We start from the raw sequence: 106,500 nt of genomic DNA, 5'->3' as shown, positions 1-106,500 counted from the left end.
ATTTATTTAAAACCCTCCCTCCCCCCAGCCAGCCAATCATAGCGATCAGCTCTCATAGGCTTCACCCTATGAGAGCCGATCACTCTCTTGTCCCCAGTACAGCGCTGCTGCTGATCGCAGCGCTGTACATGTAAATAGTCGTCTAACAGTCTCCCGAGCGGCGATAGCCGCTCGGAGACTGAAGACGAGGCAGAGCTCCACCCCCCGAGGAGATGCGCGCGCACCCTGCGCGTGATCTCCTTCAGTAGCCGGCTCCAGGACGTGACGCCAATTGGCATTAGGCGGTCCAGGGGCTGCCGCCGCGGCCACGCCCGTTGTTAAAGAGGAATTGTAACAACATATAGTAGAAAGCAGCAATTTATTCAGGACTAGCTGACCCAAGCCCTTTTAAAAACGGGCTCTAGGTCTATCACCGTCGTGAGCAGCTGCCCGCCCGCTCAGCCGGCCGCCCCACCTCCTGCCCTGTCCTGCGTCCTGTCCCAATGGCTGTGTCGGTGTAGGACATGCGCTGTAGCGCAAAAGCAATGACACAGGGACACTTGTATTTTATACATAGAGATACCCACTTTTACCTTAAAGCAAACCTGTAACGGGAGAAAAGTATAAAAAAAAAAAAAAAGACAACCAAGCACTGGGAAGCCTCTGGACCAGCTTCCTGGATACACTCCATGTATGAGTGCAACCGTATTAAGGATACACGAGTACAGTCCGCACTGCACAGTACCATAAAGCTGCCTATGCATTGAGGAAAAACCCATGGCCGTACATGGACAGGAGCGTGGCCACAAGAGCATATCCAACAAACTCTTGCATGGCAGTGGGCTCATTACGAGCAGCTACATCTTCCTAGGGCACGCGTATGCGGATTGCAGGCGGAGCCCGGAGTCAGGGACAGACACAGACAGGTAAAGTATACTGCACCAGGCGGGGGCACATTTTACATTGTGGGAACCACACAGGGGGAGGCGAATGCAGCATCACAAGGCGGATTCCTGAGAGATTTCATGCTGAAATTAATTGAGAATTGGCTTGCGGTGTATGGGCAGCAGCCAGATCTCCCTCTAATCAGATTAGATGAGAGAGATATCTGTCTTTGGGTCGATTTGCCAATACATCGTCTGATGTATGGGCACCTTTAGGCCCCATTCACACTATAAATCGCTAAACGCTAAGGAAAACGCTGAGCTTTTTTCTGGCGTTTTCCTCCATAGGTTTTTCAGCGTTTTATCACTGTATGAGATAGCGTTTTGCAGCGATTTGCGTTTAGCTTTCCCATACAGGAAATGACCGCTAGACACTCTTGGGGTGGGGCTTAGTCCAGGGCGGGGCTTAATCCAGAGGCATGTCGCCCCCGCAGGACCAATGGCACTCCAGGTAATGGCTTGGAATGCCTTTACCTAAAACCGACCCAGCAGCCAGCGCACTTGAAGTGCGGTTAGGCGTACATATAATAAAGTCTCCTGGGAAAAGGGCTCCAGCTATTACCGCAAGGAGTGATCTACTAATCTAGTACTGATCTAGTAAAACTACCAATATTCTGCTACTGAATTACCATAGTAAAATATCGGTAATATTTACAGATATTTTACTATGACCAAACATAACTTCTCTTACATAGAGCTCTCCATCTTCCGATGCCTAACCCTTAACCCAAGTGCCCAATAAAATAGCGGTCATCAGGGCTACCTGCTGTGCAAATTGCGGCAATAAATAGCAGGCACAAAGCTATTTTATGGGGCGTCTAAATTTCTGCTAATCGTGGCTTCTATCATTGCCACTAATGGTGGCGCCCTTTTTTCTAGTATGCCTCGGGGGCATTGGACAGCTTTGGACAGAAACATCTGTTACTACAGGCTCCTGTGGTGTAAATCTGGGCCTGGCTGTAAGTGCTTTATAAAACATTATTAAATTTAAAGGGATACTGTAGGGGGGTCGGGGGAAAATGAGTTGAACTTACCCGGGGCTTCTAATGGTCCCCCGCAGACATCCTGTGTTGGCGCAGCCACTCAACGATGCTCCGGCCCCGCCTCCAGTTCACTTCTGGAATTTCTGACTTTAAAGTCAGAAAACCACTGCGCCTGCGTTGCCGTGTCCTCGATCCCGCTGATGTCACCAAGAGCGCACAGCGCAGGCCCAGTATGGTCTGTGTCTGCGCAGTACACTCCTGGTGACATCAGCGGGAGTGAGGACATGGCAACGCAGGCGCAGTGGTTTTCTGACTTTAAAGTCAGAAATTCTAGAAGTGAACTGGAGGCGGGGCCGGAGCATCGGTGAGTGGCTGTGCCAACACAGGATGTCTGCGGGGGACCATTAGAAGCCCCAGGTAAGTTCAACTCATTTTCCCCCGACCCCCTACAGTATCCCTTTAAAGCTTTTATTTTGCTTCATCAGTTCCTGGTGGGCTGTTCAGACCACTGCTGTCTTTCATTTTTCCCCAATTTATCTTAGACGGCTGCCCTACTGCAGCTATTCCATGTTTTACATGGACAGCTGAACTGTGTAGTTAAGGCTCCGATCTGCCCATCATCAAGCATCTTCAGGAAGCAATCAAATTGGTCTGTGGTAGCAACTGACAGCTACCTGTCTGAAAGAAGCTGTGTCATGCTTCTTCCACATGGGCAAAAGACAGATGGTGCATCCACTTACGGTCAGCTGCTCTGGTGTACCTGTCTGGTACTTGCAATGGCTCTGCATGAATGCACATTTGAGCCCTGTGGCAGCAGCACTGAAATGTGTTATGAGGCATCTTTTTGCTGTTGTGTAATCGCACATCATGAAGCACTGATGTGGTTACAAATACTGCATTATAGTCGGAAGGCACTAGATGGTCAGCAAATCAGATACTGAACTGTGCAGCAAGCACATAGTTCTGCTGTCCATATTAAAGAGGTCTCAGTAGATGAACCGGTCGTTGAACAAAGTCGGGGTCCTCAAACTATAGCCTGTGAGCCACATCTGTCTGCCAAGCTTTTTAATGGCCACCAAAAGTGTATTTAATTGGCAAGTATGGCCCACAGAAAGATCAGCATTTGTTGCTCACCACTGCCTACCTCTATGTGGAAGCTGCTTGTTAATTTACATTTCGTGTACCCCTGCTTGTGTAAGAGCGATCTCAAATGTCACATGCCGCTATCTCTGCTGCTTAGCCCACATAGAGGTTGTGACATTTGTAAGCAACACAAGTCTCCTAATGATGAGGGGTGGGGGGGGGGGGGGGGGGGTCACATGCAATAGAAAAAAGCACAATTCCCCTCTGAGGGCATTGGCAAACCAAACGTGCTTTTACGTAATGTTTCAATCATATACAGGATCTTCTCAAAAAATTAGCATATTGTGATAAAGTTCATTATTTTCTGTAATGTACTGATAAACATTAGACTTTCATATATTTTAGATTCTTTACACTACAACTGAAGTAGTTCAAGCCTTTTATTGTTTTAATATTGATGATTTTGGCATACAGCTCATGAAAACTCAAAATTCCTGTCTCAAAAAATTAGCATATTTCATCCGACCAATAAAAGAAAAGTGTTTTTAAAACCAAAAAAGTCAACCTTCAAATAATTATGTTCAGTTATGCACTCAATACTTGGTCGGGAATCCTTTTGCAGAAATGACTGCTTCAATGCGGCGTGGCATGGAGGCAATCAGCCTGTGGCACTGCTCAGGTGTTATGGAGGCCCAGGATGCTTCGATAGTGGCCTTCAGCTCATCCAGAGTGTTGGGTCTTGCGTCTCTCAACTTTCTCTTCACAATATCCCACAGATTCTCTATGGGGTTCAGGTCAGGAGAGTTGGCAGGCCAATTAAGCACAGTAATACCATGGTCAGTAAACCATTTACCAGTGGTTTTGGCACTGTGAGCAGGTGCCAGGTCGTGCTGAAAAATGAAATCTTTATCTCCATAAAGCTTTTAAGCAGATGGAAGCATGAACCCACTTTTGAACCAGAAACAGCGGCAGAGGTGCCTGACCTGGGCTACAGAGAAGCAGCACTGGACTGTTGCTCAGTGGTCCAAAGTACTATTTTCTGATGAAAACAACTTTTACATGTCATTCGGAAATCAAGGTGCCAGAGTCTGGAGGAAGACTGGGGAGAGGGAAATGCCAAAATGCCTGAAGTCTAGTGTCAAGTACCCACAGTCAGTGATGGTCTGGGGTGCCATGTCAGCTGCTGGTGTTGGTCCACTGTGTTTTATCAAGGGCAGGGTCAATGCAGCTAGCTATCAGGAGATTTTGGAGCACTTCATGCTTCCATCTGCTGAAAAGCTTTATGGAGATGAAGATTTCATTTTTCAGCACGACCTGGCACCTGCTCACAGTGCCAAAAACACTGGTAAATGGTTTACTGACCATGATATTACTGTGCTCAATTGGCCTGCCAAGTCTCCAGACCTAAACCCCATAGAGAATCTGTGGGATATTGTGAAGAGAAAGTTGAGAGACGCAAGACCCAACACTCTGGATGAGCTTAAGGCCGCTATTGAAGCATCCTGGGCCTCAACACCTGAGCAGTGCCACAGGCTGATTGCCTCCATGCCACGCCGCATTGAAGCAGTCATTTCTGCAAAAGGATTCCCGACCAAGTATTGAGTGCATAACTGACCATAATTATTTGAAGGTTGACTTTTTTGGTTTTAAAAACACTTTTCTTTTATTGGTCGGATGAAATATGCTAATTTTTTGAGATAGGAATTTTGAGTTTTCATGAGCTGTATGCCAAAATCATCAATATTAAAACAATAAAAGGCTTGAACTACTTCAGTTGTAGTGTAATGAATCTAAAATATATGAAAGTCTAATGTTTATCAGTACATTACAGAAAATAATGAACTTTATCACAATGTGCTAATTTTTTTTAGAAGATCCTGTACATGTCACCACAAGATACAGGAGCATGCTGATTATCAATTACATTATCTTCATACATAAATGCAGCTACTCAACAATATAACGTTTTGTTGCACAAACCTTATTTTGAGAAATAATTTCTGTATGCAACTTATTAATTTGTTGTTGGTGCCTGCAAAACAAATTATTGTAGGCTACAATGTTCCTATACAGTGGATGGGGAGGAGGCAAAAGGTGCCTGACTTGGGGCACCAAAATGTTAGGAAACAATCCTGGTGACAAATATATACTATATTGCCGAAATTATTCAGAAACCCCCTAAAAGGCATTGTATTCTGTTTTTCTTATGCTTCATACACACTTGAGATAAAAGTCTTTGGAAAATGCAAGATCACAGACCAATTTTACCCCCTTCCATGCAGTATGAGAGCCATACTCTACACCAGGGGTCTCAAACTCGCGGCCCGCGGGCCATTTGCGGCCCTCGGTTCGATATTTTGTGGCCCGCGCCGGCAAAAGCGACACGGATGCTAACTATTTTACCTTATTATTCGCTTTAGTGCTCCCAAGTAATCCGCAGCATCCCCGCCGCTAAACGAGGGCTGCAGAGCCTCAAATCCCCCAGGCAAACAGCCACGACTGCGCTGAGGGGCAGAGCTTCCAGCTGTAGCTCTGCCCCTCCTGACGTCAATCGCCGCACGGATCGCCACCTCTCCCAGCCCCTCTCTGTGAAGGAAGAGTGAGAGGGGCGGGCAGAGGTGGCGATCCGCCGCGATTGACGTCAGGAGGGGCAGAGCTGAAGCTGAAAGCTCTGCCTCTTCCAGGAAATGCCGGTGGATTGCCCCTTGGGCGATTTGGGGGCTCTGCAGCCCTCGTTTTGCGGCGGGGACACGGCGGATTACTTGTAATGGGAGCACTGAAGCGAACTATAAGGTAGGACACTTCATGTTCAGACGAAATAATTTAAACTGTTAATAATGATATTTGAGGACTTTTTTTGTGAAATTCCTTATGCGGCCCAGCCTCATCCTGACTTGTGCGGCCCCCAGGTAAATTTAGTTTGAGACCCCTGCTCTACAGTGTATTCTATGGAGCTGCACTCCCCATCAGATAAAATCTTTGCAAGATGCTGCACACATAGATGCCCGTACACATTCAAAAGATCATTATCTGCAAAAGATCTGTTCCTGCAAAAGATCCATTCCTGCAAAATGCATTCATAGTCTATGAGATCTGCAGATCCTCATACACACCTGGTTTAACAGACAATCATCTGCAGATCAGATCCACCAGGATGGATTTTCAGATCTGCAGATGATTGCCAGATATGCAGATGAAGTCTGTTAAACCAGGTGTGTATGACGATCTGCAGATCTCAGACTATGAATGCATTTTGCAGGAATGGATTTTTTTGCAGGAACAGATCTTTTGCAGATAATGATCTTTTGAATGTGTACGGGCATCTTTGTGTGCAGCATCTTGCAAAGATTTTATCTGATGGGGAGTGCAGCTCCATAGAAGAGACTGTGTAGAGTATGGCTCTCATACTACATGGAAGGGGGTAACATTGGTCTGTGATCTTGCCTTTTCCAAAGACTTTTATCTCAAGTGTGTATGAAGCATAATCCAGGTCTTACATCACTAAGGGCAATGCAAAACGTTGGACACAGTAGTGTAAAGCACACTGCCACTGGACTCTAGGGCAGCACATGGGCCCATATGCAATTCACTTTTTCACCCGAGTTTTCTCCCAGGTTAAATTTGCAAACTTGTCAAGAAAATGCCTTTTAAACCACCAGCAAGCAAACAAATACTTAAAATAGTTTTGATAGTACTGTTGCACCTACTTTTTGGTACTTTTTTCATTGAAAAGTGCTAAAAAGTTGTTATAAATCAAAGATGAAAAATTATCTTTTAGGAGAAAACTTAGGAGAAAAAGTGAATTGAATAAGGGCCATGGTCTCAGGAGTGACATCACACTTCCCTGGGTGGCAATTTAACCACTTGCCGACCGCACACTCATACCGTGCGGCGGCAAAGTGGTAGCTGGAGGACCAGCAACGCAACTGTGCGTCGCCAGGTGCCTCCCTAATTAATCAGGAAAGGCCGCTTGCGCGAGCGGCCGTTTCCTGTTAGATCACGGAGCGGGTCTCCGTGAATAGCCTGCGAGCCGCTGTTTGCGGCTCGCAGACTAAATGTAAATGTAGGAGACATTTGTCTCCTTTGTTTACATTGTACGGCGCTGCTGCGCAGCAGCGCCAGAAGGCAGATCGGCGATCCCCGGCCAATCAGCGGCCGGGGATCGCCGCCATGTGACAGGGGACAGCCTGTCACTGGCTGCACAGGACGGATGGCGTCCTGTGCAGCCCGGATCATCGGGGATGAGCAGGTAGGAGAGGGAGGGGGGAATTTCGCCGCGGAGGGGGGCTTTGAGGTGCCCCTCCTGCAACATGCCTGCCCACCGGAGCGATCAGACCCCCCCTGCACATCATCCCCATAGGGGGGAAAAAAGGGGGGCGATCTGATCGCTCTGCATGAAACATGATCTGTGCTGGGGGCTGCAGAGCCCACCCAGCACAGATCACAAAAAATAACGCTGGTCCTTAAGGGGGGGTAAAGGGTGGGTCCTCAAGTGGTTAATGGACGAGTCTGGGTTAGGCAGATGCCATGAGAACAGTACTTCCCTGACTGCATTGTGGCAAGGGTAAAGTTTGGTGAAATGAGGAGGGGGAGATATTATGTTGTTGGTTTGTTTTTCAGGGGTTGGGCTTAACCTTTTAGTTCCAATGGAAGGAAGGCTGAGGAATATAACAGCTATCGGCTAGGGAAAATTCAGCCTGGACGATCATTTTTTTCCTCCAGATTGCTCTGGGAACAGATTAAAGAGAACCCGAGCCTAAAAGGTTCAGAAACGCAGGATTCCCTAAGGACTCCTCTTCGTACTCTTCTGGCAAGAGCACAGCCATGCCTGCACAGTAGTACAGAGCTGCACGTCCTCGTGCTTGAAGAGGAGCTCAACCCTAGATTACTGACAAGCCCTTGTCTGTGATCTTTGGAGGGTATGTGAGCAGCAATGGGGGACTGGAGGATGCTGTGGGAAGCCCTATTAGGATCCAGGGGCTTCCCTCTCCTTACAGGTAAGTATGTGTTTTTGTGCTTGAGCTTTGGCTCGAGTATAATTTAGACAAAAACTGGCACTTCCTTATAAGCTTTATATTCTGAGATGGAACCAAGAAGCCAATGTTTCAAGACCAGGCCGGGTCTCTTTAGCCTTGGACAATGCAGCAAGTCTGTCCGCTACTTAATGGCACGTGAGACCAAAATCAAGGGCAGGATCACCTCCATACACTCACTAGGCCAGTGATGTGAAGCGTGGAGCACACTCTGGGAGCTGCAGATGGGAAAGGGAGGTCGAAAGTCCACTGCTTGCCAAACCAAACACCTGTAAAATAAACACACCATAACAAAATCAACAAACCTTTATCCAGACCAGCAATACGGACACAGCTGCAAACACCCACCAATTCACAGCTGCTTTTATTTTTCACATTATGGTCTGCAAAACTGCAATAAAAAAACCCCATCAAATGAAGCTGTTCCCAGTTTGGGTCCGCCTACACCCAATGGAGGTTCCATTCTGCCATGTAGGGGTCTGGCTCCCAGCCTACGCAAAATAAAGCAAATATTAACCACTTTCACCATCACAGTTTGTTAGCGTGCTGCAGGTTACCGGCATTTGAAGAATTAGCTGCCATCTGCAGCGTGAATTAACAATATGTTTAAAAATAAACAGCATTTCAGCTTAACTACGACTGTACTTCTATTTCTGTCCTCATATCTGTTAAATAGAACCAGACCTCTTTAATGATTTATACTGAAAATGCTTATATAAATACAATGGTTTATAAGTTTTAATGTATAAGGAAATAAAGTCAGCATACATGCAAGCAGTCTGTTATTGCAGCATTTTTACACTGGTTTTGTTTTTTACTTTTATTGCCCAGCTTTCTTTAGCTTCAGTCCATTGTTTGGTGAAATGATGGGGTGGTCAGAAAATGATTTTAGTAACTGTATTCTCTTGTGAGTCAGTTATATCAGGGGGAAGTAGAGATGGCCTGTGAATACTAATTTAGAGTTGATGTAAATGCTATGCCAGATGTATGCAAACATTCAGCTTGAAAATAGGCAAATTAAATATTTTTCCAAGGTACATATGTTTGCATAAAACATACATAAAATTTGCATCAACTTTAAATGATTAGCATACCGTTGGCCATCTCTAGCAGAGAAAGGGCCCATTTTCAAGAGCAGTTGATAAGTAGTGAAAAGACGGTTGTTCTCTCACAACTGCTTGGCAACTGCTCACTGGGCACACAGTTCAGCCGCCTAAAGATGCCAGTTTTCTGAGGTGTTGTGAATTCCATGTAACTTGGCAAGTAGCCTGTTCAAATTGGCAGCCCTTGTTTTTGATTGTCTCAGTTTCAAGCTGCCTGCAATTTGAAATAAAATTAACATTTCATTGCTACTATTGTAGTAGTAATGTGACATTCTAATGTAAAGGTTCACTTGTACAGTAGGTATCAAACACAGTGAACAGGAGCTTTGCAAAGGACTAATCAGATTCAGGGTTCTTCTACACTACATGCGATTCCAATAAGATTTTAAAAAGCCTTGCATGCTGCATTTTTTTCTGCAATTTTATTTGTGTGTGCTAGCACCCAGTGAAGATTGGAATTGCATTGCGATTTGCTGTGTAAAAGAAGCCTTAGAAGACTCATAAATGATAAACGTAATAAACGATATACTTATCAACAACATGTATAGGCTCTCCCTGACACCTTCAGGGTCCTTTACTGTGTTTGGCCTCCCCTCCGCCTTCCTGCTGTAGCCTCCTTTCAGAACTCCAGTGGTTGCATGCACAGTCCATCCATGCGCTCTCTCCACACACACGCTCCAGCACTGATGCGCGCAGCTACCATCATCAGGAGTGTCCTGGGCATGTGCAGTTCCGATTGTTTTTGAACTGCGAATGCCTAGGATGCTCTTGGCCATGACTGCTTTGCACAGCTGTGTGGGAGAACGATACAGAAGGTCACACAGAGTGGTCTGTGCATGTGCCGGGCTCCCACGGGTACCAGACAGGACTCCAAATGAGGACTACAGCGGCAAGACCGCGGGGAGGATGAATACAGTAACAATACTGGAGGTGACAGGAGAGACTGCACATCATTTTGGTAAGTAGATCTTTAGAATAGGTTTCCCCTCAGGCACACTTTAATTGATTACACATGTACAACAGTTGAGGAGGCCTCAGCTGAGAATCAAGCGTATGCAGTTCCCAATCCCACCTGATACGTTGGCAGTTGAACCACCATGGTGAGGCTGAGGGGACTGTTCTCTCCCTTTCCCTGCCCTCTCCATCGGCCTTCCTCCCCCGCTCCATAACATCACAATGCATTGCTAGCCTGGAGGATAGCAACACATTTGTACAGAACTCAGCCCAAACTGTTGCCCGAGAGCTTGAGTCCCGATCTCTGCCAGGCTCTCACCCTTCCACAGATGTTCTCTCCTTTGATTGTTTGTTGAAGTCATTGGGCATGATTCACCAAGCTATCTATATTATCTATATTATCTTTTTTGAGTTCTCAAAGACCAAAAATATAATATAATTAAGGTAAGAAAAGTAATATTGAAATGATCAGGAACAACTTACTTTGAGTGAATTATTTTGGTTGTAAATGTGCTGAAAGGTTATTTTTTATCAATTGGTAGTCATTTGAGAAGTTTTGTGAATAGAGCCCGTTGTGTGTGATAATTGTCACATGCTGCATACAAGAGAACAGTCTGGTATGCCAGGCTTTTCCAGCACTTGAACTACATGTGAAATGTAAAAGCTTCATTTTGAGGGGTCATTTTCTCTAGGCATTCGGAAGCTCTCAGTGCTCCACAGATTACTGTACTGTACTCCTAGTTAGTTTTTTTTCAGGTCCTGTGTGTAGCCAACTGCATGTACAGTGGCTTGCAAAAGTATCCGGCCCCCTTGAAGTTTTCCACATTTTGTCACATTACTGCCACAAACATGAATCAATTTTATTGGAATTTCACGTGACAGACCAATACAAAGTAGGGTACACGTGAGAAGTGGAATGAAAATCATACCTGATTCTAAACATTTTTTTAAAATAAATAACTGCAAAGTGGGGTGTGCGTAATTATTCAGCCCCCTGAGTCAATACTTTGTAGAACCACCTTCTGCTGCAATTACAGCTGCCAGTCTTTTAGGATATGTCTCTACCAGCTTTGCACATCTAGAGACTGAAATCCTTGCCCATTCTTCTTTGCTAAACCGTTCCAGCTCAGTCAGATTAGATAGACAGCGTTTGCGAATAGCAGTTTTCAGATCTTGCCACAGATTCTCGATTGGATTTAGATCTGGACTTTGACTGGGCCATTCTAACACATGGATATGTTTTGTTTTGTTTTAAACCATTCCCTTGTTGCCCTGGCTTTATGTTTAGGGTCGTTATCATGCTGGAAGGTGAACCTCCGCCCCAGTCTCAAGTCTTTTGCAGACTCCAAGAGCCCTATATTTGGCTCCATCCATCTTCCCATCAACTCTGACCAGCTTTCCTGTCCCTGCTGAAGAGAAGCACCCCCAGAGCATGATGCCGCCACCACCATATTTGACAGTGGGGATGGTTGTCACAGACCGCAAGGCCGGTCTGCGGGCGGCTCAATCAATCAGAGTCAGAAATCCTCTCACACTGTCATTTTGTCCATCACGAAGCGTAAACCTGACTTCGCAGTTTGATGAACTGACTAATGGAGGGAGCGTTCGGACGCCAAAGGATTCACCACGCACATACAATTCAAAGATCTGCCACCAAGTGGGTTACACAGCCCGCTACTGTAATTATGCTAATACTTTGAGAACGCTCTGTTAACCCTTTGCAGTATGCAGGAATCTGGGTCAGCTCTGACTATCTGAGCCGGATTCACACATACGGGTTATAAATGTACACTTCTATTAACCACAGGGTAGCGGTTTCAGGAGAATGGGTACGATTGTACCCATTTTTAAAACGTTTAATAACAAAAATGCATTACATACAGTTATATATGTTACGGCCAGAACCCGAAGTCTGGCCACTTCGGGTTCTGGTCGGTCACAACGCGAAGTGGCCGGCTGATCCGGCCAATATACAAAACGGCAGTGAATTTCGGACTTTGGCCGGCCAGAACGCGTTGTGACTTACTGTGGCCGGCCAAGTCACGAAGTTTCCCGCACCGCTCCCCGGCCAGCTGCTCTCCTCCCCCCTCCGCCAGCCAGGAAGCCCCGCTCACCGTTCCTCCCCCGCTGCAGTTATAGACCTCAGATCAGGGAGACCGGATCGGGGAAGCAGAGAGAGGCAGAGCAGCTCACACGTGACGCGACCCGCAGGACGCATACACTTCAATGCAGAAGTGACATCATTGAACACTTCCGCATTGAAGTGTACGGGTCCGGGCGGGTCGCGTGTGAGCTGCTCTGCTTCTCTCCGCCTCTCTGGTCGCCCTGATGGGAGGTCTGAATAGCGCCTCCAGAAAAGCTCCCCCAGCCCAGCAAAGCACCCCCAGCCTAAAAGGCACCCAGCAAAGCCCACCCCCAGCCATGCAAAGCCGCCCCCCCACCCACCATGCAAAGCACCCAGAAATGACCCCCCAGCCATGCAAAGCCGCCCACAACCCACCATGCAAAGTGCACAGCAAAGCACCCCCAGCCTAAAAGGCACCCAGCAAAGCCCACCCCCAGCCATGCAAAGCCGCCCCCCCCCCATGCAAAGCACCCAGAAAAGACCCCCCAGCCATGCAAAGCCCCCCCTCACCATGCATATCACCCAGCAAAGACCCCCCAGCCATGCAAAGCGGCCCCCCACCCACCATGCAAAGCCCCCCCCCCCCCCAGCCATGCAACCCCCCCCTCCCCAAACCATGCAAAGTGCACAGAAAAGCACCCCCAGCCATGCAACGCACCCTGCAAAGACCCCCCCCAGCCATGCAAAGCCGCCCCCCCTCAACACCACGCAAAGTGCACAGCAAAGACCCCCAGCCATGCAAAGTCCCCCCCCCCCCCCGACCATGCAAACTGCACACCAAAGCACCCACAGCCGTGCACAGCCTCCCTCATCTGTAACTAATCACCACTGTAATTTGATCTCTCCCTGTGTCACCTGACTGCCACAGCAGAGCAGCTAATTTAAAAGCACAGGATGTTAACAATATGTCTGCTCCCAAGAAAGCAGGATGTAGACACACTGCAGATTTATTGCAGAATTTGCATCAGCTGTAACTAAGAAATACTTTTCTTTAAAAAGATTATTATGCTGTTGTGTGTATTTTAGAGCAGAGAGGAAGTTCCCAGTGCCATTCATGGTGCTGGACAGGACCAGGGATGTTCTGGGATTTGTGCGTTTTGGGCTTTGGCCGACTGACCTTGGCCGTTTCTAGAACTGGCCGGCCAATGTCAGAAATTCCCAGCATTTTGGACTTTGGCCGACGTCAAATCGGTCAGTTCTAGAAATGGCCGGCCAATTCTAGAATTGGCCGATTTCTGGTTTGGCCGTAACATATACACCAATTAACATATATCACAAAGCTTAAAAATAAAGGGGTAAAATTAGAAAGTTCTTACTGTTTATGGCTGATAGTCCATTTGAAGAACCAGAGTCCGGTTTAGAAGTAGGCATTAATGTTAAGAGTCCTTTAACACAGCATGCGTCGGTTCTTCTTGAACGCATGCATGGACTTTCCTGGTCGATGGAATTTGGAGAACTGGGCGGGTTTGGTCCCGCCCCACTTTTATAGGACCTGAGTTTTGGGCTGTCACTACCTGGAAAGTAGGTGTGTTTAAGGCGGGGTTATCTCCTGGTAGCAGGGTTGCCACCCCCAGACTCAGAGCAAGAAAATGTACCAATTATTAATAATCTGTGTGACTCCGCCCCTGATTGGCACATCGCAAATCCGAGCCTATATGCCTAAGCGGCCTGCAACCCTGTATCAAATTAGGCTACACATGCCTATTCTATTGCATTCGCTCTACGCAGGCCGGATAAAGAGGTTTTCCTACTGATTCCTGACAGTTAGAAAATTGTAGTTCAGGTGAATGATAGAGGTGATTTATAGGTATCAGAAAATGTGTTTTTTGTCTTTCTGTGACAAGGCTATTTTGAATTACAAATACATAAAAGTTCTCTGTTTGATTGTATGATTTTTGGCGGGGATTCTTATCTCTGCCAGTTTGAGCTGGCTTTTTGGGAGATGGCTCTGGCAGAAAATGGCTCTCCCCGGGACGTCGGGCTAGGTGTGAAATTCCTTGCTGACCTCACAGGAGTGGGGGAAGTTACTGAACTCTGCTTTTAAGAGCAGAGAGAGAAAAGATATTTGCTTGTCATTTTTAAGCAAGAATGTCACGTCTACTGATGGCGTAATTGCTATGCGTCATCGGTGGCGCGATATGCCATTTTATTCACCACAATGGTGTGTTCAGAGTAATGTGCAGTGTTAGTTTTCTGCCACACATAGCGTTTTGCATTTTGGCCAAAAAGTTTCATTTTGGTCTCATCTGACCAGAGCACTTTCTTCCACATGTTTGCTGCGTCCCCCACATGGCTTGTGGCAAACTGCAAACGGGACTTCTTATGCTTTTCTGTTAACAATGGCTTTCTTCTTGCCACTCTTCCATAAAGGCCAACTTTGTGCAGTGCACGACTAATAGTAGTCCTGTGGACAGATTCCCCCGCCTGAGCTGTAGATCTCTGCAGCTCGTTCAGAGTCACCATGGGGCTCTTGACTGCATTTCTGATCAGCGCTCTCCTTGTTCGGCCTGTGAGTTTAGGTGGCCGGCCTTGTCTTGGTAGGTTTACAGTTGTGCCATACTCCTTCCATTTCTGAATGATCACTTTAGCAGTGCTCCGTGGGATGTTCAAGGCTTTGGAAATCTTTTTGTAGCCTAAACCTGCTTTAAATTTCTCAATAACGTTATCCCTGACTTGTCTAGTGTGTTCTTTGGACTTCATGGTGTTGTTGCTCCCAATATTATCTTAGTCAACCTCTGAGGCCGTCACAGAGCAGCTGTATTTGTACTGACTTAAATAACACACAGGTGCACTCTATTTAGTCATTAGCACTCATCAGGCAATGTCTATGGGCAACTGACGGCACTGAGACCAAAGGGGGCTGAATAATTACGCACACCCCACTTTGCAGTTATTGATTTGTAAAAAATGTTTGGAATCATGTATGATTTTCGTTCCACTTCTCATCTGTACACTACTTTGTATTGGTCTTTCTCACATGGAATTCCAATACAATTGATTCATGTTTGTGGCAGTAATGTGGCAAAATGTGGAAAACTTTAAGGGGGCCGAATACTTTTGCAAGCCACTGTATGCTTGGGATGCTGCAGTTAATGCAGGTCTTCAGTACAAGAACTAGGTCATATATCAGAAGTGATATGGTTTCTAGATTGTAGCTGTCATGGAGAGATGATTTGGGATTGCACGTGTGTAAATAAATAATAATAATGAATAAATGATAATAATGCCCTGCGGCAAATAGGAACCTTTGATAAGAATAGCAGGCCTTGGTCTTTTCATCCTTACAAATAAAGGGAGGTGAGAAAAATCAGTGTTTAAAAATACATTTTGACCTATGGACTGGATGGAGAGGCCAGGAGAGTTGCCTGCAGTCACTGGACCAGCCTCTGGCCATTGTTACTCTAATAATTACAGCTAATGAAGGCAAACCCCACACAGAGAGCTCCAACAGTATAAGGCCTCTTTTCCACGAACTGTTGAGCTGTGTGCTCAGCAAGTAGTTACCAGGCAGCAACAAGCTGTTACTAGACAGCAGTAAGCAGTTGTGAGAGTTTGAGAGGCATTTCACTGCCTAACAACAGTCCTTGAAAAAGAGGCCTTAATCCAGCTTCTGATCTGCACGTCTTGCTTGTATGATGTGTAATATCTGTTGCTTGTGTGGGAGATTTGTTCTAGGTTGGTTAATAAGGATTACACACTGAACCTCAGCACTTTGTAAATAATACTTTATTTATCTGGATGGAATGATACAGCGTCAATAAAATAAACATCTTTAATAAATCATTCATACAGTTTATTCTACAGATCTATGGTTTTCTGAATGAATGTTGGTCTGAACTTTGGGGATATAGCAAAAGTAAAACAATGTGAACTGAATATAAAAAAGGATATTGGGAACCAGCCCGAAGTCATTCACTGAATAATTACCTTACAGGATAAAATGGAAGCAGTATCAGCTTGTATGCCTTAAAGCCCAGAAGCACTAGAGGCCAACAAAGGCCGTTAAATGAGGCCTTTGATTCACTATGAACCCTTGCTGAACAATAAACATGGTAGAGCAGTAGCACAATGTGTAATATCCAGGATGCAGTGAGCACATACAGAGTCACTGTGTGGTAATGAGACTTGTGACATTATTTCCAGGAGTGGAGTATCCAGGTGACATTATTTCCAGGAGTGGAGTATCCAGGTGACATTATTTCCAGGAGTGGAGTATCCAGGTTTTCATCCTGTGAGCTGTACATGCAAATTCCCTGCTACCCCTTTTTTGTGGTCAGCTTTAACTGCAAATGTAAAAGGGTGAGGGAAATATCTAAACGAAGCAAAACAATCATCAGTAGGTATTGCTCCTCCAAAAGTGTGCATAGCACTGGCCCACAAGAAGTGCATAATAGCAGAAGTGACCCTGGGAGGAGGGGGGCCATGAAGTGCTGCTTGGAGAGTCATTACTGGCTATGAACCATCCTTGCATAGTAAATATCACATCTCCACTCTCTCGTTTTTGCAATCAGTACCTGGGTGCTACACAGCACGAGCTTGCCCATACAACAAGAAACAAAGAACATAGGCATCTAATGTAGGCTAGGTTCACAGTGGTTAGTTGCATTATATTGACTGAACTACAATGGAAATAGACTAATACAAAGCCTGCATGAAGTGAGTTAGAATAACACTATCAGTTACAATGCAGTACTGTGAACAGGCCCATAGAACTGTATGGGCAGTGAGTTTACTCGCAGAATTATTCTGCATCCCAACTGAGCACTGTGAACAGGGCCTCACTGTTTGAAGTGCTGTACTTTTCTAATCATAAATTGCCTTTTATCCATTAACCGGCAACATTTTTGTTTATAAACCAATTGTGTTTGCAATCCAAAAGTAATTGGTTCTACCAGTTCATCCAAGCAATATTGCACAGCTTTAGGCTCTGCCCAAGCAGCATTTAAAGGCGAGCAGAAAACAAGGGGTCATCCAGATATGAAGTTTATGGTTTTTCAAGGCAACAAAGCAAAAGGTTTCATCACAGTTTACAGGGTTTGTTGGAGAGTGTGGAGCTTAACAGCATACCAGCCAGAATAGACTCACAAATGCATCAACTATGCTGCAACTTTTTCTCTGTTGCTGAGAGCAACAGTACTCTCTATATTTGGATGAGTCCTGGCTTTGTGTTTTCTTTTATCCTGAGAAAGGGTTTAGATTTCATCAAAGCTGTGTCTGATGCTAATAAAAGCTGTTTGTATGCACAAAACCCTGGCTTATCTTCTACAAGCCAAAAGGAAATTTGACCCTGACACCAAAATAATTATTTACAGCTCTTATAAATAGAAATGCCGGACAATACAGCAAACCTGAGAACATGAAGACCTCTTCTATTTCATAAACACAAGATAATATTTCCACTGGTGAAATATATAGGGCAAGCATCCTTGAATGGGGTCAGATCAATGCCTCCAGGCAGCCGTGGGCACATTCGAGATTGTTACCTTCACTATACCTATTGTTCAGGAAGAAGCATTAGCCCAGGCTGACCATTACACATTTCCTGAGGAAGCCTTTCCGTTGTGCGAGATGCCAGTTAATTCCTTCATAAAATTAAACCTTTAATATTTAACATAAAAAGTACCTATTAAAACACTGCGATGAAACCCAGACAGTTTTTCAGAAGTCTTGCGGGTAAAATGCACACACATAGTACCAGTGCTTAATTAGATCATTAAAAATGTACCTTCTTCATTAAAAGCTCAACAAGCTAAAAAAAAACCTGTCAGAGTGGCTGCTGACTTATTTGTACAGGCTGAGTTCAGGACTATAATATAAGCACATATAAGCATCGCATAGTAGCCGGTGGGCATACGGTGGCATGCTCTTTGGGTCTACCCGCTGCAGCTCTTCCGGAGTCATTTCCAAGTACTGGGTCACTTCTGGGCAGAGATTCACTGTGGGGATATTAAATCCATTCTGTCCTCCTGCAGAAATATAAATAGCATGAGAAACAATATACAGAGTACAATGTAGTATGACTTCGCTCACTGCTAGTCCACACATTACTGTATTATTAACAACTGTGCAAGACATCACTAATAGCGGTGTACACTTACATTGTTTATGTAAACATATAAAAGCACTGGGGTATTGGGCGTTTGATACAATGGCTGTGCATGTTTGCTAGCCAGACAATATACATTGCCTTGTTGCGCAGGAAAGATACACGGCATAAGAACAATCACTGAGCAAAACTGGTACAAGGACTCACCAAATCACTGCATGCCTGCAGTGGAAACAGCACTGTAAAGCTGGATACAAACCATGCAATTTTTACTTCAGATTCTATTGGAGCAATTGATCAGAGATCAATATTCAGATCTCACATCGATCAGCTATAGAAGACGCAGCGGAATATGTTGTGGCTATTTAAATACTAAATAATAATAAAGCTAGCATACACATGAGATGTGCCAATGTTTTTCTGAATCGGAAATAAAATCTGTAGTAAAAAGTAAAAATTGCATGTTGTGTACACACCACCATAGTAAAGTAAGAGCACCAGGGTAGTATGCATTCTATTATCTACTTTAAAGGGAACCTAAACTGACAGGGATATGGATGTTTCCTTTTAACCATTTAAGGACCGCAGTGATTGAAATCTACACCCTGTTTTAGTGGGCTTTTGGCCGGCAGGGCGTAGATTTCAATCACTGTCCGCAGCATGCATCCGCCGTCTCCGCCGCTACCCGCCGATCAAACCCGACGATTCTCGCCGCATCTCACAGCCTCTGCCTGTCTCTATGACGGCAGAGTCATGTGAGCCGGTCAGGAGCCGATTTCATTGGCTCCTGGCCCTGTCTTTCAATGTAAGCTGTTCCCATTGGCTTACATTGAAAAACAGGGTCAGGAGCCAATGAAAGCGGCTCCTGACCGGCTCACATGACTCTGCCGTCATAGAGACAGGCAGAGTCTATGTCCCGGGGGTCCTGGCGAGCAGCGATGACGCGGTTGCGACGGGTATGTGCTGCGATTCGTTGGGATTCTGTCGGGATTGGACCAGCGGTCTCTGGTCCTTAAGTGCCCAGCGACCGCTGGTCCTTAAGTGGTTAAATAATAATACCAGTTGTCTGGCAGTCCTGCTGATCTCTGAATGCAATAGTGGCTGAATCACAGACCTGAAACAAGCATCCAGCTAATCCAGTCAGAGCACCTGATCTGCATGCTTGTTGAGGGGCTGTGGCTAAAAGTATTAGAGACACATGATCAGCAGGAGAGTCAGGCAACTGGTATTATTTTAAAAGGATAAATCCATATCCTTCTCAGTTTAGGTTCCCTTTAAGGAACAACAAATGGGTGAAGTCCTTATATTTCTTTTATTGTCTGTACATGCAGATCTAATTAAAGTATAGGACCACTCGACTGATAATATGAATAATATACAGAACTTCTATTTCCGAATATAACTACCGGCATACTGTATGTATGGCACAATGGGTATATGTTAATATTGCACAGGCCAGATTGTGTAGTTTATGGTTAGCTTGGGACCGGCTTCACACTGCTAACTTGCGGTTGGAATCGTTCCACACTACCAGAAAAAGCCTTTGGAAAGTACTGCGGCAGTGCAAGGTAATCTCCATTCTGGCTGCAGGCCAAGCAGAAAGTGAAGCTCTCTAGCACCCACTTCCTGTGGCCAAAATAAGAATTGCGCAGAAGTGTATTAAAAAAATACACTTCTGGGCATGTGCGCCACAACGCGGAAAATTATAAAACAAAATGCGTCACCATAGCCCACATGATATCCGGTTTGCCACGTCACCACGCAAGCTGCCCAATAATGCGCTATTGCTCTCACGTTGAATCAGGCAATTCCGGCAGAATGCACCGCACTAGGTATGAAATGGTTAATAGACGTACATTGGCGTAGAGTTGCCCTGCTGCCAAATTGGCCAATGCAACACCTCAGTGTGAATGTGGCCATAGCAGCAGGGTCAGCCATACTACGCCAGGAAAAAAAAACACATATCTAAGTAGAAAACTACTTACCTAACCGATGTATTGTACTGTTCACGTTTTGATTTCAGTGAACGATATAGAGTAAAGAAAATTCTGTCCCTGGCATTTACAATCTTGGATTCCCTCTGACTGAAGCCAATCCTGATGTAATTTCCTACCTTACTCTTTTTTCTCTCCTCCAATCTGCAGTGTCATAGCTAGCATGCTTGTAAACATGTGTGAGCACAGCATCAGGTTTCAGCTCAGCAGCTTCAGACTGAACTGTGCTCAGCCCAATCAGTGAGAAACAGGAATGTGGGAGGGGTGATGACAAGCTCCCTTCTTCAGCAATGGTGAGAGAATAGAGCCTGGCTGACTGAGATAAGAATAAGCAGATAGATTTCTGTATAGATTGGAGTGCGTGCCATGCAGGGTGAGATTCCAGGATGCATAATGAACACATGGAATTCGATTTTGTGGCTGACAATCCTTTAAGGTTTATAGAGAGAATCTTTTTATAGTCAAAATATTTGTGATTACTTTGGCTACCTGTTAAATGTGTGTACGAGAATCCCCAATTTTCTGTACCCATCAAAACATGGGCAGTAAGCAATTGGCTGTGATATTTATAAGCCCCCCCCCCTGATTTACCTTCAGGTGCCACCAGATGTCTCCTGAGTCTCTGCCCCCATTGCTTTCCATGGAGAAATACATGGCAAAATTGAAAGGAAATACCCTGACAAATTGAAAGGACAGTAGAGATGCATCTAAGTATTTGGCCACTCCCTTTGCATGTAAGAAGGCTGTATCTGTACAACCCCTAAAGATGCTTGCATGATAGGTCATTACATGTATATTAGAAAACAGCCAGTACTGCTGGCGTATTCTATTACTTCCACCCAGCTCTCTACATCACAGGAAGGGCAAGGAACCAACTCTGTGGGGATGGCATGTGTCAGTCAAGAGAAGTAAGAGATGGACTCTAGAAGAAGACATAGGCAGGTATGCTTTTTATGTAAACATTGAACCAGGATTGCAGACCTATGGGGCAAAATAAACAAAGCACGTATAGGTCAACTTTAATGCGGACCTTCAGTGTAAATTACACATTCAATGTGTCCACTTCTAATATAAAGTTGGCTGGCATGCAGCCCCACCCCCTGCTGAAAACCAGGACAGTGTTTTCTTTACCCTGAGAGAAAACACAATGGCATTCTTCAGCAGTGGGGCGGAGCTATACACCGGAAGCTGCCAGACAGGGCTCCAGGAGGGTTTCAGGGGGATAAGACATGGCAGGTAATTATTACTTTATATTAGAAAAGGACCCATAGAATGTGTAAATTACACTGGAGGTCCGCTTAAAGTTAATCTGCCAACCCTTGACATTGTGATGAGCAGAGTCTTAAGAATATAAAAATAAAAAAAAATACACAAGTCTCAGATATACAATGCTGCCCATAATTATTCATACGGCTGGCAATTTATGACTTTAAGTTATTTTATTTAACCAGGAATTCATTTTTTGACATTAAAATGACATAGGAGTCTCCCAAAAGATAATAAGACAATGTACAAGAGGAATTATTGTGGAAAAAAACTGCATAAAAAGTGTCCAGTCCAAAATTATTCATACCCTTCACAAACTGTCACAGTCTGTGGGGAAATCCAAAGTTCTATACAATTCCAAATAGTCCAAGCTGTTCTAAAGCATCCTATTTACCCTGATTAATTGGGAACAGCTGTTTTAATCAACTCAACAGGTGAAAAACAGCAGTTCTCTGCAGTTGGTTTGTGGACAGTCATGGCTAAGACAAAGGAACTCAGTGAGGACCTGCAGCTGCGCACTGTGGCTTCTCACAAGTCAGGAAAGGGCTACAATGCCATTTCTAAATGTTTTCAAGTGCCAGTGGCTACAGTGCAAAGTATTATTAAAAAATAGAAGATGTTCTGCACTGTGGAAAATCTCAGAGGTCGTGATTGGAAGCTAAATGTTACACCTGTGCTGGCCAGGAGGATAGTGAGAAAGGTGAAAAAGAATCCAAGGATTACCACCAAGGCCATCCTGGTGAATCTGGGCTCTGCTGGTGGAAATGTCTTAAGGCAGACAATCCAACGGACACTGTACACTGCTGGGTTCCATGGATGCAGACCGAGGAGGATGCCACTTCTCCAGATAAGGCACACAAAAGCTTGCTTGGCCTTTGCAAATGCTCATCTGAACAAAGAAGAAGACTTCTGGTCTTCCATGTTATAGTCAGGTGAAACAAAAATTGAATTGTTTGGTCACAATGATGTTTCCTTCATTTGGCGTAAAAAAGGAGAAGCCTTCAACCCAAAGAACACCATCCCCACTGTCAAACATGGTGGTGGGAACCTAATGCTTTGGGGGTGCTTTTCAGCCAATGAATCAGGGAACCTAATCACAGTAACTGGTACCATGAAAAAAGAGCAATACATGAGGATTCTCAATAACAACATCAGCCAGTCTGCAGAGAAACATGGCCTTGGGCACCAGTAGACATTTCAGCACGACAATGACCCAAAACACACAACAAAAGTGGTGAAGAAATGGTTAGACAGCAACATTAACATTTTGGAGTGGCCCAGCCAGAGTCCTGACTTGAATCCAATTGAGAATCTGTGGAGGGAGCGAAAGATCAGGGTGATGGTAAGAAGACCCTCCAACCTGAAAAATGTGGAGCTCATTGCTAAAAATGAATGGGCAAATATACCTGTGGAGACATGCAAAAAGCTGGTGTGCAGTTATAGGAAGCATTTGATTTCTGTAATAGCCAATAAAGTCTTTTCTATTCATGATTGAAAAGGGTATGAATAATTTTGGACTGGACACTTTTTGCTGAAATGTAAATAAAAGCTGAGAGATTTTTGTTTTGTTTTCTACACAATAATGCCTCTTGCACATTGTCTTATTATCTTTTAGGAGACACCTATGTAATTTTCCGTCAAAAAAAATTACTTGCTGGTTGAATAAAAGGAACGTGCGTTGCTGTATAATATGACTGATATGGCAAGAATTACTGTATTTTTGCTTAGGCTTATGTATGCTTTCGCTCAAGTTTACCTTGGTGTTTTTAGCTGGGTAGACATTTCATGTGTAGTGCCCAGTAAGAATTTGTATGGACTGACCCTAAGGGGTTAACCTGGATTACACTGTGACATCACCTCGGTCAGCTGACCAGTAGGGGTGTGTCCTGTATTGGAAGGTGTGGTGTACTTTAGTGGTTGTAGTATATTAGAGGACTGTGTGTCAAGGTTGTATGTACACGTGAGGAAGGGGTGACCCCGAAACATGTCGTGTTTGCAACTTTTTTAATAAATGCAAGTTTATTATCCCCAGTGGAGTGCCGACCTCGATTTTTGTTACTGTGAATAAAAGGAATGTTTAGCCAAAATTTGGCAGGGGTATGAATAATTATGGGCAGCACTGTATGTTAAAAAATTAGAGAATGATAGCCATGATTAAATCCTTCAGTTTTCCCTCAAATCCTGCAAAACCTGTTATAAGTGCATACTGTCATCTCTCACTATTGATGGTTCTGCTTTAGGCAATTATTACCCATTTATTACTATCAGATTTGAAAGTCTATATTGAACAGCGGTTTTTATTTTCATTACTTGTTTTTCAATAAAACCTTTTGCAGAAAAAGTACATAGAAAAAAAATAACTGTGCAGCACAGAAATCAAACCTGTAACACATACTAATGACCCACCTTCTCTATCAGCCATGCTGTCAAAGAAAGCCCACAGGGGATGATTCTGGGAGCCGAGTCTAATGAAAGCCACATAATGACTTGTTTCTATACACAGGACTGCAAATAGCTGCAAACACTGTCTCTGAAACACAGCCTGTCCATTTACGTGTTTAGGCAAGCTAAGCTCCCTAGGTCTGTGGCTACACCGCTGTTTGTGAAGGTGAACCTATCAAAAAAAAAGTCAGTTTTTAGTACCATGAAACAATAAGCCAAGGTCATGTGAGACTGTGCAAGAGAAGTCTCAGAAAAGTTAGGTTCTGCATTTCAACTGTCTGCTCCTGAAGGAGAAGATGTAAAGGAATACTATCGACTCACATCTTTTTTTCAATTGACACAGGAATTGTTTGGGAAGTGCTGCTAAGTACTGGTGTGTACATTTTAGTAGCAACTTCTTTGTTTACGGTTAGCAAAATACTTTCAAACTTTACTGACGCCAAAACTGATGGCTGACTGAGCCATGAGTAGAGGGAAAATTCCCCTCACACTTGATCAGTTAACTCTATGTGTAACTCTGTGTGTGAGAGACAACGCTCCCAACAGCTGCAGCTTCTGTGTCCTGTGTTTCTGACTGAAGTGTCTGAAGAGAGCAGAGGAAATGTAAGGAATTGTCACAGCTTTTCATACCGTTTTTGCTTTCAGAGTTTGATATGTTTGATATTTGCTTTCTGTAGTCTGATATGCAACTCTGGCTGTGCACTGAAGCAGACACCCCTTCTGCAATTGATTTGTCCCAATATAGCTAAATCCTACCCTCAATAAATTACAGCTTTTGCCTCTGATATTTAACATGAAAAGTAGGAAAATGTTTACACAGCTACTTAGACATTATTTGCACACTGTCATTTTAGAACACTTGGGTATCGATAGTATTCCTTTAAGGCTGTTGTCATTTTCTTATACATTGCTTAGTGTAATTATGGTGTCTTGTGTGACAAGAGAAATATATACCTGCTTGCTGCAAACTGCACAGTACTGTTTAATATGCCCTGGTGTAATATCGGTGTCCTCATAGCATTCGAGACACTCCACCACTGCCACATACTGGCAAATGCAACATTGTCGTGGGGCTGCAGGAAGGAAACCGAAAGCAAAAGTCATTCATGCTGTTTTGAACTTCAGTCAAGCAGTATAGGCCACATCATTATCAGAGTTTCAACAGAAAACACAAAGTCAAAGTTCACACAAACAAGGCTGTTCATAACAATATTGGGAATGCAATCTTACAGCTTTGGCGTTATTATCGGAGTACGCCAAGTGATTAAACTAGCAAAACGGTGTGTGTGCGTGTGTGTGTGTGTGTCTCTCCTGTGAGAAAGCTCAAGAGAAAAGTTAATTGCATAAAGGCAAAGGAGTTATAGAGACGGCAAGTGATAGAAAAAAGTATGAAAACAAATGTAACTGAGACAAGGAGAAGATCAAGAGTGATGGAGAGAATGAGTAATGGGGACTGGCAAGAGATAAGAAAGAGAACAGTGGCCATTATTCAATTAAATGTTGTTAGAATTTAAGTAGGCCTCAGTTACTTGGCCTGAGTTTTATGTAAAAGGCTTGTCCGCAGTGTATGCCTTTAAAATAAATAGAGTTTTTGTGATGCAGGCAGAGGCATCTCAGGGTCTGCGTGTAGCAGAGGATACAAGCAGATACTGAGAACATGTTCCTAAAAGAAGGCCATCGGCCTACTCTGACCTCAACACGTACACCACAGGAACAGTAAACATCGGCCATATTTACTAAATACCAAATTCCTTGTAAGTGGGGCAGAAGCATCATTGAATATTAATCGAGTAGGTGTGTATGATGACACCACAAGGGGGTCCACCAATAGTCTGATCTAGGGGATGGCGAAGATGAGATCACAGTTAACTCTTTCCTAGTCGGTATTAATAGCCGGACGAGCTGAAAAAGAGGGCTCTGTCTCTGATTCCTGCTATGCTTCAATACTGACTGGGACATCTAAGTATGTCATTCCTTTCTGTAATCTGATATAATGTATGCTGTACATAGGTAGTCTAGTGTAACGTAGAGTAGGCAAAAGAAGACCTGATTGACTCCAGCAGGGAGTTAATCAAGAAGCTGTAACGCCAAGGATTGAAACATGAAAATTGGCTTTGCTAGGGTGTGATGAACTGTATCTATCTGTATATCTGTTTCATGAATAAACTCCTTAAACGTTGAAGAAGCCTGAGAAAGTCTATCTCCTGCTTGCCGTGTGAGAGTCAAGTTATCTCACAGTCTGTGAGACGCAGCTATAAGAAGTTGCTGGTGCCGGAGCAAAAGGTGGATATTACAATTGGTGCCGTGAACCCAGCGCTGTCTAGCACAAAAGGCAGGCAGGGACCGGGCCAGATGTCAGTCTGTTATCTAGGTTTCCAGGACTTCCACAGTAACAAGCGGAGGAGACGCTGAGACGCTCGCTGGAAACTTATCGAGAAGAGATAAGCGGTGCTGCCAGGCTGCGAGGAAGCCGGGCGCACGGAATGACGTTCGAGTAATTACAGTGGCGAAGGTTCGTGGACTGAATAATATAGGTGTGATTGTACACATGCCTAACGCCAAAATCCAGATCGTGGGCTGTCCCGGGCGGCGGCTTGGGTGCAAGTGCCGTAGTGGTGTCGATCTGCTTAACGAAGGAATCAGTAGCCCGAGGGGGGTCCAGAACTTCGCGAGCAAAACTTGACCAATGCTGTAACGAACGGTCATTTGGGGAGAACGTCTCAAGTCACTGGCAAGTATAGTGTTTCATTTGTTTAATTCTAATGCAAGTGTTTTGGTATTACATGTTGACAGTTTGTTCCAGCAGTGTTTTCTCTCTAAATTTTCAAGTGTGTGTTTTTACTGGCTTTTTTTTCTCTCTCGGGCTGTGCTAGTGGCTGCTGCGTGCAGTTTCAGGTTTTTGTTTTCTTTCTCTTTCTCCCGTGTGTCACAGTGTGAGGCTGGAAGGTTTGCCAGATATGGGTGTCCCCCGCAGGAGAGATAAGGGGGGGGCTAAGGCTTTCGCGTTGGAGAGGAGAAGGAGAGGGAGGGAAGAGAGAGGAGACTGGTAGTGAGAAAAGTGAGAGAGAGATAGCTGTGCGTTTTTAGAACAGTTTATAACAGTGGCACTGTGTTAGCTGTTGGAAGTATGTTTTTTTTCTTCTCGGGGAGCTATACAGATGCATGCAGCACACGTCCCTGGGTCGCTTTGAAGGTATGCAACAGTTAGAGTCACAGCTGAGATAGTGGGTGGTGCTACTGTATGGGGCTCAGACGTAGGTTTTTTTTTTGGGAGATGTTCTGCAGGGTAGAGTCTGTGGTTCAGAGATAAGGGACTCCACGGTGGAATTTCTGGTATTTCTTTTTTGGGATGTTTTTCCATCCGAGAGTGTATAGAGCGGTATGCTAAGCTTGGGGAAGAGCTTTTTCTGCTGAAATGTTTAGTGTGCATATACATTGTGTGTATGTTCTAACTGGTTTTTCTCCTAATGTGTATAGGATTAAGAGGTTGCTACGGGAGATTGATAGCAGCCATCTTGGCTGGCATGCCATGACTCAACATGGCGTCGGGTTTCTGAGAAAGCCACTCCCATCTGCATGATGTATCAGGAGGGGAGGGGGCGGGAAGCGCCCACTGATAGACACGCCCCGATGGCAGGGGGGAGGATGTGCCAGGGGGATCCCACGTCCCATGTCACAGCTGTGCACAAGGCGCCGTGCACGGAAGCAGCTGGTGGGAGGGGGGTCCAGAGTGGGGACAGTAGAGAGATTCTACTGAGTTTCTTGGCTTCCAGATGATTTCTTCAGAAGAAGTCTGGGCACAGGGAGTGTCCGCATACGTGAGCCAAGCAAGTTGCAGGCTCACGGATAGGAAGTGTTTCCCAGCTAGGAAAACACGTATAAGTCAGATAGTCCCCAGGGAGTGATTTGCAAGTGCTGCGCAGATCAGGGAAGTATCTGTACTGGGTTGCTTATGGGATTATTCCTTTAAGTGAGGCACCTTAAAGTGCAGTGCAGCATGTGTTCCCAATAGAGATAGGGGGAACAGTGCAGAGTTGGAGAGGGGGAAGGGAAAAGAGAGAAAGATAGGAGTTGACCAATCCAGGTGTACTCGCTGCGACTGCAGAGTGTTTTTTTCGGGGGGTTTTTTGTGTCAGGGACAGGACCAGAGATTGACAAAGAAGTCATTGCTAGGCTGTTAGCGTGTTTTTCCTCGCCCACCGATTGGTCAAGAATATATATATATATATTTTTTTTTCTTTCTCTTCTTTTTTCCAGCTCTGATTCAGTTTAGCACATAACAGAACTGGTAGCAGTTCATGGGGCAATTATACAGATGATAGAATTGCCATTTACAGAGTGACAGTGTATCAGTACGGTGTCTGCCATGCGACTACCTACCAAGTGGGCATTCAGGGATCTGCATACAGGCTTTTGACGCTGGAATGCTTAGCCCTGCACCCTGTGTAGTTTAAGTGCAGAGTGCTCCTTCCTACAGGGAGGCAACCGTTTTTTTTGGTAGTATGAAGGTAGTGGCACGGCAAACATTGATCAGAGGGTACAACACACAGAACTTCTAGCAGAGCTGGTATCGCGATGAAGTTCTAGATAAGTTAATGCGAAAATGAGTAAGAGCACTGCAGGCTCACCTGCAAAGCAGCAACAGGTGTGGCATCCGTAATCTGTGCATGCGACGGCCTCGCATGGACAGATAGGGGGGGGGGATGTGGAGTGAGCTGCAATGAGGTGAGAGCTTCCAGAGGTGATGTCCGCGGGAGCATATTTTAAACAGGTAAGTACTGAGGATAGTACTGAGGTAGGGGGGTGAAGTTTAGCTCCAATCTACCAAAAAGAGTAAACAGAGTTCATGAGAACCATAAAGCAACGAGATCAATTACGATATATAGTGATCAATTTAAAGTGTACAGAGTACAAGCCGCAGGGCGAATCCCAAATCATTAATAATAATTGATTTGTTTGTATTTTGATTTCAGGAGTTGGGCAATATGGAATCGAGACAGCTGCAGTGCTGGCAGCAAAGATGGAGATGTCAGTCGGATAAGCGAAAGGTTCCAGATGCCAATCTAAGTTTGGAGAAACACGAGATTCCTGAAATTGGAAAGAGACTAAAACACGAGATTCCTGAAATTGGAAAGAGACTAAAACACGAGATTCCTGAGATCGGAAAACGTCTGAAAAAACTGACTGAGCAAAGCATAGTGCAAATTGCTAATGTTTTTCTTTCCCAAGGTGGTGCTTTTATAATGAAGAGTACCGTGCTGATGGTGATCCTAGGTTGCCATTTCGTCCTGGGAGAACGAAGAGAGGACATTCTCATGTATAATAAGGGGTTAATGAGAATACAAGGCCCAAACATGTTGATGTTGGGTGACAAAAGGTACTGATCCTTTCACACCTCCCTCCGCTTGGCACAGATGGACCATGCAGGGACGGAGGAAAAGAGCACTTGTGCCAGGAGAAAACAAATTTCATGGCACAATGTGGTTGAAAGGTCTGAAGGGTCAGGTGTGCTGGAAGGGTGACGTGAATGGCAATGTAAATCTGCTATTGAATGTCACACTCCCAGAATCGATGCACCAATCCAAAGAGTTGTTAAAAGGTACATTGCAGTACAATGGGTACATGCAAAAGGTGGAGGGTGTGATTCAGGGGTACCTTGTCTTGGTTATGCAGAGTGAGATGGTTCCAGATTGGAGAGGAACGAGCAGGAGGCGTCAATTCTCATACCAGAGAGAGACGCAGGGGACAACATCACACTCTGGAGCTACCAACAGAGTGCCTCTGAAACAACTATACACACGTAAAGGCTGGAAAGCCGAGGGTTGGTGGTTCTCGAAACAAGAAGTAAAAATCGAGATCAAGCCACATTTCCAGGTGATAAAGAGGGTGGGGAGAGCGGTCCCGGGGGAGGGAAAGCCAACCCAGGGAACCCCACTCACATTACACGGGTCACAACAGGGGACGATATTACACAGTCCATATGCAGCCGCTTATCCTCATGCTAGTTGGGTAAGTGAAGAGGTACTCTTAATTGAAAGATTGCAGAGAGTACAGTCTTCCCAACCTCAGGTACATATTGTGCCTCAGGACATAAGGGGGGAAGAGGTCCAATCAGGACAGTTGGGGACATATTTTGTCAGGGAGATGCTTAAAGATCCTGTCCAACTGAGATTGGACAAGGGGAGGTATATACATTTTTCTGGAGAAGGATCTTTTGCATGGAAGCTTCAAGATGTTTGGGTGAACAAATGGAAACGGTGCAACATTCCTTTAGGCACCGCCACTTCCTTAGTTCCCACCTCAACCCGTGTCTTACACCAGGACCTGAGAGGTCAACCTTTTTTGGTGCTAGACGGGGAGGTGAAACAAGTAGAGTTGTCCTCATGCGGGCAATTCTTGCAGAAGTACCTGCGTTGGCCGGGGCAAGTCAAATTTAGTGAAGAAGCCTGCAGGCTCAATAACGCAGAATGCGAGGCTACCATTCAAAAGATCCACCCTGAAGCCCAACCGATAGTTCCGGTGGCTGAAGGAAAGGTTTGGTTTTTTAACATAAGGTCTAATGATACATTCAAGGTATATTCTCATAATTGTTCCGATAAGGGGGATTTTCCAAGGGGAACATATGGTGTGAGCGGCGATCCCATATGGATCCAGTCATCCAGGTGTGATGACGTTATTTCTCAAATTGTTAAGAGAACTCTTAAGGTCAAAGTTTCACGGGTAGTTCCCATCCTAAAAGAGAACACGACATGGGACAAAGGGGAACAGGGTTTGATCCGAGACGACCACACTTTGTTACAACGGTTAAACAAACAGTACACTAAGTTAGAGGTGATCTTAACGAGGTAGAACACAAAAATAAACAGGTGAGTTCCAGTCTGACCTGGTGGAAAAGGTTTCCGGTGATGTTCCAGGGACACTCGGACTGGGCCTCTGCAGTTCAAAAGTTCTTCCTACACCCACTGGTCGTCTGGATGGGGATGACAACTTTAGGCATCATGATCCAGGTGAGGTTGCGTGTTAAAATTACGTAAAATAAATTAACCTGGTCAAGAGATTGGTGCCTCATAAACAATCTCCTGAACCAATATTTTCAAACTAAGGGATATACAGGGTTACGGGTATAGGTTTAGTAGTACCGGTGATGGAGCTGATTGTATAAAGGCGCTCTTTTAGAAGGCACCTGGCACTGCCCCGTTTTGTAACAACCAAACGAGTTTCACTTTTCTGTGGTCATGCAAGTTTGTGAGTGATACGCAAGTGACGCAAATGCTGAGCATGTGGTATAGAGGGACTTAGTAGTAGGGCATCCCCAGAGAGCCTGGTTATAGGAAGACCAAGAGGTCTTGCTCTCTCTCTTCCAGGGATAACCGCCTAGAGCAGAGAAGTTGTGTGAGCACGAACATCGAAAAGTGAAACATAAAGAAACGAAACCAGGTACTGTGGGGTTCAGAAGCGGGGATCTGCGGATCAAGCCATTTTAGGGGGGATTGTTAGAATTTAAGTAGGCCTCAGTTACTTGGCCTGAGTTTTATGTAAAAGGCTTGTCCGCAGTGTATGCCTTTAAAATAAATAGAGTTTTTGTGATGCAGGCAGAGGCATCTCAGGGTCTGCGTGTAGCAGAGGATACACGCAGATACTGAGAACATGTTCCTAAAAGAAGGCCATCTGCCTACTCTGACCTCAACACGTACACCACAGGAACAGTAAACATCGGCCATATTTACTAAATACCAAATTCCTTGTAAGTGGGGCAGAAGCATCATTGAATATTAATCGAGTAGGTGTGTATGATGACACCACAAGGGGGTCCACCAATAGTCTGATCTAGGGGAAGGCGAAGATGAGATCACAGTTAACTCTTTCCTAGTCGGTATTAATAGCCGGACGAGCTGAAAAAGGGGGCTCTCTCTCTGATTCCTGCTATGCTTCAATACTGACTGGGACATCTAAGTATGTCATTCCTTTCTGTAATCTTATATAATGTATGCTGTACATAGGTAGTCTAGTGTAACGTAGAGTAGGCAAAAGAAGACCTGATTGACTCCAGCAGGGAGTTAACCAAGAAGCTGTAACGCCAAGGATTGAAACATGAAGATTGGCTTTGCTAGGGTGTGATGAACTGTATCTATCTGTATATCTGTTTCATGAATAAACTCCTTAAACGTTGAAGAAGCCTGAGAAAGTCTATCTCCTGCTTGCTGTGTGAGAGTCAAGTTATCTCACAGTCTGTGAGACGCAGCTATAAGAAGTTGCTGGTGCCGGAGCAAAAGGTGGATATTACAAATGTTTCTCCTAGATGACATTCACACTTTATCAATAAAAAGGTAAGCCTTCAGCAAGCAAGAAAATACTCTGAATAATTCTGACAGCACTTTTCAGCTACTTTTTCAGTTGCAGAGAGATGAAAAGTTATTTTAAACAGAAGATTAAAAATTATCACCTAAAAGAACACCTAGGAGAGAAAGTGAATTGAATAAGGGCAGGTATGAGAGAAAAAGTAGCAGAGACAGGAAAAAGTTAGGGGTCCATAATGAATTAGGGTTTCTCCAGCATTTTCTCCCAGCAGGTACATTTTCATCTGATCTATGAACTAACTTCAGCACCTATAAATTTGAAAAGTGGGTAAGAAAGTGATATTAAATGTATTTTGAGTATTTTCTTGTTTGCTGGAGGCAAGGAAGTATTTTATCGGTAAGGTGGGAAACTATTTCCTATGAGAAAACTCAAGAGAAAAGGTAATTGAATAGAGATCAGAGACTGATAGTTGCAGTCAAAAAGGATATGGGCTCCAAGGCTAATGCTAGGTACAAACCATACAATGTTCTGGCAGATTTACCAGCCAGATCCATTTTTTCCAACATGTCTGATCTGAATTTCGATCGATTTTCCAATGGATTTCCATAGAAGTGAATGGAAATCGAACAGAAAATCGATCGAAATTCAGATTGGACATGTTGGAAAAAATCGATCTTGCAGGTAAATCTGCCAGAAAATTGTATGGTGCATCTAGCATTATGCCTAGTACACACCATACAATTTTCTGTAAGATTTTCTGTAATTAGATTATTTTCTGTAAAGTACTGGTAGACACTGTTCATCATCAGCGTCAGTGCATTGTCTTCTGGTTATCTACTGCTGAGTAGAACAATGCTTAATTGCTAGGCAGCTAGATGGTTAGATAGATAATTTCCAACATGTTGGAAATTGTCTATCTGGCAGGTAAATCTAACAGAAAATCTGCCAGGAAATTGTATGGTGTGTACCTAGCATTAAAGGTCGGCAAGGGAAGGTGTGTAAACATTGGATGTGAAGGAGGGGGGGAACCATGAGAGTTGTGCTTGGGGGCCTCATTATTTATAGCTGCATCCCTGTTCCTGAAATATCTTCATCTCCTGCATTGTTGATTTGTCAAAGACAGGTAGCATAGCTGCTCCCTGCAGTGCTCCCTGCAATGCTCCCCCTCCTGTGAAAAATCTCAGACAGATTTACAGGAAGAAATTAATTGTTTCTAGTCAGAGAAAGTGTAGGACACAGGGAATGTGATTTTCAGAATTTTCAGAAAGGAAGGTGGCAGCCTCCATAACATGCTTCAGCTCTGGCTAGCAAAGTCACATAGCACTATCCATTACTAAACAATGTTATTTATTTACTTACAGAGGAGATCAAATGAAGAAAAGCTTAGTTCAGGTTTGCTTTAAATTTCATAACCATCACATCCTGTTTTACAGCTATATCTAAACAAGCAGCAGGGAAAACTGGTTATTATTCTACTGCAAAACTTGGAAATTATACATCTAATTGCATGCTGGTTATTCAGCTTTGAAACTCGGTAATTATTGATCCAACTCCCCAGCATATTCTACGTGTCTGCTGGAAACTTGTCTTTTCACTCTACTGAGCCAATAAATGGTATCGTTTTGCCTCCAAAAGCTAATCTTCTTATGTGATGAGATCCAGATTAGAAAACAAAAAAAGAAAATCCTTTCTGAACAAAATGATGAGTAGAGAAACAAAAACAAGAGCAATAGGTAAACAGACAAGACAAAAAAACCCTGAATTTAAATAAAAGGTGAAATAGGAAAATAGAAACAGTAAACGCATAATTCAAAGATTTAGAACGTTTTCTAAATGGGTATAAGACAAATGAAAACTGAAAGATGAAATATGTGCAGGCACAGTGCACTTGCACCAGTCTCATCACTGGAAATCTCCCCTGTAGAGTAAACCTGACAGCAGACTCTACAGTGAAACACATATACCACGTACTGCTGAGGGAAAGTACATGGCTAACTCAGCAACAAGTGGAAACAGTGAGGTGGTGGGCATGGCGTGGGAGGAGAGGATGCTCTTATCTCACCAGCAGGCAATAAACCACTAAAGACAAGCCACACATTACTAGATGTAAAAATATGGATAACCTAAAATGACAAACAGGGCACTCACATTATATGTGTCTGTCCTTCACTAAAAGGACAATGCACGTGCATGGTCTTATGACACTCTTTAGCTCCACTCAGGAGATAGCATGCACATTACAAATAAAGCCATTACAGGAACAAACAACTATACACATTATACTGTATTTTGGGCACTATGTTCTTTTTTTCTTAATCCCCCAATTCTTACCATATTTTATTTTACTTTTTATCAAATATTGTAACAATCAACTTCTCAATAGTCATGTATATATGACACAGAGGTCCATATGCAATTAACTTTTTCTCCAGAGTTTTCTCCTAGGAGAAAACTCTTCTATCTTCTATTTAAAATAACTTACCAGTTACCAGCACTTATTAACTGAAAAAGTACTGAGAACTAGGTGAAAGAATACTATCAAAATGATCTTGAATATATTCATGCTTGCTGGTGGCTTAAAGGGCATTTTACTGTGAAGTTTAAAAATATCACCTAGTAGAAAAAACTCAGGAGAAAAAGTTAATTGCAAATGGGCCTGAATGTTTCATTTTGCAGGTAACAAGGGCAAATTACAAAGTAGAATATCATCCAAAGTCAACAACTTATGAGACAATTCTTGCTCAACAATGTGGTTCATATACCCTCAGAAACCCCTACTAAAGCGTGAGATGTCAGATGTTGTAGGTAGTATTGACTGTGTTGCATAAACAAAGTCTAAGGGCCTCTAGCCTCCAACACACATGTATGGTCAATTTAAATAAAGCATGCTTTGTGTGGAGGGATCATGTTTGCATTCATCTGGGCATCAGTGATTTTGTAACATTCAGTAAGGGATCTTTAATAACTCTGTCTGAATCCATTTTTTAGCAGCATGTAGAAGCAGGGCTTCAGCCTTGAATGGGAGGCCATCATTTAGTGTCCTCTAAAACCTTCCCCTCAAGGGCCAAATGTTTAACATTGTTCTAATATCTTCCTGGCTTCTCCAGCACAGGAGATTAGAGGCATCCAGGCAGAATTTATTTATCCTGTCCAGAGTCTTACACCACTTGCTTAAAATTGTACAACTGTTTTCTTGTTGGTTATTAATACTTGTTACACAGGGTATATAACAACCTACTCAATCCTCCCAAGCCCCCGAGGCCTTCAGTATTAGGTGTGTGTTGTAAGCAATAGCTAGCTATACTGATATCTGTTTGTAGGACATTGCAGGTACATCTTTTCACAAGCTTTTGACATAGCTGTACTTCTGAAGGGGTGAACTCTGGACTCATGGAACACCTTGAGTAAAGTTGTCTTCAAGTGAATTGACTCCAAGATTTACAGCTTTTGAAGCTAAAATAAGACATTCTGGTTATGATTATTTTCATTTATATAGCGCTAACATCTTCAGTAGTGCTGTACATAGTATGAGCTCTCTGATTGGTTGGGTATAACCCTGCATGCTCTTCACTGAGACCATTTCCTTACTCAAGAAAACCAGGAAAACAGAGTCCCGGTTATCTGAGACTCTCAACCAACAGGCTGTCTCAACCAACCGGCAGGGCACATGGGGAGCAATGGGTGTGCGCCTCTCCAATTTTTGCAGAGCAGCGTGCAGCGAGAACTACTTGCCAAGCTCCAGGTGCTGTTCCTATACTCTCCTACAGCTGCTGGTTGCTCTGCTGCATCCTTGGGTCACGTGACGCATCGGGAGCCGTGCAGAGCAGATGCAGCAAAACAGCTAGCCACTGCAAGAGTAAAGAGGATCAGCACCTGAAGCATTGTAAGTAGTTACTGCTGTGCACTGCTCTGCATTTGATCGGGGGGGGGGGGGGGGGGGGATAGTAAGTGTTCTATTTGGAACTACTGTAAATTCCTACGGTTTTGCTAGTTTAGAAGCTTTGCTTTTAAAAAAAGGCTGTTTGATATATTCTTGTATTGCTCTTGTTCTTATAACTACTTAAACATGTTGTGTACATTTTCTAATGTGTGTTTCATGTTTTTTGAATATACTCTCTGTGTCTATTGATATATAAACATATAGCTCCTTTAAAGAGCACCTCTGGCCAAAAATTAGTTTCAATGGCAAAACATATATGTAGTCTATGCAGTGTGTACAGTTAGACAAACATAAAAAGTTCACATCTGGTACAGACTCACATTTATTTCTGTAGTAGCACTTCCTTATCTCTAAAGTACACTCTCAGCATTGTGTCGTCCCCTCTAGTCTGGTTCCCTCCCTTGCCCCTTCCTCCCCTACTCTCTGCCTGCCTGGATCAAATTGCATCTCTTTTCACAGTGTGATAGAGAGGAGAGACAGGTGAACTGCTGCAGCCTGTCTTATCATGTCTGTTTGCTATAATTCTTATTTCAGAGGTCTGTAATTAGAGGATAAAATCCAAATGAAACGCATTCGGATTTCATCCGCGTTTTATCCGGCACTCATCCCTGCTTTTCACAGTGTCTGAGTGACCCCACAGACCTTTTAGAGAGATTGGATGGGTCTCATGTTATCCCACAGATTTAATTTATTTTTATTGTTGCCCACTCAATAGTCAGGGTTTTGAAATTAAAGTTTAACAACAACAATTCTGGACGACAAAGATTTAAAGTGCATAGAAGACAAACTGCTGGAGACATCTTCATCCCATCATTTGATTTACTTCATTGTTTGCCTGATTCGTTTTGGATTTAAAATTCATTTACTTCAAATTTAGCAAAACTTCCTTCATTCGGAAGCGTTGTGCGAGCATGGGCTCGTCCCAAGCGTTGTCCTGAACTAATTTTTTTGTCAACCTTCCTGGGTGACACATGATTTTCCTTTTCAATATCCCAATTTGGGTTATACATTTGATTACAGTGGTTTTGAGTTTGTGGAATTGCCCAGAGAAACCGCTCATGGTGAAAGTAGATGAAGCCAATCAAGTGCATCCGACAGAAAAGTTCAAAGCAGAGAATTCAGAGGAAAGGGGGAATTATTTGTATGTTACAATCGTAAAAAAAAGGGGGAAAAAAAAAAAAAAAAAAAAGAGAAGGTACTTTAGATTACAGACCAATCTGTTTTGAAACCTACAAAGAGGAACAATTTATTACTACAAAATTGTTTTCAAGATCAAAGCATCAAGTGTTCAATTCCAAGGGGCCAGTTCCTCCGGGACAGGCGTACTTCCTCAACTGTAGAAGATTATTATCTGGCATCTGAAGAGCTTGTAAACAAGTTTTATTTGAAGGGATATGATAAAAAAAGTAACTTAACCATTTTCTGAACATCAGGAAGTAGAAAGAAAGGATTAATAGGAAGTCACACTGCCACAACAAAAAAATAAAATAAAAAGAAGAGTAACAAGAAAACTTTTGCCAAGACATTCAATACACACACAGGATTGATGGCAGTTTTGTCAGGGAAAACACAAGTCATATGCTGGGAATACACGGTACGTTTTCCGCGCTCGATTTCATGCCCAATCGTTTTCCGCGCTTTATTTCTCACCCGATTCTCTTATCTTCCATTTGTTTTCCTTATCTTTTACCATTGTTCCCTATGCGAAATCGAGCGCGGAATCGATCCGGCAGGAGATCGGACATGTCGGAAATTATCAATCGAGCCATCGTAATGGCTCAAAAACGTACCGTGTATTCCCAGAATAAGAGGGGGAAAAGTCCTGCAGCCAATGGAAATACAGCTGAAAAGTTGACACTCCTCCCACAGTGTAGGCCTAGCTAAAATTTAGCCTACTGATGCCCAGCCTTGTAGATAATGACATTACATGCAGCTCATTCCTGATTTGCATATGCTGATATTAAAGTCTGGATATCTCAACACTCATAGCTCCTACACACTCCATATTGAGGGTAGGGTGCAGACCCTCTGAACACAACCTCTGCCCCACAGCCCCACTGGTTCACAAGATCGCAGCGATACTCCTTATCTCAGGAGAGGGTATATCAGGTCTCCCCCCCCCACACACACACACACACCTTTAAAATTTGGAGTGTCTAGGAGCATAGCAACCTAGTGGAGAGCAAAGAAATAGCAGTAGAACAGGATCAGGCAAAGCATTATATATACGAGAGCAGCCTATTGGAGAGAAATAAAATACAAAAATAGCAGAAAACAACAGTGTAAAAAGCAGTCTGTTTAATACTGAAAATTGTGTTTGCAATTCACATTCAGGGAGCAATGCTTGTTCCCTGAACAAGAATTGCAAACAAAAATAACGGGGATTTTGCAGAGATTTTTAGAGTGAAACAAGGCCCTAAGTAATCTGGATAAACGGGTATCTATATAAGGAAAAAAGGGGTCAGTCTTTAACTAAGGGAATAAAAGAAAGCCTCTTTAGCTCTGCGCGCCAGTAGTCAACATGATTCCTCCCATGCTGCGTGAGGCACTTTCCTATACTGCACAGACACCGTAAAAGTTTTTTTTTCCTCTCTTTTGCCTCTCACTTTTTCTTTTCCTCATATAAACACACTTTTTTTCCCTTACAAAACAAAATAAATCTCCTTACAGTTCCTCTAACATTTCCTAATTCTAAGCTGTACTTAAAGGGGACACAATTTCACATTAAAAAAGGAAAACAACAACCTCATATTTGTTTTTAACATGTGATAGGGTGTATGTGGTCTATGGTATAAAGTGCCCATGTAGCCTTATTTATGTCAACAAGACTACTGGATCAATATGCAGTAGAATCCAGGAACACAAGAAAAGCATTAAGAAATTAAAGGGTACATCAACTGAGATGTGACATGATGAGATAAACGTGTATGTACAGTTCCAAGCATACTGTGTATACGTGAGTATAAGTCTAGAAATTTAGGTCTGATTCACTTCATAAAAGTATAGAGGTCGACTTATACACGAGTCACAAGAAACACTGAGCACACTGAGTAATGTGTGTAGTAATAGTGACATTCCCATTTGCAGCAATTTACTCAGTGGTAAGTGATACTGTGAGGAAAGGAAATGCCAAGAAAACACAGGTCTGAAAGTCCTGGCCACAACAATTAACAAGGATAGAGGCAGGGGGGAAATACTGGGCTGCGAGTAAATAATTGTAGCATTTGGGGGCCTGGAGAAGTTATTGGCTGCACGGCTGCAATACTGTATGCAGTGCAGTCATTAACCCCTCCTGAGCCACAAGTGCAGCCATTAACTTTGCTGTGTAGACTTACACTTGAGTCAATAACAAATTACAACTTAAGAGGGTTGAATATTGGAGTCGACTTATACACGAGGTTGACTTGTATTCAAGTATATACGGTACAGTCCTGGCTAAAAGTTTTGAGACTGACAAAAATATTAGTTTCACAAAGTTTGCTGCTAAACTGCTTTTAGATCTTTGTTTCAGTTGTTTATGTGATGTACTGAAATATAATTATAAGCACTTCATACTTTTCAAAGGCTTTATTGACAATTACATGACATTTATGCAAAGAGTCAGTATTTGCAGTGTTGGCCCTTCTTTTTCAGGACCTCTGCAATTCCACTGGGCATGCGCTCAATCAACTTCTGAAAAAAATCCTGACTGATAGCAACCCATTATTTCATAATCACTTCTTTGAGTTTCTCAGAATTAGTTGGTTTTTGTTTGACCACCCGCCTCTTGAGGAATGACCACAAGTTCTCAATGGGATTAAGATCTGGGGAGTTTCCAGGCCATGGACCCAAAATTTCAATGTTTTGGTCCCCGAGCCACTTAGTTATCACTTTTGCCTTATGACAGGGTGTTCCAGCACGATGGAGAATGCATTGTTCTTCACCAAACGGTTGTTGGATTGTTGGAAGAAGTTGCTGTTGGAGGGCGTTTTGGTACCATTTATTCATGGCTGTGTTTTGGGGCAAAGTTGTGAGTGAGTCCACACCCTTGGATGAGAAGCAACCCCACACATGAATGGTCTCAGGATGCTTTATTGTTGGCATGACACAGGACTGATGGTAGCGCTCACCTTTACTTCTCCTGACAAGCCCCAAACAATCAGAAAGGGGCTTCATCTGAGAATGTGACTTTTTTAATTTAGCAGAATAGGTTTGTGTGGTGAGAGCACACTATATAGCGGCTGCAATAATGTTCACAATGGTGGTGCAACATCCAGAATATAATTTTAAAGGCCATTAAGCATCACTAAGAGAAAGAAAGCTTCTAGGAGCAGCTCACCATATCAATAAAACCCAGCTTTTAATGATCTTCAGTAAAAAGTATTTCTATGCAGCTAAAAATATGCAAATACAAACAAGAGGATACTTATCGGGCACATGAAGACAAAGGTGCGGAAGAAGAGTCAACTGCCGTTTCGCCCCCAAATCAGGGCTTTCTCGAGACCGAATACCCCTTCAATATCAAAAGCTAGGTTATATACTGATGTGCCCGCCCTTCCACCACGCCAGCACCTGTATAGCCCGCCCACCACGATACACCAAATCCAAAGCGGGACTTTCTGCTTCTACCCTCCTGATTGGTCACCCCGAGCGTGTGAATTAGGCTGCAGGTGAGTGCGGGCATGACAGGTATGCATAGGCATGCTGATTGGATTCTGTCTATCGCGGTGGGCTGGTGTGGTGGAAGGGCGGGCACTTCAGTATATAACCTAGCTTCTGATACTGAGGGGGTATTCGGTCTCGAGAAAGCCCCGATTTGGGGGTGAAACGGCCATCAACTCTTCCTCCGCACCTCTATTTGTCTTGTATTTGCAATTTTTTAGCTGCATGGAAATACTTTTTACTGAAGATCATTAAAAGCTGTGTTTTATTGATATGCTGAGCTGTTCCTGGAAGCTTTCTTTCTCTTAGTGATGAGGATATGACTTTGCCCCAGTCCTCAGCGGTCCATTTACCATACTTTCTGCAGAAGATCAATCTGTCCCTGACGGTTTTTGGCAGAGAAGTGGCTTCTTTGCTGCCCTTCTTGACACCAGGCCATCTTCCAAAAGTCTTCGCCTCACTGTGCGTGCAGATGTGCTCACACCTGCCTGCTGCCATTCCTGAGCAACCTCTTACACTGGTTGTACTCCGATCCCGCAGTTGAATCCTCTTTAGTAGATGATCCTGGCGCTTTCTGGACTTTGTTGGACACCCTGAAGCCTTCTTAACAAGAATTGAACTTCTTTCCTTGAAGTTCTAGATGATCCTATAAATTGTTGATTTACGTGCAATCTTAGTAGCCACAATATCCTTGCCTGTGAAGCCATTTTATGCAATGCAATAATGGCTGTTTCTTTGCTGGTCACCATGATTAGCAATGGAAGATGAATGATTTCAAGCATCACCGTCCTTTTAACACAATCATCCTGACATAATGATCTCTAGCCTTGTGTTCATCAACATTCTCAGTTAACAAGACAATTACTGAAATGATCTCAGCAGGTCCTTTAATAACAGCAATGAAATGCAGTGGAAAGGTTTTTTTGGGGATTGAGTTAATTTTCATGGCAAAGGACTATGCAATTCATCTGAATACTCTTCGTAACATTCTGGAGTATATGCAAATTGCTACCGGTATTATGAAAACGTAAGCACCAACTTTTCTAATTTCCAATATTTTTGACAGTCTCAAAACTTTTGGCGAGGACTGTACATTTAACTAGGCTATATTCCTTTTTTTCTGTCTATCACTTTAAGGTTTAAACCTTCAGGACTCAGAATGACAGTTTATCTCCAGTCAGACTATAAATGTAACTCTCACTGCTAACCAATTACATGCTAAAAAAAAAACCACTTGGCTTTGTACCTAATCCCAATTGGCTTTGAACCGTAATAAAATGTTTTCTGATTGTTTGCATCAGTATAACCAGATGCTAAATACATGATCTGACCTTACTGGTAGACATGGACTCTCTCACAGAGTTTGTTACAAAAGGTGGGCCAAAACAAAGAAAAAAAGCTGGCCGGGGTAACCCTTTAGGTTTCATCTTTCAAATGAAAGAAGCTACCTTGGTAAAGTTTGTAAAAAGTAACCCCACAACCACGTTTTAGTTTTCATCTGTAAAATACAGATATATTTTGTTGTACAAAAAAAAAACTTTAAAATTGTAATTACTGTCTTCAAGGAGGTCCGTGATGTCCAGCTGTAGCGTTGGAATAATGGTTGGGAACATCTTGTTCTTTCCATCTCTGGGCATCTGAATGATGAGGCAAGAAGGAACCTAGCACAGGACAGAAGCAATTACATAGAGCACTTATATATTATTTAGTCACCGTTTGCCCATTGTAAAGTCTCTCCTCTCTCTGATTTACTTTTTGAAATTTATCAGAGCCAGCATTATCTTTAGTACTGGCAAGTGAGGGAGATAGGTCTTGCTTGGCAGTTGAAAACAGCCATTATTTCCTACAATGCAACAATGTTCACAGGCAGCAAACTGTCAGGATCATGGCTATGACATCACACTGTGGGAGGGGTTTCACCACAATATCAGCCACTCAGCTGTCCCTGATTATCTGTTTCAGAAAAGGTAAAGATTTATCACGGGAAAGGGAGTATCTGATTGGGATCCTGGGTTAAAGTGTAATTGTCAGGCATAAAATCAAAAATCAATTCTTTATTTTTATCTGGTAAAAAAAGTAATAAGGATGCTAACCAGGCAACCCAAAAGTTAAAATCACTATTTTTCTTGTTGATAAATGATCATTCCCCAGTTTACCTGACTCTTATTTGGTACGCCCAAAGGAAGTTGCAGGGCATACTGGGTTGTCCTTTTTTGCTTCTCTACTTCCTCTCAGATTTAACTAATGCAGACTGATTGGCTGAAGCCTCTTTCCCTCCTGTTTTCCCCTCCCACACATCTGTTCCTCTTTAATTGGCCAATATTTTTAATTCTGAGACAATGTACTTTCTATAGTGAAGGGCGGGCAAATCAGGCAGAGGAGAGTAAGGGAGGAAATTACATCACAATTGGCTTCAAAATAGCCACTGGTAAAATGGGAAATTCTAAGAAGGATTTTCTCTTTTTTTTTGCTATAGAAAAATCACTAAAATCAAAACGTGGACAGTGCAATACATATTTTATGTAAGTAGAGCAAGAATTTATCTACTTATATATGTGTTTTTTCTCTCAGATAGTATGGCTGACACCTCCTCTTTAAAGGGAAACTTAAACCTCAGATTGAATTTTATCCCAATCAGAGCCGTTACCCCCTTTCCCATGAGAAATATTTACCTTTTCTCAAATAGATATTCAGGGGGGTCTGTGTAGCTGATATTGTGGTGAAACCCCTCCCACAGTCTGATGTCATGACCATGGTCCTAACAGTTTGCTGTCTGTGAACCTCATGGCAGTTGGAAACAGCTGTTATTTCCCACAATGCAAAGCATACGATATCCTTCCGCAGACATCACCTGTCAGCAGTCAACTGTGATACATTTTAGAATGTGAATCAGGGAGAGGAAAGATGGTGGGTAAACACTGATTGAATAATTTATAAATGAATATTGTAAAAAAAAATAAAAATAATAATAAGCAATTTTATTCATAATGTTATTTTCACTACAGTTTCTCTTTAAATCCCAATCCCAGCCAAAGCTTCACACTTAAATATACCTTATATTTTACTGTTTCCAGTTCATTTGCTGCTTACCATTCACAACCCTTGTCAGCTGTCATTGAAAAGAGATAATCAGTGTTATTCACTTGTCAGTGGATATAATAATGGGTATAATGATGTTGATGATTGGTGTATAGTGGTTCTAACACATGTTTAATGCATAACTGGAAAATAAACACAAAGAATGGCAAGTAAAAGAAATGAAAAAGGTTCTGTTCCCTCACTCCACAAGAAGAGAGGTTTTCAGTGCTGTCTGTTCCCAGTTGAAGACTTAACTGACTTCCTGTCCTGACTGAAAAGTAGGAAGTCTGTTGTCAATAGGGGACTGCAATAAAGTGAACTGGAATACAGCTGTAGTTGGGTTTTAAAGCTGTAGCTTAGCCTGTGAATTTCTATGATCAAAAATGTGTACAAACAATTTTGCAAAAAGCCTTTTTTCAGTAGTTACTACCTCAGTAAACTTGAGATCACCGGTAACCAAGGACCATTCTAGAAGCTGCTGCACGGATGGTATGTTCACTGACCGTCTCCTCTCCATGAAAATCTGGTAGAAAATGCAACCTTGAGGCTCCTTCTTAGGTGTCCTAAGTGGACAAATGAAAATGAATCTGTGAGCCATTGCTGCGGAACACCACATACATCTTGGAAGGCTCAATATATCTGCGAGCAGTGAGACTGCTGAAATATGTCCTTTGATTAAGATCTATTGCATTCAAGAGCAAGTACTATTACAGTAGAGGTGGGCCAGGAGTCACAGATTCGAGCTGCATGCAAACACACAATGCTTTTATGTACACCATTTATATGCCTCTCCGTCTTGCATCAATTATTATTCCACATAGTACCAACATATTCAGTTATTTCAACATATTTAGTCTGTAGTCAATAAAAATACTGTATTTTACATCAGTGGAACTCGTATTGCGCTTTCTATAACACAATCTGGGCTATGCTGCCCCACCACTCAGCAATAGAAGCTTGTAATGAGCAGAGATGGACTCCCACAAGTGCAGGGTTCCTCCTCAGCCTCATAGGGCTTATTTGCATTAGCTGTTGCAGCTGCTGTAGATGAGCTGCATCACTCCACTTCACCACTGAGGGGTTTTACTCCTTCAGCATTCAAGCAATTTTCACCTTTCAGCTCTCCTTCCATTCATTCGCCTATAACTTTATTATTACTTATCACAATGAAATGAACTATATCTTGTTTTTTTTTGCCACCAATTAGGCTTTCTTTAGGTGGGACATTATGCCAAGAATGATTTTATTCTAAATGTGTTTTAATGGGAAAATAGGAAAACAATTGGAAAACAAAATCATTTTTCAGTTTTCGGCCATTATAGTTTTTAAATAATGCATGCTACAGTAATTAAAATCCATGTAAATTATTTGCCCATTTGTCCTGGTTATTACACCGTTTAAATTATGTCCCTATCACAATGTTTGGCACCAATATTTTATTTGGAAATAAAAGGTGCATTTTTTTCAGTTTTACATCCATCCCTAATTACCAGCCCATAATTTATAAAGTAACAGTGTTATACCCTCTTGACATAAACATTTAGAGAGTTCAGTCCCTAAGGTAACTATTAAGGTTTTTGTTTTTTTTATTGTAATTTTTTTTTATTTTTTAATACAAAAAAAAAAAAAAAAAAAAAAAAAAAAAGTGTAACAATTGGGGAGTGTGGGAGATAATTAGTTAATTTATAATGTAAAAGAATGTATTTGTATATGAAAAATGCTTATGACTGTAGTTTTACTTTTTGGCCACAAGATGGCCACAGTAATTTTTGTAAATGGCCCTGTAAGCGTAGTAAGTACGCTTACAGGGAGTTCAGTGAGGCTGGGAAACTTTTTTTTTTCACAATGATCGCAAAGCTTCTTATAGAAGCAGCCGATCATTGCTGGGGGGCTTAGATCAATGAACGGGAACTGTTTTTCCCATTCATTGATCTCCAGGCGAGCAGGCGGCGTGCACAAGCGCGCGGACATCGGCGGGGGTGCGTATATCTATGCTCCGGGCGGGGAACTTAAGGTAAAAGGGGCATAGATATACTGTACCTGGGCGGCGAAGTGGTTAACACCCAGCCAGACCTATAGGCAAATTTGCTGTACTTTCATTATCTACATTTAACACTTGTTAAATGTGTTATGGGGCCCATAAGATCCTTGCACATGTTTGCGAAGTCATCTGATTTTGGTACCATGAGATCAGGTTAGTGATAGTACGTGCCTCTTATAACCAGACACCCCATTGGGCTAGGGAGTGTCAGAAGGGCTCTGTGTGTAACAGCAGTTGGCAAGTTGCTTTGTGAAGTGCAAGCGGCTATGCTGCTGATGGCCATAGGAGCAGATGACAAGAACGCAGGCAGACCATCATGCTAAAGCATTCTTGTTTCCAGCTCCTAAAGCCCGGAAGAAGGGGGCTTCTGAGCAGGGATGGTATGCCTAGGAAAGGGTGGGGGATTCCCAGTGATTTTTCTCTGCTTTTCTATTATATATATATATATATATATATATATATATATATATATATATATATATATATATATATATATATATATATATATATATATATATATATATACATATATATATATAGTTAGCACCTTGGAAAACTCCCTGAAAATGTTTATAGCCAGAAAGCTAATAGCCACTTGCAGTAGATTACAATCAGTCATACCACACCAGGTGACAAGCCCGCTTGAGCTTTCATGGTGTTAAAGAACCGTGCCTGCATGCTTAAGGCCCATACACACGTCGGATTTTTGCGAACGACCCGTCGTTTGAACGTTCCGTCGTTCAGTCGTTCGCACGTCAAATCCGACGTGTGTACAGACTATCGTTCGGGTGATAAGACTGGTTTGGAAACCAGTCTTATCACGCGAACGATAGTCCATACACACGTCTGATTCCGCATGCGAACGACTGAACGGCGGGACGTTCAAACGACCCATCGTTCAGAAAAATCTGACGTGTGTATGGGCTTTAGCTGTGGTAACCAGTGATGATTTGTCTGCTGGTTAATGCAGCCATACTGAACTTTAATGCATCAGACCCAATGTGCTGTAAATTATAGCCACAAATCATAGTTTTATCTTTATATTCTGGCTAATTGTGTATTTCAACAGACAGCATGATTAAGTAATATTAATAAGGCTGAGACTTATTCTGCAACACTTGCAGAAAACACCATCCCCTTCACATCACTCACTGTCCCTCAGAGAGGCACACAATGCATTGAAGCTTACGTCATTGATTAAATAAACACTAAAGGGAAGTAGCTGCATGAGAGTCGCAGACTTACCTGATATAAAAAAGAGGCTCTACTCTGAGAACCTGAAACAACTGATTTAGAAACTCCTCAGGATCTGTGTAATAGAAAAAAGAGAAGATGAGACATGCATATTGCTTTTCATCAGACTTCAGCCTGCGGAAAAGTAATACAAGAAAATGTGTCTGTAGGAGAAGTGATATGACTAAGCATTAATAAGGCCATTTTATGTACTTCCTTATCTTAAAATGATTCAGATAAATTAGTGTAGCTAGGTTTCTTTTCAGTCCATACTAGCTATGGCTCGACGTAAAATGTAATGCTAAAGGCAAACCATCTAAAACGGTTAGGTACAGATACCTCCCAAAAGTAATAGAGGCTGACCAGTTTGTGTGTGTGTGTGTGTGTGTGTGTGTGTGTGTGTGTGTGTGTGTGTGTGTGTGTGTGTGTGTGTGTGTGTGTGTGTGTGTGTGTGTGTGTGTGTGTGTGTGTGTGTGTGTGTGTGTGTGTGTGTGTGTGTGTGTGTGTGTGTGTGTGTGTGTGTGTGTGTGTGTGTGTGTGTGTGTGTGTGTGTGTGTGTAATTTTGTACATTTCACCAGCTTCCATGTTCAGTTTCTTTCATATTTCTCTTTTGACCTTGACCAGCAGGAAATTCTTGGAATGCTTTGATGCCTCTCTGCTAGCAGAGGATATAGAAACTGAAATCAGAAGTCCTCTGTTATTGTCTCACACTGCCCCCTAGTGACAAGTGGCCATACATACACATTACAGCAGTACTAATTAGCAGCAAGGACATGTCAATGGAAAAATGTGCGAAAATAAATTGGACTGGAACACTAGCAAGACTAAATAAATTGGCTGCTAAAGGGTTTATGTCCAACACATTTATTCAAGCATTTTGTAATATAAAGACCATATAAGAACGATACAAGTCATGTTAACAGGTAAGCAAATGCTTAGTGGTTGCATATAACATTATCAAAGAACTATGCACAGTAAAGTAGAACATTAGAGCACATCTATCATGAGAAAACTATGGGAGCAGCCCTCAAGGACCTCCTGGACACAATCATTTTACAGCTACAATGCTGATGACTATAAAACCCTTGTGTCGCTGCGTTCAGCTGTCCCTGATATTTGCTGCTGCGCACGAGCGCAGTAACAGACAACTGGACGGGACCAGGGAGCGAGCAAGGTGGGCGATGCGTGCGGCGGCGGTTGCCTGCGGCATGGCGCACACATGCGCACTGGCGGCGGCGGCAGGAAAAAACATAGAGCCCGTTTTTAAACAGGCTTGGGTCTACTATTATAGGATAAGAATGGAGAAGTACAGTGTTGCATCTGCATACTAGTTCCAGATAAGGGACATAGAAAGGATTTTAGATAGGTGGCGAGCTTTAAAGCTATACAGATAATTTTTTGTCTGTTTTATAAAAACTGGTTAGCCATTTCCTTGTTCACGTCATGTATTTTGAAATTACTCCAGTCACCTTTTTCTTCATTGGTAAAGCCTGTGCTTTTCCCTGCAGCCTCCAAGATTTTCCTCAAGGCCATTACCTTAGTAGCACAAACATATCCATTCCTAAACATAAACAGTACATAAATAGTAAGTGGGAATATATTAGTACTTTTTTTTATAACCAATTTATCTAACATTTAAAAATTAGTTTAATTTCTTGTTCAACAATTATCAAAACAACAGGACACAGTATATAGTATCTGAAACCAAATCAAGCGGTAAGTGTGGTCAGTCTTAAGTCAAGGCACATCATCTGAATGCTCATTCTGGGTCTGTGGCCCAACATCAGCAGGATAGCCAGGCAACTGGAATTGTTTAACAGGAAAGAAATATCGTAGCCTCTAAATTTCACTACAGGATCTCGTTATAGTAATGCAATAACTTGCACTGGAGTGGATAGCTACATACCGTGGGATGCGAAAGTTTGGGCAACCTTGTTAATCGTCATGATTTTTACTGTATAAATATCGTTGGTTGTGACAGTAAAAACTATCAGTTAAATATATCCTATAGGAAACACACACAGTGATATTTGAGAAGTGAAATAAACTTTATTGGATTCATAGAAAGTGTGCAATACTTGTTTAATTAAACAAAACTAGGCAGGTGCATAAATTTGGGCACCGCAAAAAAGAAATGAAATCAATATTTCGTAGATCCTGCTTTTGCAGAAATGACAGCATCTAAACGCTTCCTGGAGGTTCCAATGAGAGTCTGGATTCTGGTTGAAGGTATTTTGGACCATTCCTCTTTACAAAACATCTCTAGTTCATTCAGATTTAATGGCTTCTGAGTATAGACAGCTCTCTAACTCACACCACAGATTTTCAATTATATTCAGGTCTGGGGACTTAGATGCGAACACGGTAAATCCAGCGCTGGACACTTGGGCGCAGCAGCGCAGGAGACTTGGGCGCAGCCGGCGCCACCATAGGCCGTAATAGGAACTACGGCTATCGCAGGCACAGGGAGTAACTTCAGCGCCGTCTGAAGACGGATCTGAAGTTGCTTTTAAAACATAATAATTCGGCTTCCAGCGATTGCTGGAAGCCAAATTATTTCATTCCCCCACTATCCATGTCGGCCTGGAGGGGGAATAGTAATAAACACGGCCCGGACTTGTGCGGCAGCAGGATTAGCCATATACTGGCTGTGTCCTGCGCCCAAGTCTCCGGCGCTGTTCTCTCTCGTACGCACTTAGATGGCCATTCCAGAACGTTGTACTTGTTCCTATGCATGAATGCCTTAGTGGATTTTGAGCAGTGTTTAGGATCGTTGCTTTGTCACGGATTCCTGGACATTGGTCTCCAGAATCTGCTGATACCGAGTGAAATCCATGCGTCCCTCAACTTTGACAAGATTCCTAGTCCCTGCACTGGCCACACAGCCCTACAGCATGATGGAACCACCACCATATTTTACTGTAGGTAGCAGGTGTTTTTTTTTGCAATGCTGTGTTTTTCCTCCATGCATAATGCCCTTTGTTAAGCCCAAATAACACAATTTTAGTTTCATCAGTCCACAGCACCTTATTTTAAAATGAAGCTGGCTTGTCCAAATGTGCTTTAGCATACCTCAAGCGGCTCGGTTTGTGCTGTGTGCGGAGAAAAGGCTTCCTCTGCATCACTCTCGCATACAGAATCTCCTTGTGTAAAGTGTGCAGAATGGCTGAACGATGCACAGTGACTCCATCTGCAGCAATATGGTGTTGTAGGTCTTTGGTGCTGGTCTGTGGGTTGACTGACTGTTCTCACCATTCATCGCTTTTGCTTATCCGAGATTTTTCTTGGTTTGCCACTTTGAGCCTCAACTTGAACTGAGCCTGTGGTTTTCCATTTCCTCAATATATTCCTAACTGTGGAAACAGCTGAAATCTCTAAGACAGCTTTCTGTATCCTCCCCCCTAAACCATGATGGTGAACAATCTTTGTCTTCAGGTCATTTGAGAGATGTTGTGAGACCCCCATGTTGCTACTCTTCAGAGAAAATTAAAAGATGAGGGAAACTTACAATTGACTCCTTTAAATACTCTTTCTTATAAATTGATTCACCTGTGTATGTAGGTCAGGGGGTCACTGAGCTTACCAAGCCAATTTGAGTTCCAATAATTAGTTCTAATGGTTTTGGAATCAATAAAATGACAACAGTGCCCACATTTATGAACCTGCCTAATTTTACTTAAACAATTATTGCACCCTTTCCGTAAATCCAATAAACTTAATTTCACTTCTCAAATATCACTGTGTGTGTCTCCTACATGATATATTTAACTGACATTTTTTATCATAACAACCAACGATTTATACAGGAAAATCATGACGACTAAACTTTTGCATCCCACTGTAGTTATTTGGGTTGAAAACAGACATCCATCCATCAAGTTCAACCAGAAAAAGTACAACACCAGCCTGCTCCCTCACATTTCCCTGTATATATACTTATAACTTGTAGATGTATATGTATTTCCCCAAATAGTTGGTGTGCAAAATGTAAATAAAAATAGAATGCAATGACTAGCAAATTATGCTTATTTTGGGTATGTGGCTTAGAGCATTTAAGGCCCAAGATCAGGAGAACAGATCGGCAATTGGGGCTGTTGAAAAGGAAGTAAATATGGCGGTAGCCTCCATGCCCCTTTCACTACAGGGAAACAGTAAAATTCCATAAATATAAAAATACCCCTTTTAAAATGTGTCATTACTGGCAATTATGTTACTAAAAATGAAGATTACCTCCAGCAGGGCCAAAGTAGTCAAACGTTTGTTCAGCATGACATGGCCAGTGCCACTGTTTTCAGGACTTCAAGCCTGGGTGTAGGCAGGACTTATAGATAGAATGCAACTCTCCATATAGTGTGATATGACCCAAACAAGCATTTCAAATATTGTCTCCAAAACAGACATTTTTCATAAACTCCAGGTTTGTTAGAACATTCAGGTTTGCCAATGTTTTCCAGGGTTAACAAACCTTGCAAAACCTTAGTAAATCTGTTTTCGAAAATGGGTAAATTTTCTGTGGCAATGTTATGGTAATCAATCAAGTTTTAATATTTGTACTCACTTCCGCAGAGGATTAACTATCTCAGTGCGCAGCAGGTCTCTGGTATCAATGTAGGAATTACTGTCATTCTTATTGGGAGGACGCAGCAGGATGGTGTCCAGTACAGAGGAGCAGGCAAACATGCTAGGCAAGAAGAACATCTCTGTCATTACATATTAGCATAACAAGCCTACACACTGCTGCACATAATATCTGGGACTGAAAAAACACTCAACAATAGTTAATAAAGCATATTAGTATATTAGAGTTGTGTAGCACCAGAATCAACATTTTACACGTGCATTTGTAATAAGCTAGTCAGATATAACAGGAGTGCTTAAAGAGAAACCGTGACCAAGAATTGAACTTCATCCCAATCAGTAGCTGATACCCCATTTTACATGAGAAATCTATTCCTTTTCACAAACGGATCATCAGTATGGCTGATATTGTGGTGAAACCCCTCCCACAGGAAACTCTGAGGACCATGGTCCTGGCAGTTTCCTGTCTGTGAGCCTCGTTGCATTATAGGAAATAACTGTTTACAGCTGTTTCCAACTGCCAAAAAAAGCAAGCAGCAGCTACTTCCACTGACTTCACCTGCCAGCAGTAACAATGTCACCATGTGATAAATGTCAGAATGTAAATCAGGGAGAGGAAAGCTTTTACAATGGGTAAACACTGACTAAATCATTGATACATAATTATTGTAAAAATGAAGCACTTTTTTATTGCATTATTTTCACTGGAGTTCCTCTTTAACATCCATCTAATATGAAAAACTGCATTTCACATTTATTTTATTAAAGATAACTTGAAATAATAGGAATACGGAGACTGCCATCTACATTCTCTTATTAACAATGCCAGTTGCTTGGCTTTTATGCTGAGGATTTGGTTTTAGTTATTTTTCAGTCAGACACCTGCAACAAGCGTGCAGCCACTGGAGTCAGGCCAGGGTCAAATGCTCATTTTGGGCCAGTAACTTCAAGTGTTAGGAGAGCATCAGCACAGACGACAGGCAAATGGCTTTGTTCATTAGAGAATAAGAATGGCAGTTCCCGTCTACTTTAGGCTACCTTTAATACCTTCACATTTTAAACACAGGAAAAACAGGACTGTGCAGCTTACATTACTTAGCAAGATGAGGGAACAATTATACAGACCGATTCAGGGTTTGAACACAGACTGCCTCTTTTATGGGAGTTGTTTCAGTAATTTATGACAGGTACACTTAATTTTGAAAATCAGACTAGATTTGTAGACTATGCTTAGGATAAGCAATGCTTTCGCCTTGATTGTATAAAAGTGAAAGCCCTAGTTCACCTTAGGAAATATTTAATTATGGAGTAAAGGTGAATAGCGGACTACACAATTTTCATATTTAATAGAGGCTTTTCAGAGAAATGTATCACATGACCCAGAGCTCTGTGCATAAAGTATAGAGCAGCCCGTAGAGTGGGTGCTTCTTCCTGTACTAGTGACCTTAGCCTGTTTAAAAACGGGTTCTAGGTCTGTCATCGCCGCGCGCGTGCGCGCAACTGCCCGCCCAGGTACTGTCCAGACAGCTGTCTGTGCGGCACATGCGCAGTAACGCAAACGCGCGCGCACACACAGACACACACACACACGGACAGGACGCAGAGACACTTAGGTTTTATTAGGTAGAATAGCACAGGCAGGAAGTGGGCAGGGTCATCTGTGTTCATAGGAAAAGTCTGGCGGGTGCCAGTGATGATAGGAGGTGATCATGGGAGAGGGAAAGGCGTTTGGACACCTCATAGGCTGCTTTTCAGTTCAGCCTAAAGGCCCGTTTACACTTAATCAGTTGGTGTGCGTTAGTATGCGTTGGTATGCGTTTTTTCCAGTGCATTGTGAAAAATATTTTTTTTTTCCAGAAGTGGTGCAATTTTTTCACAAGCTTTCAGACCCTAAAAATCATACTGCTTGATAGATCTGCGGCAGCCCTGCACATTCCACACCTCCAATGGATCCAATTCGGGATTACCACTCCGAGCTGCGGATTTCCAGCTCGAGCCTGACTCGGGGTTAACGCTAAGGAGGTTAAAACGCGTTAAGTGTGAAAGGTGCCATACGAAAACATGGGGATTACTTTGAAAATCAGTTTTCTTTTAGCTATAACAGAGTAACTGATTAAGTGAAACGGGTCCTAACAGTATCTGATATTCAAACAGCAAGCCAACATTTCTAACCCAGCCACATAGGTAATAAAATACTTAATGCTAATATGGTTTACAACATATGATATATTCCCTAAGGGAGGGTGGTACTTTTTAGAGTTTGTAATGTAGCAGCACTATAGACAGCTTTTACCAATATTTCCTGCCTAGCTTACCTGAAGAAAATGACTCATGTGGCCAGCTCATACTTATACAGATAAATGAAGGAGCAGAGAGGGTTGTGAAAATGCATATGAAGCAGGAATGAAGCTTCACCTTATAGGCCAGAATCAACTCTGATATTGGCCTATAGGTTGAACTCCTGCTTCATTTGCCTTTCAGATCCTGTACAGCTCCTCACAGTTCACCACAGCTCCAACGGTGAAAATGTGAGACGACAGCATGAGTCATTTCTATTGGACTGTGATAGTCAAAAATGGGAAAAGTTTCCTGCAACTCTTTTGCTGCTCTATTACAACTTTTAGCACATGTATATTTTATGTACAAGAGCACTGTATGTTGAAGAACTTTAGTGCTGTGAAAGGCATTTATACCGTGACGATCAGCCTTACTTTATACAGCCTCAAGCAGTGTTTGCCATATTCTTAGGACTGAAAGTCCAAAGCTTTTTATTGTTTGCCACAGATCACTATTTTAAGAAGTAAAGTCAGGCTTCCACAGGGCCAATAAATGGGCAGTGAACTACTAGTATTTCTGGTTAAAGTAATAGTCGCAGCTAGCAGTCAGTCACTCCATTGTAGTGAATGAAGCTGCAGATCACCCGTTAGGGTAATTTTAATAAGGCAATCAAAGCACTGATTGGTATAGAAGAAAATCCGATCTCCCCTTCATAAAACAGGAGTTGTAAATGTAGCAATCAGATTTTAGAAGAGGATTACAATAAAAGCAGTACTGTTTTTAGATGACTCCTTTTTACAAAGCCACATAGGGTAAAGACTTGTACACACACTAGCTCAGGGGCCAGGAAGCTTTTTGGCTGAGAGAGCCATAAACGCCACAAATTGTAAAATGTATTTTCCTGAGAGCCATACAATATGTTTCAAACTGGGACAGTGTGCATGCGCAGCAGAGGGCTATTGTCCATGTTGCTATGGTGATGTGTATACAGTTGATTCGCCGGGCAGCGGAAGTGTCAGACACGTCTTCAGCTTCTCTTCGGTTTCAGCAACATCACCAATATTCCCCGAGAGCCAGACAGAAGAAATATCGTACTAACAGCTTGTACCATTAGCTAGCTGACTTAGGGGTTGATTCACTTTGTAGGATGACATCTCCGCACTTTTGGGCAAATCAAAGTGCAGGGATTTCGTCCTACAAAGTCACTGGACATGACAGGGTCCAGAGTGGGACAAGTGGAGCAGCTGTTAGTTTTAAGGGGAGTGTCAGTAAGTTAGTGGTGCATGCAACAGCAGTAGCGTGCCCACTTTGAAAATTGTACTTGCTCTGCCGCACCAAGCTACACTGCTTGTGCAGTGTAGCTTAGTGAATCGACCCCTACTGATTTGTCTGTGAGCCAGATGCAGCCATCAAAAGAGCCACATCTGGCTCCCGAGGCATAGGTTCCCTACCCCCAGATGGTTCTCAGCCGAGGCAGCCCATAAGGGCCAAGAATCTAGCATGTGTAGGGTGGTGTCCGATCCCCCCTGATGAGCCAGCTAGAGATATGGACTGCTAAATCATCTCCTCTATGCACGACTAACTCAGTTGTTCTCCTTAGCCCTCCTGCTTCGACTTGCACCATGTGTGGTCCCTCTGCCCTCCCTCCATAGCAACGAAACCTGTGGCTAGTCAACAGGCTAGCGATGCATGTGTACAGAACTCGGCCCTGAGGATGACAGTAATCTGTAGGCACTTAAGAACAACAACAACAACAACAAACAGACGGTGCTTTAAATCATGTTGAAGCTGTGCTGTTCCGTTTCACCACCTTGGGCTAATCATGTAATTATAGAAAACAGATTTCCTCAATTACCAATGCATTGGACGTTCCCACAATCTCCATCTCAAAAAACGTAAGCAAGGAAAGAGTCAGCAATAAAGTCTTGTGATACTTTTACAACATATGTAGTTATCTTGAGGGACACTGTTTTCTGCATAAACGTGGAATTATGCTTTACATTAAGATTTATATGCAGTATGGGTAGCCCATCCTCAGCGTGTGCAGAAAGAGTACAGCACGTTTTACCTGAATGTGCTTGAATAATGCATTCAAATCATGGTAACAAAGTACATCCAGCCAAGATCAGATTTTGTGTGGGATGTGGGAAATTAGGCAGTTCCCTAGGGCCAGAGGAGTGTTGAGGGGCACAGCTCCTTGTGTATAATTAATGCCAATTCCCTCATTGATAATCCTCCCCCTTTATAGAGAAGTAGAGGCTCAGCTGTAATAGTACAGCTGCGACTGTGACCTCTCCACATGCTTTTCTTTGGCGGCTCATCAAAAATTTTTGCTCTTTGACAACTCATCAAGAAAGACTTCTGATGAAGGCTAGAATTCTAGTACAGCTCTCAAAGGCATGAACTGGAGGCCACGTCACTGACCCATGCCAAATGTGCAGCAAGCTGTCAGATGAGGCGGCATTAGGAAAGAATATTTTTAAAAAGAGAAAGATAGCTAGTCTGAGGATTTCAATAGCTGTGCACATAATCCGCAGTAATACAAAAGGGTATTATTATTGCGTGCAGAGACTGCTTTGATGCAAGCCACTGCCAAACATATTCAATTAAGCAGCAGAGAGAGGAACATTGAAGTTTCACGTCCAATAATAAATGAAAACTACAAAGATTTTGTTTTGTTAATTTCCTATAATTGCTGCTTGGTTGCTATGGGTTACAAAGCTCCCAAATGTGCCTAGTTGGAGGGACAGTCGCTCTTTGGGAACCCTGTCCCTCTTTCTTCTCCATTTGTCCCTCTTTCAGGACTGATGTACAGATCTGTGTAAATATATGTATTTTTTTCTTGGAAATGCAGGCATTGGCCTCAATTCACTAAGCTTAACTCCTGTCTTTAATAACTCTTCTGAGCTGTTTTACAGTTATCACCATGGTGATATAATTGTGATAACTGTAAAACAGCTCAGAAGAGTTATTAAAGACAGGAGTTAAGCTTAGTGAATTGAGGCCATGGCTAAAGGTATTAGAGGCAGGGGATAAACAGGACAACCAGGCAACTGGTATTGTTTAAATTTTAATAAACATGTCAGCCTCTATGTCCCTCTCACTTGAGGCTCAAAGGACAACTATGTAAAATTTAAAACTATGTAAAATGTATGCATCTAAATGTACATTTCTCCCAGAAGTACAGTATGTATTATAAATTATGTCATATGTGGCTGTCACTTCCTGTAGGCAGTGAAAATTTAACAGATCTGTCAGGTTTTGGACAAAACCATCTCCTCACGATTCTCAGTTAATACTTTACTTACAAAAGTGCTTACTGAATTGCAGTTTCTCAGCCCAACTGCCAAAACTGTGTGCAAACGAGAAGGAGAAGGGAGGCCAGCCAGCATCTTTGTACCGATCCTTTCCAGGGAGTGCTTTTGTAAAGAATAAAAGGTAACACTAAAACTCCCCCATGAGGAGATAGTCTGAAACCTGTCAAATCTGTAAGCTCTTTACTACATAATATAAGTGACAACAACATAGGAAAAAAGGCAATATATAGTGCATTTCACGCATGGAGAAATGTAAGTTTATTATGTATGTACATTATACAATATTTTGCGATAGTTGTCTTAACTCTCCATGAATATGTTTACTACTGGAAAGGTAGGGGAGGGGGCTATTACAAATACATTTGTATGTGATGTACAGTATATTAACCACAGTGGTTTTAATATGTGCACTTCACACAGACAGTGATGACTGATAAGTGTGTGATTAAATGCCCTCAAAACCATCACCTAAAAGTCTTGTGGAGACCAAGCTGCTTCCAAAGTCTCGCACAGGTGGCCTATCGTTTCTGATTATGTTGGTTGATGTCTTGGGGGAACAGCAAATGATTGTGGTATGCTTTTTTTTTTTTTTTTGCCGAATTGCTCCTCACTCTGCTTTCTCTATAGCAAATTACATGGTCTTAGCCATTAACAAGTAAAGTTAGTGCTTTGCACAGTCAAAATATTATCTAATATGTAAACACTGATGAATTTTGCAATGTCTTTTTGCTGTTTTCTGCCTCCCTGAATGAGTTTTCGGAAGCACTGGGACTCCTGTGTCTGCAATCCTCTGTGACAGTTCTGTAAACAAGTGAGACAGGTATGAAGCAAGAAGAGGCTCCCCTGTAACAGATCGTTCAGGAACAGGCTCATCAGTCCACCGACAGTGCGTACACACGCACTACTGTCTGTCCGACGGACCTGTCGTTGGGTTTTGTAGTGCGTGTGTACGCACCTTTAGGAGAGCTAATGCATGACAAACAAATAAGGAGAGGTAATTCATTATATAAACAGATAAAAGAAGAGATAAATCATGAGTTAAATCAGGTAAAGTGTACCTGAGACAAGAAGCGTCTCAGGTTCCATACTTATCTGGGCCTTCCTTAAGCCCCCCTTAGGGCCGTTCGTCCCTCGCCATCTCCATGGGTGGCTCCTGTCACCCCCAATAGTGCCTGAAATCCTGGCTGAGTCGCACATGCCTAGCCAGGTGCGCTCCCCAGTCTTGCTCCTGCGGCTGGGAGCAGTCTATGAATGTGCAGTAGTACTGCGCAGAACGCTTCCAGGAATGGGAGCGCGACGGAGGAATCCGCCTGGCCAGGCATGCACGACGACGCTGGACTCGGCCTTGGTCAGTATGGAACCTAAGACGCTTCTCGTATCAGGTTCTCTTTAAAGTGGAACTGAACTCTTGCACTGGACAGAAGGAAAACAGAGAAATGCACCCTGTATGTATTTAGAGTGTTTAGCCTGTTTAATTCCCCCTCATCTGTGTCTAATCACGAGTTGTACTTTGATCTCTGTGTCACATGACTGCCATGGCAGAGATGACAGATAAGCTCATTTGAAAGCACAGGCTGTTAACAAGATGTCTGCTCCCATGAATCAGGAAGTAGACACACTGCAGATTTATTGCAGGATTTTTATCGGATGTAACAAATAAATGTTTTTTTGTTTAAAGGTTATTATGCTGTTGTGTTTCTTTTAGAGCAGAGAAGACGTTCTGAGTTCAGGTACGCTTTAAGTAGAGGTAAATTATAAGTTAATAAGTAAGACGAGATAATTCAAGAGAAAAACATAGTGATTCAGCCTCCTTATAAGCTACATTATGTTGCTTAAGTAAACACTATTTATATAACACAGAAACTAAAATGTAATAAGGAACCAGAAGGATGCTGGAGATTTTGTCCTCACCAGAACAGTGTTGCATCCAGATAGCAGGAATTACAGTGTCCTTGTATGCCTTTCTTCCGCCCAATCATACATTCCAAACCCTTTTTGTCTGTCGCAGGTGGGGTGTTTTCCTCAACACATTTGCTAGTGTAATCCTGGAATGCTAGACAAAATGACAGAAGTAAGGAACCTGGCAGCATTGTATACTGTTACAATTAACCACCCTGGCAATCTATTAAGATCGCCAGGGAGGCTGCGGGAGGGTTTTTTTTTAATAAAAAAAAAAACTATTTCATGCAGCCAACTGAAAGTTGGCTGCATGAAAGCCCACTAGAGGGCGCTCCGGAGGCGATCTTCCGATCGCCTCCGGCGCCCAGAATAAACAAGGAAGGCCGCAATGAGCAGCCTTCCTTGTTTCGCTTACCTCGTCGCCATGGCGAGGTAAGCGAAACAAGGAAGGCTGCTCATGGCGACGAGCGGAGTGACGTCATGGACGTCAGCCGACGTCCTGACGTCAGCCGCCTCCGATCCAGCCCTTAGCGCTGGCCGGAACTTTTTGTTCCGGCTACGCTGGGCTCAGGCGGCTGGGGGGACCCTCTTTCGCCGCTGCATGCGGCGGATCGCCGCACTGCAGCGGCGATCAGGCAGCACACGCGGCTGGCAAAGTGCCGGCTGCGTGTGCTGCTTTTTATTTGAGCCAAATCGGCCCAGCAGGGCCTGAGCGGCAGGCTCCGGCGGTACTGGACGAGCTGAGCTTGTCCAGACCGCTCAGCTGGTTAACTGATCCAAACCTTTAAACTAGGTTTCCTTCGGGCACTCCGGTTTCCTCCCACATCCCCAAAACATACAGTTTAAGTTAATTGGTTTACCCTTAAATTGGCCTTAGACTACAATGGACACAGAATTATGATAGAGAGTAGACTGAGACCCCCCCTCTGAGGAACAGTATGTGACAAGACTATATATTCTGTTAAAGAGACTCCGTAACAAAAATTGCATCCTGTTTTTTATCATCCTACAAGTTCCAAAAGCTATTCTAATGTGTTCTGGCTAACTGCAGCACTTTCTACTAAGGGCTGGTTCAGACGGGCGTTTTTGTGGCGTTTAACGCAGCGTTTCAGACGCAGCGTTTTTTGGGATCTACTGCCATCCCATGCAAGTGAATGGGAGCGTTTAGAGCTGGCTTTTGCAGGCTTTCATGAAAGCCTGGCAGTAGATCCCAGCGTTGCTTCTAGTCTCAAAAGCAACATGCTGCTTTCAGAGGCAGTAAACGCGAGGAAACAATAGCAGAGACCAGAACTGCTAGCCTTGAACGCTTTTCAAAAGCCTTCAAAAGCTAGCTTTTAAACGCTGGCGTTTGAACGCAATGCCAAGCAAAAGCTCAGCAGACGCCCGTGTGAACCAGCCCTAACACAGTCTCTGTAATAAATCAATGTATCTTTCCCCTGTCAGACTTGTCGGCCTGTGTCTGGAAGGCTGCCAAGTTCTTCAGTGTTGTGGTTCTGCTATGAACTCCCCTTTATGCAGACTGCCTGTGTGTTATTTAGGATTAGAGCATCTTCTCTCTCTTATCTTTTACAAGCTGGATAAATCGTCCTCTGAGCTGGCTGGGCTTTCACATACTGAGGAATTACAAACAAGGGCAAAGCTGTTTGCAGGAAGAAAAGAGCAGCCTGAAACTTCAGTGCATGGGGGAAAGAAACACACAAATGATCTCTTGTGATTGAAAAGGAATGCTGTATACAGCCTGCTTGTGTATGGATGTATTTTCTATGTGTGGACATACTGTACATCAACCTACTTCCTGTTTTGGTGGCCATTTTGTTTGTTTACAAACAAACTTTTAAAAACTGTTTTTAACCACTTTTAATGCGTCGAGGAGCGGCGAAATTGTGACAGAGGGTAATAGGAGATGTCCCCTAACGCACTGGTATGTTTACTTTTGAGCGATTTTAACAATACAGATTCTCTTTAAGTGCTGCAGAAGAGGTCTGTATGTTGTTTTGTCACTGTCACTTTAAGGAGCACCCAAAATAATCCCTACCATAGTTATATGTCCATTGTAGTCTAGAGCCAATTTTAGGAGGAATCCCATGCAGACAAGGTGAGAACATGCAAATATATAAATACTAAATAATAATAATACACTTTGCACAACATAAGGGAAATATCAATTAATTGCAGGGAAGAAAAACCTTACTAAATTAGGCCCTTGATATACATACCAATGGAGTTACATCTCAGAATCTGATTGGTTGGGCCATGTAAGGAATAGAACCGCGAGTCTGGGCGGCAGTTTCGTAGTTTCACAAACAAGGCTTTATTGGGTCCACACTGGAAATATCTAACTCCTCTGTAAACTCCATCTGTTAATGAAGAGGGTAGCTCTTCCTCCTGGAAAAATAAAGACAAGACATAACATACTCTGCACATAACTGCTAATAACATGAAGAAAGATGGCCAAGCCTGATATAGTCAGACTGTCAAGCATGAGAGACATTCAAACTTATATCATTAGGCTCCCTGCACACTGCATGCGATTCCTAATCGGTTTTTACATCTGATTCCGATTTTTAATCGTTACTGCATGCTGCGTTTTTTCCTCCGTTTTTCTGTTGATTGTATTCAGGGAAAATCGGAATTGCAAATCGGAATCGCAAAATAGATTTGCAGTGTGCAGGGAGCCTTAGCTTTTCCCGATATAACAATATAGCCCAGCTAAACACAACTATACAAGTTCTACTGTACAATCTAGCTCAGTTTTACTACTGAAATTATGCGAAAGCCTATCTAAACAATCTACAAAGTATAGTCAGTCTGCTGACACTTTAGCTGGCCGTACTCTCTATGCAATCTTGGTCAATCTTACCACTTCTATGTAGTATGAGAGCTCAAATAAACAGGCAGGCCAATTCTGTTCTGGGGATCTAGAGGTCCTGGAGACCAGCTCCAGTGGAGTTGCAGCTTGGTTATGTGGAATGTAAATTAAAAGAGTTCATGTGGCTCACAGAACCTTAGGTTACAAGCAGTGCAGCTGCATGGCCAGCTGATTAATTGGAGGTCCCTGCTTTAACCTCATGTGGCTTATAGGTTATACATTTTTTAATAGAAGGGATACTTTCTTTAGGTGCACATAGGAGGGACACAAATGTGTTTGAGGCCTAACGGAGCCCAAAACTGAACAGGGCATTTGTTGTACAGTAGACTTCCGGGATGTTTTGCATTAGGTATTTGATTATAAATTTTTATTTTCATATGTGAAATCCCTTGAAACATTTTGAGGTATTCAATCTGCCTTGTTCAATTTTGGATTGAGGAGGGCTTTAACTATGAGAGAGAGTACACCTTTGTCAGTCACATTGCTGGTGAGATCTCTCAGGTGTTTGGGGAGCTATACGCCTCTGTTCAGTTGTTTCCAAGGGAATTCTCTTCTATTGCTGTCATAGCTGTTGCTATGTTTGCACTGAAATTTGTATTGGATTTGTTGAGGACACACTTGAAGCACACACTGGTGCATGATAGGCGTTTATAAGGTCCTTGTAGAAGGTGTTTTTGCTGTGAATTGAACTTGGGCAGGAGTGGTAGGCACGGAGGCACCATGCTGCCCACAAATAGTTCCATGTGTCATTTTCTGGTTCTTTACAGCAACCAAGTTTCACAATAAGGACATGGGAAAAAAGCAAAAATGAAAAAGCTACAGTACTAGTACTATAGCAGAAGAGATTTTTTGTTAGAAAACAGAAAACAAGGGAAACGTACGTCAGAAAAGCAACAGTGGAGCCTAACTTCACAAAGACCTTGAATATGTTAGCAGCAGGTTCCTTTACAGAGAAATGTGTCTGGATTTCTTCAGTTAAAGCATTAATTGAACAAGGCTTCTTCAGCAGTGCCTACCTACTAACTGTCTGGTATTTGGCAGTTAGTAAACAGATACCTCCAAAGCATGCTTGAATTCTGCCCTTCAGACAATAGAGATCCCTGGGTGTAACCATTTATTTCATCATGGAAGTATTAAGCCTATTGAGTGTTTTATTCTAATGCTGCATACACACTTGAGATAAAAGTCTTTGGAAAAGGCAAGATCACAGACAAATTTTACCCCATTCCATGTAGTATAAGAGCCATACTCTAAACAGTGTATTCTATGGAGCTGAACTCCCCATCAGATAAAATCTTTGCAAGATGCTGCACACACAGATGCTGTACACATTCAAAAGATCAGTATCTGCAAAAGATCAGTTCCTGCAAAATGCATTCATAGTCTATGTTATCTGCAGATCATCATACACACCTGGTTTAACAGACTTCATCTGCATATCTGGCAATCATCTGCAGATCTGAAAATCCATCCTGGTGGATCTGATCTGCAGATGATTGTCTGTTAAACAAAGTGTGTATGAGGATCTGCAGATATCATAGACTATGACTAGGCAGGGAATACACTATAGATGCGTTTGTGCGTGTTTTGCCACAGATGTCAAAATTCGCACAATTCTACAGAAAATGCACACACTTCTATGCAGAACATGCGTATGGAGACCGTTCACGTTTTGCGTTTCGGGTTTTCAGCACGTCCCTGCTTTTTTTGTATGACGCATACGGTCGCATACAGTACATGCCGCCAAATGCGGAAATGCAGAAATGTTCCCAGAAAGTTTTTGTGTTAAAAAGGAGAAAGCAAAAGCCGACAGAAACCCTGGGAATCACAGTGGAAAATAGCCCTGCACGTGTGTTTCCTGCCTTAAAGCGCACTTGCGTTTGTGCGCACTTTGTCGTGGACAGCAAAACTCTGCACGATTCTACAGGCTAATGAAGTCAATAGCCTTGCGTGGGAAACACACAACGCGACTGATCATTCAGGTTTGTGTCTTTCCCCACGTTTTTAAATCGGACGGGTTTCTGCTTTTTTCCCCCCATGCTGCGCACGTTAGCATACAATAAATGCTTTTGCAAACCACGGAAATGCAGAAACCACCAACGCAAAAGCTGACGAAGACCCAGGAATCGCAGGGGAAAACAGCCCTGCAAGTGCGTTCCCTGCCTTAAAATGCACTCGCTGGTGTGCCTTTAGGCACAGAACACACCAGACGCATTTGTGCAAGTTTTGCCACGGACAGCAAGTGGTTAATAACCCAAAAAGTGGACACAGTTTAATTTTGGGCATCTCTACCCAATCAAAATCTGCTTCACATTAAAAGAAAAACATATATGAGCAGCAACAGGAATGTACAGTGTGTATAACTCATTACAGGCACATTGTGCACACATTACACACATCAGTCTACTATTACTTATCTCATTCCCACATCCAGTGAGTCCTGGTTTTATTTTTTTAAATATGTATAGATCACCCTACTTACCATTTCTAGGCCAGCAATGGTCTCAGAAGAGTCAGAGGTGTGTCCTATCCAGCGGATCACACCATATATGGGGGGATCCTTCACCTCAACCATGGAATTGACCTCCAGTCTTACAAGTTCTTGAGATGATATAAGGCTGCCATTACCAGGAGGACAGTAAAGGCTGGAAGGAGGATGATGATCCTCTGTAGGATGGTTAGACGCTTGTTGGTCTCCAACTTCAACAAGAATGTTCAGAGGTTCTGGATGATCCTCGCCTGCTATGAAAATATATTTGTATATGTTTTTTAGATTTGTACAGTTGTTCCAAATCTATCAATTTGACACCAAATTTGTATTCCTATATTTTTGGGTTTTTGCACATATAGAGGTGATCAGCCAGATGCTAATAATTATAGTTTGCATGCATTTTTATACCAATTTTATGCAACTGGGCCAATCAGATGCACTTCCTGCTAAATTTGACTGGCCCAATTCCAAGTGGCATAAAATTTGCATGCAATACGTAATTACTGTCATCTCGTTCATCATCTCTACTCACCTACAATTTTCACATAACACTTTGGGCTGTATTCACAAAAGTCATTAAAATGTATGAGCACATGTTAGCTAAATGTAGTTTCCTTAATACACACTTGTGTGTTTACAGTATATGAGGGGTCATTTAATTGTTTGAGTTTCATTTAAAATGTACTGGAGTATTATACAGGCTTCCGAGAGAATTCGTCGCCAGGAGACTTGGGCGCAGGATACAGCCGGTATTTTGCTGCACAAGTTCCCAGCGGCGTTAAATACTATTCCCCCTCTAGCTCCACGTGGATAGTGGGGAATTATGTAATTCGGTTTTCAGCTATTGCTGGAAGGCAAATTACAGTGTTTTAAAAGTAACTTCAGCTCCGTCTCCTGACGGCGCCGAAGTTACTGTGTGCCGCTATAGCCGTAATTCCTATTACGGTCTATAGTGGCGCCGGCTGCGCCCAAGTCTCCTGTGCTGCATTTGCAGTGTTCGTTATACAGACCTTATATAGTGGTAGACACTGGACATCTGTGCGGCTTCTGTTTGAAATTTTTGTCTATGCAGATTGATGTTATTTTCTGGCTAATAAAGTTGTTCTATCTTCCCTAAACTTTAGGAAGGAAGCACACTCGACAAATCATTTTGGCCTGCGATTCCTAGGCTTCTAGAATTCTGCATTATCTTTAATTGCATTTTAAGGAATGTGGTTTTTCTGCATTTGTTTGCAATTTTTTGGACCATGATATACAGTGCATTTAGGAAAGTGTGCGTCTACAAAGGAAAAAGCAGAAAGCTGTCCATTTTAAAATCACAATAAAAGATGTGAAAAGGAGAAACAAACTAAAACAACTTGTGATTTGTGAGCAAGCCATTGAACTCAAATGACCAGTGTGGCGGTGCACATTTAGTCACATGTGGCAAAAAGCGCACACATCTGATTAGTGTACTCCCTACCTTATTGCATGGTTTTACTACAGAAGCCACTCTATCTACTCTCTGTTTATACAGCAGAAGACATTGGCAGTGCTTCCAAACAGAGGCTGCACCCGAATTGACTACCTGCAATAGATGTGCAGAGCTCCACAATTGTGGACTAAAATACACAACATGCATTCAAAACAGGTACAGCAAAGGAGGACATTAGCTTCAGTATAAATAATATGTGCACAAATTATTCCCTACTAGACTTCCCCACGGCGGTCTCCTGCTGTGCAAAACTCATGTAAGTATACCTATGGCTAGCTGCATCCATGTGCATCAATTTGCATTCAAATTATAGATTAGGACTAGTACATAATTTGCATCTGATTTGCATTCAAGGCATGTATTTAGCCCTGTGGGGCTCTGCATGCCTCTGTTAGTCTACAATTCAGTTGCAACCTATGAGTGCTGTCATTTGTTTGATGTCTACTCTCTGTTTATGCTGGAGGGGTCATATGCATCCACTTGCTTTATGTGGGTTGGGAGTGTCCTATTGCCGTGTGTTTGCACGCTTGATTGTTTGAAATACCTTTCACTTTATGTTTTACAATTTGTTGATGGTATCCATGTCATATACACTAGTGTTAATGTCCTTGGATGTATTTTTTCTCCAAGGAAGAAAAAAATTAAAGAAAACCACCTAATCAGAGATTGATATGCGTGTGCTGCACCCAACTCTGACAAAAGGCTCACCTTTGACTTTTCTAGCCTCAGCCAACGTGCTGTATGGGAAGCTAAAATAAAGTGTTATATTGCCTAGAGAATGACATTACCTTGTAATGAGTTCTCCTCTGCGGTGCAACGCTTCCTGTTCCTCTCCTCATCTGGTGGCAGTGCTGAAACAAACCCAAACATGACACGCTATATAGCAGGTTATCAGTTTACCTTATCACTGGTAGAGGTGTTTGGTTTCAGTTAATATAGGTGTATGCCTGAGCAATGTCATGTATGCACTTTCAATAAAAGGTGCCACACACGGATTCTCACATTGTCATTCACACTTCCCTCTATCTAAAATTAGCTATGAAACCCTGCAATGCAAGAAAGCCTAGTGGATGTGTCATGACAAAGCTAGAGAGCTTGAACAACAAATACAACAACAGGTACAGGAAAACATGGCTAGGCATTATAAGACTTAAAGCTGAACTCCAGGCAAAAATATTAAAGGGGTTCCAAGATGAACTTTTACTCATTGCGTAATTGTGTTCCTTTCATATAGTTTATAGGGCATTCCTCGAGCCAAATACTTTTTTTGTTTTGTTTTAATACTCTAATTCCCTATAAACTAAACATGCCTCGCCCACAGCCAGCTTTTCACAGTGCCTTGGCACTGTAGCAAGGGCTTTTGGGAGCTCAGTCTGGGCAGGAGGAGGAGGTTACAAGTCATTGATTTCAGAGGCAGAGGGGAGGAGAGGGGACTGAATTTACACACAGGCAAGCTGATAGCATCTCCAGCCCTCAGCCTGTGACAATGTGACAAACAGAACATGGCTGCCTTCATTGTATCACAGGAATAATTAAACTTTTAAAGCTGTTTGCAGCTAGATATGCTGTGTAAACTATCTAAACTTTAGATAAGATATATAGACAAGATACTTGTTGCAGTTAGTTTTTCATCTCAAATCCGATTTAAGTCATTCTCTTTAATGCTCATCAACCATCATTTTGCTGAGCCCTTCCCTCTTGCCTCTGCTAGCACCCTTATAAATCTTTGTTATACTCATGTGGTCTAGTGATGGGCGAACACCTGGATGTTCGGGTTGAACAGGCCGAACATGGGCCAGATGTTCGGCATGTTCGGCCCGAACCCCGAACTCAATGCAAGTCAAGGGGGACCCGAACATGCCGCAATATGGCCCCCCTATGGGGTCGCAGGCATAAGGGGGGAGCATGCCCCGATCGCGGGGGGGGGGGGGTCGGAAATTCCCCCCACCCCCTCCGCTAGCGCTCCCCCCTCTGCCCGCTTCCCCATAAAAAAGTTGGCGTAAAGTTAAATATTACCGGTGGTGGCTGCTGCAGTGGCTGGCTGGCAGTGGTGTGAGTGAGGACTAGGAGAAGGAGTCCGAGTATGACGCGTTGAGGCCGGGCAGCGGGCGGTTCAGCGGTAGTGCCCTTGTGGTACTTCCGCCCTTTCTCTGACCTCACGTCCTCTACGTGATGACGCATACGAGGGTACGCGTGACGCGTACCCTCGTATGCGTCATCACGTAGAGGACGTGAGGTCAGAGAAAGGGCGGAAGTACCAAAAGGGTACTACCGCTGAACCGCCGGCTGCCCGGCCTCAACGCGTCATACTCTGACTCCTCCTCCTCATTCACACCACTGCCAGCCAGCCACTGCAGCAGCCACCACCGGTAATATTTAACTTTACGCCAACTTTTTTATGGGGGAGCGGGCAGAGGGGGGAGCGCTAGCGGAGGGGGTGGGGGGAATTTCCGACCCCCCCCCCCGCAATCGGGGCATGCTCCCCCCTTATGCCTGCGACCCCATAGGGGGGCGGTATTCGGCCGAACAGGGCCCTGTTCGGCCGAACAGGGGCCCTGTTCGGCCGGGCATTTAGTAGTTCGGGCGAACCCGAACGGTTTGGCCGAACACCATCAGGTGTTCGGCCGAACTCGAACATCACCCGAACAGGGTGATGTTCTGCAGAACCCGAACAGTGGCGAACACTGTTCGCCCAACACTAATGTGGTCCCCAATGTTCCAGCATGGAAGTCATGCTGAAACACCTTTAGTTCTCTATTCCATATATTGAAACTTAAATTAGTTTGTTTTGGGTAAATAACAGCTTTTTTTTTTATCATGTTTTATAATGTAAAGAGATGAATTAAACAAACAAAAAAACAACACACAAAAAAACAAACAACAAAGTTCAGGCATAATTAAGCTTTTGAACTGTCAGTGTAACTGTATCCTGTTATGGCTATGAAAAGTGGAGGAGAAAAGGCCACACACATCGCGATTAACCACTTCAGCCCTCAGTCGTTTTCACTTTATGCATCCGAGCAATGTTCACATCCCATTCATTAGCCTATAACTTTTACATAGTTACATAGTTATTTTGGTTGAAAAAAGACATACGTCCATCGAGTTCAACCAGTACAAAGTACAACACCAGCCCGCTCCCTCACATATCCCTGTTGATCCAGAGGAAGGCGAAAAAACCCTTACAAGGCATGGTCCAATTAGCCCCTAAAGGGAAAAACTCCTTCCCGACTCCAGATGGCAATCAGACAAAATCCCTGGATCAACATCATTAGGAACTTTATCACTACTTATCACAATGAACTGATGTAGATCTTGTTTTTTTCCGCCACCAATTAGGCTTTCTTTAGGTGGTACATTTAGCTAAGAACTACCTTACTGTAAATGCATTTTAACAGTAAGAATAAGAAAAAAACTACGGAAAATAAATAATTATTTCTCAGTTTTCGGCCAGTTTTAAAATAATACATGCCTCCATATTTAAAACCCACACATTGTATTTGCCCATTTGTCCTGGTTATTATCACAATGTATGGCGACAATATTTTATTTGGAAATAAAAGTGCATTTTTTCCGTTTTGCATGCATCACTATTTACAAGCTTAATATATATATATATATATATATATATATATATATATATATATATATATATATATATATATATATATATATATATATATATATATATATATATATATATATATATTTCATCTTTACATAGATATTTAAAGAGTTTAGACCCTTAGGTAAATATTTATGTTTTTTTATTGTAATTTTTTTTATTAAACATTTTATTTGGGTATTTTTCGGAAGGTGGGATGTAAATAGTAATTTTTTTATTGTAAATATATGTTTATTTTATTTTTTTAATGTAGATGTAGTTTTACTTTTTTTCACGGGAACATACCTGTGAAACGCGTTGCACTGTTTGTTTTGGAGTATATTAATAAACCTGTTGTCATAAAACTGACGGTATCTTGTCTGCTTCGGGAAGGCGAGTCCACCACCACCTCCTGAGGGATTTTAAGCCTTTTAGAACCTTTTATCCTGCTGGCTCCTCTGTTCACTCTTACATTAGTTTTACTTTTTGGCCACAAGATGGCAACCTTAGGTTTGTTTACATGATGTCACTAAGCGTAACATGTACGATTAGAGGGACGTAGGGGGACATAGGAGGCAGAAAAAGCAAGGCTTCCGAGAGAAGCTGTCACTTTTTCTGCGGGGGAAAGGAATCAGTGATCGGGCATCATGGCCCAATTAATTGATTCCTGGGCTAACGATCCGCGGCCGGGAGCACGCGTGCACGATCGGCCGCGGGAGCGCACATGGTCTCCTGGGCGTAGCTCTACATCCAGGAGGAGAAAGTGGTTAAGGCCCCATTCACACTTGTGAGTCACTAAATGGTTTTGTGTGGGTGATTTAACCGTGATTAGTGCAGTAAAATCACTGTACACTCTCGCGATTCAGAGCAATCACAATCAGCGCTGTTATAAGCACTATATCGCGATCGCTCCAGAATCGCGAGAACATGCCGCTAGGCATATGCGGACCTTACATGTGCATGCCCAGTCCGGATGCACTGTCCATAGCTGGGAGCATGGCCAGAAGGTGGAGAGCCACCCTACATTGGAAAGGTGGGCTCTAATAGGATCTGGGAACATCTAAATATTTCAATGGCTTCCAATTGCTGAGGTATGTATCTAGCTTTTGCCACACTTTAGGTTTGCTTTAAAAGGAACCTAAACTGAGAATGATATGCATTTTTCCTTTTAAAATACCAGTTGCCTGACTCTCCTGCTGATCCTCAACAAGCATGCAGATCAGGTACTCTGACTGAAGTCAGACTGGATTAGCCGCTTGCTTGTTTCAGGTGTGCGATTCAGCCACCACTGCAGCCAGAGAGATCAGCAGCACTGACAATCAACTGGTATTGTTTAAAAGGAAACATCCATATTCCTCTCAGTTAAGGTTCCCTTTAAAACCGCATGCCTAATATTGTGTAGGTCTTAAATAGCAGGCAAAACAGCTCTGAGCCATCGAGGCATGGGTTAGCACAACCTCTGAAGGTGTCCTGTGCTATCTGGCACCAAGAAGTTGTGACGTTGGACCTTAATGGATCAAACTTGTGTTTCTAGTACTTTTTTTTTTTTTTTTATCGACGGTATACAGCTCCAACGTCTTCCGTAACACTGTACATGGTACAAGACAAATAGCGGGGAACATGGATACATTGAAAACACTGTACAATCGGAATATCCTGCAATTCAAATGCATACATACGGTAGTTGATGTGTGGTTTGACACATCACCATTACTGGTACATGATCATATGATAAATTACATCAGAATAAGATACACTAGGAGGTGGTCCCTGCCCTTGCAAGCTTACAATCTAGAGGGTAGTGAGTTGGAGACATTAGGGGAGGAAACACAAAGGTTAGCGAATGAGGCAGTGATCCTCTGATGCGATCTATAGCAAATTCCAGAGATGAATGACTGGATAGAGATCTGAGGAATTTTGAGGCCAACGCATATAATTAATCAGATTAGGTTACCTTCTGTGATTGCGCCGTGATCCACTTCTGATACTCACATATGCCCATTGTAGGTGCTTCTAGCAGTGGATAGGCGTTAACATAGGTACCGTGGTCTGTGGCTATGCATACCCATGTGCAGAAAGCTACAATGCACTGTGAATTCTCAAACCTTTATCTCATGGCCAGCATTATGTTTTTCAATACTTTGTGCTATAGAAGCGTTCCTGTTAGATCATACTAGACAGGCAAGTCTTTACTTCCCATATGCGTCAATGAACCTTAGGCACCTGGGACCTGTTGTTGGTTCATCAGCTGCCCTTCCTTGGACCACTTCTGGTAGGTGCTCTAACCCCTGCATGCTAGAAACACTCCACAAAATCTGACATTTTGGAGAAGATGATCTGTTTCAGCCTTAAAAAAATGTTTCCTGGTTAAATTCAGTTTACGGGTTACATAACTCACACTTGTAAAGGCACCATTGTAATGGTCTGATTAATATTATTTGCCTTATCTGTTAGTGTAATGATTTGGCCAAACTAAGTCAATCTGAAATGCTTTCATTGTTTTTTTTCTAAAGCACATTTTTTCTACTTGTCTTAACTACTCAAAATAAAAAAAGTCCTGCAGCTCCCAATGCACTATTTTTTACAAAGGCCTTTAGTTATGCAGTATTATATGTGCAGTAATATTTGATCAGTCCACACTACTCTTATTCGAAGCAGAGCACCAGCCGGACAACTAAATAATATATATACGTCAACTGTTTCATGTCACAAAGCATTGGCAGTGCTCTCAAGGGACCCTGGTTATTTATACTCCTGCATCCTATATAAGAAGACATTGAGAGTTCTGGAATTTCCTAGGTCACATCACCACCCATACTGCTTAGTGGACTGTTAACAAGTAACACCGCCAGAGATGAAGAAAATACACAAATTCTGTGAAATGGACACAGCAGTGTGGAATGTATATTTGTTGTTTGTTAAAGTGGCCCTGTATTGAGTCACTGAGTACTAAAGAGGAGTACCAATTCGGGTAATATAGTGGCATACATGAAATAAAGGCGGCTAGAAAAATGGGCGCAGGAGGTTGCCGCTAGAAGAATATCGCTAAAACTAGCAATGTTCCACTGCTGGACTACCCCCCTTGGTGGTGCCTAACCATAAGATCCCCCCTCTCCTTCCCCGAAGGCACCTAATCCTACACCCCTCTCCTAAACCTCAACCACCCTCTCCCACAAAGAAGGTACAGTACATTTCAGCTCTTGGAGGCACTCAATTAGCGGCAAGCAAGATAAATTTCAGCTCCCGGAGGCAACCAATAGAATCACGCCTGCTCTGCAATGCCTCAGTGTGCATTTCTGCAAGCCCCCGTCCCCTGCGATACTACTGGGTGCCTCTAGGTGCTGAAATTTACCTTCTCTGCAGCATTATTAAAGCTGTGATTTGTGGCAAAGAAGGTACATTTTGGAGCACAAAGGCGCCTGATAGCGGCCACCTCCGTGCGTCCAAATTTCCATTCTTATAATCGGCGCCAATGGCGAATGCCTTTTTTCCATAAGGGCTCCTGCACCCCTTTGCAGTTTACCTACCTACTTACTTACTGATTGGAATATAGTGTGTAGGTGCTGTCACAGCCAGGGAACCTATTGACGGGCTGGCAAAACCACCCCTGTATGTGAGAAAGCTGTGTTAGCAAGCCTCATCACCATAGATCATCTATATACACTCACCTAAAGGATTATTAGGAACACCATACTAATACAGTGTTTGACCCCCTTTTGCCTTCAGAACTGCCTTAATTCTACGTGGCATTGATTCAACAAGGTGCTGAAAGCATTCTTTAGAAATGTTGGCCCATATTGATAGGATAGCATCTTGCAGTTGATAGACATTTGTGGGATGCACATCCAGGGCACGAATCTCCCGTTCCATTACATCCCAAAGATGCTCTATTGGGTTGAGATCTGGTGACTGTGGGAGCTATTTTATTACAGTGAACTCATTGTCATGTTCAAGAAGCCAATTTGAAATGATTCGAGCTTTGTGGCATGGTGCATTATCCTGCTGGAAGTAGCCATCAGAGGATGGGTACATGGTGGTCATGAAGGGATGGACATGGTCAGAAACAATGCTCAGGTAGCCCATGGCATTTAAACGATGCCCAATTGGCACTAAGGGGCCTAAAAAGTGTGCCAAGAAAAAATCCCCCACACTATTACACCACCACAAACAACAAGGCATGATGATCCACGTTTTCATTCTGTTTACGCCAAATTTTGACTATTGAGACTCATCAGACCAGGCAACATTTTTCCAGTCTTCAACTGTCAAATTTTGGCGAGCTTGTGCAAATTGTAGCCTCTTTTTCCTATTTGTAGTGGAGATGAGTGCTACCAGGTGGGGTCTTCTGCTGTTTTAGCCCATCCACCTTAAGGTTGTGTGTGTTGTGGCTTCACAAATGCTTTGCTGCATACCTTGGTTGTAACGAGTGGTTATTTCAGTCAACGTTGCTCTTCTATCAGCTTGAATCAGTCGGCCCATTCTCCTCTGACCTCTAGCATCATCAAGGCATTTTTGCCCACAAGACTGTCGCATACTGGATGTTTTTCCCTTTTCACACCATTCTTTGTAAACCCTAGAAATGGTTGTGTGTAAAAATCCCAGTATCTGAGCAGATTCTGAAATACTCAGACCGGCCCGTCTGGCACCAACAACCATACCACGCTCAAAATTGCATGAAAGAAAAAAAAAATCACCTTTTTTTCCCATTCTGACATTCAGTTTGGAGTTCAGGAGATTGTCTTAATCAGTACCACACCCCTAAAAGCATTGAAGCAATGTGATTGGTTGATTAGATAACTGCATTAATGAGAAATTGAACAGGTGTTCCTAATAATCCTTTAGGTGAGTGTATTTCAGCTTTATAGGCAGAAAGGGATAGTTTTAATGTGAAACTCCCAGTGCACATATTTGAAATACACTGTAAAATACGAGGGTCATGCAGAAAGTAACAGCCGTTTGCTTTTATCTGCCACACAAGGTATTCATTTATGTGCAGTTGTCAGGTTAGCATCTTCTTTACCTGCATCGCTTGCCACATAACTGCAGATAGCCAGCAACGGTTCAGCAGCATTCACATGAATAATAATCAGCTCATACCCAACCCATAGGTGAGGAGTGTGACACTACTGCAACAAAGGGATTGGAAACTTTGTAAAAAAAAAAAAAAAAGATGCTGAAATAAAGGAGGTGATTATGCGGAAAAATAATCCGGAATACCGCTTGTCTAAAATAAAATGTTTACTTAATTGATTACTATAATTGAAAACGGCTGTTAGTTTCTGGACAACCCTCATATAATTAACCACTTGAGGACCCACCCTTTACCCCCCCTTAACGACCAGCGCTGTTGTAGCTGATCTGTGCTGGGTGGGCTCTGCAGCCCCCAGCACAGATCAGCGTGCAGGCAGAGCGACCAGATGGCCCCCCCTTTTTTCCCCCACTAGGGGGATGATGTGCTGGGGGGGTCTGATTGCTCCTGCCTGCGGGTGTTGCGGGGGGGGGGGGGGCACCTCAAAGCCCCCCTCCGCGGCGAAATCCTCCCCCTCCCTCTCCTACCTGCCCCCCCCCTGGAGATCCGGGCTGCACAGGACGCTATCCGTCCTGTGCAGCCAGTGACGGGACGTCCCCTGTCACATGGCGGCGATCCCCGGCCGCTGATTGGCCGGGGATCGCCGATCTGCCTTACGGCGCTGCTGCGCAGCAGCGCCGTACAAATGTAAACAAAGCGGATTATTTCCGCTTGTGTTTACATTTAGCCTGCGAGCCACCATCGGCGGCCCGCAGGCTATTCACGGAGCCCCCGCCATGAATTGACAGGAAGCAGCCGCTCGCACGAGCGGCTGCTTCCTGATTAATCAGCCTGCAGCTGGCGACGCAATACTGCGTCGCTGGTCCTGCAGCTGCCACTTTGCCGACGCGCGTTATGAGTGCGCGGTCGGCAAGTGGTTAAGTAACCGTCTTTTTTCAAAAAAAAAAAAAGAGTTCAGGCGGATGGCCGATGCCATCCATCCACGTCGTTTAGCACCAGGATCCACTGAGTCTAGCGCCGAGATAAATGGAAGCGTTCATCTAAATGTGTTTACAGTCAATTGCACCTGTGGCGTGGTTGTTATAGTTTACCGAGATGCTGTGTGTAGCATGTTGCGTGTTCTGTATCCCTGTAGGAGTTCAAAATGTGACAATGATGGAACGATGGGAACAAATGGCAATTGCTTTTCTGCTTGGAAGCAAAAACCTGTTTAGTATTTGCTAAACAAGAAACCAGCCTTCTGAACCGGCCCTTAATATGGCAAATGACAACATTTGTTTGCGCCACTGAGGTTTAAAATTATCTTAGTCCAGAGGGGTTAAAGCAAGTCCAGGTCTACTAGTGGAGGGCCCTCAAGCCTGATAGGAGGAGGCACGGCCAGAGCTGCTAAGGTATCAAGCTGTGCCCAGCAATCCGAGGCCAGGAGGAAGTGAGGAAGAATGGTCACCATTTTATTGTATATGTTACAGGCAAAGTACGAAATCAGGCATTCTAACTAGACATTCTATAGAATGCCTGAAGCGATTAGGCAAAGTACGAAATGTCTGTTTCGTTACATACTTTGCCAGGTATTCTATAGAATGCCTGAAGTCGTTCAGGCAAAGTGTAGAATACCAAGTTCTCTATAGAGTACCTTTTTTTTTTTTTTTTCACACTTTGTAACAGCTGCAATACCTATGCTGTCAGTGAGGCTAGTGATGATGGGTGCATGCATGTTGATATTTACTGTATGTGGAAAGCGCTGCTGTGAAGGAGCCTTCAGGTGCTGCCAGGGGGGAGCCCATGAGCAAGAAAAAGGAAAGAAAAGCTGGACATCATGTGCAGGGATGGGGGGGGGGGGGGGGGAGTGGCAGTTGGGTTTTGGCAGTTTAAAGTCATGATACAATGCTCTACTTGCAGCAAGAAATAAGCACATTTTTGGGGGGGGTGAGGAAATAGAGACAGAGATTAAAGAAAATACCAGCCATTGGTGTAACTGACAAAGCAAAGCAGAGGCACAGACAAGAGAGCGCTAATGAAAAAACGAAGTAAGGAACAGAAAGAGAGAGCTGCAGACATAACAGGAGAGGAGAGGGGAGAGACAAAGTACGTAACATTTCGCACTTTGCCGAACCTGTCTTAGGCTTTCTATAGAATGCCTAGGCAAAGTACCTAACAGAAAAAGAGATTTCGTACTTTGCCTAAAATGGTCAGGCATTCTATAGAATGCCTGAATTTCATACTTTGTAACATATATAGTGTTTCAATGTCTTGGTTTTGCAAGCGAGGGAGATTGTGTCCAGATGAAATGAGTGAGGTGGGGGCATACTGAAAATGTGACAGCCAGTTTCAGGTTATGGAAAGTGTTAAAGAGAACCCGAGGTGGGTTTGAAGAATATTATCTGCATACAGAGGCTGGATCTGCCTATACAGCCCAGCCTCTGTTGCTATCCCAAACCCCCCTAAGGTCCCCCTGCACTCTGCAATCCCTCATAAATCACAGCCACACTGCTGACAAACAGCTTGTCAGAGCTGGCTGTGTTTATCTCTAGAGTGTCAGTCTGCTGCTCTCCCCGCCTCCTGCAGAACTCCAGTCCCCGCCTGCATCCCTTCCCTCCCTGCTGATTGGAGGGAAGGGACAGGGGCAGAGACCGGAGCTATGCAGGAGGCGGGGGAGCAGCTGAGACTGACACTACAGATGTAAACACAGCCTCACAGCGTGGCTGTGATTTATGAGGGATTGCAGAGTGCAGGGGGACCTTAGTGGGGTTTGGGATAGTAACAGAGGCTGGGCTGTATAGGCAGATCCAGCCTCTGTATGCAGATAACATTCTTTAAACACACCTCGGGTTCTCTTTAAGTGAGACTACAGTATCCAAAAATACTGAATAATAATGAAATTCCTGCAACGTAAAATATACAGCACTGAAAGTAAATTTAAGGTGTGAATCATGCATGCACCCAAGTGAGAGTGAATATGGTAAAGACTACCAAGAGATGTGTAGTTAACACTTGGTTATCAATTTCTAGCTATTAAATGGGCAATGTGATTGGAAAAGATATAATGGACCAAGCTGAGAAACATCCATCTTAAGGCTCCCTGCACACTGCATGCGATTCTGATTTTTAATCTGTTTTTTACATCCGATTCCGATTTTTAATCGTTACTGCATGCTGGGTTTTTCCTCCGTTTTTCTGTTGAATGTATTCAGGGAAAATCGGCAGGGAGCCTTAAAGGGACTCCGAGCAGTGCAGAAACTATGGAAAGATGCATATCATTTTAAAGCTCTCTTTCTCCTCTTTCCAATGATATATAAACCAACACCCTACGCCTTTTAGTTTTCGCTATTTTCGCGATTGAAATTACCGCGGCCGCGATTTCGATCGCGAAAATAGAGAAAACTAAAAGGCATAGGGTGACAATTTAGGTGTCGTCAGAAAGAGGAGAAATAGAGCTTTAAAATGATATCTATCTTTCCATAGTTACTTGTATTACACAGGGCGACTTTTCTTCAAAGTCAGCAGCTCCATTGAGATCGAAATCGTGGCCGCGGCAATTTCAATCGTGAAAATAGCGAAAACTAAAAGGCGTAGGGCAGCAATTTATATATCATTGGAAAGAGGAGAAAGAGAGCTTTAAAATGGTATGCATCTTTCCATAGTTTCCGCACAGCTCGGAGTCCCTTTAAAGTGTTTTTCTGGTAAGTGAATAACTACATATAAAGGTGCGTACAAATGGACAGTTACCTTTCACCTGCATGGATCAGAACTTGATCAATTAGGCATCCGTTTTGTAAAGAGGCATTGCTAGCCTTACTTTCAAAAAAAAAAAAAAAAAAAAAAAAAAAAAAAAAGTGTGAGACTTCAGCCTGTCATGCTGATCGTTTGGCTTCAGTAGTTTGTGCCATATACTCAGAACGAGCACATACAGAGTGAGCCTCATGTGCACGATGCTCTTTTTTTTTTATACGCAGTGACTATGCGAACTATTGTTTTTACTATTTTGAAAACTTTGCTAAACATTTTGAAGCAGAACAAGCACACATGCAAGAGTTACAACAGCATACTTGGTTGGGTTCAGAAACGTTGTAAGCAATATAGCAGAAGGAACAGCATCAACAGTCAGACAAGTAGTAGTCTTTAAAGTGGGATTAAGGGCTCGTTTCCACTATCACGAATCCGCATGCGTCCAACACATGCGGATTCGCACATGTAATGCAAGTGGATGGGCCTGTTTCCACTGTAGCGTTGTTGAGGTGCGTTTTTTTCAGCGGTGAAAAAACGCACAAAAGAGCCGCAGAATTCGCCTGCGAGTGGAATGCATACGAATTGCATGCAATGTATTTAATAGGGAAATCGCATGCGGTTTCTTTTGCCGCGAATTCGCATAGGTACGAATGTAAATTCACAGAGGCAGTGACATGGTTAAAATTGCATATACCCTCACCTATGCGAATTCGCATGCGAATTCGTGGCAAAAAACGCATGGGGAATCGCATCCGCATGCGATTTCATCAGCAGTGGAATCCAGGCTATTCTGCACCGTGGAAACGAGCCCTAAACGCTGACATGATATTCAATAAAAATGTGTTTACCTACTTTTTATTCCCCATACAGTCATCATATTTTTTTGCGCACAAATATTGTCCATTTACAGATTACAAGTTCCCAAAAAAAAGTTTATCTGCTCTGAAAGCAGCCATTGCATTTTATTGCATCGCTGCTGTATTGTAATGTTTCTAGAGAGATTTTTCTGCTGTTTTAGGCTAATTTTACATGATAAGCGGAACGCAGCAGCCGCAGCAATGCTTTCCCTATGGGAAAGTTTACAATGCTACGTTCCGCTCCCTGCGTTCCGCTCATCGGAGCAGACGTTCCCGACATGTCGGGACCTTGCGTTCCCGCTCCGCTAACGTACGAAGCGTACGGGGCAGGCGTCCTAATGTGAACCCGGCCTTACCTTCTGCTATCCATACAAGCTCAAGCACTGCCAGGAACTTTTACTGATAGTGGCTGATAAGGACACAAACAAAATGTAATATCACTTGACTTCAGATGTAAGCTTTCAACTGAAGAAGACAGTGCTGTCTGTAACTGTTCAAATGCCGTACTAATCAGTCTAATCAATGTATGCTCAGATCCTGTCAAAAGTTTTTAAGGGAATTCACTGACAAATAAAGCAAGAATGTCAACAAAATGATACCTCTTGCTCTCTCTCCAGCTCTAGGCACCTCTTCATCTTTCTCGTAAGCTTTGGGTACATCTTTCTCTTTTTCCTCTGCCCTTTGTACATCTCTGTCTCTTTCTGCAGCTTTAGGTGGGCTCTGCTGCCTGATTCCACGGGACAAAAAAGTAATTGGCTTTTGGTGAGTTCTGTTTCTCTGAAAGGCCTCGTCTTGCTCCAAAGAAGGCTTGTCCTCGATTTTGCTCTGTTTCTGGACTGGATATTCTCCCCAATCTCGCTCTAGCTTGCTTCCTGGAACAAAAACCCCACAGTTCTCATGACACTGAAAGAACCGGTGTCCTCTAAATGAGCCATCTGTGAAGCCCTTTCCTTCTGCAGAGCCCTGCAAAGTGAAATAAGGGATCAGAAATTAGGTGTTGGAATTAACTATTATTATTTCTATTAATATTATTTAATGCCATCATATTCCAGAATTCAGATTATAGAACAGTAACAGAAATAATGGACCAAAAGATGTATGGATCCCCTAAAACAATAGCTTAACAGAGACTGTGCTTTCAAATTTCATAAACTATGGTCTGGCTTGCTTGGTAGAAAAGAGCTAGCAGGTGGTTGAAATGAAAATAATCAATGATGATCAATGGAAGTAGAGGCAGTGGTGTCCATTTCCTTTCCTTTCTTCTTCTCCTCCTTCCCTTCTCTCTCCTTTCCGCTCCTTACATATCTTCTTGGGAAAAATTGCTACTGTATTAAAAATACTGACTTACTAAACTCTAAGCTATGGAGTGAGATATTGTAAGCTGACACAAGGAGGGCACTGCAGGTTCTTAACTATCTGGGGCTAAATGGAGGAAAATATGCCATAGAGTGCAACGCTGTCTCTAGACCCAGCTATTTCTATTCCCCTTCCCTTTCTTTAGACATGGCTCTCTTAAACTCCAGCCATGTGGTGTCAGCAAACGGTTAACATACTGTTTATAAGAATCCATATCAGATATCAAGAACTAAGTTTATGTCTACGGATGTTTAATGACTGTATTGATGCATTAGACACAAATGTCTGTAGCCTCTGTATTGACCCCTCTTGTTCTTTTCTGTAATTTTCTTACCAATGAGCACAGTTGACTTTAGTGTTTCAACTAGTTGTTGTATTGTTAGCTTTATAATCAATTAAATGATTTGAGAAGAAAAAAACATTTCAAGGAGGAAATGCAAGTAATATGATTTATATTTCAGTGTTCAGGCAAAATGTGTAGGGTTTCAGCACATTTGTTTATTTATTGTGGTTAGTTTAAAAAGGACCTGTGCTTCTATTCCACACGATTGGTTACCTGTTGGATGCTGCCCGCCCATCTGGTCACAACACCATCCCCTAAGCACATTGTGTATTAATCCATATCTTGTAAGATTTAATTAGTAAAATCATTTTTCTTCACATATTATAGTGGGGATCTGTCATTTGCAATAATATGTTAACAGCGTCCTCCTGAAGTAGTGAATCCTGCGTCATAAAACACATCGAGGTTTATAATGCATTTCTAAATGTGTCAATTTGGACTACTGTAAGGAATTGTATAAGCCTATGTATTGTGCCTGATACGTGGCAGTTAATGTACTGTCTTCTCCTGGAATTAAAGAGAAACTCCAACCTAGAATTGAACTTTATCCCAATCAGTAGCTGATACCCCCTTTTACATGATAAATATAATGCTTTTCACAACCAGACCATCAGGGGGCGCTGTATGACTGATTTTGTGCTGAAACCCCTCCCACAAGAAGCTCTGAGTACCACGGTACTCTGGGCAAACTGCCACATTGTAACAATGTTCACAAACAGGAATTAGCTGTTTACAGCTGTCTATAACAGCCAAAACAGCTAGGAGCAGGTACATAACCTGCCCACAGTAAAAATGTCACCATGTAATAAATGTCAGAATGCAAATCGGGGAGAGGAAAGATTTTACAATGAGCAAACACTGACTAAATCATTTATACATAATTATGGTAAAAAATGAAGCACTCTTTTTACTACATTATTTTCACTGGAGTTCCTCTTTAGGTGGTGTTCATCCATGTATAACATGCTGATGTTATTTTTGCATTATATTTGCACAAAAAACTAGTCTTGGTTTCATGTGTGAACAGACAGTGTGCTAAACGGTTTCTTCACCATTCTCTTTTCCTGTATGTTGTTGGTTTTAATAAAGTTTGAATTTAGCAATGTTTTTGAGCAGAAGAGACCGTCACTTTATTGTTGCAATATACAAGTCACTCATGAGCAAAGTCCCCAGACTTGGTAAGTCATCTATGGAGCAAAGATACCTTTACCAACAGCAAAACAAGGCCTATCTTATACCTACAAAACTTGCCGGTGAAACCAGCAGGATGAACGCAACACATAGAAGAGTCTTGGTAATTTTAAATACTGTATATTCTGTTTCACAGTGGTTACTAGTTGCAACATTAGTGCATACATTTAAAAGGTGTCACTGTGCATTTCTACAATGATTGGACTATCAATCAATAAGCAACCAAAGGTTGTCAATATTTCCGAGGAATGATGTTGCTGGCATTTGTCACTTCCAATATAAGCCTATTGTTAGCTACCTGTCACTCTCAATTAGCAAACTCTAGCTCTGAATTCAGCAGCTGCCAAATATTACTTCCTCCCTAGCGATTCATTAGCACTGTGTCGCAAGCTCTAGAGACATGTCACAGCAGCAGAGATACCATGCCACATGGCTCTAACAGCACACACCACAATACTGGATGTTCTCCATTACCTCTAGGGCCTGTTAGCAAAAAAACATCCATATTGCTGTATGTGAATGGATTTTGATGGAGCAAAACAGACAAATAATAGCTATTTGTCAACATGAAAACCTTTACTATACTGCACTCTGTTACTGACCTCAGGCCTATCCCGTTATCTCAGTAACACATGAAGCCAGGTCAGTGGTAATGTCTTCTACAGATTGAGCCATAATGAGGCCTTTGTAAAACTGTAATCTGCACTTTCAGGTGCAGCATTAGTGAGGGCCTTGTAATAGTGCCTTCTGCAAATACAGCATTAACTAGAGTTTTCTATTTATGTTTTATGCAGCTGCAGCACTAGTGCAGGGTTAGTGAGGCCCTCGTGATAGTGTCTTTGCAGATACTGTATTAGTGAGGCCCTTGTGATGATATATTCTGTAAATGCAACATTAAAGAAGGCCTTGTGTTGTCTTCTGAAGGTGCAGAATTAGTAAGGGTCTCCTAAATGAAGACTACAAGGACAATTTTATAGTTGAACTCCAGGAAGAAAAATATCTGTGCACAAACTCAAGAAAAGTTTAAAAAAAAAAGGGCACCAACCTGAAAAACCTAGGATTCTTCATTGGAGCGAGAGTAGTCTAGTCACCAACAAATACAGAGCTGTAGGATGCCATGGTGGATGGTGTGGTGGGGAAGATACAGATAATTGCTTGCAGCGTGCTTATAAATGGCAGATATGCCATGTGCCCATAATACACTGTGAATGCTGTGACCAACCATTAGCTTTACAAACAAAACAGCTGTAAGCTGTTTGGTGGGACTTCCCTGCCTCAATACATAATTTACAAACACATCAGCAATTGAATTTGCAAAAACTTAGTACATTGTCTCAGAAGACAGAAAACAAAAATTAAAGCTGATCAATACAGGTATCGCAGAGTATGGCTGGGACAGACATATAAACACAGCTGGCACCGTTGAAACTGAACACAAGAGATAGCAGCACAAAGAGCTACTCCCTACCTCAAAAACATGTTGTTGGGTAATTGTGGCTTACCTTTGTTCCTCCTGATTGATGGGACTTTTATTTTAAGGTGTGTACACACCTCTTGACTTGTGCCACCTGTCGGGTATTGGAACCCAATCCCCTTGAGCGACATCGCTGGCCAGCCTGTACAGACTTATGTCAGCTATGAAGCTGATGATGCGTTCTGTTGCTATGCGAGGGGCTGAGCGGTGCGTGGTTGACCTCACACAGCAGGCAGGGGAACGGCGCAGACAACGCAATCGGCCATCATGGGGTTGAGTTGATCCATCGGGCAGATCACTCGCGGGTTGGGGGCTGCTGTACACATGCCTATCGGCTTAGGTGGTTATTATTGGCCGCCTAAATCAGGCTTGTATACGTGACTTTATACTCCATCAGCCATTCTGGCTTGTTTTCTGAGAGAATATACTACATTTACAAATTCAATTGCTGATATGCGTATACATTATTTATTGGTATTGGTATTTTGTTCTCTACACTACACCCGGCTACAAAGCTTATATTGCTGCTGTTTGATAGACTATAGGTGTGTAGACCTTAATGTATTTCACCTTCCCTGCCTCACTCACATACCTAGGCATCCTGCAGCTGATTGTGTATCAGTTGGTGACTGGATACCGGCATTACAATAAAGAAGCCTAGATATTTTGATTGGTACTCCTTTTTCCTTTTTTGCACCGTCAGTGCTACCAGTGCTTCCTTTTTTGCACAATAAGTGCTACCAAATGAGCACGTCCTGATGAATGCCATGAGAAGAATACGGCCGCACAGGTGCAGTGGTTATCCGACTTTAAAGTCGGAAATTCCAGAAGTGAACCGGAGGCGGGGCCGGAGCATCGGTGAGTTGCTGCGCGGGTACAAGACGTCTGCGGGGGACTATTAGAGGCCTCGGGTAAGTTCAATTCTTTTTTTTTTTTCCCAACCCACTACAGTAGTCCTTTAAGTACAGTAGAGCCTACAAACAGCTAAGAAGTTGGCCTTCACCACTGTAGGTACTGCTGGCAATTTGTGCTGGTTGGTTGGTCGAGACTGCTGGTTAATTGAGACTCCACTGTATTTTCTTTTATTATGTCTTTGGCAATGGAGAAACTATGACTACTTGGGGCAGAATAAATAACCCCCCCACAATCTCCCTATAATCATAGGAGTTATGGGAATACTTTTAATACAAGGAGTATGGAAATGTTACTCAAGAAAACAAATTTTACAGTTACGTTCTTAAAGGGACACTTAAGTCAAAAAAAAAAAAAAAATAGTTTTACTCACCTGGGGCTTCCAATAGCCCCCATGCAGCTGTCCGGTGCCCTCGCCGTCTCCCTCCGATCCTCCTGGCCCCGCCGGCAGCCACCTCCTGTTTTGGTGACAGGAGCTGACAGGCTGGAGACGCGAGTGATTCTTCGCGTTCCTGGCCACAATAGCGTAATCTATGCTGCTATAGCATATATCATATACCATACAGCAGCATAGAGGGTGCTAATGTGTCTGGGAACGCGAAGAATCACTCGCGTCCCCAGCCTGTCAGCTCCTGTCACCGAAACAGGAAGTGGCTGCCGGCGGGGCCAGGAGGATCGGAGGGAAACAGCGAGGGCACCGGACAGCTGCATGGGGGCTATTGGAAGCCCTAGGTGAGTAAATCTCATTTTTTTTGTTTGACTTAAGTGTCCCTTTAACCAACTGAGTTAGACTGCCTTTGGGTATAAGGGCATACATGAACGCTCCTGTACAACATGGACTGTGTAAAATCAGTAAGTTAGCACTACATAAGTATAGGAAATAAATGATAAATTAAGCTAATGATGTAATGAGCAGAAAAAAACTTACTACAGAAATAAAATGGGGTTAATGGGAGAAAATTAACAGATGGATTAGCATTTGAGTAGTTTTTATTAATAAAATATGCGCAGATGCAGGAGAAACGCAGAATATAGAAGATATCTGTACGGAGATGGACTCGCTCTGCAGGTCTATCTACAGAGATGAGAACTGGCACCAATCTGATGGGGAGCTCTCAAGAGACTCTTCAATACTATTTTACAAATTTACCATTTAACTACAGTTTATACCTTCCGCTGTTTAACCCAAACAATTACCATCTGCATAATGCATGTTATGGAACTATGACGTGGACAATATGGTTATTCAGCATGAAGAAGACAACAACCCACACCTCCATGTATGTATATGGACGGCCTCTATTCAGGCTAGGCGTTTTGTTGCCTGAAGTAAGATTAAATTATTCATTGTTCACCTCCATCAGAACGAAGAAAGTCAATGGATTAATACTGAGCTACGTCCTATAATACAAAAAGTTCAGTTGAAACTTTATTTTTGTATCTTGGGATATGTAGACAGAACTTACCAATAGTTGCACTCCAAAGAGGACTTCTTGCTTGTGATTGACGGACCCTTTGTAGCGTAACACACCTCTCTCCTTGCGCCCGCTGGATGACAGCACTTGGACACGAACATAATCGCCTGGGTTCAGATTTGCCACTTCTTTAAACCGTTTGCCATCCTGGTAAAATGCCAGTCGTTCTTCTGTGTCAGTCACTGCTAGCAATATGCTAAAGACTAGAGATCCGATTTTACGCACCGACTCTGAATCTGCAGAGACCACTTTCTGGGATTCATGTACTCTAAGCCAGATTTCCTGGGAAGAGTAGAAATCACTGTCCTTCCCAGCAGCATTGGATGGTGGAGATCCGGTTAGAGTCAGCAGGCTCCCTCTCTCCACTCTCTCACATGTGCCGTCAGAAGACTGGTAAGATGATAAGAAGTCTCTAATTGCTATAAAACTTGGGGAGGACATTCTGGTCTCCTTTATTCGCAAGATCCAATATGGAGATTGACAGCAAACCTAATGAGAGAATCAGAGTGGAAAAAAGCCATCAGTTACATTACACGACACAAATACAGGAGTATAGGGAAAACAATTTTATAGAAAACATACAGTGATGTGAAAAACGATTTGCCCCCTTCCTGATTTCTTATTCTTTTGCATGTATGTCACACTTAAATGTTTCTGCTCATCAAAAACCGTTAACTATTAGTCAAAGATAACATAATTGAACACAAAATGCAGTTTTAAATGATGGTTTTTATTATTTAGTGAGAAAAAAAAAAACTCAAAACCTACATGGCCCTGTGTGAAAAAGAAGTTGCCCCCTGAACCTAATAACTGGCTGGGCCACCCTTAGCAGCAATAACTGCAATCAAGCGTTTGCGATAACTTGCAACGAGTCTTTTACAGCGCTCTAGAGGAATTTTGGCCCACTCATCTTTGCAGAATTGTTGTAATTCAGCTTTATTTGAGGGTTTTCTAGCATGAACCGCCTTTTTAAGGTCATGCCACAACATCTCAATAGGATTCAGGTCAGGCCTTTGACTAGGCCACTTCAAAGTCTTCATTTTGTTTTTCTTCAGCCATTCAGAGGTGGATTTGCTGGTGTGTTTTGGGTCATTGTCCTGCTGCAGCACCCAAGATCGCTTCAGCTTGAGTTGACGAACAGATGGCCGGACATTCTCCTTCAGGATTTTTTGGTAGACAGTAGAATTCATGGTTCCATCTATCAGAGCAAGCCTTCCAGGTCCTGAAGCAGCAAAGCAACCCCAGACCATCACACTACCACCACCATATTTTACTGTTGGTATGATGTTCTTTTGCTGAAATGCTGTGTTACTTCTACGCCAGATGTAACGGGACACGCACCTTCCAAAAAGTTCAACTTTTGTCTCGTCGGTCCACAAGGTATTTTCCCAAAAGTCTTGGCAATCATTGAGATGCTTTTAGCAAAATTGAGACGAGCCTTAATGTTCTTTTTGCTTAAAAGTGGTTTGCGCCTTGGATATCTGCCATGCAGGCCGTTTTTGCCCAGTCTCTTTCTTATGGTGGAGTCGTGAACACTGACCTTAATTGAGGCAAGTTAGGCCTGCAGTTCTTTAGATGTTGTCCTGGGGTCTTTTGTGGCCTCTCGGATGAGTTTTCTCTGTGCTCTTGGGGTAATTTTGGTCGGCCGGCCACTCCTGGGAAGGTTCATCACTGTTCCATGTTTTTGCCATTTGTGGATAATGGCTCTCACTGTGGTTCGCTGGAGTGCCAAAGCTTTAGAAATGGCTTTATAACCTTTACCAGACTGATAGATCTCAATTACTTTTGTTCTCATTTGTTCCTGAATTTATTTGGATCTTGGCATGATGTCTAGCTTTAGAGGTGCTTTTGGTCTACTTCTCTGTGTCAGAAAGCTCCTATTTAAAGAGACTCCGTAACAAAATTTTCATCCCTTTTTCTTCTATCCTACAAGTTCCTATACCTATTCTAATGTGATCTGGCTTACTGGAACATTTTTTAAATGCCCCCTCTGTGAAACAACTCAATGTTTCTTCATTCTGTCTGATTTGTCGCCTTCTATCTGGAAGGGGCTGTCTCCTCAGTAATGAGGACATGTTATGCACGCCCCTTCCATGCCCTCCTGTGTGGTGTATTTACATTGCACCTCCTGATGAGTGAGGGAGCTGCGGAGACAGAGAGTGTGACAGGCAGAGGCTGAAAGAGCCTGTGTAACGAGCTGAAGGCTCCGATAAACAAGCCTGTCACGCTTCATTGGATCACAGCGGCAGGGGGAACAGAAGGTAAATACTGACTTCACACGTCCGGCTGCAATACTTGTGAGTTTACAATGAATAATCTTTGTATCTGTCCCCCTGCGGCTGTGATCCAATGAAGCGTAACAGGCTAGTTCATCGGAGCCTGCAGATCTTTACACAGGCTCTCCCAGCCTGTCACACTGTCTCCGCAGCAACCCTCCCTTCTCCACCTCACAGAAGGATAAGAGAACGTAATGTGTAATGTAAACAGAGAGGGCAGCTGATTAGGATCCAGCAGCACGAGAGGGCATAATGCACATGCAGTAACCTACGCTCCTCTCGTGCTGAGATGTCCAGTGGACTGACCTACTTCCGGTTTTGGCGGCCATTTTTTTTGTTTATAAACAAACTATATAAAACAGTTTTTTATTATGTTTAATGCGGCGGGGAGGGGCGAAATTATGACAGAGGGGAATAGGAGAGTTCCCTGAACACATAGGTATGTTTTTTTATGCTGCATTTTTTTAATACAGATTCACTTTAAAGGAATACTATCTATAGAAACGACTTTTTTTTTTTTAATACTCTATATTAGTGTACACATTACCACTAGTGCTAGGGGAACTTTATTTATTCACCCAGATCTCTCTCTTGCTATCCCTGCTTAAAAATTCATTTCTCACACAGCTCATAGTAGTTTGGGTCACCCTGAGCTGCTTGGTTACTCTGTCACACAGCTCACAAATATATTTCACTGTGTCACTCACAGCATGCAGCAGACATGAGGAGAAATAGGCTGATCTGAGGTGGTAACAGGTAACTAAATGAGCTGTAATATTTCTGGAATATATCTAGCTATTGTGTTTACACTCAGACTGGCTGCCTGCTTGTGGTGATTCACTCCAGGCTGCATCCACTTTACAAGGTGCTGAGAGGGGCAGACCACTGTCTACAATTAGCATTATTAGTATCTTTATCAGTCAAGAGAAGCAAAGATAATAAACACACATTGCTAGAATCTTTAACCTCTTACCACCATATAAATAAGAGTCTTTCAGCAAGGTGATAATTAAACTATAAACTGAGGAGTTGATAGCAACTCCCCTGTGCAGAGACATGGTCTAGCCCTCTGGGAGCAGTATTTAGATAACTTTTGTATCCAACACTGTTGCCAAAACTGACGGAGGATTTTACAGCTGAGAGGAACAGCTGTGTGAGGAAACAAATTGCTCCTAGTACTTGTCCTAATGTGTGCTACAACATACAGCATTTAAAAATAAATGCATACATCGATAGTATTCCTTTAAGTGATTTCTTGATTGAAACAGGTGTGGCAGTAATCAGGCCTGGGGGTGACTACAGAAATTGAACTCAGCTGTGATAAACCACAGTTAAGTTATTTTTTAACAAGGGGGCAATCACTTTTTCACACAGGGCCATGTAGATTTGGAGTTTTTTTTCCTCACTAAATAATAAAAACCATCATTTAAAACTGCATTTTGTGTTCAATTATGTTATCTTTGACTAATAGTTAACGGTTTTTGATGAGCAGAAACATTTAAGTGTGACAAACATGCAAAAGAATAAGAAATCAGGAAGGGGGCAAATAGTTTTCACATCACTGTATGTATTGTATAATGGGCTAAAGAATACAACAGAAATGACTGGGGGGACAGATCAGGGCTGATTGCTGTACAGACAGCATGGCCACAGTCTCACCATGTTTTCTGTTGATCTGATGGAGGCAGGAGGGAAAACAGTGCATTGCACAACTAAGCAGTTTTGAATAGAGTGGTAAGGAGGAGAAATATGCGCTCAGCCAAGATGATCTGACACTCTACATCTTTTGGCAACACATCAATGTTGCTGTACACATGCTAGATTCCTGCCTCTGCCTAGTTTAGTCTAGCGATTCATTATTCCATACTTTTATCAAATGTAATACCTAATCTAATTAAAACATCTACTAGTGTTTTGCTACTTTTTGAATTATCTATAAGTTTATAATTGATGCGCTACATTTCCTATCTCAGGAATACCACAAACAATTCTGAAGAGCCGTTACAGGGAAATGTAATATGCAGCACATTTTCCACAAGGGGGAAGAACCCTACAGTACCTTTAAAACTGATCTTCATTGGGTATGCATTAAAACCAATATGTATAGAGAAATACTCATATAGGAGGTATCCAACCTATAACTATTTGGACCAGACACTAGATGCACGTGAGAAACACAATGCACCTCCTATGCATCTACACAAAATTCCAAGCACCAATGTGTATGATATAACTAGTTCAGTAGATGATGTCTTGCGGAATCCTCCTATCCCATAACAGGGGTCTAGTGCTGCACATCAACTCAAGAGATTAATTTAGATGCTAATGAATCCCAGACCGACCACCTGGTCTGCTGGGTTGCAGTCCAATAGGGAAAGTGTGGTCCACGGGCAAAGAGACAAGGTGCTATACAGATATTCTGAAGATTGATGTTGTCAAGACTTGTGTCAAGCAATTTCTACGGATTTTTCAGAAGCATATTTATGCTACAAATCTCTCATTTTACCACCAACCTAGACGTTTCCACAAGGTAGGTTGGGTCCCTGGATTTATGCTGTTGGCAACTATAACTCAGCTACATTAACAGAAATCAACATTTATAACACCAAACTACCTTTCCCCATCTTTGCTTGTGCCGGTTTGTTAAATCTGTGTCCACCATAGATAGGCTAAGACAGGCAGAAACACAACATGATCTGCTACATGTAGAGCAGGTATGTCAAACTGGTCCTACGAGGGCCGAGATCCTCACATTTTTGATACAGCTCAAATGAATTGATGGGTTTGAATCAGGAAAGGTGTGGTCAGATCACATTCCTTTCTTTCTCAGTCCATCCTAAACACTGGCATGGATCAGGCCTCCAGGCCTGGAGTTCGACACGTGTTGTAGAGGGTTATCTTTCTGCTCACCACACTATGATTTTCAGAGTTACTGTGGCCAATTTGTCAGATCAAACCAATCTGGTCCCTCTAGCCCAGGGATGTCAAACCAGTCCTTTGAGGGCCGAGATCCTCACACATTTTTGACACAGCTCAAATGAATTGATGGATATGAATCAGGAAAGGTGTGGTCCATCAGGTAGAACACATTCCTCTCTTCCTCAGTCCATCCAAAACAGTGGCATGGATCTGGCCCTCCAGGCCTGGAGTTCGACACCTGTGCTCTAGCCACTTTAACCAGCCCAGCAAAATACTGCCACTAGCTGGAAGTTTTTGGACTATTTTAGTATGAGAGAATCCCAATAGATCAGCAGTCACATCTATACTCAAACCAGCTCTTCTAGCACCACCAATCTTTTCACAGTCAAAATACACAGATCACATATTCAGTAGGATGAGTGTTACCAGTAGGATAATATATGCCAAGACCTACAGACATACCTATTTAACAATGAAACCAAGCTTCCATGGAACGACTTACACTCCTTACACTCTGTACCTCAAACTACACTCACTACTAGTGGCACTTAAAGTCCACACTAATCCAAGAGAATTGTCCAACAGACACTAGACTAAACTGTAAGCCAGAATGAACTTGGATGAGATCAGCAAGTAGGTTGTATCCCCTGGGTCCCTCTAAAGACAAACTTTTATATCTGCCTGTAGTGTATCTTTATTTAATGACAAGAAGGTGGTTTCATAAATAGAGAAGTGCAGCCTGGGCTATTTTGGTGAATTAGACATACATAGTGTGCTTGTATTAATAATAAAACACATGCATTAATCATGATGTTAAGTTTTCTGTTTCAATGAACATTCCATTAAAAAAAAAAAAAAAAAAAAAAAAAAAAAAAAACGTGCATAGTGAATTCATTCTAGCTATATAATGCTTTGAAATGAGCTTTTCCTACAATTCCCCCATTATTATATTAGAAACTGAGGAGTAAAAAAAGGTTTGTTCTTCTGCAGCAGGAAAGGGAAATGAAGTAGCATTTTTGCTTCTGGCTCTCCTGCACCCACACAAGGGCAATATAGGGAAATAATGAAATCCCTAACATGCAAATTTCCATTGTTGATCATTCCTATTCAGTTCCAGTGAGGCTAAATACTCACGGCATACAAATGTCTTTAGCTGCGAGGCAGAAACTACTGCAGCGTGCGGTTTTGAGTGACAATTCGCACCCGCAAGAATTGTACACACGACAACATACTGAGTGATCTCACAACGGAAGCAATCTGCCACGGAATTGTAAAGTAATCATTGTCGCCTGCTTCCAAACTGTCCACAAGCTGTCCATCTTAGAGACATTCGTACACACAACACAACAACTCTAAATTGCGAAACTGTTTGCACTACAAAAGTGAGTGACCGGGCAGTTCAATCTCTCGTGCTGGGGCTTGGCGGCAGACAGTCTGTGTTACACACTGCATACTCCGTCGCCTGTTTTAAGAGACATTTGTATGCCATGTGTAGCATTTTTGGGGTTCCCATTATTCACATCCTTCTTTTCCTATAAAGAGTAAACACACAGCATCCCCAATGTCATGGGTCAGCATAGCTGGAGGGGAGGAGGGGCAACGTGGGGGCCCCACAGGCTCTGGGGGGGAGGGGGCCCAATTGCTCCCTTGGCCTCTATGGAAGCGCTGGCCCTGAGGGTGAGAAATGGTTCAGTGTCAGGGTGAGAAAGTTAGCAGGGCTGTGGAGTGCAACATTATCTGACTCCAACTCCTCAGTTTATGAAACCACCAACTTCTTCTTGCCCCTAATAAATAGATAAACAAATATAGTCGCTTTTGTATCCTTTGTTTAGCTAGGTTCATATACTTTTAGGACTTGTTTGAAAATCAGATAATGTTTTAGATCACAGTCATATAAAATATAGAATGTTTAATGGGTACACAAAATTCCAAGCACCAATGTGTCTGATATTACTAGTTCAGTAGATGATGCCTCATGGAATCCTCCTTCACATGTGAATTGTTTCTGCTGTATTTATGACAGCCTGATCCTCCCGCATACTGTCAGAAACCACACGCAGAACATTTCTCACACTTGCAAGAAATAATGAGACAGGACCATAGCTCACACTAGTAAAATACTGCTGAAAAATGTCACTGTCTTCTCTTAATTGTCAGACATACTGCTGAAAGCTAATTCCACTGCTGCACATCTACAAGTGATCTACAAAGAGAGAGCAGTTATTCTGGCTCAAGTAAAAAAGTCTATACCAATCTAAATGTATAGCTTCTCCATACAGAATACACATTTCAGATACCAGCGTCATCATCAGTTATTTTTATTTCAAATAAATTATCTACAATGAAGTGATCCATATTTCTGAATGATCCCACTACAAGACACAAAGCAATGATTCTGCTAATAGACCCTGGAGCTCATAGGATTTGCAGTTCTAAGAAAACAAAGCTGTAAAATGTGTAGTACAGTTTCAGCATGACAGATGGAAATATAGGGCTGACAGAGAAAGTCTAGGTTTACTGAATCAATTCAAACCACTGCTATAAACAAGAATGCTTAGTGACAAGATCAGCAGCAGGGTGTCACCTGAATACACTTCTAATAACTATAGTGTTGCTAGCCACAAAACAATTGCTGGCAACAATACGCCATGGCTTGTTCAAGTTGATGCAAATTGTATTACACTTTTTATGCAGCTTTAAATTAGAAAGTTTAATCCAGGTAGATACCCACTACCTCAAAAGTAGCACAGCACGGTGGCATAGTGGTTAGTGCTCTTGCCTTACAGCGCTGGGTCCCCGGCTCGAATCCCAGCCAGGTCAACATCTGCAAGGAGTTTGTATGTTCTCCCCATGTCTGCATGGGTTTCCTCTGGGCACTCCGGTTTCCTCCCACATCCCAAAAACATACATATAAGATGATTGGCTTCCTCCTAAAAATTGGCCCTAGACTATGATACATACATTACACAATATAGACATATGACTATGGTAGGGATTAGAATGTGAGCTCCTCCGAGGGACAGTTAGTGTCAAGACTACAGGTCCTTCTCAAAAAATTAGCATATTGTGATAAAGTTCATTATTTTCTGTAATGTACTGATAAACATTAGACTTTCATATATTTTAGATTCATTACACACAACTGAAGTAGTTCAAGCATATTATTGTTTTAATATTGATGATTTTGGCATACAGCTCATGAAAACCCAAAATCCCTATCTCAAAAAAATTAACATATCATGAAAAGGTTCTCTAAACGAGCTATTAACCTAATCATCTGAATCAACTAATTAACTCTAAACACCTGCAAAAGATTCCTGAGGCTTTTAAAAACTCCCAGCCTGGTTCATTACTCAAAACCGCAATCATGGGTAAGACTGCCGACCTGACTGTTGTCCAGAAGGCCATCATTGACACCCTTCAAGCAAGAGGGTAAGACACAGAAAGAAATTTCTGAACGAATAGGCTGTTCCCAGAGTGCTGTATCAAGGCACCTCAGTGGGAAGTCTGTGGAAAGGAAAAAGTGTGGCAGAAAACGCTGCACAACGAGAAGAGGTGACCAGACCCTGAGGAAGATTGTGGATAAGGACCGATTCCAGACCTTTGGGGACCTGCGGAAGCAGTGGACTGAGTCTGGAGTAGAAACATCCAGAGCCACCGTGTACAGGCGTGTGCAGGAAATGGGCTACAGGTGCCGCTTTCCCCTGTTCAAGCCACTTTTAAACCAGAAACAGTGGCAGAAGCGCCTGACCTGGGCTACAGAGAAGCAGCACTGGACTGTTGCTCAGTGGTCCAAACTACTTTTTTCGGATGAAAACAACTTTTACATGTCATTTGAAAATCAAGGTGCCAGAGTCTGGAGGAAGACTGAGGAGAGGGAAATGCCAAAATGCCCCAAGTCCAGTGTCAAGTACCCACAGTCAGTGATGGTCTGGGGTGCCATGTCAGCTGCTGGTGTTGGTCCACTGTTTTATCAAGGCCAGGGTCAATGCAGCTAGCTACCAGGAGATTTTGGAGCACTTCATGCTTCCATCTGCTGAAAAGCTTAACGGAGATTATTATTATTTAGTATTTATATAGCGCCGACATATTACGCAGCGCTGTACAGTGTATATATATATATATATCTTGGCACTAACTGTCCCTCAAAGGAGCTCACAATCTAATCCCTACCATTGCATATGTCTATATTATGTAGTGTAAGTACTGTAGTCTAGGGCCAATTTTTAGGGGGAGCCAATTAACTTATCCGTATGTTTTTGGAATGTGGGAGGAAACCGGAGTGCCCGGAGGAAACCCACGCAGACACGGAGAGAACATACAAACTCTTTGCAGATAGTGCCCTGGCTGGGATTCGAACCGGGGACCCAGCGCTGCAAGGCGAGAGAGCTAACCACTACGCCACCGTGCTGCCCATACGGAGATGAAGATTTCATTTTTCAGTACGACCTGGCACCTGCTCACAGTGCCAAAACCACTGGTAAATGGTTTACTGACCATGGTATTACTGTGCTCAATTGGCCTGCCAACTCTCCTGACCTGAACCCCATAGAGAATCTGTGGGATATTGTGAAGAGAAAGGTGAGAGACGCAAGACCCAACACTCTGGATGAGCTTAAGGCCGCTATCGAAGCATCCTGGGCCTCCATAACACCTGAGCAGTGCCACAGGCTGATTGCCTCCATGCCACACCGCATTGAAGCAGTCATTTCCGCAAAAGGATTCCCAACCAAGTATTGAGTGCATAGCATAACTGAACAACAGTTGTGTTTTTTTGTTTTAAAAACACTTTTCTTTTATTGGTCGGATGAAATATGCTAATTTTTTGAGATAGGAATTTTGGGTTTGCATGAGCTGTATGCCAAAATCATCAATATTAAAACAATAAAAGGCTTGAACTACTTCAGTTGTGTGTAATGAATCTAAAATATATGAAAGTCTAATGTTTATCAGTACATTACAGAAAATGAACTTTATCACAATATGCTAATTTTTTTTAGAAGGACCTGTATATATACTATGTACAGCGCTGCGGAAGATATCAGCACTATATAAATACATAATAATAATAATAATAATAATAATAAAGGGAACCTAAACTGAGAAGGATATGGATTTTTCCTTTTAAAATAATACCCTTGCCTGACTCTCCTGCTGATCCTGTGTCTCTAATACTTTTAGCCATAGTCCCTCAACAAGATGCAAATCAGGTGCTCTGACCAGAGCCAGTTCTAGACAGGCACATATGAGGGGGCAGTCAAAAATGGGTAGGGGGCATCATGGAAGGGGAAATTGCAGCAAAAAATGGGCGTGGTCATGACGCCGTGTGGGCGGGGCTAACTAATGTAGTTATACCAGCTAACGTAGTTGCATAAAAAAAATATGAAGTAAATGTACATAATGACAGACAACGTTTCTCCAGTAAATGCATTTAATGAGAAACAGCCTTTTACCAGTAAATGCACGTAATGACACACAGCGTTTCCCCAGTAAATGCACTGGGAGGGCGAGAGATCTGTGCGCCGCTACTCTGGTCTAGACGTACAGATCTGTCCCACGCTGGGAAGAGAGGAAGTGTCTTGCACCCCTGCCAGCCGCTGATATCTGGAGGAGAAAGCAAGAGAGAGGGGGAGCCCCAAGGTGAGGGAAGGGGGGGGGGAGAGACGTCCCCCCTTCCCCACTGTGCCTGCATTGCTCCCTCTTCTCTCTCCGCTGCCACCCCACCTGTTTGAGAGGTCAGAGTAATTATTTAAGGGGGCGATGCCCCCTCTTGCCCCACGCTAGAGCCAGCCCTGGCTCTGACTGAAGTCAGACTGGGTTAGCTGCATGCTTGTTTCAGGTCTGTGATGCAGCCACTACTGCAGCCAAAGAGATCAGCAGGACTGACATGCAACTGGTATTGTTAAAAGGAAGCATCCATATCCCTCTTAAGGTCCCCTTTAAGCAAAAAAAAAAAAAAAAAATATCCAAATGCTTACCCAATCTTTCTACACCCCTCAGTTCCTGCACTCGGACCCTTTTGAAAGTATCCGACATTAATGTCCCCCCATGTATGAGAGTGGTCGCATTGTGCAGGCACAAAGTACGGTCCGCGCCTGCACAGTAGTATGGAGCTGCTCATGCATGGCTTTTTCCGCCATACACAGAGGAGGGCAAGTCAGAGAAGAAGAAGAAGAGGGTCCCAGCTGGCAGTGGAGGATCGGGGAAGCTTCGAGAGCATCCAGAGGCTTCCCTCTACAGTGTGTAGTACAGCTGTGCTCTTACACGGAGAGAAGTATGGCTGCAAAGAAGAGGGTCCCGGAGGATCGGGGAAGCTTCGAGAGCATCCAGAGGCTTCCCTCTACAGTGTGCAGTACAGCTGTGCTCTTACACGGAGAGAAGTATGGCTGCAAAGAAGAGGGTCCCGGAGGAACGGGGAAGCTTCGAGAGCATCCAGAGGCTTCCCTCTACAGTGTGCAGTACAGCTGTGCTCTTACATGGAGAGGAGTATGACTGCAAAGAATTGGGTCCCAGCTGGCAGTGAAGAGGTCGTGGAAGCTTTGGGGCCATCCCAAGGCTTCCCTCTATGGCAGCTCTCTCACATGGAGAGGAACATGACCATAAAGAAGAGGGTGTCAGCCAGCAGTGGAGAGGTCAGAAAGGATTGGGGTACCTCTGGATGCTCCAGCGACTTCCCCAATCCTCCCCTCTTCTTCGCAGCCATGCTCCCCTCTGTGTACGAGCGCGGCAGAGAAAAAGAGGGTCTAATTTTTTTCATTTGTGTCTTTAGGTTAACGTTAAAGAGGAAGGAGTAGCCAGAATTTGAGACAGTCGCTTAAAGGATATCCGAAACCACAAAAACGTGGTGTAATGGAGTACATACCTTTGTCACTAAAGGCATCCTTTGGCAGACTGTGTCCTCCCCCCCCCCTTTCTGCTTCCTTTTGTCTGTTATAAGTCCCATTAGTAGGCCCCACGTGCATGTGCAGTAGCCGCCCCAAAGTCATTAGCAAGCACCAGGCAGAAGGAAAGCCACCAGGGACAGCACATCAGCACGACTATGGGGAGGCTACTATGCAAGCATCATTACTCTCAAGGCCTACTAAAGAGTCTAAAGGAGGCGAAGCAGGTTATTTTGGCCCTGAGTAGCCTCACTGAAGCTGGGCGCCATTATTGCAGCAATGCTATGCTGCGAGCCCCGCATAGCGGTAATTTGGGGCTCTAGTGGCTGTCAGAACCCCAAATTACATCTCCCTCCAAATTACGGACAACTCAGAGGTGGAATAGTATTTAATGCCGCATTGGAATTTACTGGCAGCAGGGAGAGCGGTCATACGGCTCTCCCTGCACCGAACTGAACAGTCACAAAATAATACGTACTTAAAGGAGGTGAACGGGGAAAGCAGAGGACACAGCCTGCCAAAGGATGCCAGTAGTAACTAAGTATGTACTCCATTACACATCTATACATTTTATCTAGGGTGTCCTTTAAATCTCAAGCCACGCATTTATACACAGGTTCACATTCATGCCACAGGAAATGCAGGTAAATATTAACTGTTGAACAGAAGTAATAATATGTCCACAAATCCTCTAGCTCTCCTTTAGTCAAAGCAGAAAAAACTGTTGGTTGGAATTATATTTGTTATGTTCAATTTTTATAAATATATAATACATTTTAGTTTTGGAGATTGCAGATTATTTAGTGAAGGCTAAAGCCACTTCCGGGTTTGTATTCCTGACCTGCATCCCCATCTGTGAACACTTCCCTCAATTCCTGTCCAGTCAGGAAGGGTTCTCCAAGTGTGATAGAAGCAGAAATATCTATGTATAGAGGTTAAAATCCCCTGATAGAATAAAATAAATCAGTATTTGTAGTGAGGAATCGTTACTAGCAGATGTTTATTGCTGCTGTCCTTTATATGAATGCTCCAGGGAGATCCATAGGGCGTGAGGGGAAATCTCACCAAAGGGACACAGACAGAAAACACATAGCATAAAGTTTCTAGCACCTCTCCCCATAAGACTACTTCAGTAGGAATATTGCTGGAGCCGAGCTATAAGCATAGTTAGTGATACTCGCCTATCTGCTGACAGCCTGTTGCAGTGTAGAGTTCAGTATCTGCTGCTAATAAGGGGCTGTTTCTTGCCGTGTGGGTAACGCGGAAGCAGCATTGTAGTTTGGACTTCCCATATTAGATAAAGGGAATTTCTGGTGTCAGGTAATATCCCCTGCGCAGTGCCGCATTGTAACTTTCTACCACTTGACTCAACTTTGGGAAATTACAACCAGGAAGTTTGCAACGATATGTGTGGGCCGCCCTGTCAGCCAATCAGCGGCAAGAAGAAGATCAAGGCCAATGGCAGAACGGGGAGGGCAGGTCTGGGCCGGAGGCGGAAAGTCCCATTCATTAGCGTGAAAAGTGGAGCAATGAGGCGATTGTGTGTTCTGCCGCTAGGGGGAGCATGTGTGCTGTGTAGCCGGATGCCCTAACGCTGTACGGAGATCTGTAAGGACTAAGGAGGAGGCAGTGCAGGCTTGTGCTCTGTTTCATCCCATTACCTGGACGAGGGTGATGTGATTACTAAGGTCAGGTCCTTCACAGGGACTGTGACTTGCAATGAAATCACTCTCTACTGTGACTATATAGCTGTCTGAACGGAAATATTCCACCGTGAACGGTTTAAACTGGTGCTCAAGATGAAACTTTTAATTAGTTTTAGATTAGAGACAGTGAGGATGAGGAAGGCTAATACTGTCTGTCAGGTTATATTGCTATTTGTGAACTGAACTGATTACTTTCCTCTTCTTACCTTCTTAGGACTCAAATTAAAGGCAGTCTCACGACAGAGACAAGTTAACAAAAAAAAACCTGATGAATCTTTCCCATCTTGCTACAAAAGGTGCTTTTACCTTTATTACAGTTCTGCAGGTGATGCATATGTTTTGAATGGGTACTAACTGTATAGTGTACAGTATTGTAAAACGCATCTCTCCTGAGATCCCCGGAGACCTCAGAAAATTCCACTCCTGTGCACTCTGCCTAGCCTATCATGTGCTCGCCCCACTGCCCTCTCCAAATGTTACATTACTAACTATATGTGGTGACCATACATCTTACAATCTATCAATCCATTTTTTTACTGATTGTAACATTTCAAAAATCTTACCAATGTACCACGCGCATATGTTCAATTTTTACCCAATTATGAGAAAACAAATGACTATACACCATTCAATTTTCATATAAATTGATCTGAAAAATTCAACATTCCTGATCTTCTTTTGTCAATCAGATTGGAACGGATGAATGAAAAAAAGCTTTCCATTTTTCTGTACAACCGATCGATTTTATTGAATTGCTGTAAGATTGGATTATTTTATTGTACAGTGTGTGGCCACCTTAACCCTTAATGGGCTTGATCCAATTCACCTTTTCTCCTACGTTTCTCCTGGGAGATAATTGTTAATCTACTGTTAAAAATTACTTATCAGCACTCTGCTATTGGGGAAAAAAAGGTGAAAAAGTACTGTCAAAATTATTCATAGTATTTTCTTGCTTGTTTGTGAGCACTGCTAAAACTGCGCAGGAGATTTGGGCACAGCCGGCGCCACCATAGGCCGTAATAGGAATTAGGGCTATAGCGACGCTCAGTGAGTAATTTGGGTACCATCAAAAGATGGAGCTCAAATTACTTTTAAAACACTTGAATTCGTCCGCCAGCAAGAGCTGGAAGCCAAATGACATCATTCCCCCACTATCCATGGTGGCCTGGAAGGGGAATAGTAATGAACGCCGCCGGGACTTGTGCAGGAGCAGGGTAAGCTGTTTATCGGCTTTATCCTGCGCCCATATCTCCTGGCGGCTATTTCATAGGTATGCTTGCTGGTGGCTTACAAGGCATTTTATTGATAAGATAGATTTAAAAATATTACCTAGGAAAACATTTAGAGAAAAAGTGACAGGATTTTAATTGTAACTTTGCACTTTACCTCACCATTTTAGTGCCTGTTGCCTAATAACATTTGCCTGTGCTAAACACCACATCTTCATGAATCTCCTGAAACAGTTCTGTTTCAATAAGACTGTCTGGTCTTGCGTGCATCAACAGCCCCTGATGAGTCATTGATGTGACGAAATGCATAGGGCGGAGTGTTGATGCACATGACTGGACCAGGAAGTAGTGCCGGCGGGAGAGAGAGCGAGAGACGATCTGATGCTGGAGCAGCTGAGCGGTTCCCGGGACCCCAACTGTTTAAAACGCGCTCTTACCCTGCGTGGCTTGTGAGTGCAACTTTGCTTTTAATCTTTTAATAAACCCACGGAATTATGCTATGTTTGGCTTTTTAGTTTACAGCCTCATCTGGGTTTCATAACCTTAGGAAGCAGTGAATCTAACAAATCCCCCTTCAAACGATCAATCCCACCTCCGGAGATCTGGGAGGCCAGCCTGGTGAGTGCGGGCACAAAGGGGGTGTCCTGACACTGGTGCTGGCTATAGGTGTTATATTAATTCACACAGCTGGATTTAAGTGGTGATGGTCTTTGCTGTCTGACCTAACCTTAATCGCAGTATTATGCTATGTGCCTTTTATTTTTTCTCTGCACGTGGATGTGATTGTCCGGGGACAAGAGACCAAAGGATAGTCCATTGCTATAACGGTTGGATCCGTGAAGCATACCTATTTGTGGAACTGTGAGACTGTTTTGATCTCTTTTTACCTTTAAGACAAGTGTGCGCGTTTCTACCTTTATCTATAACTTTATGTCTGCACATTGACATTGCTATACGCGAACCACGGAGTATTGATTTCCTGAAGCGCATATATAATTTTATTCAGAAAATAAACTGCATTGATGTTCAATTTTGTCAACCGGAAAAAAAGTTTTTGATATGGGCTGTGATGGATAGGAAGTACAGATTGGTTTGTTGATGGTGAAATAATCAGTATATTACGACACGTTATTTCCAGTCACATTTATCTTATTGTTTAATGATTCCTTGCTAAAAAGTGGACTGTTATTGGCCACCCTTAGTCTGATTGGATTTCTTATTTTTTCCCCACCAGTCGGGCTATTCTGTGCATGCGTGGCTTGGTGACACGCACGTCTTATTGCGCTCTGTTGCCGGAGCATTCTGCACATGTGCAGGTAGTGCTGCGCAGAACGCTGTTGGCGGCAAGAGCGCGATGTAGGCGCACATGGAAGGCCACACATGTGCCGTACAGCCCAGCTTTCAAGACTGAAGCCTTTGTAACGGAGAAGATTTAAGACAAACTGAGTTGCCCGAGAGGAAGGTGAGGGAGCCCACGGAGTACATGCGGCTACAGGAAGTCCCAGGTAAGTATGAATTCTTTTATTTAACTAATCTCCAGTTTCCTTTAAGCGTTACTGGCACACACTAAGCCCTTTATCATGGCCAATTATGCAAGGTGTTATGGAATGTAAGGTATATGAATGGTTTTCGCTTCCTGTCCTGCTACAACAGGTATGCAAAAAGCAGGAATGGAGTGGCTGAGCGTAGAGGGCCTTGGATCCCAGCAAATCAGTACATACATAAACAAGCACTGAGGACACACATTGTAAAATTAGAAAAGCAATGAACAAATTGCACAAGATTTGTTACAACATAGTTACATAATTATTTGGGTTGAAAAAAGACATACGTCCATCGAGTTCAACCAGAGAACAAAGTACAACACCAGCCTGCTCCCTCACATATCCCTGTTGATCCAGAGAAAGGCGAAAAACCCTTACAAGGCATGGTCCAATTAGCCCCAAAAAGGAAAAATTCCTTCCCGACTCCAGATGGCAATCAGATAAAATCCCTGTATCAACATCATTCGGCATTACCTAGTATTTGTAGCCATGGATGTCTTTCAACGCAAGGAAAGCATCTAAGCCCCGTTTAAATGCAGGTATAGAGTTTGCCATAACTACTTCCTGTGGCAATGCATTCCACATCTTAATCACTCTTACTGTAAAGAACCCTTTCCTAAATAAATGGCTAAAATGTTTTTCCTCCATGCGCAGATCATGTCCTCTAGTCCTTTGAGAAGGCCTAGGGACAAAAAGCTCATCCGCCAAGCTTTTATATTGCCCTCTGATGTATTTATACATGTTAATTAGATCTCCTCTAAGGCGTCTTTTCTCTAGACTAAATAAACCCAGTTTATCTAACCTTTCTTGGTAATTGAGACCTTCCATCCCACGTATCAATTCTGTTGCTCGTCTCTGCACCTGCTCTAAAACTGCAATATCCTTCCTGTAATGTGGTGCCCAGAACTGAATTCCATATTCCAGATGTGGCCTTACAACAATAGACTGGAATATACAGTTGAAACAGGTAAAAAGGGCACCGCGTGGCTGAGCACATTTGGGCACCGCCATAGGCTTTAATGTGAATTACAGCTATAGCAACACTCAGTGAGTAATTTGGGTGCAGGCAAAATTACGATAAAAACTGCGCAGTAGCTGGAACCCGAATTTCGCCTTACCCCTACTGTATGGCATCTTGGAGGGGGAATAGTAATTGCCACAGTAGACTAAGACATTTTTTCAGCTTCACGGCGCCCTTTAACATGTACTCTATCCAGTATGCCTCTCTGCTCAGAAGTACCTGGGAGATGTCACTGCCATGAACTGGGAGAGCGACCCTCTTGACTCCCTGAAACGAGAAGGAACGTGGGCGTGGGACTATAGAAAATATTTAGAAAGATTCGATAGACTAGTGGTTGACCACAGGGGTCTCCTGTAATGCACTGGTTTGATGAGTTGGAGAGTGCATTACACGAGTGCGCAAGAATGCATGCGCAGTGCGAAGCAGCACGTCTTCGCAAGCACTTGGACTCCCGAAGATTGCCGAAGCCTCCCACAGCGGTGGAAATGAGCAGTCTCCAACCCAGTCTCCGTAACTCGGGGACTATAGGGGGAACAGGTAGGCTCTACAGGACCCAGATCCTTCCCTCTCCTTAGGTGAGTATATGTTTTTGTTTTTTATTTACACTTCAGACTCCCTTTAAGACAATTTCTTAGTAGGACTAATACTCGTACCTTTATTTATCTCATATTACTTATCATATCAAATTTGCTTTAAAGCCATTCTGTGTAGCTATTACTTCCTGACCTGGATAACAAAATATAGATTGTTTCCATTACCTCATATTTTAGATTAGCCAATTTAGACTTTTAATGTATGTAACCAAAAAATTAGGCTTTCTGAAAGACAACCAACTATACAGTTGAGTTTCAATAGCTGAGGTCATGGGTAGTCACACTCTACAAAAAACAAGTAAACTACCCAACCTATTACCAAAGGTGAACAGGTGAAAATAGAAAAAGCGGAGGGCTAAATAGCAAGCTTATCAAGTAACCAATAAAAGTTCAACACTGAATAACTCACATTGAAATTTAGTAAGCCACCAGTGCAGAGATGTAGTAGTCACGCCCCCGGGAGAAAAAAACAAGTAAAATACCCCAAACCTACCACCAAAGTGTGTACAAGTGTGGGATGAAGCTCCACAAATAATCTACAACACAGTTAAAAACAGATTTGAAGAGCTTGTGTGTAAGTCTGCTTATACCGAGCACAATTTCTGACCCTTGTAATTCATTCTGAAGAAGCAAGCTTTGTCTGAGAGATGCATTATTATGTCTCATAAAGCTTATTTGAACAAGTTGTGGTCTTGTGTGGAGGAGATAAGTCTAGTCCACCACCCTTCCTCTTTTTCTTTCATTATTTGTGGCACCTCCTCATGTACCTGTATACAAGTTACAGTTATGACAGCACTGTATAGTTCACACTGTATGAAATCTCTTGTAGAGAATGTTCAGTTGCATTTTGTTGTGTTTGTCAGATTTGGTGCTGAAGGCTTCTGATTGACACATAAAGAGGTGAGCAGCATGATATCAGTACATTTTTCCAGCTGCTTTACAAGAAAGTTAGCACCAAAATAAATGTGTAAATTTCACATGGGTAAACTCTGCATGACTATCTTTCTCTGGCTGTATCTTTCTTGACACCTGTCACTTAATGCTGAATAAGAATCAGTTGGAGGCTATGAACTTTAAGCTTAGCAAATGATTATCTAGAAAATTATGCTAAGCAGAAAAAGCATTTATATAGTATGTACAGCATTTACCAATAAAATTATAGAGTTATTAATTCCTAATTTAAGAAACATAAAGAAAGCAGCCTAGTGTAAAACAGCGGCAGCAACAATAAACTCTCCAGTTCAGGAACATTTTATTTATTAATGCATTAAGCAGGTGACTGTTTTATATTTTAGTGTGCAATTGTGCTCATAAGTTTACATACCCTGCCAGATTTTGTAAAATGTGTACCATTCCGGCAAGACATCTCTCATTATATTTCATGGGATTCAAGTAAAACTATGAGACCTCTCAAAATAATGTAATTTTAAAAAAAATGTATAATTGTGAAAACACTGAGGTGGTCCCTCTTCATAAGTTTGCATAGTCTTAGTTGCTAATAGAGCAAAGTCCCTGTTCTGGATCTGGAACTCAGGCAACCAGAAGTCTCAACTAACTAGCATGCCTGAGGGGGATAACGGGACAGTGGGGGTTGCAGGGCATTGTAGGATAGAAAATAATTACCAGGTGCCATTTTCTACACTTACTGCAGCTCCTTTCAGCTTTACGGCCTCAATGCACAGCTCTTGACGTGTCAACTGGCCTAATGCGGCTCAGATGACACGCCGGGAGCCATACACAGAGGACGCCAAAAAGCCGCTAGGAGCTACAGGAAGGGTAAAAGACAGCACCTGGAGGCTGGGTGAGTATTTTCTGATGCATGGGAAAAGAGGGGTTTGTGCTTTTTCAGCAGGTTGCTCAAGAAACCACTAAGCACAGATATCCTGCATCAGGCCTGTGCCAGATACAGGGCGCTTTGCTGTACTGTTAATCCCACCCCCTTTAGCATCAGTGACGGCTTGTAGTCTTTTGTAATACTGTTGTTGCTGATAAGAGACTTCATTTTCTCAGATGGTACAGCTGCTCATTCTTCTTGGCAGAAGGCCTCCGGTTACTATAACTTCTTGAACTGTCTTGCATGAACTGCACATTTGAGGTCTTTAAAAATGGCTCAGTGTTATTGACATTCGAGAACCTTTACTTTTTTCTGCTTTGTTTGGAATCAGTGTCATGTTGGAAAGTCCAGTTGCATCCCATATGGGACTTCCAGGCTGATGAGTGCAAATTATCTTCCAGTTTTGTCTATAACATGCTGCATCCATCTTGTCATCAACTC

The 106,500-nt window shown here is 42.9% G+C and overlaps 1 protein-coding gene across 3 annotated transcripts; it reads right to left on the bottom strand.

Annotated features, from left to right (window-relative positions):
* Positions 1-15,914: 15,914 nt before the first annotated feature.
* On the bottom strand, positions 15,915-99,518 carry LOC137521835 (ubiquitin carboxyl-terminal hydrolase CYLD-like). 3 transcript variants are annotated; one of them, XM_068241623.1, is made up of 15 exons: positions 99,314-99,518; positions 86,048-86,545; positions 79,905-80,268; positions 66,878-66,940; positions 64,607-64,866; positions 61,472-61,640; positions 59,268-59,409; positions 51,743-51,865; positions 48,654-48,745; positions 47,196-47,259; positions 44,340-44,472; positions 42,387-42,492; positions 24,907-25,025; positions 23,917-24,124; positions 15,915-18,170 (listed from the first exon to the last, which is right to left on the bottom strand). In XM_068241623.1, exons 2-15 carry the CDS (start codon positions 86,495-86,497, stop codon positions 17,986-17,988), a joined length of 2,478 nt encoding a protein of 825 aa, XP_068097724.1. In that variant the 5' UTR covers positions 86,498-86,545; positions 99,314-99,518; the 3' UTR covers positions 15,915-17,985. The 3 variants fall into 3 exon arrangements, with proteins under 3 accessions (XP_068097724.1, XP_068097734.1, XP_068097744.1); XM_068241633.1 differs by having other exon boundaries at positions 64,607-64,863; XM_068241643.1 differs by lacking the exons at positions 15,915-18,170; positions 23,917-24,124; positions 24,907-25,025 and adding an exon at positions 30,862-30,922.
* Positions 99,519-106,500: the final 6,982 nt, after the last annotated feature.

This window comes from Hyperolius riggenbachi, chromosome 1, assembly GCF_040937935.1.
Source record: "Hyperolius riggenbachi isolate aHypRig1 chromosome 1, aHypRig1.pri, whole genome shotgun sequence".
In the NCBI taxonomy this organism is placed as follows: domain Eukaryota; kingdom Metazoa; phylum Chordata; class Amphibia; order Anura; family Hyperoliidae; genus Hyperolius; species Hyperolius riggenbachi.
The sequence above is the reverse complement of the archived record's forward strand: the minus strand, read 5'-3'. Positions and strand labels throughout refer to the sequence as shown.

What these genes read in the sequence shown, in the direction of transcription:
- LOC137521835 (XM_068241623.1), bottom strand. Translation starts at nt 86,497, where the DNA reads ATGTCCTCCCCAAGTTTTATAGCAATTAGAGACTTCTTATCATCTTAC. An exon ending in TCTTTGGAGTGCAACTATTG is followed by an intron (nt 80,269 to 86,047) that starts GTAAGTTCTGTC and finishes TTCACTTTGCAG; the next exon opens with GGCTCTGCAGAAGGAAAGGG. An exon ending in GAGCCTCTTTTTTATATCAG is followed by an intron (nt 44,473 to 47,195) that starts GTAAGTCTGCGA and finishes TTGTCCACTTAG; the next exon opens with GACACCTAAGAAGGAGCCTC.